Below are 121896 nucleotides of genomic sequence, written 5' to 3' on the forward strand. Positions count from 1 at the left end.
AAGCTTATACTAAGTAATGAGGATCCAGAAACGGATAAGATCCAGTACCTCACTCAAGAGCTTATATAAGCCCAGCACAAATCCATCCAACCACTTGAGAAAAATTCATTATGAAAAAGACAATATATTTTTAAGTGCTTACTTGGATTCCACTAAATGTGCTCTTTGTGCTTTCTTTGTAAATCTTTATCAAACATATTTTGAAAATAAAAGAATATAGAAAATTATGAAGTATAAAATCATAACTTTCAAACACTATTATGTATCACAATCAAGAACCAAAATTATGGCATTATCTATATTCTTAAAACTAATGTTATTGCTCAGATTTTTGTGTTGATTTCCAGTGTTTAAGCATTTTAAAACTCTTCAAGAGATCTATTTCTTAACAGATTTCTTCTTTCTGCCTTCATTATTATATGCCCTGTTGAGCTAGTTAAGTTCCAAAGGTTAATATTATTCAAAGTTATTGTTGAGTCTTTGAAATAATTTACCTAAAACATTTCTGAAGACAAACATTCCCCAAGACATAAGCATTACATTAATAGCTGTTCTTTCATAGAACAAAACCTTGTTAGTTAACATTTCTTATTTCAGGTTCCTACATGGAACCCAGAAACATCCATGAAGTTGCCTTTGCTCAGGCTCAGAAGTGAGCTCCAACAGAACTGATACTGTGTGCCTAGTATTATTTTTCTTGTTAACTGACTGACCGTATTTCATTTTTCTAATGACCATGGGATAGCAAAGAACATTTAGTCATATGTAGACTTTTAACACTGGATAGAGGTTTTCTAAGCCTTCTAAAAATAAAGACTAGTCTAGAGTAGCATCATATTTTTAATGCCCCGAGTTTATTACACAACTCAGTTATAAATACTGCCAATGAATCTCTGTTTCAAGACTGTTATCTATCTTTCAGTCTCCAAATGAGGGCAAACTGTATTTCACAAGGTAACTGTTTTATGGAAGGGGAAAAAAGAAATTCTTTCTAATTTCAGCTCCACCAGCATATTTTATTTCTAGTTGTTATAGCAGTGTTATGCATGAGTGTGAGCCTTTTTAATGCTTTGGGGTTTTTGGTTTGAGGGTGTGTAGGAAAGCAACAGCAATGTGTGAAGCTTAAATGTCTTGGACAAGAAACTTCACTGCATTACAAAATTCTGGGAGTTGTGGTGAATACAATTTAACTGAGAAGTTTTGTGATCTCCTCATCAAATTGTTATTGCTGTTGTTGATCAGTCACTAAGTTGTGTTTGCCTCTTTGCAACTTCATGGACTGTAGCCCGCCGGGCCCCTCTGTCCATGGATTTCCCAGGCAAGAATACTGGAGTGGATTGCCATTTTCTTCTCCAGGGGATCTTCCCAACCCAGGGATCAAACCTGCTGTGGTCCCCTGCTTGGCAGGCATATTCTTCACCACTGAGGCAACTGAGAAGCGCTCTCATCAAATTAAACCAGGGCTACTTTAGTTTCATGTTTCTTTTTCTTTATCAGTATCCTACTAGGGACAATCTTACATGTGGTACAATTGCAGGAGGCTGCCTCCTTATCCAAATTCCTGCTCTCCTGGGACTCCGTTCAGGGGATGCCTGAAAGCCCATAATTCCTTTGTCCATTCCATGCATTCTTTTGTCCCTGTTACAATGTTAATATCTCCACACTGGTTGATACATTAAGTCTTATCAGGCAGCTGGTACACTTTGGGAGTCTTTTACTAGGAGTTTGGAGACTTGAATTCATTGATAAAATCTTTTGTTTTTTTTTTTTTCTTGCAAACAGATAAAAAACAAGACTGAGTTAGCTTATAATGTAGAGTGGGAGATAATTCTAGGGATATTAAGACATCTTTGCTTACAGCTAATCCTATGTTTCACTGAAGTGATTGTTTAATTGACAACACACCTCCAAGATATTTAGCTTGGGGAAAATTCATGTAGTCACACTGCAAATAAGTATCTGTCTGTCTGGAACTTCTCTGGTGGTCCAGTGATTAGGAATATGCCTTGCAATGCAGGGTTCGAACCCTGCTTGGGTAACGAAGATCTTATATCCTGCTGGACAACCCGGCCTGTGTGCACAACTAGAGTCCAGGCTCTGCAACAGTCTGGCTCAATGTAATAAAGATCCTGCGTGCTGCAACTAAGATCCCATGCAGCCAAATAAATAAATAAGTACTTTATAAATTCCTAATATATATACACATTTCCTTCATAGAACAGTTTTATGGATGCAGCTATAGTAGCCAATCTCAAAGACAGTCCCCGCCCCCCCCCACCCCCGCCCCGGCCGTCTCCACCCGCTGGAACTCACACCCCTCCTGCACTGTAGCACAGTTAGTTTACTCTAGTTTACTCTGTGAGCAATAGGACCTGGCAGAAGTGACAGTATGTTAGTTGCAAGATTAGATCATAAGAATCTTCGTGATTTCTGTCTTGGTCACGCTCACGCTCTTTTGGATCACTGGCCCCGGTGGAAGCCAATGCCTTATTGGGAATGGCCTTATGATAATTCCCTGTGCTGAGGAACTAAGGCCTCCAGCCAACAGCCTGTGAGTGATCTGGGAAGCAATTCCTCTAGTGCAGCCAGGCCTTCAGATAACTGCAGTCCCATCACCATTTGGACTGCAGCTTCATAAGACATCTTAAGCTGGAAACACCCAGTTTGGCAACTCGCAAATTCCTGACTCCCAGAAACTCTGTGAGATAATAAATGCTTATTGTTTTAAACCACTAAATTGTGGGACAAAATATTGTCATGTCACTGTAGACATTTATCATGTGTCTCCAGAATCCATAGGCTAAAATCTGTGAAATATCATAACTTGGCATGAAACTGCTGCCAGATAAAAAAGTATAAACCGGGTGTAGTAAACTCAAATGCTTACCAAGTTCAGGCAGGTAGGACCCATGGTGAATAGAAGACTGTTCCCTAAGTCTAGGATGGAAACAGCCATAGATATTTGTCACTGTGTGGGAACTAGGGTTGTGATAGTGCCAGAGCTTCTCATTTTTTCAATTTGTAGTATACATCAGTTGATCTCTTTCCAAGTTCCTACAGAATTAGTCCAAGCTAATCACAGCTAAGTCTATTCTTTCAGTCAGTGATTGCTGCAGGAACAGGTGTGCACGCATGCTCAGTGGTGTCCGACTCTTTGTGACCCCATGGACTGCAGCCTTCCTGCCTCCTCTGTCCATGGAATTCTCCAGGCGAGAATATTGGAGTGGGTTGCCATTTCCTTCTCCAGGGGATCTTCCTGACCAAGGGATCACACTTGTGCCTCCTGTATCTCTTGCACTGGCAGGTGGATTATTTACCACTGAGCCACCAGGGAAACCATAGGTTCAGGCATGGGGCTCAGGAATGGCCTACAAAGCGCAAGGGGAAATATCCCTGGAAGCCTCTGGGAAAGATTATTTTGCTCCTCAAAAGGGGCACAGAAGGAACAAATCTCTTTTCTTCTTCCGGACATGAACTCTATCTAGATGTAATGTCTTGTTCTTTGTTGGCAGTCTGAAGATGAAGCCAATGCTCGGATAGCCACACAGAGAGATAAAGAGGCTGCCACCTCAAAGGCATGGTTAGGCACTGAAGAAATCAACCTGGATTGCTTGGTACTTCCTACTGAATGAGATCATATAATCCTCGAAAATACCTGACTTTAAGCCAGTTTGAGTTGAAGCGTCTTTTACTTGCAGCCAAAAGCTTTCTAACATGCACACACACAAGGAAGGCTGGTAACCCATAATTTCATGGATGAGCTACTGGTTTTAAATAATACATACAGTTCAATTATTAAAATAATGCTTCACTAAACAAAATATATCTGGATGGCATGTCCATCTTGGTGGTGGCTAGTTTGTGATCTCTCTTGTAGACACTATATGATCATATTAGAAAAAAGCATTAAAAGCTCATTTGCATTTTATTTGAGGATCTCATTTGTTCACTGTTCATTGGCTGACATTTTAAGAAACTTGACTTAAAATTTTTAGAGCAGTTTTAGGTTTACAGCAAAACTGAGGGGGAAGGTACACAGATTTCCAGATACCCTCTTCATCACTCATGCATAGCTTCCTCCATTATCAACATCCCCCACCAGAGCAACATATTTGCTACAACTGATGAAGCTGCACTGATACATGATAATCACCCAAAGTCCATAGTTTACATTAGAGTTTACTCTTGGTAGTATACATTCCATGGGCTTGGAGAAATGTATAATGACATGCATGCATTATGATAGTATCATATGAAGTATTTTTACTGTCCTAAAAATTCTCCATGCTCTGTCTGTTCGTTCCTGCCCCAACACCTCAACCACTAGCAGCCACTGATCTTTTTACTGTCTCAACAGTTTTGTCTTTTCCAGAATGTCAAATAGTTGAACTCATATAGTATATAGTCTTTCCGGATTGGCTTCTTTCATGCAGTGATATGCTTTTAAGATCCCTCCACATCTTTTCATGCTGAGTAATTCTTTTCAGTGCCGAATAATACTCCATTGCCTATTGGCTTCATTTAAGGACCAATCACTATAGAATGCATAATTCTTTCCATTGGGGATTTTACAATGAAAGCAAGTCTGGAACAATGTGACTGTGACTGTAGAAATCCTGTGTGTATGGCATGCCAGGCTAACCCATATTCCAAGAGCAGAACTTGATTAGGGAAGATTTCATAGTTTGAACAGGGTTTTAATGGCTATGGGGAATTTTGTCAGACAAAAGTTTAAGAGTAAACTCAAATACAAGAGTGACTGTGTTTATTGTATAACAACCACATATTATGCAGCTGTGGAAAAGTTAATGTAATCATAGTGTGGTATACGGAATAAGAGTGACTTTTTTCCCATTGAAATCTGCAATGGGGAAATAATATCTGAGGTACCATTTTTAATTCTGTGAGTTGCCATTTACTGCCGTATTTGTCCTGATAATTGTCTTCACATACTTAAATGATAGTCATGTGCTCACTGTCCAGCCCTTAATATACTGTTTCTAATTCTTATAGCTTTGTAAAATAGAGTTATCTCCATATTGCAGTCAGGGAAACTCTATTTTCAAAGAGGTTAGCAGTGATTGATGGATGAGCAGGCAGCCAGGACCCCTAAACTCTATCTCTGCTCCCACTCTCTCCCATCCTCAGGCAATGAGTTCCCCAGAGGACGTTTATGCATAGTATACAAGCCGGGCAAATGCAGACTTTTACAATCAGCTGAGGCTTTGATCCCAAACCCCAAAGTAGTTTCCCAGTAGTCGTGGAAGTGTTGGTCGCTTAGTCATATCCAACTCTTTGTGACTTCACAGACTGTAGCCCACCAGGCTCCTCTGTCCATGGAATTCTCCAGGCAGGAATACTGGAGTGGGTTGCCACTGCCTTCTCCAGGAGATCTTCCCGACCCAGAGATCGAACCCAGGTACCCTGCATTGCAGGCAGATTCTTTACCATCTGAGCCACCAGGTAGGCAAATGACCAAACAGCTAAACTGCTTCTCTCCCTCTCTTCCAACCTCAACCCAAATATCAACTTTATGGTCCCTAAGATTCCAGTGATGAAGTGGGAAAAACAGTAAGCAAAAGGAGGGAAAATAGGACATTGATCATTTATGCTTGTACAGACTTAGACCTCCCACAATAATACTATTAAGGGAGTCCAGTAATGCGAATCAATTGCTGTTCTTGGATCTGCACACTCTAAATCGGGACATCTCTTTCTTGAACGTGAAAGAAGCTGGGGAGAAAGGAGTTTTTAATACTACTCTACCCCTGGAGGCCAGGAAACTAATAATTTAATAGGGATTTGAACCCAGGTCTGCTGGACTCTAAATCAGTAGGAGAGTATAACCAGCATCATAGCTGGATAAAGTAGGTTTCCACTTGGAGGCAACTTGTGGCTTAGTAGATGGGAAGATTTTCCTAACAATTTGGATTTTCTAGAGATAGAGTGAGCTGGCTTCGAAGTAGAAATTTCCCCCACCCACAGTTTTAAAAAAATACCTGGAAGTCCACTTGTTAAGAAATTCTGGAAAGGTTTTCTGCGTTTGACAGAGAGTTGGGGCTCTAAGTCATTTTCAGTGTGGAGATTCTGTGCTTCCCAGATCACAGGCAAACAGTTCTAGCCAGGTTTTTCTTCCTATCTGTTTATTCCTTTTACCAGTGACCACAGCTCGCTTGCAACAGAGAGATTTGAAAACTACTCATTATCCTTAGGCAGACTGCTCAGGAAGAGTTTTAACTCAAAATATTTAGTATTGGGTTGACCAGAAAGTTCATTCGGGTTTGTCTGCAACGACTTGGCTTTCAGGGACCAAACCTGTGGGGGGAGGAGAGAGAAAACCCATCGGACAGGACTAGTGCTCAGGAGAGTGCAGCGAGGGTGGCTTCATGCTTGTTGTCCATCTTAGCGGGGAGATGCTGGGGTGCAGCAAGGGACAGGGGCATGGTAGCGAGGGGATTTTCTGCTTTGTGGAGGCAGGTTTTCACAGAGTGACTTACTCTGAGGAGTTAAGAACTCAAAGGCAGTTACTGAGGCTAACCTACCACATTATAGTTGGCACTTTCTGAGTGCTCTGCTCATCCGTTTATAGGCATTATCTCAGTTACCTCCCCCCATCAGATCTATCTTGGAAACATGATTACCATCCCTTTTTCAAAGGTGCTGAGCCTTTGACTTAGGAAACTAAGGGAACTCACTTAAGATATTTTAAGGCCAAATTAACCTTTTTTTCTTGTGGGGGGCTCAGGGGTAAAAAAACCTCCTGCCAATGCAGGAGATGCTGGTTTGACCCCTGGTTCAGGAAGATCTCCTGAAGAGAGAAATGGCAATCCATTCCAGTATTCTTGCCTGGGAAATCCCATGGACAGAGGAGCCCGGTGGGCTACAGTCCACAGGATCACAAAAGAGTCGGACATGACTTAGCAACAAAACAACAATGAAAATCTATATTCCTCAATATCCTATGTATAATTTGAGTAAGCCTGAAAATGAATCCATAGAATTAATTTCCATGTAGGGATTACACCAAGGTTAGATGAGTTTTTTAAAATAAATGGAAACAAGTATTCTGTTTTATAAAATTCTATTTGAAACAATAAGGAAAATAGAGATCAAATGCCTCTTAAAAGCATTATGAATACAATGAGTCAAGCAGAACTTTTCTTTGGCTCTCGGCCACCATATGTAAGGGCAACAGCCCTTACACATGGGTATATATGGTTAAATATGGAACAGCTGTTGCAATTGTGGGTCTTCAGACATCTTCATGGCAGAGGGCTGGCAAAGAAGAGTGTGACCAATGCAAGCAAGAGGTACAAACCTGACCTCTACTGCTGGAGACTTCTTGCCAACAGAGGCCCTTTGCCCAAACCCCTGTGCCATTCATTTCGCAATTGATTACTTGTTTTCTGGATCTTTCACTTCCTAGAACTTTAAACTAAATACTACATGTTCTTTTACTGTATCCACTCCCCTTGACCAAAGGCCTGATAATGTCTTATAACTTTAAATCTTCCACAGTCCCTAGACAGGGACTTATGTTATTGATATTATTTAATGTATTTTTGCTTTTATGTGAAAGAACAATGCCCAGTGTTTCTTTTTTAACAATATTTTTGCACTTGGAATTGTTCAAGTAAATACTGCTTTTAGCTTTTCCAAATATAGGCAGGACCCAAACTGTACACGGAAACTTATCCAAAAGTTATTTGGTGTATTGGTTTTAGAACCCTGTATATTCAGTCCATTAAGTAGGTAAAGCATAATGATCGCCTAAATGACCGTAAAACCAAATGTCCCTGTATAACAGTTGCCACAGTAAAGTGCAGGTATGCACACGGGTTCAGTACTCGCGCCCCATTCCACCCCCGAGGCTGCAGCTCCTCTCTGCTGTGAGGTGGGCAGGGACACACCCCTCTTCACTTCCCTTGTTAGGTTTTTGGCTGGGAGGCTGGGGACAGTTGAGCTCTTGAGCCTTTGTAACCCAGGTTGCTCGATGGAGCTAGAGGCTGCAGAGGTGACAAGAGAGACTGGGGGACCTCACGGGGCTTTCAAGACTTTTGCTGGGAACGGGCTGCCGAGTGTCATCTGTTTCCTTCTGTTCCTTCTCCTTGCTCCTTTAGTGCTGCTGAAGGGACTGGAAGGCAAAGAAAGAATCCACAGTGGGCTTCTTGCAGCTGTAACACGATGGAGTTGCCGCCCCCTTTCCTTCGGCTTTGCTGTGTGTGACAGTGTGAGGCGCGTCTGAGGGGAGAGAAGTGGCTGGGTGGGGCCTCGCCTCTCCGGGGTGGAGGGAGACTTCTCCCCTAGCCCCGAACACAGGTACCGTATGGTGTCAGAGGCAGGAGTGAGAAACGCGTGCCAGGGAATGGGGAATCCACGCCATCGGATGGGGAACTGGAAATCCTAAACATCTGCATGTTGGCAGCAGCCAGGAGGAATGAAAGAAGGAAGGAAGAGATTATCAGAGGAGGGGAGTAATACGTAAAGAGCAGGTCTGTTTAAGCCATACTTTCCCTGTAAAATAGAGGACAAAACCCAAACCGAGGCCCTTGACTTCGCAGTCCAATTACAGACATGCTGTTTTATCAACTCAGAAAGGGTACGCTTTAAAATGGAAGCGATTACATCCAGATGTGGAGTTTTCTGTGGTTAACTCCACTTCGTATGTGTCAGCTTCATAACCTGTTAAATGTTAAGCGCTAAGTCGCTTCAGTCGTGTCCGACTCTGTATGACCCCATAGACAGCAGCCCACCAGGCTCCTCTGACCCTGGGATTCTCCAGGCAAAAATGCTAGAGTGGGTTGCCATTTCCTTCTCCAATGCATGAAAGTGAAAAGTGAAAGGGAACTCGCTCAGTCATGTCTGACTCTTCACGACCCCATGGACTGCAGCCTACCAGGCTCCTCTGTCCATGGATTTTCCAGGCAAGAGTACTGGAGTGGGTTGCCATTTCCTTCTCCAAAATGTTAAGTACACCTTGGAAAATCTTCAGCTCCTCTTAGGTGTAAAACGAGGTGGAGAATAGGCCACACCAGGGTCCCTCCTCTTTTGAGCTCAGCTCCAACCATCTTCTCTTCTACTCACTTCTTGTTATTTTCCTCTCTCCAAGGTGCATAGGTGCTCTGGGACTGGGTCTGCCTTCAGGCTCCCAGGAAGTGTGAAAGCCTGGGTGTAGGCGCCACACAGAGAAAGGAGGGCAGCAGGGTTAAGCGGGCCACTCAGAATCCCCAGGTGAGCCTTTCGTGGACCATCATGTGAGTGGCAGAAGGTGGAGACTCAGTTTTGAAGAAAACGGGTGATTCCTTTTAGAACTGTCACCTACTATAGGCAAAGAATCTATGATTTGTCAGAATCTGTGATTCTTCCCTGATGGTCCAGTGGCTCAGACTCCATGCTCCCAATGTAGGGGCCTGGGTTCAATCCCTGGTCAGGGAACTAGATCCCATGTGCTACAACTAAGACCCAGCACAGACCAATGAAGAAAAATAAAGAGGCAATTAAAAAATAAAGTGTACAAATCAATGGTTAAATAAAAAAAAGAATCTGCGATTGATGAATTCTGCTGACCCCTTCTAAAATAAGTAAATCAACTTCCCCCAAATATGGATTTTAACTTTACTCTTTCTTGCCAAGTACAGTTTTAACTATGCTTTAGGAGTCAGAAAAGTGTAAGTTTAAAAAAAATGAAACAGTGGGTAAAAGCATCTTGAGTAAAACATATCAAATAAAGATTTGATAAACATTACTGGATGCCTAATATTGTTCATTTGTCCACTTCTCAAAAACGACAGAATGATCTCTGTTCGTTTCCAAGGCAAACTATTCACTATCACAGTAATCCAAGTCTATGCCCCAACCAGTAACACTGAAGAAGCTGAAGTTGAACGGTTCTATGAAGACCTACAAGACCTTCTAGAACTAACACCCAAAAAAGATGTCTTTTTCATTATAGGGGACTGGAATGCAAAAGTAGGAAGTCAAGAAACACCTGGAGTAACAGGCAAATTTGGCCTTGCAATGCGGAATGAAGCAGGGCAAAGAATAATAGAGTTTTGCCAAGAAAATGCACTGGTCATAGCAAACACCCTCTTCCAACAACACAAGAGAAGACTCTACACATGGACATCACCAGATGATCAACACCGATATCAGACTGATTATATTCTTTGCAGCCAAAGATGGAGAAGCTCTATACAGTCAACAAAAACAAGACTGGGAGCTGACTGTGGCTCAGATCATGAACTCCTTATTACCAAATTCAGACTTAAATTGAAGAAAGTAGGGAAAACCGCTAGACCATTCAGGTATGACCTAAATCAAATCTCTTATGATTATGCAGTGGAAGTGAGAAATAGATTTAAGGGACTAGATCTGATAGAGTGCCTGATGAACTATGAAATGAGGTTCGTGACATTGTACAGAGGACAGGGATCAGGACCATCCCCACGGAAAAGAAATTCAAAAAAGCAAAATGGCTGTCTGGGGAGGCCTTACAAACAGCTGTGAAGAGAGGCAAAAAGCAAAGGAGAAAATGAAAGATATAAGCATCTGAATGCAGAGTCCAAAGAATAGCAAGAAGAGATAAGAAAGCCTACTTCAGCAATCAACGCAAAGAAATAGAGGAAAACAACAGAATGGGAAAGACTAGAGATCTCCTTAAGAAAATTAGAGATACCAAGAGAACATTTCATGCAAAGATGGGCTTGATAAAGGACAGAAATGGTATGGACCTAATAGAAGCAGAAGATATTAAGAAGAGGTGGCAAGAATACACAGAAGAACTGTACAAAAAGATCTTCACGACCCACAGATAATCACGATGGTGTGATCACTCATCTAGAGCCAGACATCCTGGAATGTGAAGTCAAGTGAGCCTTAGAAAGCATCACTACGAACAAAGCTAGTAGAGGTGATGGAATTCCAGTTGAGCTATTTCAAATCCTGAAAGATGATGCTGTGAAAGTGCTGCACTCAATATGCCAGCAAATTTGGAAAACTCAGCAGTTGCCACAGGACTGGAAAAGGTCGGTTTTCATTCTAATTCCAAAGAAAGGCAATGCCAAAGAATGCTCAAACTACTGCACAATTGCACTTATCTCACATGCTAGTAAAGTAACGCTCAAAATTCTCCAAGCCAGGCTTCAGCAATATGTGAACCGTGAACTCCCTAATGTTCAAGCTGGTTTTAGAAAAGGCAGAGGAACCAGAGATCAAATTGCCAACATCTGCTGGATCATGGAAAAAGCAAGAGAGTTCCAGAAAAACATCTATTTCTGCTTTATTGACTATGCCAAAAAGCCTTTGACTGTGTGGATCACAATAAACTGTGGAAAATTCTGAAAAAGATGGGAATACCAGACCACCTAACCTGCCTCTTGAGAAATCTGTATGCAGGTCAGGAAGCAACAGTTAGATCTGGACATGGAACAATAGACTGGTTTCAAATAGGAAAAGGAGTACGTCAAGGCTGTATATTGTCACCCTGCTTATTTAACTTCTATGCAGAGTACATCATGAGAAATGCTGGACTGGAAGAAACACAAGCTGGAATCAAGATTGCTGGGAGAAATATCAATAACCTCAGATATGCAGATGACACCACCCTTATGGCAGAAAGTGAAGAGGAACTAAAAAGCCTCTTAATAAAAGTGAAAGAGAAGAGTGAAAAAGTTGGCTTAAAGCTCAACATTCAGAAAACAAAGATCATGGCATTCGGTCCCATCACTTCATGGGAAATAGATGGGGAAACAGTGGGAAAAGTGTCAGACTTTAGTTTTTTGGGCTCCAAAATCGCTGCAGATAGTGATTGCAGCCATGAAATTAAAAGACGCTTGCTCCTTGGAAGAAAAGTTATGACCAACCTAGATAGCATATTCAAAAGCAGAGACATTACTTTGCCGACTAAGGCCCATCTAGTCAAGGCTATGGTTTTTCCTGTGGTCATGTATGGATGTGAGAGTTGGACTGTGAAGAAGGCTGAGCGCTGAAGATTTGATGCGTTTGAATTGTGGTGTTGGAGAAGACTCTTGAGAGTCCCTTGCTAAAGCTGAAACTCCAGGACTTTGGCCACCTCATGCGAAGAGTTGACTCACTGGAAAAGACTCTGATGCTGTGAGGGATTGGGGGCAGGAGGAGAAGGGGACGACAGAGGATGAGATGGCTGGATGGCATCACTGATTCGATGGACATGAGTCTGAGTGAACTCCGGGAGTTGGTGATGGACAGGGAGGCCTGGTGTGCTGTAATTCATGGGGTCGCAAAGAGTCGGACACGACTGGGTGACTGAACTGAACTGAACTAAGTAAAATTCTGATATTTCATTAACAGGAATGAAAAATTAAGAAAACAATAAGATGATTCAGAATGGTTAAACTAAGATTATTTGAGTTGGGTGTAGGAAATTAATCAGTTTCTAACTGAACTAGGTTTTAACAATAAACATTTAAGTCATGTTCAAGCTTTCTTCAGAGTACAGTGTACTATGAGATTCCCAGGTGGCTCAGCACTAAAGAAACTGCCTGCAATGCAGGAGCCTCGGGTTGGATCCCTGGGTCAGGAAGACCCCCTGGAGAAGAAAAAGGCTACCCACTCCAGGGTTCTAGCCTGAGAAAACCCATGGACAGAGGAGCCTGGTGGGCTCCAAAAGAGTCATGGGGTCATAAAAGAGTCAGACACGACTAAGCGACTAAACAACAGTATACTGTCGGACAGCCGGGCTCCCCTACACTTTAACACGATTATGCCAGGCTGCGAGCATTACCTTCTTTATTGGCCTTCCTCGTTTCTTGTTTAACTTCAGTGGCATAGTCAGGAACAACTGAAAGGGGAAATCCCAGCTTCAGGGATTTTTAAAAAGATTCTAAACCAACTTTTTTTTTTTCCTGGCTGGAGAGGTGGGGCGGTGCAAGTCGGGGGAGCTGTTGAAAAGGCTTTGCTAAGGTCTAGCCAACAGCTATAGAGTTGCCGGTGGACAAGGTCCACTGTGGAGAGGCAAATGAGCAGGCTTAACTCAAGTCCCATGCTCGGCCAAAACGAGGCAGGTGTTAGAGGGATGGGCTTTTTGGATAGGATGGAGACCCGGACGGATGAGGTCTTCTCTGGTTAGAAAGGAAATTTGGTATTAAGAGGGCTTCACTGAATCCCAATAATAACCAAACAACTGGTGTTGTTCAGGGCTCCGGTGGAGAGTGGGTGGCAGGAAGTAGAAAGGCTCGACCTGCTTTCCCTGGGTCGGTTCAGGAATTTAATTTCAGCAAATGTTTATTGGAGCCTAATAAGCGCTGCCCACGGTTTTAAGTTTTAAGCACTGGGATACAAAGGGAAACGAAACGTGGTCTTGTCCTTGAGGAGATCACAGCTCAGGAAAATGGCTTCGGCATTCCAAGTGGGCTTTGATAACTTTTACCCCGGGACTTATCAAGGGCCTAAACCCATCCACACTTGTAAATATTTCAAAACATAGGAAATGAGGCGCGGCATGGGGGTGGAGGAGAGGTGGGCTGCAGGGGCTGGCGGCAGGTTTGGCAGCCGCCAGACGGAGGGGCTGTGGTGGTGTCGCCTGCTAGCAAGGAGCAGCCAAGACCGTCTCCCGCGTTGGCACCCTCGGATTTGGCTCGGGCACCCCGAGGCAGCCCGGGCGCGCGGACGGCGGGAGCCGGGCAAGGACAGGCGGAGCCCGGCCCCGGGGCGAGACCGCGCGCCTGTGCCCGCCGCTAGGGGGCACAGTGCCCGGGTCCGCGCCTTCTCTCGGCGGGTCCTCTCCACGAGCCAGGGCTCCGCGGAGCGCACTCCTTCCCCGCCCGGGACCGCTCCCGAGCGCGGCGAGCAGGGGCGCGGCCGCGGGCCCCGCGGCGGGAGGCGGTCCGCGCGCGGGAGGGGGCAGGCGCGGGGGTTCCGGGGACGCGCAGCGCCGCCCCCGCCTCCCCTTCAGAAGCGGCGGAGCCGGGGAGCATGGACCAGACGCCGCGGCTCCGGCACCATGACACTCCCCCACTTCGCGGTGGCTCTGATTCTCGGGGCGCTCCCCGGAGTGGTCAGCTTTGATTCGGTCCTCGGTTATCCCCTCCACCACCGCCATCACCATGCGCCCTCTCGGGGTCCCCGGGACCCTTATTACCTTACCACCCAGCGGCGGCCACAGAAGACACCGCCGCCCCCGCTCCCGCGCACCCTGCACCCCCCGCCGGCGCTCCGCGCCTCGCGCGCGCACGGCCTCCGCACGCCCCGGCCGCCTCCCGGGGACTGCCCCGCCGGCGCGCCCGGGGCCAACGTGACGGACTCCGGCGCCCCTTGTCTGCGCTGGGCAGACGTGCCGCCGTTCCTCGCGCGGTCGCCCCCGGCGGGCTGGGCGCAACTGCGAGGGCAGCGCCACAACTTTTGCCGGAGTCCGGACGGCGCGGGCAGACCCTGGTGCTTCTACGGGGACGCCGGCGGCAAGGCGGACTGGGGCTACTGCGACTGCAGACGCGGTGAGTGGCCGCGGGGCGGCGGCGACCGCGGACCGGTGGGGAGCCCGGCTGGGTGGCTTAGGTGCTCCTGGAGGAGAAAGTGAGAGCGGGTGGGGTTGGGTTTGCCTCGCTCTATGTGAAGGTGGACGGCCACGGACTTGCCGTCTGAGTACCTTGGCACCGTAACTTTGAACTAGCGAGGCGCGCTTTGTGTGCGGTTACCTGGGGTGACAGTCTCTCCGGAAGGTGCTGCCCTCTCGGGCTCCTGGGTGAGGGCGTGGCTCCCGGCTGCGGGCTGGTCTCCGGCCACTGAGATGTGGTGGGGGGAGGGGAAGGGGGTGTGTGTGCGCGCGCGCGCCCGTGGCGTGGATGTGCGTTTTCTGCATCCGCTTTGCCTTGAGAATGGTACCGTATTTAAGTGGAAGTGGCAAAGCAAAAGAGAAGTAGTTTCTAATCACCTGTTTTGGAAAGGGAAATATTAAATCTAATATGACAATCAATTACCACCCCCCCCCGCCCCCAATTTCTGCCCGCAGGTGACATATATTTGAAAAAGTTGTTGCAAACTTTCTGGGCCAAAATGCGACTTGTCAAATGATGTTAATGTTCTGGGGCACAGCGTGGTAAATATCAGAGTGAAGAAGAAAGAAAGGGAAAAGATAGGAATAGTAACTATTCTAGGGAAAAAGCAACTTGATATAATAGTCAAGGGCTGTTTTCAAGAATGCCAGTATTCAACTGTATACGCTATTTGTAGAAAACCGAAATTAGTTGGTAAAGAGATAAAGTTGGTAAGATGTTTCACATTAATTAATGTAAAAGATCACATTAATAAATTTAATGTAAGTGAATCATCTGCCTTTGAACAGTACTTTGTTTTGAATTGGTGGCGTTTTGTTTACTGTTATTAGGGGTTTTTTTTCTTTAATATTTGTGGGGAAAAAACCCTAAAGTTCTTCAAAGTTTGGATTTTCCTTAAAAAAAATTTTTTTTTGGCAACTCTCCATCCAAGCTCTGTGGCAGGGGCTTCGTTAATTGTGATTCTGAGATATATTGTACTTTGTACCTTTTGGTGATTTGGAGGTTAAACTTTCACCGGGCCATTCTTTCCCTTCAGAAATTTTTATTTATCTGTGCCTTCAGTTGCATTAATGCATTGAGTTAAAGGGAAGTGATAGGAAGGTTAAGATCCATTATCCTTCATCCTAGAGGATGAAGTCATCCCTACACTTCTTACACAGACAGAATGCCAATGTGGCTATAAAAAATTTGAGGTGATATCAAGCAGAGAGCTCTAGTGCTGTTTCACTCTTTGCTATGAAACTATTTGTAGTAAAAGCTCATGGTTAGCAAACACTGACACTTTGTTCATTTTTGTATTATTATATTTCATATTTCTTGTTGTATATACATATATATGTATAAATAAGTGCAATTCAAAGTTAAAACACTGTAGTGATCTATTGTTCTCTGTTTAACATATAATTTTTAAAATTTTACATTCAGAATAGCTTGGCGGTTCATTCTTCCCACCCTCTTGTGTTGAAAAGAAATTTAAACCTAACATCAGTACAGACTCTTTGGGATACCTTTATATTGATAGCTAAATCTCACCAGACAAAACTCTGCTGCTGCTGCTGCTGCTGCTAAGTCGCTTCAGTCGTGTCCGACTCTGTGTGACCCCATAGACGGTAGCCCACCAGGCTCCCCTGTCCCTGGGATTCTCCAGACAAAACTCTAAGCACTGCGTAATAGTGTGTACTTCCTGAAATAAAGTGACTGAACACAAGAGAAACAAGAGAAGCCCCCCCCCAAATGGGAGATAAATACACTCCCCCCACAAAAAAAGAGAAACAGGAAAACAATCTGCTGGCTATGTAATAACTTAATTACTCTCACAGGCTCAGTGTGCCCTTTACCCCTCACTTTCTGATTGAGCATAGTCATGCCTTAAAATGACTGACATGTTCTGAAACTATGGCTTTCTTGGTTCTACATTTCACTTCGGAGTGTAAACAAAGCTATCTTGGTGTGGTGAAAAGAATATGGAATTGTGCTCTGGAAAACACTGGTGTCCACTTTGGCTTAGCCAGTAGCTATACAGTGTTGAGTAGGACTTTTAACCCCCAGAGCTTTGGTTTCCTTATCTGGAGGAAGGCAGTTTTGGGATAGATCTATTCAAAGGACTTTCCTCTCACTGAGCACCTACCAGCACAGCCCAGCCTTATATATCAGTTTTCTCATTTAATTCTCATAGGAACATTATAAGATAGTGCACGTTTCACTCCACAGCTTATTTTCCTCTTTAATTATATAAACATGTAGAAAGTCTGTGTGCTCAGTTGCTCAATTGTGTTCCACTCTTTTTGACCTCATGGACTGTAGCCCGCCAGGCTCCTCTGTCCATGGGATTCTCCAGGCAAGAACACTGACTAGAGTGGGTTGCCATTTCCTTCTCCAGGGGATCTTCCCCACCCAGGGAATGAACTCAAATTTCCTGTGTCCCCTGCATTGCTGGTGTATTCTTTACCAGTGAGCCCCCTGGGAAGCCTGTAGAAAGGTCTAATGATTCTATAAGCTTAAAGACCAGTTTAAAAGGAGAGAGAAAGGAAACTATGTTTGGCCTAATGCACATGATTTCCAGTCTCTTATGACTTGAAAATATTCGGGGTTTTCCTTCTCTCTCTTTTTTTTTTTAAACAAAAAACAGCTTGAACAAAAGGAAAGATTAATTGTAACAGAATCCCTCCTTTGAAAAATACACTGGAGGTCAGATTTTCATGTCCCTGGTTGCGTGGAGAGAAATGAGGAAGTTGGTGTTTCCAAGGTGGAAAGTTGGTTGAAACCTAGTTAAGGGGTGGCAGGGGGATCTCAGGTGAGCGGAGCAGGGCGTGGACACTCCAGTGGCTCAAATGTCTGAGAACAAGGAAGATGATGCCTGGGCCCTGGGTGTGTGAAACTTGCAAATTAGTGATAAAAGAATCGTTGGGGGATTGGAATACCCTGAATCAGCCCCGGGAGTTAGTTCTTATAATAAACATTATAATTGTGGCACGGGAAGAGGGGGGATGGGCTTATTAAAATGCAGATACCTGGGCTCTAGCCTTGAGACCCTGTTTAAGTAATCTCAGGAATCTGGCTGAGGAATGTGCGTGTCTAATGAGCAGTCAAGGTCATTTGGAAACTGAAAACTCATTGCCATGGTCAGGGAAAACCAGGGGAGGGCGTCAGAACCCACCTAAGCCGTGGAGCGGTGGGTGGTCAGGTCAGCTGAATCTGCCATTCTGTGACTTAATCCTGCTAGATTTGGGTGGTACTAACAGTAAAGAACCCTCCTGCCAATGCAGGAGACGTAAGAGATGCAGGTTAGATCCCGGGGTCAGGATGTCCTTGGAGGAGGACATGGCAACCCCCTCCTGTATTCTTGCCTGGAGAATCCCACGGACAGCAGAGCCTGGCTGGCTACAGACCGTAGGATCGCAAGGAGAAACAATTTAGCATACGTGCACATATGGCAGGCCTATGGTAACTTTTTGTGTGGTTTTCGAACATGGTATCACACTTTTTATTTGACCAGTATGGGATAGCACCAACTTAGTTCACCAGAATATGATATATTAACTGAACATGAGCCAGATTAGTTTTTACATTTCTGCAGGAAGAATTGACAGGCGACTGATGACCTCCAGTAATGTATTCAGTTGTGTCTGTCTCTCGGCGACCTCATGGACTATAGCCCACCAGGCTACTCTGTCTATGGAATCCGGCACGAATACTTGGAGCGGGTTGCCATTTCCTCCTCCAAGGAATCGTCTAGATCGAACCCCCATCTCTTGTGTCTCCTGCATTGGCAGTCAGAGTGTTTACCACTGTGCTACCTGGGAAGCCCCAGTAATTTATGACTTCCTGACTAGAAAGAGAAATCCCTTTTCTAGTCTTAGGTTGGCCCTGGCAGGTGGGGCAACTTGCTTGCACTGTGCTGGGAACTCCTCTTTGTTACAAGCAGCTGAGTGGAACTCAACCTTAAGTGACTGATGGGTAAAATAGATATAAGAAACAATAGTGCCCTAATAACTGAGATTTTACCAGAAGGAATGATTTACAGATCTGACTTTTTGTCATGTCCTGCTAATCTGTTCGCCCAAATCTGATTTAAATAGAGATAGTGGACTTGTGGGATAAATGATGTTGTTTACAGGCTCTGCTCTTTGGAGTCCATCTGGTGTTTGAAGTGAAGGTTAATTAAAAAGTTGGCTGAAAGCTGTCCCTTTAAAAATTTTTTTAATGCTGCATCTTGAATCTATGAAGCAGGTGCTAAAATCATTTATTAGCAATAACAGATTTGATATATTTCCTGGCTGGATTTTAGATATTGAGCTCAATTTTCTTTACAGGCTAAGGCAGGTATAAAATACTTTGATTTGGAGGCATTATCAGACTCTTTACTAATGTGAAAAAAGACTTTAAGAAGAAAATTAGATGTTCAGTTACTATTGCCTTTTATGAGTGATTATCCTGGACACACACTGTACACAGATAGACATACACACACTCTCTTACTGCATGTATATTTATGAAATATATATTTATTCATATATAAATATGAATATATTTATGAAGCATACATATTTATATTTATGCGGTGTGTGTGTGAAGGTAACCTTTGTAAAAGTAATTGGTTTTATAACTGTGAAGGCAAACCTAAATATGCAGTAATAATGTATTACTCAGAGATCCCTTCTTGGAAGAAAAGTTATGAGCAACCTAGATAGCATATTCAAAAGCAGAGACATTACTTTGCCGACTAAGGTCCGTCTAGCAAGGCTATGGTTTTTCCTGTGGTCATGTATGGATGTGAGAGTTGGACTGTGAAGAAGGCTGAGCGCCGAAGAATTGACGCTTTTGAACTGTGGTGTTGGAGAAGACTCTTGAGAGTCCCCTGGACTGCACGGAGATCCAACCAGTCCATTCTGAAGGAGATCAGCCCTAGGAATTCTTTGGAAGGAATGATGCTAAAGCTGAAACTCCAGTACTTTGGCCACCTCATGCGGAGAGTTGACTCATTGGAAAAGACTCTGATGCTGTGAGGGATTGGGGGCAGGAGGAGAAGGGGACGACAGAGGATGAGATGGCTGGATGGCATCACGGACTCGATGGATGTGAGTCTGAGTGAACTCCGGGAGATGGTGATGGACAGGGAGGCCTGGCGTGCTGCGATTCATGGGGTCGCAAAGAGTCGGACACGACTGAGCGACTGGACTGAACTGAACTGTGCAGGTCCTAAGGGCTTCCCAGGTGGCACTAGTGGTAAAGAACCCACCTGCCAATGCAGGGGATGTAGACATGGGTTCAATCCCTGGGTCAGGAAGATCCCCTGAGGAGGACATGGCAACCCACTCCAGTATTCTTGCCTGGAGAATCCCATGAACAGAGGAGCCTGGTGGGCTGCAGTCCATAGGATCGCAAAGATTCGGTGTGTGGTGCAGCTCCTAAGTGATAATTGCAAAGATTGTCTATAGAAGATGGAAAAATGCTCATGATAAGGTTGAAGGGAAAAAATTGACGGAAAATGTATATACGTTTTTACTAACTGAAAATAAAGATGGCTGTGGAAAGTTTGGGAGAGGAAACAGATGATGATTATGAACTCGGATATGAGTGTGGCTTCAATCAGTTCATGTAATTTTGGTGGCAAAGAATAGAAAACCCAATTCAAAATGACTGAAGATATAAGGAGGTTTGTTGTTCATGTTGCAAGTAGTTGGGCTCCAACATAGTACATCTCTGTTTCTCTGCTACTCTCTTGATTCTATTATTTTCAAAGTGTGGCTTTTACCCTTAGACTAATGGTTATTCCAGATTTCATATTGGGATAGAACAACTTGAAGAAGCAAGGTAGGGTGTCCTCTTCATGTATGTCCTGTTGAAAGAGCAAGGAGACCTTCCCAGAACTCCTGCACAGATTTCCTCCTGTATTTCTCTGGTCAGACCTTCCTGGCACTCGCTGGGAAGGAAAATGCAGTTACCATGTGTTGCCGATATTAGTCAGGATTGACCTCTGAACACATGGGGAGGGAGAAGCAGGTAGTTATTCAAGAGAACCAACAGAGTCTGTCAAGAAGCGTGATTGAGGTTTGTCCTGTTGGGCTGCACACCACAAACTTGCAAGCCCTGGTACCTGCCCAGCCTCCTACATCCATGGTTTGATGGATGCGGGGACCTTATGTCTGCAGCCAGCTCCTGAAGCAGCATGTCACCAGGTGTGGCAGGCGGTGGGTGGGACATTTGCTCTGTGTGTGTGTGTGTGTAGGGGGTGCGAGGTAGGAGGAATAGGGGTGAGAGTTGGGGCTGGGAGGTGGAGAGGGAGGTTACCAGTTCTAGAGGGAATTGACTTTTCAGGTTGGCTCCCTGGTTACCAGGGAAGCTAGCAGAGAAGCACACCTCTCACCACCCCTTTGACAAGCTGTCATGGTGGAGATGCTCTGCTTTAAGAGTTCACACAGTCCCTAGCTGGAGTTGGGGCAGGTATGTAGGTGTTTACTGATTAGGCTCTGTGATTAAGAGGGAAGGTCAGTTACATGAGTAGGGTATAGGTAACGCAGGGACTGATGGAGCAGAGGGGTGTGCTGAGAGCAAGGGGACTCCATCTGGCATGGCCTGACCATAGAGTCCTTATACTGGTATCCCCCACTTTTTGAAAGTTTGCTTTATTCTGCTTCACTTTTAAGAAAGACCTCCATCAGTACTTGTTTTCGCTAACCAAAAGAAATCCAGAGACAATTTTCACTTTTATGAAAAATGGTGAAAATTGAAAAGTGCTTTCAGCATTTGTTTTGCTGGGGGCCATTATAAACTCAAGGAGATAGTGGAGGACAGAGGTGCCTGGCCTGCTGCAGTCGGAGTCACAGAACTTAACAGACTTCGCAACTGAACATTATAGAGGCGGGGCACACCCTACTCAGCAGCGAGAGTGTTGCCCCCAAGCGCCTTCTACAGGAACTGCACTCAGTAAATTAGCATCCGGCCGCCGCCAGGCTTTGAGCTGTCTGTGCCTTTTCTGTTTATTTTGTGCATTTCTTAGCAAGATGTTTCCTAAGATTAGTTGCTTCTTTTTTGTTTGTTGTTGTTATTGTAAGGTGTAGGTGTTGTTTTTTCGACAAGTTGTGTCTGACTTTTGCAGCCGCACGGACTGTAGCCCGCCAGGCTCCTCTGTCCATGGAATTTTTCAGGCAAGAATACTGGAGTAGATTGCCCTTTCTTTCTCCAGGGGATCATCCCGACCCAGGGATCGAACCCACGGCTTCTGCATTGGCAGGCGAATTCTTCATTGCTGAGCCACCAGAGAAGCCCAGGAACAGAACTTACAAAGATGAATAAGAAATCTCCTAAGTCCTCGGGTTAAGAAAGCCCACTCTCTGGTTGAAATGTCGAGATAATACTAGGCATTTTTTATTACCTTTCCTGTGATATGTACTCTGGGAGACAGATAAACTTACTATTAAGTGTAGTTTAATTTCATCACTTAGAGTTGTACAATAAAATGTTAATACCCACACCATGTGTTTAAGTGTGGACTGAGCTACTGAACTGAACAGTGGATAGTTCAGACACAATTTGTAAAATTTTCTGCTGAAGTTATTTAAATGCATATATTGTCTTCTTTTGCATAATATTATATAATGTTTTAAACACATGAATAATTGGTAGTGGTGTTGTTCAGTAACTCAGTCGTATCTGACTCTTTGGGACCCCATGGACTGCAGCACTCCAGGCTTCCCTGTCCTTCACCATCTCCCAGATGGGCTTATAAATGTATGTAAGCCCAATGTAAATGGGTAGAATTGCTTATTCAAAAGATAAGCTTTCATTTTGAACCTGACAAGTTCATATTTTTCTCAGTATGAAAGGTATCTGCATAAATAATAGATGAACAGTTAATATGAATAATAGATGTGGACTAATGGGGCGAGTATAGTTCAGTTGGATATTTAAGGGGATGCTGACAGGGAGGCCTGGCGTGGTACGATTCATGGTGGTCGCAAAGAGTTGCACATGACTGAGTGACTGAACTGAACTGAACTTCCTATGTTAAAAGATGATTTCATTTTGACATGGCATGATTTGAATAAAATCTATTATTTCACAATGCTAAACTGATTTCGGAGAAGGCAATGGCACCCCACTCCAGTGCTCTAGCTGGGAAAATCCCATGGATGGAGGAGCCTGGTGGGCTGCAGTCCATGGGGTCGCGAAGAGTTGGGCACGACTGAGCGACTTCCCTTTCACTTTTCACTTTCATGCATTGGAGAAGGAAATGGCAACCCACTCCAGTGTTCTTGCCTGGAGAATCCCAGGGATGGGGGAGCCTGGTAGGCTGCCGTCTATGGGGTCGCACAGAGTTGGACACGACTGAAGCGACTTAGCAGCAGCAAACTGATTTCAGTTATGGGTAAGTGTAATCATTGATAAAATAGAATACCTGAATACTATCAAATAAGCGGTAGGAAAAAAACCAAAACATAAAAATTAATGTAGCCTCCCCAACTGTACTTGAAAAATTCAACTATTGCTCTATTCACTTGTTTTTAGGCATTGTGATTTTTTTGTGTGTATTTATAATTAAGACCGAAAATGATCATTTAGTATATTTTTCCAGTTTTGCCTTTGGTAGAAGGCATAAGATTATATTTAATTCATTGTCAAATATGTGTACTAAACTGTCCAATATGTAATGGACTTTTGTTCTGTTTGTTTAATAGTTCATACACTGAAATTTCTACGTCACTTTCATCTTTAAGTATACTTTTTATCAAAGATCTGAATAATAGATTGATGTCACCAGCATGTATTTCGGATTCCACCAGAACAATAGAGCTGACTAAAATTAATTATTTTGTGCCTCTGTGAAGTTCAGTAATGAATGAGAAAGGATTTGGGTGATGACATTAAATTTCTATTACTCATTTATCAAACTGTGATTTTTACAATTTCAGAAATATTTATTTTTAATTCTGTTCAGAATACTACTGCTGTTTTTTCTGTCACATGAGTGAGTGCTATTGTATATCTTAAGGAGTTAACTAAACAGGCATAACTTTTCATTTGGCTAATTTTGGAATGAGCTGGATTTAGAGAACAAAGATAACTGAGCTGTTTGGTTCCTTTCCTGATATTTCTTTTAGGTCTTCTTGAAGTATGGACAGTGAGAAGGGAGGTTTTGCCAGCTGTCCACGGAGGGATAATACCAGAAGGGGTCTATTAGTTTGCTAGAGCTGCTGTAATGAGTACCACAAACCGAGTGGCTTAAACAAAGAAACTTGTTATTTCACAGTTCTGGGGACTGGAAGTCCAAGATCAGTGTCAGCAGAGCCATACTTCCTCTTAAGACACTAGGGAAGGATCTGGTCCAGGGCTCTCTCCTAGCTTCTGATAGTTCCTTGGCTTGTGAAAATGTAACTGCAACCTCCGGATGGGGTTCTCCCTATGTGTGTCTATCCAAATCTCTCCTTTTTATAAGATCATAGCCATACTGGACTGGAGCCCACCCTAATGACCTCATTTATCTTGATCCTCTGCAAAGACCCTATTTCCAAATAAATTCACACAGTCACTGGAGGTCAGTGCTTCAGCATCTTTTGAGGGGAAAGAATTGAGCCCACTGCAATAGCTTTGAGAACCAATGAAACTTGTGAAGAGAAGTTTAATCCAGTTAGCTCTCTTTCTCTAGATTACCTTGCATTGAGTGAGACTGATAACATTGCAGAGGAGAACCCCTCTGGAATGTCTCTTTGTTTTAGGAATCCTTATTTATTTATTTTTTTTAGCCAAGTTATCCATAAAGCCAATTTCTGTAACAAAAATCTTTTATCTTCCTTTTCCTTTATAAAACTGGAGGTATGTTTACATAATAAAAAATAGTAGTAAACTAAAATGACAGTGATTTCAACATTTTTAAAAAGTGTATTCGTTTTCAATTGGAGGATAATTGCTTTACAATATTGTGTTGGTTTCTGCCATACATCAACATGAATCAGCCATAGGTATATGTATGTCCCTGCTCTGTTGAACCTCCCTCCCACCCCATCGTACCCCAAGTTCAACATTTTTGGCAGGGAGTTAAGGTAATAGAATTCTGACCATTGTTGTGTATTGGCACATTTTGCCTTTAGGTAGTTGTTAATACCAAGAGGCTGGTACAACTGACAGTTTTCTTTGTTTTTTGCAATAATTCTTTTCATGAACTCTAGGGGCTCCTCTCCATGACATGCCATCATGCATAGCTTTATAGTTCCAGACTTTTTTCTATGACTGGTTTAGTCTGTAAATTAGTAATGACTACTATAGTTGATCTAAAACCTCTGAGACTTCAAATTTTAGATTACGGTTGTTAACACTTTTAAAAATAGGAATATTTAGAATAGAATATTTTCCATCAAATTGGCACATGAGAGACTTTAAGACTATGCAAGCCTGGATTCACCTTGGTGTTGCTGAGAGACATGAGCTGAGACTATGAGGAACATCGCAAAGTGCTGGGTGGAAGTAGGAAAATATGGACCAAGGAAGACATCAATTTTTGGTAATAAGAGGCTGTGACAATGGAGCAATATTTACCAAAGAATCTGGTTTAGAATTTGTCTGAAGAATTTTATTGTTAGTAAGATAGTAATAGAAATGAGTTTACCAGGCTCTGGCCTTTGTGGATTGCTTTGTTGTTTTATCCTCTTCTCTCTGTTGTTTTTTTTTTTTTTTTTCCATTGAGCTAAGGGTATTTCCTCTTGTAATTTTGTACCTATAAATTTGTGCAAATGTATAGTCCTAGAAATTTGTACAGCCCATGGGACAAATCAGCCTCCAGAAAGCCACTTCTCTCGTGTTGTGTAGTATAGAGAAACTCTTAAGACTGTCTTATGGATCTGCCTGGCTAGTTTATTCCCATGTAATGTTTGGTAGATTTGTAATATTTCACCATGCTGGTGAATGCCAACATGGCAGACTGCATAAAGTGGCACCTGAGCTGTTGAAAGGTGTTTATTGCATACCAAGTCTTTGCTCAGGTTCGGAGGCAAGGGACTGGTCGCAAGGGAGGGAATCTGGGAGGCAGTTTGTCATGGCTCTGCAACTGCTCAGTTGATTGGCTCCATAGCTTCCTCATCCATAAATTGCTGCTGCTGCTGCTAAGTTGCTTCAGTCATGTCCGACTCTGTGCAACCCCATAGATGGCAGCCCACCAGGCTCCCCCGTCCCTGGGATTCTCCAGGCAAGAACACTGGAGTGGGTTGACATTTCCTTCTCCAATGCATGAAAATGAAAAGTGAAAGTGAAGTCGCTCAGTCGTGTCTGACTCTTAGCGACCCCATGGACTGCAGCCCACCAGGCTCCTCCATCCATGGGATTTTCCCGGCAAGAGTGCTGGAGTGGGGTGCATCCATAAATTAAGGGAAACCAATTACAGTTCAACCGTCTTAAGCATTCTGAGAGAGCTAAGTGAAGCAAGAACGAAGTAAAACCAAAACCAAACAAAAACTACTGCCTGTCTTAAATGTATGTAGTATAAATTGTGTGTTCATGCTTTTATTATCTTAGTCATATTATCATGCTGATATATTTTTAAAAAGTTCTTTCAAAAAATTATTGAAAGTATAAACTTCATGGAATTACATACCAGTAAGACATACTTACTGAGTTCAAAGTAGATGATTACTCAGATATTTTGGAAATTTTTATGGCGTAAGGGAAGGATAAACTATGTGGAGGGCCACTGCTAGGCAGGTGTGTGCTTTGGGGATGTTGGTGTTGAGAATGGATTCTGCCAGAGAATTTGTTAGTCATTGACATGCAAACTGCCTTTCCAGAATTGCAAGTATTTGTATCCATTTGTTAAAGGAAAATTGGATGAGCACTCCACATTTCTTGCCATATAGCGAATACAGATAAACAAACCCAGGTTTTCAGAGCGTGTTTGGTGCATGTGAAGAATGATGGTAGAACTGATAGTTGACCTGGAAATTATTTCCAGTGCTATCATTTTTGTTATAGTGATGTTATGGTAACAATTACACATTATGCAGAGTTTTCTCCTCCTCATTTGTAGATGCCTTAATCATTTAGATAATATGCCTGCATCATTTTTTCTTTGAAAGCTTTTTAGTGATTTGGGCAACATTTTGCATTTTATTGTGATTATTTAACATGCATAAGTAGAGTTCCAGTTTGATTTCATTACTAGAACTTTTGTCCAACCCTTTGACATGAATAATTTGATGGTGGTATTTGTGGCGGTGGTGAATTAATAAACAGGTAATAGATTAAACGGTTTCCCTGGCAGCTCAGCTGGTAAAGAATCTGCCTGCAATGTGGGAGACCTGGGTTCGATCTCTGGGTGATCCCTGTGGAGAAGGAGACAGCTACCCACTCCAGTATTCTGGCCTGGAGAATTCCATAGACTGTATAGTCATGGGGCCACAAAGAGTCAGATATGACTGAGCGACTTTCACTTTCAGATTAAATATCATTTCAAATAACATGTGTTTGAGGTGAACAAATGAATTCTTTGATTTGGAAAAAAATCAAAAGATGTTTTTATTGTGCATGACATTAGTATTATGTGGGTCTCTATGGAAGACATTTTGTGATTATAAAAAATCATTAAAGTTCAGTTAACTCTTTGGACATATTTCTTTAAAAATATTCTATAGTTCACACTTTTTGTTGCAGGAAAGGGGACCTCTTAAGAGTGGGCTCTTGTCTGACACTGAGAAATGAATTGTCTGAGGAGGCACATGGGCTGACAAAGCAAGAGATTTTATTGGGAAGGGGGGCCTGGGTGGAGAGCAGTAATGTAAGGGAATCCAGGAGAACTGCTCTGCCCCATGGCTCACAGCCTTGGGATCTGTGGTGATGAGATTAGTTTCCTGGTTGTCTCTGGACAATCATTCTGACTCAGGTCCTTCCTGTTGGTACAGGCATTGCTCAGTCAAGATGGATTCCAGTGAGGAGGATTCTGGGAAGTTGGTAGGACATAGGGATTGGTGTCTCCTTTGGAGCTTTCCCAAATTCTTCTGGTTGGTGGTGGCTTGTTAGTTTCATGTTCTTTACCAGGACCTCCTGTCATAAAATAAATCATGCAGAAAGTTACTGTGGTGCCTGGCCAGGGCAAGTGGTTTCAATTGGTGTTTCCCCCTAACATTTTCACTGAGCTAGACAGGGCTTCCTCTTGCTTGGTCTGAATTAAAGAAGGTTATGATCAACCTAGATAGCATATTTAAAAGCAGAGATGTTACTTTGCCAACAAAGATCTGTCTAGTCAAGCCTATGGTTTTTCCAGTGGTCATGTATGGATGTGAGATTTGGACTATAAAGAAAGCTAAGCACCAAAGAATTGATGCTTTTGAACTGTGGTGTTGGAGAAGACCCTTGAGAGTCCCTTGGACTGCAAGGAGATCCAACCAGTCCTGGGTGTTCTTTGGAAGGACTGATGCTAAAGCTGAAACTCCAATACTTTGGCCACCTCATGTGAAGGGTTGACTCATTGGAAAGGACCCTGATGCTGGGAGGGATTAGGGGCAGGAGGAGAAGGGGATGACAGAGGATGAGATGGCTGGATGGCATCATTGACTCGATGGACATGAGTTTGGATAAACTCTGGGAGTTGGTGATAGACAGGGAGGCCTGGCGTGCTGCGATTCATGGGGTCGCAAAGAGTTGGACACTACTGAGCGACTGAACTGAACTGAACTGAGAATATATATGAATGAGTTTTAGATTATCTGCTATATGAATGATGCACGCCCACGTTCTCTCTTGAGTAATCGGGATTTGGCAGTGCAACTTTGCCTCCATTTGTTCTTGCCTTTTGTTTGAATTAAATGACATGAGAGATAGGATATGTGAGAGATAGGATATGTGTTTCTTAGTTACATTTTTTAAGGATGTATTTATCGTGAGAGATAGGATATGTGTTTTTTAGTTACATTTTTTTAAGGATGATTGTGTGGAAAATAATAGTGATAGATATCTAGGCTAGTGCAAATGAAATGAATGGATGATTTAGAATCTATTATTTTTGAAAAATAATTATAAAGCCATAGATTACTTTGAAATACGTAAAATGTGCCAGAAATTTTTAGTAACATTTAATTTCTTAACTTCTTTACCTATGAAATAAAGGTCATCTTAAGTGACTTTTCACAGACTTTTATGAAATTTTTGAGTTGTCTGAGTTTGATTCTACGTCTGCATATCTCAACTGCAGCCTCAGGACTGACTCTAAAAAGTGCCAGTGAGAAGAGAAATGTAGTCCTTTGATGCACACTTAAAAAAAGCCTGAAATATATTTGATGTACGCTATTATGTTGGTTTGAGATGTACTGCGTGGTGATTGGAATTTGCATATGTTATGAAATAATCACCACAGTAAGCCTAGTAACCACTTTGATCCACAGTTAAGGGATAAGACTTAAAATGTTATCTTCCCAGGGATGCTCTAATTTATGTTTTTGACTCTTTTAAGACTGAGAAGAATGACTCAAATTATGGACTGTGGAGCAGCTGAGTGGGGATGCTATGTAAAGAGAAGTGAAGTTCAAGGGCTGTTCAGTTACACCACACCACTCTCCCTAGGGGCAGTTTCCTTAAGCCTAAGATTAGACAATAATTCTGACACTTAACACCTTTCTGAAATTTTAGACATTATCTTTAGACTTCTCACAACTACTGGTAGAGGCTAAAAGGGGAAAAACATTTATTCTTCTTTAGTGGAAGAACAGATAGAAGGAAGATACAACAGCCAATAACAGGTAACTTATAAACAGTATTGTGTTTGTTTCTGATTTTGTTTTTTTTAAATCTATGACCGCTCATGAAGATGGAAAGTGATATATAAGTGATAAGAACTTCATATGTGATGTAATCAAATATGTGGAATGCAATATCAGCCATTAGTCAAAGTCTTCCACTTTTTCCCTTGGGACTTCTGTTTGCCTGGGTTAAAAAAGAAAGTATCCTTAGCATTGACATCAGGATGTTAATTTAAAAAAAAAGAGCCTGCTAAATCCTCATTTAAAGAAAGAAGGACTTGCTGTGAACAGTGAAAGCCTGGCTCTCTCAGCATGTTACCCGAGGACTTGTTCAGTATGTTCAAAGGGTTATGTTCTATTCAAGGATGTGGGGATTCTTTTCCGTTTAGGGTCAGTCCGGCTTTGTGGTGGCAAAAGCGCCTTTTAAGGCACAGTAGAAGTCTATGAGAATGGAGTCTGGGGCGTCATTTGTAGCAGCCACTGGGACGACGCTGATGCTTCAGTCATTTGTCACCAGCTGCAGCTGGGGTGAGTTTGTTCGACCTTGACCGAATCTGTCTGCTGATACCTGAAGGGGGTGCTGGCCCCCTGCCGTTACCTTGGAGAGGTCACCTCCTCCTTCTCCTTCTCTCACATTCTTCACTGCCTTCTTGCAGAAGACTTTTAAAGAAAGGGCCCCCAATGGGAGGAGTGAGTTCCTTTATATACAAATGCGCTTCACTTGTTACTACCCCTACTGACTAGGAAATACCTGCCAGAGACGCTCAGAGGGCTCAAACAAACCTTGTGCACACCAGGACCCAGAGACCCCACAGAGACTGAGACAGGCTGTGTTTGACTGTCTCTTGCAGAGGTCCAGGTCAGCAGTGGCCTGCCGCAGGGGCGGGGGCTCTGGGTGCCGCAGCCCTGGATGTGGCATAAGCCCTCTTGGAGGAGGTCACCATTGACCCCACCATAGAGCCGCCAGAACTTCCACAGGACTGGGGAAACAGACTCTTGGAGGGCACAAACAGAACCTTGTGTGCACCAGGACCCAGGAGATAGGAGCAGTGACCCCACAAGACACTGACCCAGACTTGCCCGTAAGTGTCCAGGAGTCTTCAGCGGAGGCGTGGTTGCCAACAAAGGTCCGTCTAGTCAAGGCTATGGTTTTTCCAGTAGTCATGTATGGCTGTGAGAGTTGGACTGTGAAGAAAGCTAAGCACCAAAGAATTGATGCTTTTGAACTGTGGTGTTGGAGAAGACTCTTGAGAGTCCCTTGGACTGCAAGGAGGTCCAACCAGTCCATCCTAAAGGAGATCAGTCCTGGGTGTTCTTTGGAAGGACTGATGCTAAAGCTGAAACTCCAATACTTTGGCCACCTCATGTGCAGAGCTGACTCATTTGAAAGGACCCTGATGCTGGGAAAGATTGAAGGCAGGAGAAGGGGACGACAGAGGATGAGATGCTTAGTTGGCATCACCGACTCAATGGACGTGAGTTTGAGTAAACTCCGGAGGTTGTCAATGGACAGGGAGGCCAGGCGCACTATAGTCCATGGATTTGCAAAGAGTAACGACTAAGCAACTGAGCTGAACTGAATTGACTAGGAAATGGGCAGAAGCTAAGTGGTCCAAAAAGAAAAGCATCTTTTGGTCTTTGATTTAACAATCGGATTCTTCAGTGCCAGGAAACAAAGAATTGGGTCCTAAGATTTTCATTTTCCCAGTAGCCTGTGCAGCCTGTGGTTGCTGTCATTTGCTTTTGTCTTTCTACCTTGAGCCACCCACAAATTCCACTATTGTGTGTGTGTGTAGGAGGTGAAGTTCATTTGCAGTTTCATCCCATGCTGGGTAAGGTGTGATATCCTGGGACATAGGTTTCTGCACCGAGAAGATTCTGTAAGAAATGGCAACTTCCTCGGCCCAGCAGCACCCGTCATCCTGGGAAGCTGCTGGCCCTTCCTCCCATCCTCAGTTCAGTTGAGTTCAGTTGCTCAGGCGTGTCTGACTCTTTGTGACCCCATGGACCGCTGCACACCAGGCTTCCCTGTCCATCACCAACTCCTGGGGTTTATCCAAACTCATGTCCGTTGAGTCAGCGATGCCATCCAACCATCTCATCCTCTCTCACCCTCTCCTCCTCATGCCTTCAGGCTGACCCTAGGCACTCTCCTTAAAATGGACTGGTGTACACTGACTCCCACCATGCCCAGTACCTTTATGCTTTGTTTCAAGGGGTTTCCCAGGAGCAGAAGTTTCCATTTTGGAATGAATGGTTTTGGTTTTGTTGTTATCGTTCTGTTTTTGTGTATCATTTATTTTTTCCAAATATACATGCCCTATATTTTTCTTGACCTTTATCACCAAGGATCTTTAAAAAGCTTGGAAAATATCTTGCTATGAAAAAATAAAGGCCTGAAAGAAAAACTTTCCATTTGCAAATATTTTGGATTAATAATCAATGAGTGGTAATATCTAATGTGATGACACAAATGAAAAGATTAGTCCACTAAGTCAGATCAGTAAGAATTTTAATTTGCACGTTTCCTGTCTTCTCACTTGGAAGGTGGGAAATTAGTATTTAGTACAGGCTAACCTTGAGGGCTTAAGGGTTAATGTAATACTTAATTGATGCTTTCCAGCTGTGGTGTGGAGAATACACTTGAGAGTCCCTTAGATTCAAGGAGATCATACCAGGCAATCCTAAAGGGAGTCAACCCTGAATATTTATTGGAAGGACTGATGCTGAAGCTGAAGCTCCAGTACTTTGGCTACCTGATGTGAGGAGCTGACTGACTGGAAAAGACCCTGATGCTGGGAAAGATGGAAGGCAGGAGGAGAAGGGGATGATGAGATGATTGGATGGCATCACTGACTCAACGGACATGAGTTTGAGCAAGCTCCTGGAGATGGTGAAGGAAAGGGAAGCCTGATGTGCTGCAGTCCTTGGGGTCTCAAAGAGTTGGACATGACTGAGCGACTGAACAACAGCAACAACAATACTTAATTAAGCTTCCCTTGGTGTCTTATCAGTAAAGAATCCACCTGCCAGTGCAAGAGATTCAAGTTTTCTCTCTAGGTCAGGAAGAGCCTCTGGAGAAGGAAGTGGCAACCCACTCTGGTTTTCTTGATGGGAAATTCCATGGACAGAGGAACCTGGTGGGCTACAGTCCATGGGATTGCAGAGTCACGACTTAACAACTAAACAACGATTAGTTAACTAAACGATTAGTTTTAAGCAACAACTTAACTAAGTTTTTACAATGAGGGTTGGAATAAATCAGGGTAAAAGCAAGAGGAAGGGGAGAGCCTACAAAGAGTTATGGTGTTAGCATGTTAATTACTGATTTCATCTCTGGTATTTTGTCTGGCAAACAGTCCTTGGCTGGTGGGCAAGTCACAAAGAATGTTGGCTTGGTGCTTTTTCTTTGACAGCCTGACGGTGTAACAAATTTGTCGGCTGGTGTCAGTGTCTTCCTTCATGTACCTTTCTCCCCGTGCTTTTATTATCCCTGAAAATCAGGGAAGAATGAAATTTTCTATGAGACTGACATAAGAAAAAACGAAAATGGTACAAATGAATTTATTTACAAAATACAGTTACAGAGGTAGAAAACAATCTTATGATTACTAAGGGGGAACAGTAGGGAGGGATAAATTGGGAGATTGGGATTCATATATACACACTACTATTATAAAATAGATAATTAAGAAGTACCTGTTTTATAGCACAGGGAACTCTACTCAGTGCTCTGTGATGACCTATATGGGAAAATAATCTAAAAAAGAATGGATATATGTATATGCATAGCTGATTCACTTCTATGTACAGCGGAAAGAATGGGTATGTGTATATGCATAACTGATTCACTTTGCTGTACAGCAGACACAACATTGTAAATCAACTATACGCCAATTAAAAACAAGCTCTGTAGTGGAGATGTGAATTACAGAGATTCTCTTGATTGATAAAAGAATGTAAACTACCTTTCTGCAAACATAAACTTCAAATAAGCTGATCTGATTCCTTCTGTCATCTCTTGGTAGTCCATTAATAAAAGAGAATTTCAAATAAGGGCAGAGCAACCTGGCTTTATTGCTGTCAAGAGAGATTCACATTTTAGACACACCCCAAATATTTATTGTTGGCTTAATGGAAGCTGTCGCATGGAGACAGTTCTAGAGATCATCATGTTATTCAGATAAGCATTTAATCTTTTAAAAATTTAATTTCAGTATTGTACCTATCAGAGGTTAAAAGTATGTAGACTAGATGAGTTATCTTAATTGATTTCAAAGTCTTACTAGCAAATACTATTATATATACGTAAAATTTTTTTTAATGGGAATGGATTGTCTCTCGATATTACCTTGCCTAGGTGTGGTAATAATAATTGTTTCAGAAATGACAGCGTAAAATATTGCAGTAGGAAAGACTCTTCAAGCATCCAGACTTCTTTCATGTATCAGAAGGAAGGACTTAGAGACATGTTAGAGTAATTTGCAGCTGACTGGAATCCAAGTCCCCCTAGATCACAGGACAGACACACTTCTTCCACATAACCATCCAGACTCCTGTTTTATGTCTGTAGTATTTGCCCATTTTCTTGTAAAATCAGCTGTAGATAAAGGCACATGCCTAGCATTAGTTATTCAAGGTTAATTAGAAAGATTGCTATAGGTAATCTTTCTGATCTAATGTTCTGATTTCCTTGAAATTTACATAATCCATTGTTTGTCTTTTTCTTCCACATCCACCTTTATTGATTTCTTCCATTTTATAAAACCCTAGCGCTTTGATAAAAGTTAGTACATTTGATCAACCTAACCTTGAGCATTGTACTTCCAGAGGAAAAGGAGTCGCAAAACAAACCCCATTTTCTGAACTGGGCCTTATTCCCGTTTATTGGAGCAATGTCCGTTGCCAAGGAGATGAAGAAAATATACTGCTTTGTGAAAGAGACATCTGGCAGGGTGGGGTGTGTTCTGAGAAGATGGCAGCTGCTGTCCTGTGTAGCTTTTCCCATGGTAAAAAAAAAAAAAAAAATTATTCTCTTGCTTTACTTTTATTCTGTTTTCAGCATTCCAGATGAAAAACGTGTCTTAGTTAAATGTTTTCCTAAGCTTTTAAATACAGACTTGAGTCTAAATCATCATGGTCTATCAACAATCTAATTAGTCTTCAAAGGAATTCATCTAACAGTTCGATTAACATTTGAAATCTATTTTTTTTAATTTAAATTTATTTATTTTAATTGGAGGCTAATTACACATTGTATTGGTTTTGTTATACATCAACATGAATCCACCACGGGTGTACACGTGTTCCCCATCCTGAACCACCCTCCCTCCTCCCTCCCTGTACCATCCCTCTGGGTCATCCCAGTGCACCAGCCCCAAGCATCCTGTATCCTGCATTGAACCTGGACTGGCATATATGATATTATACATGTTTCAATGCCATTCTCCCAAATCATCCCACCCTCTCCCTCCCCCACAGAGTCCAAAAGACTGTTCTATACATCTGTGTCTCTTTTGCTGTCTTGCATACAGGATTATCGTTACCATCTTTCTAAATTCCATATATATGTTTTAGTATACTGTATTGGTGTTTCTCTTTCTGACTTACTTCACTCTGTATAATAGGTTCCAGTTTCATCCACTTCATTAGAACTGATTCAAATGTATTCTTTTTAATGGCTGAGTAATACTCCATTGTGTATATGTATCACAGCTTTCTTATCTGTTCATCTGCTGATGGACATCTAGGTTGCTTCCATGTCCTGGCTATTATACACAGTGCTGTGATGAACATTGGGGTACACGTGTCTCTTTCAATTCTGGTTTCTTCAGTGTGTATGCCCAGCAGTGGGATTTCTGGATCATAAGGCAGTTCTATTTCCAGTTTTTAAAGGAATCTCCACACTGTTCTCCATAGTGGCTGTACTAGTTTGCATTCCCACCAACAGTGTAAGAGGGTTCCCTTTTCTCCTCACCCTCTCCAGCATTTATTGCTTATAGACTATTGGATAGCAGCCATTCTGATTGACGTGAAATGGTACCTCATTGTGGTTTTGATTTGCATTTCTCTGATAATGAGTGCTGTTGAGCATGTTTTTATGTGTTTGTTAGCCATCTGTATGTCTTCTTTGGAGAAATGTCTATTTAGTTCTTTGGCCCATTTTTTGATTGGGTCTTTTATTTTTCTGGAATTGAGCTGCAGGAGTTGCTTGTATATTTTTGAGATTAGTTGTTTGTCAGTTGCTTAATTTGCTATTATTTTCTCCCATTCTGAAGGCTGTCTTTTCACCTTGCTTATAGTTTCCTTTGTTGTGCAGAAGCTTTTAATTTTAATTAGGTCCCATTTGTTTATTTTTGCTTTTATTTCCAATATTCTGGGAGGTGGATCATAGAGGATCCTGCTGTGATGTATGTCGGAGAGTGTTTTGCCTATGTTCTCCTCTAGGAGTTTTATAGTTTCTGGTCTTACGTTCAGATCTTTAATTCATTTTGAGTTTACTTTTGTGTATGGTGTTAGCAAGTTTTCTAGTTTCATTCTTTTACAAGTGGTTGACCTGTTTTCCCAGCACCACTTGCTAAAGAGATTGTCTTTTCTCCATTGTATATTCTTGCCTCCTTTGTCAAAGATAAGGTGTCCATATGTGTGTGGATTTATCTCTGGGCTTTCTATTTTGTTCCATTGATCTATATTTATGTCTTTGTGCCAGTGCCAGTACCATACTGTCTTGATGACTGTGGCTTTGTAGTAGAGCCTGAAATTAGGCAGGTTGATTCCTCCAGTTCCGTTCTTCTTTCTCAAGATTGCTTCGGCTATTCGAGTTTTTTTGTATTTCCATACAAATTGTGAAATTATTTGTTCTAGCTCTGTGAAAAATACTGTTGGTAGCTTGATAGGGATCGCATTGAATCTGTAGATTGCTTTGGGTAGTATACTCATTTTCACTGTATTGATTAAAATTTTTTGGGTTGCACCGAGTCTTTACTGCTGTGCACGGGCTCTCTCTCATTGCAGTCAGTAGGGGCTACTGTCTAGTTGCAGTGCACGGGCTTCTCATTGAGGTAGCTTTTCTTGCTGTGGAGCACAGGCTCTAGAGCATGCAGGCTTTAGTATTTGTGAAGCTTGGGCCTAACTGTCCCCTAGCATGTGGGATCGTCCCAGACCAGGGATTGAACTGGTGTCCCCTGCATTGCAAGGCAAACTCTTAACCACTGGCCTACCTGGGAAGCCCTGACCTCACTTCACATATTTTCTGTTTTAATCTAATTTGTTTATAGAATTGTTCTATACTGTATATGAAACACTTATTTGGGTAATGAAAAATTGTGATGGAATCAAGTTAAAAATCATCTTGAAACCAAAAATAAAATACAGCAACTACAACAAAATATTTTCACTTTATAGAATAGAATAGAATCATAGTTATTAGTGTTCTAATAACTTTGTTCATAAAACAAATCGGTACCTTGGATAAGGGCTCCTTCTATACATGATGTCCTAGGCATTCAGTTCAGTTCAGTCGCTCAGTCGTGTTTGACTGTTCACAACACAATGGACCGTGGCATACCAGGCCTCTCTGTCCATCACCAACTCCCGGAATTTACTCAAACTCATCTCCATTGAGTCAGTGATGCCATTGAACCATCTCATCTTGTGTCGTCCCCTTCTCCTCTTGCCTTCAGTCTTGCCCAGCATCAGGGTCTTTTCAAATGAGTCAGCACTTCACATCAGGTAGCCAAAGTATTGGACCTTCAGCTTCCACATCAGTCCTTCCAGTGAACACTCAGGACTGATCTCCTTTAGGATGGACTGGTCGAACCTCCTTTCAGTCCAGGGGACTGTCAAGAGTCTTCTCCAACACCACAGTTCTAAAGCATCAATTCTTTGTCACTCAGCTTTCTTTATAGTCCAACTCTCACATCCATACATGACCAGTGGAAAAACCATAGCCTTGACTAGACAGACCTTTGTTGGCAAAGTAATGTCCCTGGTTTTTAATATGCTATCTAGGTTGGTCATAACTTTCCTTCCAAGGAGGAAACGTCTTTTAATTTCATGGCTGCAGTCACCATCTGCAGCATTGGTGATGAGTATATGGTTTTAGTATACAGATGTGTGTATGATCATGTGAACGGAAGCAGTGGGAGAAGCTCCCTTTGCTAGTTATTTTCCCTTGTTTGGGATATTCTTTCTAGGCTGTTAGTTTCACAATGGTGGGTGGGTTTTCTGGAGTCCATGGTTGTTTTAACATGTGACCACAACCTGTGGCTATTACACCTTTTTGGATTTTCTTGGAGATAGCAGCGTGATCAGATGTCCCAGGTCTTAGAATGCCAGCACACAGCCGAGGGCAATGGTTTCTGATTGAGTACAAGTATCAGGGAAGGAATTGACATGCTCCCTCTGCAAAACATAGGAAGATCCAAGCTAGGGTGGTTCCTGTGAACTGACTGGAAGACCCAGTGGAAGTGGCACAAGATCTCATACAAGGGCGTGCTTGGAGAGCTGCAGTCCTTTTGTGGGTGCAAGGTGCATTCTAAATCTTTTATGTCTTGTAAGTTTTTCCTTTTCTTCCTTTGCCTCTCTACCCCTTGGTAATCCTGCTGCTGCTGCTAAGTTGTTTCAGTCATGTCTGACTCTTTGCGACCCCATAGATGGCAGCCCGCCAGGCTCCCCGTCCCTGGGATTCTCCAGGCAAGAACACTGGAGTGGGGTGCCATTTCCTTCTCTAATGCATGAAAGTGAAAAGTCAAAGGGAAGTCGCAGAGTCGTGTCCGACTCTTTGCGACCCCATGGACTGCAGCCCACCAGGCTCCTCCGTCCATGGGATTTTCCAGGCAAGAGTACTGGAGTGGGGTGCCATTGCCTTCTCCACTTGGTAATCCTACCTTTGGCAAATACATGTTTACATTTTGCTACATCAGGGATGCTCTGAATCGGGCTCAATGGTACACTGCTTTTTGTAGATATTGCTTGTATTCTGTGTTCAACCTAACTGGTAAAATATGTTAACATTTTTCAAGTAGTGAAGTAAGTAAAATTTTGAAAACATTTTTTTCAGGATCTCTGTCTACTCTCTATTTTTTAAAAAAAAGCTCTCCATTCTCTATAATCTATCCACTTGTTTATACTCTGGCTGCAAAGATAAATTTAAGGTTGGTGTAAGCATATATATATCAAAGGTTGAGATAAAATTAGAAGTGGGAATGAAAAAATATGCTTTTATGGTAAATTAAATGAGAATATGAAAACAAATAGCTCAGAGCAGCAAACACTGAGTCTATCTTAAGGCACAGCAGCAGACCTTTAATATTAACACTTTCTTTTAGTTTCAAATTTACATTTAGCATCTGGGCATGTGGCACTTTTCCAACACTTACAAAGTAGAAGATCGTATCTGAGTATTGGACATAGGAAATATTGATATAAATGAAAATGTCTGGGAGTTTTATTTATCCATAAGTTAAGTATGAGTCAACTACTTCACTGAAATGTCTTTCAAATGATTTTTTTTTTTGTGCATGTATTTGTTGGGAAGATGTGAGATGGTGACTAAATTTTGTCTTTGAGCTTCTTAATATTTTCACAAATGCTTATACAACCAGTGTAAAAACTCCATTTAAAAATAAAGCACAACATTTTAAAAAATGTAAGGTAATTATGCCATAATGTTTCTAGATTGAAGATAATTTTAAATGTCCTCTTAAATTTTTTTGTTTTTCTGTTTTCTCCAAGCTTACCATGGGGGTGGGGAGAGGAGAGGCAGAGAAGGATATAATAATTTAAGAAATTTATGTCGTTTCCATTGGTTTGTTTCTATATTTTTCAAGCTTCTTAAAAGAAAAATAAACATAATAACATGTAAATTTAGGTTTCTTATCATAATTGAGCAATCATTAATTATAAGAAGCTGCTATATAATGTTGAGGACAGTTATGTTTATTAAACCTACCTTTATCCTTTTCCAAATTACAAGTGCTAGTTGACTTATATAAAAAAACTGTGTTACAAATATCAGAATATGAGTAGATGTACATGTTCACTAATCTAAATCTCTTCTCTGGTGTGATATTTGAATATAAATATGAATGTCCAAATACCGTTTATTGATAGCTGCTTATACTGTGAAGGAATTAGAAGCATATTTCATGTGGATAAATGATGAGTATTTGGCAAAAGATAAAACTAAATTTCCTAATAGGGACCCAGCCTGTTCTGAACCTTTGACCATCTCACATTCTTTATTCCAGAAAAATTAGAGGGCCTGTTTCCCAAACACATACAGCTTTGTGCTTCTATGCTTTTGTTCATTCGGTTCATTTTGTCTGAACTGCACATCCCCCATGTCTAACTTATGAAGTCCCATCCATCATCTTGGCCTTATTAGCTACAGCTTCTTTAGAAGAGATGCCCTAATTTCCCCCAGTGGTGGACAAGCACCTTTTGCACCTGAACCCCTGCAGGGTCTTCCCAGTGGTCTCCCGTCTGTGCTCATGTTGTCCATATCCCAAGGCAATATACTTCTTAAGGGGTAGCATTTGTGCAGTGCCTCTCTGCCTAATAGCTGTGTAAGAAACAGAATTGAAGGGATGGATATCGATAGTTATTTTTCATTGTTTGGGATATTCTTTCTAGGCTTTTAGTCATTGCTTGCCAATCCAGTCAGTCAACAAATATTTATTACATGCCTTCTACATAGCTGGGTATCTGAAGTACTTGAGTGAAAGGGAAAGGTGTTCCCTGTGTCCTCAATTCTAGACTAAGAAAAAGAGAGAAAAATTTAAAAACTGATGAAACTAGATAAAGGTATTGTAGACTATAATAGGGAATTTGCATGGGGAAGCCTCTGGTATTCTTCACAGAGAATGAACTGATTCATACACAAATGAATCTTCAGTATTGTTTTTTTGAAGGTACTGGCTGTGATGTCCACCAGCTTCTTATAATGTGATAATGTAAACTTTGACTTGATCTCTACAAGTGTAAAAATATTTCTATTCTGAAAGCAAGTGTGTCATAGATATAAGTGCCATTCTTAATAATTACATGTTGGTAATGCTCAAGTTACTGTAAACAAAAAAAATCAATGCTACCCCCCACAATACCATCAAAATCAAATGGATTTCCAATAACTGCAGTTTTTGAGTGTGTCTTTTCTGGTTTCTGAGGTGCTCGGGGAAAAGTGAATTTAGACTGCTTCCTCTTGACAGCTATTTGTATGAGTGTAATTCAAGTTGGAGGGTTTTAATCAGTTGAGATTATCATAAAATATATTAGACATGCGTGGATATGTCCATATTGCTGAAGTGGCTTATTAAATATAACCTTATGATTGAGAATGGCAAACAAATAGAATATACCTGATCTTCTACACTGATCTTCTCAGTGTAAATGTGTAGGTTTAATTTGTTGTTAATTTCATATTGCAGGCCCTGGATTCCCCATCCTGCGCCTTGTTGGGGGGAGCAGTGTGCGTGAGGGCCGAGTGGAGGTCTACCATGCCGGTCAGTGGGGGACAGTCTGTGACGACCAGTGGGATGATGCGGATGCGGAAGTGGTCTGCAGGCAGCTGGGTCTGAGGTTGGTTGTTCTTGTTTTGTTTTGCTTACATTTCTAAGTTTATTACTTCCATACCCAAAGGTAGGTATGTTTAAATTGCACATTTCTTTGAACAAATAGAAAAAGCCACCTTTTTGATCATTGTATTTGGCTGTAGTCTCCTTGAAGAGAATGTCTGTATACCTATAGATCTAACCTGTTTGTATCTGAATTCAACTGATTTTGTATCCTTAAGAATCTTAAGCCTTTTACCACTTTTTATCAGGAGCCTTTATAGGACTCCCAGGTAGTAACTAGCACGGTCAACCACAGTTACTTACCAAAGTCCTATGATGAAACTAGTTGTGAGGTTTTAACTGAAGTTCAACTTCTTTCCCCCAAATATTGTCTAAACTTTTGACCATTGCTTCCTTATTTGTTAGGTTGTGCTTAGAACAAAGAATGTTTATTAATGTTCAAAGGAAATAATTCCTGTGCAGGATATGGCAATGAAGCTTGTGGAATGAAGACAGAAAACCAATATTATATGTTGCTTCAGTTATGGTTACTTTGGAATAAAATGTTATAATTTTGTATCCTCTGATCCTTGTCTTTAGTGATTTTGAACATTGGTATAGCAGGCCTAAAAGTTTCTCTCAAATTATACTGGCAGATCTTCTGTAAGTTGATATTTTACTTTAAATTTGAAAAAACATTATTTAGCCATGTTGTGGCAGGTAGTGGTGGGTTGATGTGGAGACGTCTCAAAATGAAAACTTCTCAGTTCTTGTTTCACTTTGTCCAGTTAAGCGTAGTCTTTGATGCTGGAGCATGAGTTTTGAACCTTGAACCGCAATTTTTTTGCAATTGTTTTTGCAACTGACTCCCCTCCCCCACTTTTTCAAAACTGTAGGTTAATATTAAAGTATTTTAAAACAAAATAATGTTTTTTCAACATTTTACCTCTAAATACTTAAGTGTGCCGCTTTAAAAAATAAGAACATTGTCCTACATAGCCAAATTATCATCACAACTAATGTAAGAGGTAATCATTCTTACATTGTCTGATATCCTGTCATATTCAAATTTCCATAGGTGTTCCCACCATGTCCTTGGCAGATGGTTTCTCTGTAGCAGAACTTAGCCCAGGGCCTTGTGGTGCATCTGAATGTTATATCCCCAGTCTTTTAATCCAGAACATTCTCTTGTTTGTCCTGACACTGACTTGTTGCAGGGACCAAAGAGAACACCAGTTGTTTTGTAAAATATCCTACCTTCTGGATTGGTCTCATTTCTTTCTCCTGGTGTCAGTTAGCTTACTCCTCTGGTTCTTGTAACTTCTGAAATGGGAAGCTAGATCCAAAAGTTTGATTAGATAAACATCACTCAAGTATTTGCTTCCCAGGTGGCGCTACTGGTAAAGAACCCACTTGCTAATGCAGGATACTCAAGAGACGTGGGTTCGATTCCTGGGTTGGGAAGATCCCCTGGAAGAGGACATGGTTACCCACTCCAGTATTCTTCCCTGGAGAATTCCATGGACAGTGGAGCCTGGCAGGCTATATATAGTCCATAGGGTCGCGAAGAGTTGAATACCACTGAGCAACTAACAGTTTCACTTTCATAGTTGTAAAAGTGATTCTAAAAATTCATGTTGTAATGTAGAGTTCTTTCTTGAGAGCCAAGATTTTTTTTTTTTTTCCACTTAGATAAACAGTTCTTAAACAAAGACTGTGTTGACAAACAATAGTCTACTACCTGGAAAGAATGTAGAGATAGAATCACAAGGAAGACTGTATTAATGTTGAACATATGTGTGGGTTGAGTAAAGTGTTTACATCTTTCTCAAGCATTTGCTCATTGCTATCTTTTATATGAAGAGATTTGTGTTTAGAGAAATGGTGAAAAGGAAAACTATCTTCAAATATTCAAGACAGCAAGGATCTTCCACAAGCCTGTGTAATAACCAACAATGTAGCTTGGTGGAGTTTTTTTTATTGTAAGTACCATAGGCTCTGAGCTGATGCTGTTCGTTTGCTTTGTTTTTCTTTCCTTTGATTTTATGCTTCTCTCATAAGCTTGCAGCATAGCAGTATTCTGCAACTGCTCTTCCTCTAGAATTTGTTTTGCTCACTTAAAGGCACAGTACTTTCAGATGAAATAATTTTTAATGTTACATGTTTCATCTCAGTGGTACTTGCTTTGTTGAATTCCCAAAGGGAAACTATATTATGCCTCCCTGGAGTACTGGTTACAGTTTCTTTGTGAGATGCTGTCTTTGTGGACCCTCATCTTTTAATGGTGGCTGTAGATTTTGGTAGCTGGCAAGCTTCCTAAAACACAAAAGGAATAACTGTACTTAAGATATTTAAATTTGATTAACCCAGAACTTAGAGAAACATGAGGATGAGGAAAGGAAGCAGCCAAGTGTTAGCAAATTGAACTTGAGAATGCATACATATGCAGTGAAGTTTCATGTAGAGACATTTTAATTGGGGTTCTTTTTGTGCACTTAACATTGAAGCATTTCCTATGTCTTTCAGAACTCTTAAAAGTGTAGCTGCTCATGGAACTGTGACATCATATTTTATTCTGTGGATATGCCATAATATACATAAGAATTTAAAATTTTGAACAATAGGTTTTTTTTTGGCTATAAAATTATCTTACAGAACCATATTATTCAGTGGTCAAAATAAAAATTCTTCTCATACTCTTTTAAAATATTTATTTGTTCTCATTTTATTGCATATTAACTTAAAAAATATTTTACAAACATTATTCAGTTCAGTTCAGTTCAGTTCAGTCGCTCAGTCGTGTCCAGCTCTTTGTGATCCCATGAATTGCAGCACGCCAGGCCTCCCTGTCCATAACCATCTCCCAGAGTTCACTCAGACTCACGTCCATCGAGTCCGTGATGCCATCTAGCCATCTCATCCTCTGTCGTCCCCTTCTCCTCCTGCCCCCAATCCCTCCCAGCGTCAGAGTCTTTTCCAAAGAGTCAACTCTTCGCATGAGGTGGCCAGAGTACTGGAGTTTCAGCTTTAGCATCATTCCTTCCAAAGAAATCCCAGGATTGATGTCCTTCAGAATGGGCTGGTTGGATCTCCTTGCAGTCCAAGGAACTCTCAAGAGTCTTCCCCAACACCATAGTTCAAAAGCATCAATTCTTCAGTGCTCAGCCTTCTTCACAGTCCAACTCTCACATCCATACATGACCACAGGAAAAACCATAGCCTTGACTAGAGGGACCTTAATCGGCAAAGTAATGTCTCTGCTTTTGAATATACTATCTAGGTTGGTCATAACTTTCCTTCCAAGGAGTAAGCGTCTGTTAGTTTCATGGCTGCAATCACCATCTGCAGTGATTTTGGAGCCCCCAAAATAAAGTCTGACACTGTTTCTACTGTTTCCCCATCTATTTCCCATGAAGTGATGGGACCAGATGCCATGATCTTTGTTTTCTGAATGTTGAGCTTTAAGCCAACTTTTTCACTCTCCTCTTTCACTTTCATCAAGAGGCTTTTTAGTTCCTCTTCACTTTCTGCCATAAGGGTGGTGTCATCTGCATATCTGAGGTTATTGATATTTCTCCTGGCAATCTTGATTCCAGCTTGTATTTCTTCCAGTCCAGCGTTTCTCATGATGTACTCTGCATAGAAGTTAAATAAGCAAGGTGACAATATACAGCCTTGACCTAACATTATTGGTGTGTCAAATTATTGAGCAGAAAAGAGGCCTTATTTAACAGATGAGAAAGTTAGGCTCTCTGAGATTACTCAAAGTCCCTAAGTTATACTGTGAGTAAGGGCCAGAATCTTGAGATTTATGGCTCCCAAAGTAGGATTTTTCCTTTCATGTTACCCTGTTTGCAAAATAGGCAGGTATTAATAAGAATAAATATGAATTCAGGCTGAAAGAAATAGGGAAGTCAAGAGAGAAAAGTTTATTGTAGAAGGAAATTGATGATGAGCATGTTTTAGACAGACTATATATTAATGTGCCATAGACACCTCACTGAAAATGCCCCACGAGACTGAAAGAAAGCAAAGTGTTTCAGAGTCTGCTCTAAAGCCAGACACATTTTACCATCTGCTGCTCCTGCTAAGTCGCTTCAGTCGTGTCCGACTCTGTGCGACCCCATAGACAGCAGCCCACCAGGCTTCCCCATCCCTAAGATTCTCCAGGCAAGAACACTTGAGTGGGTTGCCATTTCCAATGCTGGGCAAATTGTTTAACTTCTGCACCTCAGTTTCCTTATCTGTAAACAGTGGATAATAACATCATGAGGTTGTAGGGAGGACTGAAAGAGTTAATACATTTGAAGCTCTTAGACCAGCATCTGGCATACAGTAATCATTTAGTATACTTCAAAATGTCATTTTTGGAGATAGAGGGGATTGTTTTCCAGAAAGAAATATGGACTATTGACCAGTAAAAATGAGTTTTTCATCCAAATGTTATGTGTCACAAAATGATGTTTGCGGTCAAAGAACCAATCTTTTATAACCTAACAAGTAATTCTTTTTATACAATAGAATTGCCTGACTCAATTTTTTGTCTATTCAAGCTCAATTCAGTTCAATCGCTCAGTCGTGTCTGACTGTTTGCGACCCCATGAATCGCAGCACGCCAGGCCTCCCTGTCCATCACCATCTCCCGGAGTTCACTCAGACTCACGTCCATCGAGTCCGTGATGCCATTCAGCCATCTCATCCTTGGTCGTCCCCTTCTCCTCCTGCCTCCAATCCCTCCCAGCATCAGAGTCTTTTCCAATGAGTCAACTCTTCGCATGAGGTGGCCAAAGTACTGGAGTTTCAGTTTTAGCATCATTCCTTCCAAAGAAATCCCAGGGTTGATCTCTAGTAGCTAAATCCAGGGATTGAGTTAGTCAGGTGGTACTTTTTATTTGCTGTTTTTCTATGAAAAACAGACAAATTTTATATGAATGCAATCAGATTAGCTAAATAGGTTTAGGAATGTTTGGATACGGATCAGACATAGGATCAATTCAGTGTTTATTGGGGATTGCTGCTATGTAGGTCAAACAACTTTGCATAAAATAACCTAATAAATTGATGTATTATATCAGAGAGCCCCTATTCCACAAATTTATTCTGTGGTCAGGTGGTAAGAAAGTAGTAAAACTGGGACTCTTACTACAAATGAACTGCCAGGGCTGGTGTGGACATACTTTTCATAATGAAAGGGAAGGGAACACACAATTTTATCAAATTTACATAGCACTTATTCAGTTCAGTTCAGTTCAGTCGCTCAGTCGTGTCCAACTCTTTGCGACCCCATGAATCGCAGCACGCCAGGCCTCCCTGTCCATCACCAACTCCAGGAGTTCACTTGGACTCACGTCCATCGAGTCAGTGATGCCATCCAGCTATTTCATCCTCTGTCGTCCCCTTCTCCTCCTGCCCCCAATCCCTCCCAGCATCAGAGTCTTTTCCAATGAGTCAACTCTTCGCATGAGGTGGCCAAAGTACTGGAGTTTCAGCTTTAGCATCATTCCTTCCAAAGAAATCCCAGGGTTGATCTCCAGAATGGATTGGTTGGATCTCCTTGCAGTCCAAGGAACTCTCAAGAGTCTTCTCCAACACCACAGTTCAAAAGCATCAATTCTTCAGCGCTCAGCCTTCTTCACAGTCCAACTCTCACATCCATACATGACTACTGGAAAAATCATATCCTTGACTAGACGGACCTTAGTCGGCAAAGTAATGTCTCTGGGTTTGAATATGCTATCTAGGTTGGTCATAACTTTTCTTCCAAGGAGCAAGTGTCTTTTAATTTCATGGCTGCAATCACCAACTGCAGTGATTTTGGAGCTGCCAAAAATAAAGTCTTACACTGTGTCCACTGTTTCCCCATCTATTTCCCATGAAGTGATGGAACCAGATGCCATGATTTTTGTTTTCTGAATGTTGAGCTTTAAGCCAACTTTTTCACTCTCCACTTTCACTTTCATCAAGAGGCTTTTTAGTTCCTCTTCACTTTCTGCCATAAGGGTGGTGTCATCTGCATATCTGAGGTTATTGATATTTCTCCCGACAATCTTGATTCCAGCTTGTGTTTCTTCCAGTCCAGCGTTTCTCGTGGTGGACTCTGCATATAAGTTAAAGAAGCAGGGTGACGATATACAGCCTTGACGTCCTCCTTAGCCTTTAACAAACCATGAGTTTTATGTTGCTCTCCCTGGTATTAGACAATCTCTTGAAGGGCAGAGTTATCCATTTCTTTGGTATTCCCCTGAAAGCCAGTACATTCCAGGGCACCAGGAAATAGGCTGAAGGACTGTGTGTATTTATAAATATCATCTTAATTTTTAATGAACTCAAAAATTAGCTGGGAAACCTAGTTTGTTTTACATCATGGTTTCCTAGTTAGTGTTTTTTTGTTTTGTTTTGGTTCTTGAATTTATTACATTAATTTTTCTGATTAGTTTAATTAAAGATTTTTGTGATCATTAAAATAATGGTTGTAAACAATGGAAAATATGGAGATACATAAGGAAGAAAATAAAACACTCAAATGATGTTTTAAGGCTGCACTGTAACATAGATAATTTTCTCCAGAGTCACTGTCCCGGGCTTCTGATCTCCCCTCTATTGTCCTCCCTTAAGGAAGGAACACAGTTTAGAGGCTATTAATTGGGTCTTTTGCTTTTTCATAGAACCTCTACCACATCTTTGACATATTTGAAATGCAGTGTATTTCATTTACTCTGTCCAGCCTGCCTCAAGTCACTCTCAAGTAATGAGTATTTTACCTTTGTTATTTTTTTCTTGGGAATAGAAAGCCTTTAGTTTTTAATCTTTTAGCCTAGATTTTTAGTGCAAAGGATTTTAAGGACATGTAAAAACGCATTCTTACTGTTTTAATTTCATTATTGTAAGTTGAGCATCTTAGCATATGCTCAGTGGCCATGGGTATTTCTTCTTCTGTAAATAGCTTGTTTCTCTCCATTACCCTATTTTTGATGTTGGTCGTTTTGTCTTTTATTATGATAATAATAAATTATGATTATTTACTTCTAAGAATTTTTTTTCTTTGATTGCTGTTATATTTTACAAATATATCTTTCACCTACTTTGCCTTTTGATCTAATTGTGGTGTATTTTGCTATACAATAGTTCAAATTTCTGTGTTTGGTTTATTTATTACATAGTTCAAATTGATAAGTTTAACTTTTTTTAGTCTTTGTTTTCTGATTTCTCGGTTTTTTATTTTGCTCAGGAAATTCCCTTATTACCAGGGTTACAAGAACTATGTTCTTATTATTTCATTGCATTGTATTAACTTTTTAGTCATCTTGTCTTCCTCTTTCCCTCCTTCCTCCCTTTTTTTCCCTTCTTTCTATTTGGATTTTTAAACCATCTGGAGTTTATTTTTTGTTTCTGAGTTTGGGATCAAATTTTGTTTTCTCTCATATTGGTCCCTGGTTTTATGTTAGCACCTAATCTTGCCTCAGGAATTATACTCACTGAAATTGTCTTTAACAGATCTGCTTCTTTTCTAGCAGTTGTCACAGGGCAGAGATCCAAGGAGACGGTTACTCTGCCTTTCTCCAAAGCTTTCCTCTCCGGCTTCCCCATGACCTGCATTAGTCATCCTGTCTCCTCTGCTTCCATTCTCCAGCCTTCAGTGTTCTCTAAATCAGTTTCCATATTTGCTTTCATTAGTCTCTTTCCTCTAGAGCAAGGGTCAACAAACATTTTCCGTAAAGGGACACATAGTGAGTACTTTAGACTTTCCAGTTACTCCATTGAGCTTTTGTGTAGTGCAAAAGCAGCCACAGACAATAATTTGGAAATGAGTGTGGCTTTGTTCCGATAAAACCTTATTTCTGGATAGTAAAATTTGAATTACATATATCAAAATTGCATTCCTGTTTTGGTTTTAAATTCTCAAGATCGTTATAATGTAAGGAGAAAAAGGCAACTTAAATAATGGGGAATAGATGCAGTATCTTGGAAAGCAAACTAAAAGTATAAATACTCTAGTCTAAGAATTAAATGGCTGAAAAGGGCTGAAGATGCAATTTCTGAAGTCATTTATCATTTTGACAGGCAAACATGATCTTCTTCATTGAAATCTGGGGTTCTAGAGAATATGATATCACTTTGAATTGTGAGAGAAGTAAATTTAGTCAAATAAATTTGAGTGAAGAGATGTTTGCCCATGAGCAACAGAGAACTGAAAATAACCGTGGCTTAAACAAGACATGAGAAATGTCAGGCTGGATGAGTTACAAGCTGGAATCAAAATAGGCAGGAGAAACATCAACAACCTCAGATATGTGGATGATACCACTTTAACGGCAGAAAGCAAAGAGGAACTAAAGAGCCTCTTGATGAAGGCAAAGGAGGAGAGTGAAAGAGCCGGCTTAAAACTAAATATTAAAAAAGCTAAGATCATGGCATGCAGCCCCATTCTTTCATGGCAAATAGAGGGGGAAATAGTGGAAAGAGTGACAGGTTTCCTCTTCTTGGGCTCCAAAATCACTGTGGACAGTGACTGCAGCCATGAAATCAGTAGATGTTTGCTACTCGGCAGGAAAGCTGTGACAAACCTAGGCGGTGTGTTGAAAAGCAGAGACATTACTCTGCTGACAAAGGTCCATGTGGTCAAGGAGATGGTCTTCCCAGTGGTCATGTCCGGTTGTGAGAACTTGACCGTAAAGAAGGCGGAGCGCCAAAGAATTGATGCTTTCAAATTGTGGTCCTGGAGAAAACTCCTGAAAGTCCCTTGGACAGCAAGATCAAATCAGTCAATCTTAAGGGAAGTCAACCCTGAATACTTGTTGGAAGGACTGATGCTGAAGCTGAAACTCCAGTATTTTGGTCATCTGATGTGAACAGCTGACTCATTGGAAAAATCCCTGATGGTGGTAAAGATTGAGGGCAGAAGGAGAAGAGGGCATCAGAGGATGAGATGGCTGGCCGGCATCATTGATGCAATGGACATGAACTTGGGCAAACTTCGGGAGATGGTGATGGACAGGGAGGCCTGGTGTGCTGCAGTCCATGGGGTCACAAAGGGTCAGACATGACTGGGTGACTCACAACAACAACAAAGACAAGAGTCTATTTCTCTCTCCAGAGACCAGAGATGACAAGGTTGGTACAGTGGTTCCACAGTCATCAGGGCCCCAGATTCTAGCTGTAGCTCTTTCATTCTTATTTGGTACTTTATGGACCAGGATAGCTACAATGGAGTGAATTGATAAGGAAAATTACAAATTAATCGTAAGTTTACCTTTGCCAGAGGCAAAAGAAGAAACAGGTCAGACTAACCTTTGATCTGACTTATGTTCTTATGTTTGTTCAGTGGCATTGCCAAAGCGTGGAATCAGGCGTATTTTGGGGAAGGGTCTGGCCTGGTAATGTTGGATGAGGTACGCTGCACCGGGAATGAGCTTTCTATTGAGCAGTGTCCAAAGAGTTCCTGGGGAGAGCATAACTGTGACCATAAAGAAGATGCTGGAGTGTCCTGTACCCCTCTAACAGGTAGGAACTTCACCCTGTCAACCTAGCCACTCTTGCCTTTGCCCCTATTTGGGCTTAACTTCCCTCCTCAATTTAGCTAATATTACTGAATGAACTTACAAATAAATCCCCCAAATAAGACATAATAAGAATATATACTGTATATTAAAATGCTATCTCTTTATTTATAGATATTTCTGAGTTTTTCAGTTGAAAGCTACACAATCCTATAAAGTAATTAAGAACATATGATCTTGTTGCAATATATAGTCAGAATCAGTGTGCAATGATAAATTTAGGATGTTAGCTATTATATATTTAGTCCATTCATTTATTAGCCTGTCTTGACTCTCAGAATGTGTTTATAGCTGGTAAACTATTTTGATGGGATTTTGATTAAAGCACGCTATTAAAGAACCAGGTTAACCTTTGCTGTGTTGAATGTTCAGACTGTTCCAAATCACAACATGCTTGTCAAGCTATGTCTTGTGTTGCGAGAAGGACATGTCTGAGTGCACGTGTATGTACTTAAATGTTTGGGGGGAAGAAGAGAGAAATGGATGGGCAAGAGAAGTTGGGTCATCACAAATCTGTTGTTTCTACAACAAAAAGAGCTTGAAGAAAAAAATTAGGGCTTTAATATTTCTTTAAAAAAGTCAAATGAAATACTTCTGAGAGACTGAAATGCTGAAGGTCTACTTTTTTAGTTACATAGTTCTGTATACACTGTTGCTTTATTAGAATAACACATTTATACACAAAATAAATAGAAAATTTATACCAGATTGTAAGCCAGAGCACTTCATCTTCTTGAGCCTCCATTTCCTTGTCTTTCAAATGAGGATAGTCTTGTAGTGTTGCTGGGGTGGTCAAATGAGGTAACAGGTGTAACAGTGCTTTGCAAACAGTGAAATTTTACATTAATAATGATTCTATTGCTAGGAGACCTTAATTTACTTTGAATGATCCCAGAGATTCATGAAAAGGATGACTTTCCCCCAAGATTATTTATGTATTTCATTTGGGAGGAGGGACAGTGGATTATTTTGGATGGAAATGGCCTTTTATGCTTTTGGGGGAATGAATTTATTATATTGTGTATATGCTTAGAAGCTCTTTACAGGATTTTCTGGGAATTAAGTATTCATTTAATTTCAGAAGATTCAATTTAGATTTCTATTATCGATAAAACAACAAAGGCAAAACATGCACCCCAGTTTTTATTCCGTTCTCCAGGGGATCTTCCTGACCCAGGAATCGAACCTGGGTCTCCTGCATTGCAGGTAGATTCTTTACCATCTGAGCCACCAGGGAATCCTTTATGAATGCCTAAGGAATAATAATAAATACTTTGACATGATTGATCACTCTTTAACCAGAATAGCTTATTCTGTCTTCATATTTCAGTAGTTTTTAATTCACAGTTAAATTTTTCAGCTATTTCAAAGTTACTGTGTTTTTATGCTTTTTAAATTTAAATGACAAATATTGCTCCTACTTAAGGAGATTAAAGCTGTAAGAAATTTCCCAAGTATTATTTAATCTGGAGAAATCTAAATAATTACTTTGGAATTATATCAGGGTATATTTTTCGACTTAGACACAGGAGTACAAATAAAAGGGGAAGTATTTTGTTAGGACAGATATGTGTTATGACTTTGTTCAAAAACAATCCCGTTAATGACCTCAGATCACTGAGCACAGTTCTCTTTGTCTGCTTAGTCGCTTCAGCTGTGAACAACTCTTTGCAACCCTATGGACCGTAATCCGCCAGGCTCCTCTGTCCATGGGATTCTCCAGGCAAGAGTCCTGGAGAGGGGTGCTGTTTCCTTCTCCAGGGGATCTTCCTGACTCGGGGATTGAACCGAGATCTCCAGCATTGGAGGCAGACTCTTTACTGTCCGAGCTACCAAGGACAATTCTAGTAGGAGTTTAAAAAAAGGCCCAGAGGGAGATCTGGGTAGAATGATATTTCTCATGCAATTAAAATGTTGCTCTGCCTTTTCTGGTCATTATTTGCTCAGTCTCCGTGTCTCCTTCTTGTCGCAGATGGCGTCATCAGACTTGCAGGTGGTGAAGGCGGCCACGAGGGTCGCCTGGAGGTGTATCACAGGGGACAGTGGGGAACTGTCTGTAATGACGGCTGGACTGATCTTAATACCTATGTGGTTTGCCGGCAGCTGGGATTTAAGTAAGATCTATTGATACAAGATAGCTAAATGCCAAGCTATATTTTTGAAAGTCTTGTTTTTTACCCTGACTTGTAATGTCTCTAATACTAACAATCTATATTCTCAATCATTATCTACCTGTCTATTCTACCTACCTTCCTCCCTCTCTTATCTACCTATCTATATGTGGAAGTTCAGCGATTAAAAAACAATAACATTCTCTTTGATGATAAATAACCATATCTTGCTGTTTATCTCATTTGCCTTTCCTGCCACCACCCCTCTTCTTGAATAACTGGTTGGAGCCATGGATGATTTATTTTTATTTTTTCCCATGGATGATTTTTAAGTCCCGTTCTGTCTATTTAAGTAAGACTATATGCTGTGAATGATCAGTTTTATTCTGATGCATTGCTGCTATTGGATGTTGTTAGTAATAACATCACTGTGTTTAAAATTGCAGAGAAGTTCAATGTCAAATTCTTTGGTATTACATTATTTCCTTTCTCATAATGTGATGATAATTATCACTTTTATTTGAGAAAAACAGCTTTCTTGTCATGAGATGACCTTTTGAACTCACCCTTGACCTCATTCTCCTAAAAACTGAGTATCACACTTTGAGCAATATATTTCATGTCACACATATAATGCATTCCAGAGTAAAGACCTAAGTTGCTTGAAGTAATTGCAAATGATGCCTTTGAGCTAATATCTGAATGAAGCCTATGAATGCCCATTCTTTCTTATTTTCCCTATTTTTATGTCATACTTGAAGTAATTGTCTGATGTTTAAAAGAAATAAGCAAAATTATATTATTTCAGCTTTAGATAGAATTAATTGCAAATATTTATTAAAACTTAAAAATGTGCTTTCATTCAAGCTAAACATTCAAGCTGTGTTTAAACATATATTTTTAAAGTTGTAAAAGTAATATAAAATTTTAGAGATTTGGAAAAAACAGAAAATAAAAGACTACCCCCAATTTTTCCATTATTAAAACTTGTGTATAACTTTGTAACAGCTCTAGTAGTAGATATATAATTTTACTATTCACTTTTTTCTTTATATTACTGTAGTCATAATTTTTGATAACATAACTGATGATGTTCATATTATAATTTACTTAAATTAGTTTAAATTTTCCTGTTGTAAATAATGACATCACAAAGGTATAGATGTATGCGATTGACAAATATTTTGAATTTTCATGAGCAGTGCAGTTAATATAATTATGAGGTCAAGGGCTATGACATGCTAGCCAAATAAATATTGATATTTAATTAATAAGAATTACTTTAAAATGCCATTTCATCTGAGTAAATCTCTGTTAGTCTGAGAACTGTATCCCATTTTCGCAAGTTAAAAAAATTCAAAAATATTATTGTTTACTGTTCTCATATTTTTCCTTATTAGTGAAAACAATTGAATAAATGCTGATTTTTTTCTCTATTTTTTATTTATGGTGTTTCACAGATACATTCAGTTTTTCTTGCATATACAGAGTATCAGAACTTAATGGTTCTGAAAGTGTTCTCAATATTTGTTAAAATTCTAAATGATTGCGTTAGAAGATAGAATAGGCGCCTGCTACATTTACATTTTAGTTTACAGAGGAATTTCTGAAAGAGAATGCTCTTTTGGAATAAAAAAGAGGGTGAACTTTGGGTGAATCCCAAAGTAAAATGGCCTCTTGCTGTCTCTTACATAATTGACATGAACGGATATAATCAGATTGCTGCATTTTGTGGAAACCTGGTGTAAGTTGAAAGTGATAGCAGTATGGAATTTAGGATAATTACTTTTGTAGCTAAGAATCGATTAGTCAGCAAAATAGAAGTCTTAGAATGACATTGAAAGTTGCATTGTTTTAATTTATTGAAATGTTCATCATATTAAATAAATTTAATAAATAAGTGCATGGGAAAAAATTAGGAAAATTCATCTTTCAGACTGAAAGATCTCTTTATGTTCTTAGTACAGAAATATTAAAATGAAATGGAAGTGACTAACATAAAATTTATGAGTTAGAGTTTAATTATTTATATAGACCAATTGAAAGACACTTCAGATATCTTTTAGCTCAGGGATTTCTGGAGGTTTGTTTGGATTTTACAGAACAAAAGAACCAAACTGGGGAGAAAATGAACGAAGGTAGAGATTGACTTATTTGCTAATTTTTAATTTTGTGGATCTTTCCTATTTCTACAATGTGTATATATATATATATATATTATAATACACTTGGGGTTTTTCAGTAGGGCAGTGTGACGAAGTCAGTTGAAACACAAATATAATTCATGAAAGTTTAAAAAATCAGATTTATGTAACCTTATAAAAAGCACTGTTATTACTCTGATTTTGATGGGTTAAAATCCAGGTTTCATCATGGATTGGAATGATTCTTGAGAAATCACTGAACCAATACATACATTTTGTTTTTATTTTTTGTTTATTTGTTTCCTTTGACTGCGTCATGCAGCTTTCAGTATCTTAGTTCCACTACCAGGAATTGAACCTGCAACCCTTGGCAGTGAAAGTGTGGAGTCCTAGCCACTGAACCGCCAGGAAATTCCTCACACGGTTTATTTTGGAAGACAGGATAGGAAAGGGGTTAGAGAGCTAATGAAATCAAATGCACTCAGAAGGCTTTCAGAGGCTGATACAAGAGTTCTCACTTTCTGGTGCACTGTGTTATTTCCACGGTCAGGAATTTGACATTTATCTGTTTGCATTCTCTCTGGATGGTGGGTTAAATTGTAGACAAAACACAAGAATGGTTGGGGGAATAGGATTAATTATCTGCTTGTTACCCATTCAATCAATCAAACATTGTTGCTGCTGCTGCTAAGTCGCTTCAGTCGTGTCTGACTGTGTGCGACCCTATAGACGGCAGCCCACTAGGCTCCCCCATCCCTGGATCATCAAAATATGTGATGTAGTGAACAATGCTGTTAGAACTGAGTTCTCAGGATAGGAGAAAGAACAGATACTTACCCTCTGAAGTCATGACACTTAATGAGGTTGCTTGTTTTATGGTTTGTGGTTCCCTGAAACAAGAGACAGCAGTTGTGTGCATGTTTGTTTTATTGCCACAGATATGGCAAACAAGCCTCTGCAAACCACTTTGAAGAGAGCGTGGGACCCATATGGCTGGAAGGCGTCAGTTGCTCAGGAAAGGAAGCCAGTTTCCTTCAGTGTTCGCGGGGACCCTGGGGAAGGCGTGACTGCAGCCATCGGGAAGATGTTGGCATCTCCTGCTACCCCGGCGGGAACGGATTCAGAGTCTCCCTGGGTGAGGTCCTGCCGCAGCTCTTGACTGTTCATATTCCAGTAGCCACTGCACGTCTAGCCACTGGTCTCTGGCTTTTCAAAAAGTCTATTTTCCCAGATGCTCTAATTTTTAGTAATTTTATTTCAGAGAAAAATAGTCTTTTGAGTCAATGTTACAAAATTTTACTCCTAATTTTTCCCTACCCATGAGCCTATGTTTCTCATGTATCTGAAAGAGAGAAGAAAGAAACTGCAGTGTCCATTCCCCAACTGATTGTTACCTATTCTGCCTCTCATTTACCTTGAATTCTAATGAACTATTTGAGAAAGGATTGAAAATAAATCAGAACAAAACAGGAGGTCTCTTTCCCACCCTCCATGATTCATTTGTCTTTAGTCCTGAGGCCTTGTCAATCATTGCTTGCCAGCCAGCCGTTGCTGTGTCCTAACATAGATCTTTCATAGATCTTTCTCACTGGACCCCAAGATGGATTCATTGGAGTAAACAGCCCACCTGTCTTTCTAAGATATCCTGTTACTAAAAACCCATCAGCATCACTTATTATCCCCTCATTCCAAATTTCTTCAGACTCATAGTCAGATAAAAGGTACTTAGCTCATCTAACAGTCTGAAATATTCGTGTGTAGTATTAATCACTCAGTGTCCAACTTGTTTGACCCCATGGACTGTAGCCTGTCAGGCTTCTCTGTCCCAGGCAAGAATACTGGAGTGGGTTGCCATTTCCTTTTCCAGGGGATCTTCCCGACCCAAGGGTCTGACCTGGGTCTCCTGCATTGCAGGCAGATTCTTTACCATTTGAGGTACAGAGAAGACCTTAAATATTCTTAGATGAAGGTCCTTTTGTGAGCGGAGAGCGACTACTATATATCCTTGACAGACTTAACATCTGATGAGGAGACCAGAATAAATATGAATGAAAAGTATAGAGGGAGATATTCAGAAGACTTGCCAGGACTCTACCATAGCTCTGTTTGTATGTATACATGCATTTTTGGGTACATAAATGTTGAAATAACCACTGGTGGTCCTTAAGTCTCACCTCAGGCTTGAGTCAGCCCCTTTTATATCCTCCTGTTTTGAGACTGTGAAGCTGGAATCTTCATATTATAAAATAATGGGATGTATTGAATCCCACAGTATTAACTATTCCCTGGTGGCACAGTGGTAAAGAATCTGCCTGCTAATGCAGGAGATGTGGGCTTGATCCCTGGGTTGGGAAGGAAATGGAGAAGGAAATGGCAACCCACTCCAGTAATCTTGCCTGGAAAATTCCACAGGTAGAGGAGCCTGGCAGACTGCAGTCTATGGGGTCACAGAGTGCGACACGACTGAGCATGCAGTTAAGCACACATACTTTAATTTGTCAAAGTGTATGTTGATTCCCCATTGTACTCTGACCTGTGAGATCATAGTGACGTACTCCACTAATCTAGCACTAATGATACCAGGTAGAAATACCGCATTTTACCGTGTCCCTCATAGGTCATATTTTAAATTGTTTCTGTTTGGTCTCCTCCCTTGCTACTTTCTTCCTGTAAAGGATTTATGACCCTGCTAGGATTATGTGATAAGTAATTACATGTGGTTGGGAGAGATAGGACCTGTTTGCTAGAAATGGAACCTCTTAGCCCCAGATAGCAGGTATTTGGATCATGGAGTGATCTATTCAGGCATATTCCATCAGTACTCCATGTGATGAAGTATTATAAATACTATGCATGTGTTCTAAGCCACTTCAGTCATGTCTGACTTTTTGCAACCCTTTGGACTATAGCCTGCCAGGCTTCTCTGTCCATGGGGCTCTCCAAGCAAGAATACTGGAGTGGGGTTCCATGGTCTCCTCCAGGGGATCTTCCCAACCCAGGATCACCTGGGTCATCACCCCTCAACCCTCCGCCCTGTCTCTTTTCTCTCTTGCATTGGCAGGTGGGTTCTTTACTACTAGTACCACCTGGGAAGCATACCAAATACTACAGTCTCAGTTCTCTGAAGACCTGTGTGGTTAAATATACACATACAGTTAGGACAACTAATCCTCTCAATTTCCTTAAAATCTTTAATTTTCTGAGATTATATTGATAGATATATTTTTTAAAAATTTAAAAAGTTGAGGGTGATAATTATTAATAAAATATGAGATCATTATTATGAATTCTTTGGTCCTAATTTTGGTAATATATTAACTATTCATTTGTCCAAAGAACATTATATCTGAGCCAAATTATTCCATTGCAATAGAATCAGATTACCATTTATTCATCCAAAGAGATCATTACTTTCCCACTTATCAAAAGGACTGCAAAGAGATCATGGAATGGTGCAGTTTAAAAACAATTTAGTTTTTTCACTTCTTTGGTGCTATGATAAGAGCTGTTAGACTATTAGAGTGTTCAACTGTTTGAAGGCAACTCATTGACCTTAACTTTAATTATGAATGACACTTTTCTCAAAATTAGTAGTAGTTCAGTAGACACTTCCTAATTTTAGGTGTGTGGTAGATGGAATGCTCAAAAACAGTATTCTAGGTCAGTAAAGGTGATTTAGTACAAATGTAGTTAGTTAATGCCTATGTTAGTTGGCGGAAATTTGTGGAATGGTAAATATGTAGATTTCTTATTTTAATACTGCATTCTTTTTAAAAAATTTAAATAAATAAATTAATTATCACATTTTCCACATCCTATCTCATCCTATCTCTTACTTGCCCTGATTGCCCTAAGACTACTCTCCACCAATACTGCATTAATTCTAAAGTTCAGAGTATTAAATCTTAACAGAGATATCTTTCACACTTCATTGTCTCTGAATTTTACAGTGTAAAGATTTTATCTTTCTTTTAGGAAAAATATTATTTTCTTAAAAATAATGTATTAAATCAGTTTTATAGGAAAATTGAAATAAAGAAAACTCTGTTGTAATCAGAGTTTGTGATATATAATGAAAGATACTATATACTCTGTTTAGTTTTCCCAAGCATTTTAAGATTTTAGAAATAAATCATGTATGTTATTATTGCTATAACAAAAAGAACTTAGTGAGGTGGTATTAATAGAATGGTTTCTGTCATTCCGTTTACCTTCAAGCATCAAAAATCCAGTGATTTAATAAAATGAATGGCTAAAATTAGGTTCAGAAATATTGTATATATTGTTTTTACAAAGTATGCAACTTAGGCTTTAAAAATACTTTATCATTTTTATTTTTATGGAAAGTGAAAAACTTCCCATAAAACAACTAGGGTGGAATGTGGAGATCTAATTCCATGTGTGTATGATTTCTTAATTTTGCACCAAAGATCTAAAAAGTGTAAAAATTGAAAACTTGAAGAATTTCATCTCTTTAAATTTTTTCTTTAAGAATCACTTTTCCCTTGCTCCTCTTGCAAAGAATCCCTAAATTTCAGATACAATAATAAGAAATGTAAAGTTTTAAATATATTGTGTTTTGTTAACATGCCTATTACAAAAATTTTTTAGCTAATGTAAACAATGCATAGAGAAGGTTGTTATTTTGACTTTGCTGTATTGATTCCACTATGATGCCTGTTCCATGAAGTGGGTATGATCAGAGATTAGAGAGCCAGCAACTCTGGGGCAACAAAGAAGAGTTCAAGGAATCAAAGTAGGATGTGTCTATCTTGCCAGTGTGTTTCCTTTCAGTTAAAAAATGTCATCTAGTTATTACATACATGGGGTTGAACACAGATTGAATGATACTTGGTTTGTTAGCTGATTATATCACCTCCTTGCTGCTGCTGCTGCTAAGTCACTTCAGTCGTGTCCAACTCTGTGTGACCCCATAGAAGGCAGCCCACCAGGCTCTCCCGTCCCTGGGATTCTCCAGGCAAGAACACTGGAGTGGGTTGCCATTTCCATCTCCAGTGCATGAAAGTGAAAGGTGAAAGTGAAGCCATTCAGTTGTGTCCGACTCTTAGTGACCCCATGGACTGCAGCCTACCAGGCTCCTCCGTCCATGGGATTTTCCAGGCAAGAGTACTGGAGTGGGGTGCCATTGCCTTCTCCAACATCACCTCCTTAGGTTCTGATAATTTCACCATGTTGGATGGTATTCTTTGAATCCTTATCAATCTTAGAGGTGCAAGCTGGAGACCCTTAAGTAACTAGATAATGTAAAGAAAGTGTATTAGTTTGCTTGGACTACTGTAACAGATCACACACTGGGTGGCTTAAACAACAGGTATTTATTGTCTCACACTTCTGGAATCTGGAAGTGCAAAATCAAGGTGTGCAAAACAGATGTTATGTGTACTCTATAATGCCAAGCACTGTTTCAAGTGCTGGGAATATAAAGTTGAGCAAGATAAGCGCTCTGACCTCAAGGCTTCAAAAGATACTGCAAAAGTGGATACAGTTTTTTTTTTTCCTAAATCAGTATGTCCTCTCTCTCACTGTCCATCTATTTAGCTCATTTTAAAAGCAAATACTATTTTATAAAGTCTCTGATGCTTTAACATCAGTTTGGTTGTTTTGGCTCTTATAAAAGTAACAATGAGTATTACTTTTAACACGCGACCAAGGTTTTCCAATCAGACTGATGGATGGAGAAAATAAGAAGGAAGGACGAGTGGAGGTTTTTATCAACGGCCAGTGGGGAACAGTTTGTGATGATGGGTGGACTGATGAGGATGCCAGTGTGATCTGTCGACAGCTTGGCTACAAGTAAGAAAACCTAATTATATGGGATGGTTCCTTGACAGAATGTATGCTTTTTTTACTATTGTTCTTGTATAAAATTAGTATTTATGATTCCGTTGAAAATGCTGGCAGCATGCTGCCTTGATTCAGAATGGTAAAGAAATACGAAGTAGAGTCTGTTTAAATTTTTCTATACTGTTACCAGACATATACGTTATGTTACTTAAGAAATGTAGCTTTTATCTAATAACAAGTAGTCCAATAACTCTTGATTATTCATAACACTGGAGAAGGAAATGGCAACCCACTCCAGTATTCTTACCTGGGAAATCTCATGGACAGAGGAGCCTGGCCCGCTACAGTCCATGGGATCGCAAAAGGGTCGGACAGAACTTAGCGACTAAACAAAAAACAACAACATTCATAACAATGCTTCTGTCAGCCAAACGTATTAACCTTTTCTCTGTGATTTATGTCGCAACACAGTAGCCTTATAAGGGATTCTGCTGTTACTGAAATTACAGTTGGTTCTTGTTATTTGTAAAGTCACTGTGAACTTTAAGTTAGGACGTACTGAGCCATTGCTTCTAGAGCTGAGGTCAAACCAAGTGATGGTCTGCCTTCTTGTTTTAACTCTTATGCTTGCAAGCAGTTGCCCTTTTTGTAGTCTACTAATGCTTTCCCCTCCCCTGCATTTCTGCACCTTTTTGTTGATGATTTCTCTGTTTAAAATGCCCCTAAGCATTTTGCTGCAGTGCTGTCTAGTAGTCCTGAATGAAGAAGGCTGTGATGTGCCTTATGAAGGAAATGGTGTTAGGCTTCATTCAGGCATGAGTTATAGCATGAAAAACGTGGCACTAAGTGAGATGGGAAACAGACACCTCTTTCCAGTTTGAGGTGAACTAAAAAAAGGTAGTTTATCTCCTGTGAGACCTCAACTGGGAAACTCAAAATGTTTGAGACTTTAGGCATGTCCACAAATGACGGTGAAGAGTCTGATTGATTTTGGAGTTGCAAATATATGTGGAATATGTTACAATTTAGAGGGCTATGAAATTTAAGCTAATAAACATAATTTGCCTGGCTTATTTTGGATTGCTAATAGTGGCGTGAATTTTAAAATATATCCTTAATTACACATCTATGTGTATCTTAAATATTGATAAACTTAACTGGTTATTCCCATGCAGAATATACTTTTATTTTTAAAACTATTTCTGTTTTGATAAAAATTCAGTTTTTTCCCTAAAGCTTTAAGCCAAAGTTTATTTTCAACTACTTAGATCCTACTTCAATGTACTGCTCAGTTTTGGTCCTTGTTGCCATTCCAATTGCTCTGTAGTCAGTGGGTTCATTATTTGTAATATAGATTTTTCAGTATTCAGAATCGGTGGTATATGACATTTTTGACTTTCAAAATATAGGGTAATAGAATAAGGGAGGAAGAATCTACATTAGATGAATTTAGTCAACAATTTAAGTTTCCTTTGCTCACTACATTTCTAACATTTGTTTTTCCATTAAAATATATATATATATATACACACATATTGTTCTTAGATTACATTCTCAATGAATTTATCTAAAAGCAGCCATTAAAGTATATTGCTGCTTGAGACTAATTTTTTGGCTTACTTTTATTTTTTTGGTAGAGGTAATCCAGGAAACCTAGTGTTACCTTTGGAAGTACGAAGGAAAATGTGAAAGAAAAGGTCAGATATGATCCTTGAATTGTGTGTCTAAGTCACATTTAAGGAGCAAAAAAATTGTACAAATATCCATCAATGCATTTTCACTTTGCTTTCCTGCTACATCTTTCCTCGCTTTTTGCGTACCATGTAGTCCATTTTGCATTCAACTCAAATGGTGAATGTAGGTGAGAACAATCTAGATTAAGTGAACAAAGTTTGTAGAAATCTTGAACAATATTTCTGTAGCAGTTATCAAGAAAAGCATTAAAAGAAGATCCTCCTTTATGCTGGGTTTTATTTTTAAAAGTATTTATTTATGTATTTTTGGCTGTGCTGGGTCTTTGTGGTGCAGACTTTCCCTAGCTGCGGCGAGCTGGGTTGCTCTCCAGGAGTGGTATGCGGGCTTCTCTTGGTGGTGGCTTCTCCTGTTGCAGAGCACAGGCTCTAGAGTGCATCGACTTCAGCAGCTGCAGCATGTGGCCTCAGTCGTGTGGCTCCTGGGTTCCAGAGCGCAGGCTCCGTAGTTGTGGCTCAGGGGCTTATTTGCTCCTTGGCATGTAGAATCTTCTGGGATCAGGGATCGAACCCATGTCTCCTGCATTGTCAGGCAGACTCTTTACCACTAAACCACCAGGGAAGCCCCTTAGTTCATAATTGTTTCTAAAATAAATCTTGATACATAAATCAGTAATTTAATGTTACTATGACAAAGTGGATGGTCATCTTCTAGTGTACAAGCTACAATTTGCCATCAAATTGTATTTAGAAGAGAAACATTTAGCTTTTGATCAGTCTACATGAATTTGAACATATACTTGTTTTTATAATTTCCTACTGAGAGGAGATAGAATTTCATGTAAGAACTTATAAGTAAGTATGTGATTAGAATAGGGGATTTTTTCCCCCATGTCTGTTTTGAATTATTAAAAATCTTTAATAAAGCAGTTATTTGTAGAAATCAATCCAGAAAGCTTTGAAGATGTCAGGAGACTTGAGGTTTCTTAATAAGAATACCAGAGAACTGTCCCCCACCACCTATATTGCACTTGAGGTTAGTACTTGGAAACACTGAGAATCAAAATAGCGTTAGCTTTTTCATAATGTAGGAAACAGAAATGAAGTAATAAAAATCAGGAACCTGAGTGGTAACTAATACAGACGCACTTAGAATGAAGGTAAAAGACACCCTTTAATGGTGTGTTACATATTGTCTGACAGTCTAGCATATGAGCACATCGTTTTTAGAGGGTTGAGAGAGAATGTGTTGCTATCAGCTAACCTTGTTAGGACTGAATAACCATGATGGAGAGTCCATTCTTTTCGAACTCTGTGTGATTCCATTAGTGCATGCTTCGATATGACATTGCTCTTGCACTCTGTGTTTATTAGAGTTGTATCCCTTAAAAGAGTTTTCAAAGGGTGTATCCTCATTGCTTTGCCTGTGTGCTCCGTCGTTTCAGTCGTGCCCAACTCTTTGCAACCCTACCATGTGCCTCAGTCCGTGACAGCAATGCCATGCCTCTCTCCAGACAGGAATGTTGGAGTGGGTTGCCGTGCCCTCCTCCAGGGGATCTTCTCCACCCAGGGATTGAACCTGCATCTCTTACGTTTCCTAGCACTGGCGGGTAGCTTCTTTACCACTAACATTACCTGGGAAGCCCATCCCTATTGCCTTAATAGAGACCTAAAACTAACTATATCTAATTTTTAATCTTATGTTTAAATAGCTGCAAAGAGTTTAATTTCTGCCATATTTGTATATGACATTTAAAAGTTGAAGTTACATTATTCTTTTACTTTTTTTTTTACCATTTTATTTTTTTTTTATTATTTTTTTTTTAAATTAATTTTTTTTATTTAATTTTAAAATCTTTAATTCTTACATGTGTTCCCAAACATGAAACCCCCTCCCACCTCCCTCCCCATAACATCTCTCTGGGTCATCCCGATGCACCAGCCCCAAGCATGCTGTATCCTGCGTCAGACATAGACTGGCGATTCAATTCTTACATGATAGTATACATGATAGAATGCCATCATAAATATAGTGTTTTGATACTGTCATTCATTTAAAAAATACATGAATATGTTCTTCTTTGACCTTCACAAATTTTACATAGTTCCTTTTTCTCCTTGAAATTTTAGTTTAAATTTTCTTTCCCCGCAGAATCCTAATGTTATTATATTTTAAAAACTGTGTGTGTGTACACATGCAGAGAGTGAGATAGAGAAATTAAATTCTTCTAACATGTTGCTATCAGGATTTTATGATTTCTGGTACATAACTAATTAAAAACAACAAATTTGATAAATGATTTTTCAACATAAGAAAGAAAAGTTGACAAAAGCTCCCATTTCCTAGACCGATGGGTTGGGGTTTGGGTCCTTGGATAACAGGAGGCTTCATTGCTATCATTTGTTTTGAACTGTTCTTTTGGCCACTTCAGAGGCTTTTAAATCTTGGAGCAATGACCTATGGTTGGATTGGCTGAGTGAAAGGCATGCCTTTTTTTAGTGTAGTGGGAAAAGGGAAATTTTGAAGAGAAGTTGATCTTGACTTAGCAAGACCAGTTTGAGGAGAGAATACACATGGATTTTGATGATCTACATATCAGTTTTTATATCTCTTGGAAAATCATCATCTACTTCCAGGAGGACTTGATACTCAGTTGAAGTGAAGTGAAGTGAAGTGAAGTGAAAGTCGCTCAGTCGTGTCCAACTCTTTGTGACCCCATGGACTGTCTGTGGAATTCTCCAGGCCAGAATACTGAAGTGGGTAGCCTTTCCCTTCTCCAGGGGATCTTCCTAACCCAGGGACCAAACCCAGGTCTCAGTTTAAAGCGTTGTGTATTAGAGCCTATTGTCTCACTGAAATTATCAGCTATGAATTACTTCATGCTTGTAACCCAGAAGTCCCTATAGGTGACACAGTCTTTAATTATTTCTTTTAAAGTCAAAGAAAAATGTATTAGATTTCACTATATCTTTGAGAATGTCTTTAATTATGTACTTTTATTAGTTAAAATATTCTCTAATTCTACTTGCTGATATATCTAAAATGGTACATTCTCTTTAGTTTGTTCATTGATTGGTAAATTGCTAAGAAATTATCCTTTTGGTTTATTTAATGAGTCTAATTTTATTTTCAACATGTTTACTTCCATCTGTCATCTACTATTTATGCTATCTATCATGCTTTATTTTTGGTTCTTTTATGACCTTCTGGCTTTTGATTCACAGGCAATCTAATATTCTTTCTTTGCTATCTCTAGTTGTCTGAAATTTCAGCATTCTTGTTTTACTAAAAATTCTCTTTAAATTTTTAGCAAAGATTTTCAGATATTTCCTTACCATTTCACAAATTATCTGTAATTTCCCCTTCTTGAAAAATATCAAGACATTAAGCATATTGTTAATTGCTTTCTACCTTTGCTCATCCTCACACCCAAAACTGACGGGAATCATCTTGGATATTAGTTTCAGGATGTTATTAATTTTCAGTTTTCTTCAAATTATGGCTATTTGAATTTCAAATTGCTCTTCATTACACAGGCACTTATCAGCAATTATTTCCATTTTTTAAAAAAGATTAATGAGATAATAATTTCTGGCAATTCTGATTAAGAAAGAGAGAATATAAGTAAACATTCAGTTCAGTTCAGTTCAGTCAGTCAGTCCTATCTGACTCTTTGCGACCCCATGAATCGCAGCACGCCAGGCCTCCCTGTCCATCACCAACTCCCGGGATTCACCCAGATTCATGTCCATCGAGTCAGTGATGCCATCCAGCCATCTCATCCTCTGCCGTCCCCTTCTCCTCCTGCCCCCAATCCCTCCCAGCATCAAAGTCTTTTCCAATGAGTCAACTCTTCGCATGAGGTGGCTAAAGTACTGGAGTTTCAGATTTAGCGTCATTCCTTCCAAAGAAATCCCAGGGCTGATCTCCTCCAGAATGGACTGGTTGGATCTCCTTGCAGTCCAAGGAACTCTCAAGAGTCTTCTCCAACACCACAGTTCAAAAGCATCAATTCTTAGGCGCTCAGCCTTCTTCACAGTCCAACTCTCACATCCATACATGACGACTGGAAAAACCATAGCCTTGACTAGACAGACCTTAGTCGGCAAAGTAATGTCTCTGCTTTTGAATATGCTATCTAGGTTGGTCATAACTTTTCTTCCAAGGAGTAAGCATCTTTTAATTTCATGGCTGCAGTCACCATCTGATTTTGGAGCCCCAAAAATAAAGTCTGCCACTGTTTCCACTGTTTCCCCATCTATTTCCCATGAAGTGATGGGACCAGATGCCATGATCTTCGTTTTCTGAATGTTAGCTTTAAGCCAACTTTTTCACTCTCCTCTTTCACTTTCATCAAGAGGTTTTTGAGTTCCTCTTCACTTTCTGCCATAAGGGTGGTGTCATCTGCATATCTGAGGTTATTGATATTTCTCCCGACAATCTTGATTCCAGCTTGTGTTTCTTCCAGTCCAGCGTTTCTCATGATGTACTCTGCATAGAAGTTAAATAAGCAGAGTGACAATATACAGCCTTGACGTACTCCTTTTCCTATTTGGAACCAGTCTGTTGTTCCATGTCCAGGTCTAACTGTTGCTTCCTGACCTGCATACAAATTTCTCAAGAGGCAGGTCAGATGGTCTGGTATTCCCATCTCTTTCAGAATTTTCCACAGTTTATTGTGATCCACACAGTCAAAGGCTTTGGCATAGTCAATAAAGCAGAAATAGATGTTTTTCTGGAACTCTTGCTTTTTCCATGATCCAGTGGATGTTGGCAATTCTCTGGTTCCTCTGCCTTTTCTAAAACCAGCTTGAACATCTGGAAGTTCACGGTTCATGTATTGCTGAAGCCTGGCTTGGAGAATTTTCAGCATTACTTTACTAGCATGTGAGATGAGTGCAATTGTGCAGTAGTTTGAGCATTCTTTGGCATTGCCTTTCTTTGGGATTGGAATGAAAACTGACCTTTTCCAGTCCTGTGGCCACTGCTGAGTTTTCCAAATTTGTTGGCATATTGAGTGCAGCACTTTCACAGCATCATCTTTCAGGATTTGAAATAGCTCAACTGGAATTCCATCACCTCCACTCAGCTTTGTTCATAGTGATGATTTCTAAGGCCCACTTGACTTCACATTCCAGGATGTCTGGCTGTAGATGAGTGAACACACCATCGTGATTATCCGGGTTGTGAAGATCTTTTTTGTACAGTTCTTCTGTGTATTCTTGCCACCTCTTCTTAATATCTTCTGCTTCTATTAGGTCCAGACCATTTCTGTCCTTTATCGAGCCCATCTTTGCATGAAATGTTCCCTTGGTATCTCTAATTTTCTTGAAGAGATCTCTAGTTTTTCCCATTCTGTTGTTTTCCTCGATTTCTATGCATTGATTGCTAAAGAAGGCTTTCTTATCTCTTCTTCCTATTTTCTGGAACTCTGCATTCAGATGCTTATATCTTTCCATTTCTCCTTTGCTTTTCATTTCTCTTCTTTTCACAGCTATTTGTAAGGCCTCCCCAGACAGCCATTTTGATTTTTTGCATATCTTTTCCATGGGGATGGTCTGAATCCCTGTCTCCTGTACAATGTCATGAACTTCATTGCATAGTTCATCAGGCACTCTATCTATCAGATCTAGGCCCTTAAATCTATTTCTCACTTCCACTGTATAATCATAAGGGATTTGATTTAGGTCACACCTGAATGGTCTAGCTGTTTTCCCTACTTTCATCAATTTAAGTCTGAATTTGGAAATAAGGAGTTCATGATCTGAGCCACAGTCAGCTCCTGGTCTTGTTTTTGTTGACTGTATAGAGCTTCTCCATCTTTGGCTACAAAGAATATAATCAATCTGACTTCAATGTTGGCCATCTGGTGATGTCCATGTGTAGAGTCTTCTCTTGTGTTCTTGGAAGAGGGTGTTTGTTATGACTAGTGCATTTTCTTGGCAAAACTCTATTAGTCTTTGCCCTGCTTCATTCCACATTGCAAGGCCAAATTTGCCTGTTACTCCAGGTGTTTCTTGACTTCCTACTTTTGCATTCCAGTCCCCTATCATGAAAAGGACATCTTTTTTAGGTGTTAGTTCTAGAAGGTCTTGTAGGTCTTCATAGAACCGTTCAACTTCAGCTTCTTCAGCGTTACTGGTTGGGGCATAGACTTGGATAAGTGTGATATTGAATGGTTTGCCTTGGAGACGAACAGAGATCATTCTGTCGTTTTTGAGATTGCATCCAGGTACTGCATTTTGGATTCTCTTGTTGATCATGATGGCTACTGCATTTCTTCTGAGGGATTCCTGCCCGCAGTAGTAGATATAATGGTCTCTGAGTTAAGTTCACCCATTCCAGTTCATTTTAGTTCGCTAATTCCTAGAATATTGACATTCACTCTTGCCATCTCTTGTTTGACCACTTCCAATTTGCCTTGATTCATGGACCTGACATTCTAGATTCCTATGCAAAAAGTAAACATTAGCGAAAAGAAACATAAGCACAGATACAGAGGGTTAAAAATTGTAGAATACTATAAACTTACTTTTAGGCAATGAATTTGCACCTCTGGATGAAATGAACAATTATCTAGGAAACTGTACATTTCAACAAAAAATATAATTATCAAGAGGATTCCCTGGCAGTCCAGTGGTTTGGCCTTGGTGTTTTCACTGTGGGGACCCAGGTTCAAACCCTGGTTGGGGAACTAAGATACTGCAAGCCATGTAGCATAGCCAAAAAGAAAAAAAAAAAAACCTAAAAACTCAAACCAAAAAAAAAATTTTTACAGTTGATACAAAAGATAAAAAACCCAAATAAATTAAATAAATTACTAATGACAGGAGAACTGAGTCTTGACTTTTGCTGAAGAGTTTTGACCAGTCTTTAAGACACAGATGGCTCCTGAGTTCTTAATATAAAAGTACAGCAAAAAAAATAATCTTTCCGTTCACTATGAAGTTAATATAACTTAATTTTAAGTCTAGACAAGGATTCATACCCAAAAGAAAACTCATTAATCTATATTAAAAATTCTAAACAAAATATTAATGAATTTATCAGCAGTATATTAAAAGAACAATATCACTCAAATTTTCTATAAGAATATGAGAGTAGTTCAGCTGAAGCATTCAATTTAATGTATTTTGGTGTGTTGTCTATAAATGAAAACATATATGATTATCATAATAATGTTGAAAAGTTACATGATAAAAATCAGTATTCCTGTCTCATATCTCTTAGGATGCTGAGAATAGAATAAAACTACCTTAACTCTATTATCACAAATAAGCATGAAATAGGAACAAATAAGTGTGCCTGTTTTTACTGCAATGACTCAGTTTTATCTGGAGTTTCCACTAATCATTAAGAGCTGAGATATTGGAATTTTTAAGAAGCCAGAATTTTATATGAATAATGCAGTGTCCACCTAGAAAACCCAGGAGGATCATCTGAAAAGACACTAGACTAGTGTTTATTAATGTAACCATATGAAATATAAATATTTTTAAAAAGCAGTAATGTTCCTATATGCTAAGTAGAAAATTTTTTTAAATGTCATTTATAAAAGGTACAAAACTCAAAAAAATTCAAGGAATAAACTTCACAAATATTGAGGTCTGTGTGAAAAAAAGCTATTAGTAAATCTTTACAGAAGCTGTAAGACTTCGTGATACTCCACAACTCTGAATAGGAAGACAAAATAGAAATTAATCTGTACCTTAAATGCTCTCCTCATCGAAGTCATTGTTTTCTTGGTGTGTATGATGGTTGGGGAGAAGGGCTTCACTTCCGGATTCATCTGAAATCAAGTCTATGTGAAATTGGCACAGGAATAGGCAAAGAGGTCAGTGATGGTTAACAGCCTTGGTTGTGCCTGGAAATCATTTTGGTACATAAAAAATATTACCCAGGCCTGGCCCCACTCCCTCTTTACTTAACATCTTAGTTCTACTTTAATTGACATCCAGTGGGGTTCAGATTGTGCTGTATTTTACAGGTACCCAAAGGTAATTTTAATGTGTAGAATTATTGAACTTACAGACCAAGAAGTGGCTTGTGTACTCACAAGCATGATAAATAAGTAAATAAAAATGCCCTTTAAGTCAGCAGGAAGAGTTATTAGGACAGTTACTTTAGGGACTGAAATAAAGCTAGATCCCTCACTAATATTAACAAAAATAAATTCCAGACAGATCAGAACTGTGATGTACAAAGTAAATCAGAAAAATACTTTTCCTTTAAATAGTTATATTTTATTATACATATTTCAAATGCGTAATTTGCTTTCCAAAGACTTGTCCTATATGAAACAATGTATATATCCAGAATCTTAAGACATGTTTATATCTGTTGAATAAAAAATTTCACTTCTGGGAAGAAATTTAAGCTGCCCATAAAGATTAATATATCAGGATGTGTATACTTGTAAAACCTATAAAAATTTTAAAATAAACATGCAATAGTAAGGAAATAAATTCTTTTTTTTTCCTACACTGAAATTTGATGCAGAACCACCTTCGTAAGAATCGTCCACTTGGTTTGAGATCCACTAGTCTGTACAATGAGTTTTTGTTTAACAATTAAAAATCATAGTTAATATTTTCCCCATAAATGTGTGCCAAATGCTAGCAGTGTGTAGTTGTGCTTTTTAATATTTTTATTTTGCAAACTTGATACAATGAGCATTTTTTTACTTATACAACTATTGAAAGTTTTATATGTAGAAAGAATTAAAGAGTAACTTTAAAGTTGCCTGTTTGATCTTCCATGACTATAAGTATTTCTAATGGGTTAAATCTTATTTTTATTTGTAATTTATGTCAGAGTAGCCATCACTAATACCGATGAAATTTTAGGGTACATTTTTGATATGAGTGTACTGCCAGCTACAAGCCTGTGAGGCCAGGTCTCATAGCTGAAAGGGAATTATTCAAGCAAATTCCTCAGATAATCCATATCAATAAACTACTTTGCCTGAGTTCCTTGCATAACTATAAGGAAAGTATAATAACCTTATGCTAACTAAGTAGAAAGTATTTTAATATTAGCAATCTGGTCTATATTGTCATTTTTAATAAGACAGTTTCTTTTGATTTAAAACTCTCCTGCTTTTCTACTGGTTGCTGGTTTTTTATTTTATAGATGAAATTTGAGTTATTTGTATATTGTATGCTATTTCTCTCTGTTAGAGAATGCATTCATCAACACACACACACATATTTATAGTATACATACTCATCAACTTTAAAATTATCTTTTCACTTTCCTTTGGTGGTTTTTAGTGAAGTGGCATTTTTAAATTTTTGTTGAGCTTATCAGTCTTTTAATTTAAGGTATACCATATATGCTTTTTTTTTTTTTTTAATAAATCTTTCCCTAACTTGAAGTTACAAGGATAATTTTCCTATAATTCAAACATTAAAACTTGGCTATTCATAATCATGTCATTAATTTAACAGGAACTGAGTTTTGAATATGGTGTTAGTTTGAAATGCTTCACTGAAAATTTTGTATTTGGATATTTAATAAGAAGTAATATATTATTTAAAAAAGAGGGAAACCAAAGAAAAGTGATATACCTAAAGTAATTTTGCCTTCTTAACTATGGTTCCTGGTTTTCTCTTTCCCAGTTGAAATTTGTGTGTTTTTGCTTCTAAAGCGGGCTTTAAAAATTCTTAGCTCCTTAGGTAATTATTTAATTCTCAAATTTTCTTGGAAGCCGATTTTAAGAGAGTATTATGCTCTGGAAGAGAGTAGATATTTTTGAGAAGATTTTTTTTTTCCTGCTTAAACTAGAGTTTAAGACTATCATAAATTTTTGATATTCGACTTTCTTATTAGAAATTAAGATGTAATCAAGAAGGCATGGAATATGATAACAAAGAATGTATAGTTATTATCTCTCAAGCTTTTTTTTTGATAGTCATAAAATAATTTTTAGCATGCTGCTAAGTCGCTTCAGTTGTGTCCGACTCTGTGCGACCCCATAGACAGCAGCCTACCAGGCTCCTCCGTCCCTGAGATTCTCCAGGCAAGAACACTGGAGCGGGTTGCCATTTCCTTCTCCAATGAATCAAAGTGAAAAGGGAAAGTGAAGTTGCTCAGTCGTGCCCGACTCTCAGCAACCCCATGGACTATAGCCCACCAGGCTCCTCTGTCCATGGGATTTTCCAGGCAAGAGTACTGGAGTGGGGTGCCATTGCCTTCTCCGAATTTTTTTTTTTTTTTTAGCATATATAGATGCTAATATTAATATATGAAAGTTAAGAAATATTCTTGGATGAGAGTATATGTTGTGATTTATTCAAATGTATGATTGACTGACTCTCCACATCCTCAAGAAGGCTCTGTTTCCAGGGGCCCAGCCAGAGCAAGGAGCATGGCGTATTTTGGGGAAGGGGAGGGACCCATCCATATGGATAACGTGAAGTGCACAGGCAACGAACGGTCCCTGGCCGACTGTGTCAGACAAGACATCGGAGACCATGACTGCCGCCACAGTGAAGACGCAGGAGTTATTTGTGATTATCTTGGGAAAAAAGCACCAGGAAACAGTAGTAAAGGTATGTCACCTTCTGGGACGTTTCTGTGAAGGTCAAAGAATACTCAACCCCTTGTTATTGTTTTGAGCAGTACTTCGGTAATGAACTCCCTTCCATAAGAATATATTCAATACCTTGTTCGTTCTGCTAGTATTTAGAGGCAACTTTCCTGTGTGGGAGTCCCAGAGAGAGCAGAGTTCAGGGGCAGGAGTGGGTTTAGAGGATTTTGTAATCTCTGAGATTGTCCCACTTTGACATTCTTAGCCATTTATAACCATTCGTTCTTTCAATGTAAAAAACTGTCAAACTTGCTGGTATCCGTGAAGGTTTAGAAATGATATTTGCTTCATAAAAGCAGGAAAGAAATGAAAATTTAAAGGTGAATCAGAGAAGGGCACTTCCTCCACTCTTATTAATATCTTAACAGGGATAGCTTTTTAAATTAATTGCAAAAAGAAAATTATCTTTTGTAGATTTTACTTTCTGAAATTTAAGAATGTAAGGAGAAGGCAATGGCACCCCACTCCAGTACTCTTGCCTGGAAAATCCCATGGACAGAGGAGCCTGGTAGGCTGTAGTCCATGGGGTTGCTAGAGTTGGACACAACTCAGTGACTTCACTTTCACTTTTCACTTTCATGCATTGGAGAAGGAAATGGCAACCCACTCCAGTGTTCTTGCCTGGAGAATCCCAGGGATGGTGGAGCCTGCCGTCTATGGGGTCGCACAGAATCGGACACGACTGAAGCAACTTAGCAGCAGCAAGGAAAATAAGAAGTAATCTTTCAGTATAATACAGTGATGGATAGTTCATACTTCAATAAATAGATGAGTTCATAGAAACTGAGTTTAGTTTTTATGAAACAAATACTGCTTTAAGTGAAGAAGGGGAAAAACTAGCTCTTTTGGAGGAAACTATGGTTATGTTTTATGAAAAGAACAGTCATTTATTTATGTAGATTAAAAATTCGTGGTTTTGATACTTAAGATTTGCTTAAAATCAGGTGTATCTATACTTGAGTATCCTCTTTTTCTAGCATCTTTTAATAACCATTAAAGAAATCCAATAAATTGGATATTGTTAATACGATTCTTCATTATCTGAGAGTCTTTTGAGTGTGAAGAATATTTGCAACCCTTTATGTTTTGTTTTATATATATATATATGTATTACATGAAATAAACATGATTTGGTAAGCCAATTTTTCCTAACTATAGACTGTAACTTAATTAAATTCCCTTCAGTAATTTAAATACAGTTACAAAGTAAACATAGCTAATTCTTTGGATTATGGAAAATTTCCTAAGCAGTAGAAAAACATAAAAATTCAGTAACTGAAATATTTTAGTATATTTTTATGTAAAATAAACCTGTCTTACAATATGAAATGCCATATTTATTTCATCATTATTAATACATTTGCTTTAATGCCTTCCAAAGGTGTAGCAGTGCTCATTTTGATACCTTTCCATGGTCCCCATGCTACCATATCTGAAATAAAAAGATTTTATCTTAGACCAACTGGATTACTGAATCTGACTTATTAACTTGTTTATTTTGTGTTGAGGTTCAAGACCTATTAACTTCTATAAGGTGATTAAAACTCAAGCCATCAGTTTTTGATCATCTAATGGGATCCTTTCATAAATGGATTTCATTTTACTTTATAACTTTTTTATAATAGTGCATTTTATGGCTTTCAATAAATTCTACTTTTTTGCAATCTGGTACTTTGCCCCAGAATGATGTAAACTTTTGGTTTTGCTTGCTTAATATCACATCATTCTTTGTGTTGGCATTATATGCATTGACCTGACTTGGAACATTATTGGAAACTTGTGTTTTTCTGGTATCTTCTACCTCACAGTGTCATGTAGAGGACTCATATCATAAGAGATGAGGATTAAGGTTTGACGGCATGTCTCTGAGCTCATTTGACAAATTAGTGACCTTGGTACACATTGCTGAACCTCTTTCTCCATGAGGAAATATCTAGTGCTGATATCCTGTTTGGCTCCCTTTTACCTGGTTATTATGGGAGAATATTAATGCTGACTAGACTTTCATGGTCTTGGCACAATTCCTACCCTTTCTTCCTACTCTGATAGAAAAACAGTATATACTGCATTTTACACTTACATACTTAACCATCCCTGGGTTGGGAAGACCCCTTGGAAGAAGAAACGGCAACCTACTCCAGTATTCTTGCCTGGGAAATCCCATGGACAGAGGAACCTGGCAGGCTCCGGTCCACAGGGTCACAAGGAGTTGGACGTGACTGAAGCAACTTAGCACACACACACACTTTCTAAAATTATTTTTAAAACTAGTCACACCTTATTTACTCTTCTTTTATATACCACCTTTTCATATATTTTCAATTTAACTCTTCTTTAATACTCTTGACAGAAATCTGTTATTTTGAGATGTTTGACTGCATAGCCTTAAATCCAATTTGCCACTTAAACTGGCTTCGTAAATCCTTTGCATATATTAATATGCTATTTGAATAAATGTAAATTTGTGTCAGAATTTCTTCCTGGGAATGTGCTTTGCTTCTCTGAGTTACATGTGTATATGTGGCTTGGAAGAGTGTTGTCTGTGACAATTAAATAATTCAGATCATCATTATTTTTTGTAGTCCTCTTGTTTAGTATTTCTGAACTCCTGAACAGTCTCCATAGTCAGCAGAGGAGTAGGTGTGGGTACCATAAGGACAATGCACTAGAAAGGGCCAGACCATTCCCCAGTCCTTGAAACCTCAGCTGACTGTGGGAAACCTCATAAAGTTCCATGGCTACTTGTGAATTATTGTTGCCTTTGTTAATTGAGGAAACAACATTCAATTTTTATTATAAGAAAGTGAAGTGAAGTGAAGTAGCTCAGTCGTGTCTGACTATTTGCTACCCCGTGGAGTATAGTCCACCAGGCTCCTCTGTCCATGGGATTTTCCAGGCAAGAATACTGGAGTGGGTTGCCATTTCCTTCTCCAGGGGATCTTCCCAACCCAGGGATCGAACCCAGGTCTCCCACATTGCAGGCAGATGCTTTAACCTCTGAGCCACCAGGGAAGCCCATTATAAGAAAAATAGCCTATAATTTGAAGAGAAAAGGCACTTTAAAATAGAGGAAGCAGCTGCAGGGAAATGTGTCACTTGTATCTCTTCCCCAGTATCAGCAATGTGGTAGTTTAATTAAAAACCTCATTCTGCTTCAGAGTCCCTCTCATCTGTTTGTGGTTTGAGATTATTGCCCCGTCGGCAGAAGCGGATCATTGGTGGGAAGAATTCTTTAAGGTAAAAGTTTCTTCAGAAGTGATTTTCCATATTACAGAATTATTTATACAGAGAGAGAGGGGATTACAAATTGGGACATTTTCTACTATTATATAGTGGATTTGTCTTATTTTCTAAACTAAATACAGATTACACCGATAATTTCACTGCCCTTTGACCTATATTTATTTATATAGACCATGTTCCTCAAATCAGTATCCCCTGATATATGAGATAGATGGGTTGCAGAAACGAACTGATTTACCAGGAAATCCGAAAAATTGTATAACTACACATTTATTTAATTTAGAATATATTTGTTTTGGACTTGACTCATTCTTAATATAATTTTGTTGCTTATTGAATTTACAAATGGAAAACCAGTGCTTTGCTTAGTAGATATTTCTTCAGGGGAATTCCCTGGACCTGGCGGGCTACAGTCCATGGGGTCACAAAGAGTCAGACATGACTGAAGCAACTTAGCATGCATGCCAATGGTTAGGACTCTGCGCTTTCCCTGCCATGGCTCAAGTTCAATCCCTCATTGGGCAACTGAGATCCCACAAGCCATATGGCATGACCAACAGAAAAAAAAAAGAAAAGCCAGCTTTTTTAGGGTGTTTAGGTGAGGGAGAAAATACGCTTCAAATCATGAAATATAAAGAGGACACAAATTGTTTCCAAGGATGTCAGAGTTAGGGGCTATGCACACAGATGTTTTAGGCAAATCTTCAGGGTGTTCTGCTCAAAGATGTAGGAATATCATTCTCAAAGTAGGAAAGGAGTTCACATTCTCAAGTCTCTTTTATACTCCTTTCCTCCTACCTGCACGCCTAAGTCATTGTTTTACTGGATGATGTGCCTTGCTTTTCTGATGAATGGCTTACTTTCTTCTTAGGGGTGGTTGGCCTTGGCAAGTATCCCTCCGGCTGAAGTCATCCCATGGAAACGGTAGGCTCCTTTGTGGGGCCACGCTCCTGAGTAGCTGCTGGGTCCTTACAGCAGCACACTGCTTCAAAAGGTATGTGTGTACCTTTCCAGATAATGCAGTTTGGCCCTTGCTTACCAGTTCTTCCAACCCCTTCCTGCTCTACAGCATACTGGACACTTGGAGTGTCAGAGACAGGTACAGGCATTCCTCGTCCCCTCCAGTGGTGTCGTGGAAGCAAGGGGGTAACATTAGGAGCAAAGAGGGCTCTCAGGAAGTCACTTGCTAGCCCTGGTATTAAAGCAAACTCTAGGTTTAGGGAGAAGAGAAGATGGGTCTTTGGAGGGGAGGCAGCTGTGTTATTGCTTCTCCAAGAACATGTCTGAGGATGAAATCATGTGCTCACAGAGCTGGAAGAGACCTCAAATTATTTGCTTCTGAATGCTAAGGAATAGGGAGTCCACGTTTAGTGTTTTGATTTGAATTTTAGAACCTTCGAGTCTGCTTGGTGTTTTATGTCTTCTTGCCTGGGAAATCCATGGGCAGAGGAGCCTGGCGGGCTGCAATCCATGAGGTCGCAAAGAGTTGGACCCGACTTAGCGACTAAACCACCACCAGGCATTTTATCAGCCCAATCTGAAGTCTTTCCAGTTCAGATTGGAAGCCCTGCAGAGGAATTCAGTGTGCCAGAGTCACACTGCTCATGGTGGCGGCACCTGCAGGACCTGGTGGTCCTTTCTCCATGTCCTGTGCTCTTTAGTGGCCCTGGATAATGGCCATTTCCTCAGCATGAATTTTAGTGTTTAAAAATGTGTACCATTGCTTGGCAAATATTAATGATGACTGAAGCAAGGTGATGAATACAGGGGGTTTCACTATTCTAATTTTGTATATTTAAAAATACTGAAAAAATGTTTTAAATAGAACGTTTCCATAGTGTTAAAATATTCTTACAACCAAAAATTCGTTCTGTATTTTTTCATTTGAGAGATTATGTGGCTTCATTGTATATTTACAATCCATCCATGTAGATTTTGTTTAACTGCCATATGAGTGTGTTAAGTCCTATTGTAAGATGCAGCCAACCACAGTGTATTTATTCTCCTACTGGTGGATAGTTAGGTGGCTTCCATTCTGTCATTACTGAAAAAGAGTGCTGCAGTAGCTGTATGGGTCTCATTGGTCCATACCTGTGGGCGCATTGTTCTGGGTCCAGGAGTGTGGGTGTCACTCATACTTCCTAGGCACTACTGATTTATGTTCTGAGTAACTGCATCAGTTTATATCACAGCAGTTTGTAAGTTCCGGTTTCCTCACATCCCTGTCTCAATTTGTTACCATCAACATTTTCAGTTTTTGCCAGCCTTAAAGAGTTTTTGGGTTTCTTCTTAATTCTATTCTTCTGATTTTGTGTCTTCTTCTTTTGTGAATTATTTGTTTATATCCTTTGCTTATTTTTCTATTCAATTGTCTTTTATAATTGATTTTAACATTTTTTGGATATACTTTGTATAGAGTCTTTGTTATTATGTGTTACAAATACCTTTTACCAATCTGGGGCATGTCCTTTCACTAGCTTAAAGTCTTTTTCTTATGAAGATATTTCAATTTTAATATTTTTAAGTGTGTCAGTTTTCTGAAGTCTTATAAAAGCTTTGTATATCTTATTTTTAAAATCCTTCTTTAGCCCCATAAGAAGGTACTATCCTAGTTTTTTACAAAAAATTTTACATTTTTGCTTTTCCTGTTTAGATGTTTAATCTGTTTACAGCTGTGTGTGTGTGTGTGTGTGTGTGTGTGTGTGTGTGTGTGTGTGTGTGTGTGTGTGGGTGGGTGTGGGTGGGTGTGGGTGTGGGTGTATGGTGTATGGTATATGGTATAAGGAAGGGACCTAATGTTATATTTTTCCTTATGGATAGCTAGTTTATCCAGTACTTTTAAAAATTAAACATTCCATTCTTTACCCACTGATACGTCAATTGTGTTGTTAAGTTCTCATATATCTTTGTTTCTAGAATCTTTATTCGTTTCCTCTTACCTATTTTGATAAATACTTATGGACTAATGTTCCATGTTCAAAGTGCTGCAAAAGACACAAATCTGTATTTTACATATTTTCTGTCATTCATGGGTAATAGTTGAGTTTGAGAGTTCACCTATATACTGGTAGGTTTATTATATTCATGTGTTCCATGAGTGGTACCGACAATAAAGATTCATTTATTAACTTAACAAAAAATTACTGAGCCTATAATATTCCCTGAAATGTGCCATGCACTAGAAATATCTTGGAGAATAAGACAGATAGCACCCTTGTTAGCATGAGGTTTTATTGCAGTTACAGGAACCCAGAGGAGGGAGACATATAGGATAAAAAAAAGTAAAAAGTGTTATTTTTAAAATGAGGTCTTTTCTCCATAATATTATTTAGATACATTCAGCTTATTAAAAACCCAGATTCCTGAGCCACTATCCTAGATCTTCTGAATCTTTGGAGCTAAGACCCAGGAGTTTGCATTCTTATCAAGCATCTTTGATGATTCTTATGGACATTAAAAGTTAAGACCCTCTTGCTCCTGGATAGAATAGCATATGGTCTGGACATTTGAAGAAAGATGATGAGAAAGAATATAATGGAGCTAACAGGATACTTATCCTTGCCCTATTCAACATATTCATAGCTAAGCTGAAAAAGGACACTGATGGCAAGTTAATTATGTTTTTTGATGCCAGGAGATTGGTAGGGACACATAACAGGTTGGAAGATAGGATCCATGGTGGCAAAGGATCTTGATAAGCTGGTTCTAACAAGCGATGTGGAATAAAGAATAAAATGCTGCCTTCAGTTCAGGAACCATGACTTAAATGCAGCGCAAGTGAAAAAGACCTTATGGGTTTTAGCATCCTGCAGCCTCAGGGGTAAAGAATCTACCTGCCAAGGCAGGAGACATGAGAGATGCAGTTTCCATCCCTGCGTTGGGAAGATTCCCTGGAGGAGACAGTGGCAACCCACTGCAGTATTGGGATAATCCCATGGACAGAGACGCCTGGTGAGCTTCCATGGGGTCGCAAAGAGTCGGACATGACTAAGAGTGACTGAGCACGCATGAAACCTTAATAGAGTCAGTGAGGTAATGCGGTTGCCACAAAGTTAATCAGCCTTGGGCAGCCCTGCCAGAACAGCACCAACACAAAGCAGCGAAGAGCCTTGCTCTTCTGTCCTACTGTGCTCAAGCCATTGTCGGGGGCAAAAACGGAGAGAACTGTGCTCAGTTCTGAGTGACATCCTACGAGAAAGCGACATGGTGCACCAGGGAAGGCAAGCAGAAAGGGGCGATTGTCAGGAATCAGATTAAATTTACTATGTGTTGCTTACATACCACAGATGGTAATGGGAGGTAATTTTCATTTTAGCAAAGGAAAGAGGTCTGTTGTTGGGACAGGTCCAAGCTGGAGTGGGATGTATGTGGGAGGAAGAGTGAGTTCTGTTATGGAGTCTGTTCAAGCAGAGACGCTGAATTCATGTATTGGTAGAAGCTGGAGGCAGAGAATGTCTAATGTTGAGAACACAGTGGTGAGAAAGGATAAAGCATATTTGAAGGATGGCAGTTACTAGGATCACGGATCCAGAACGTGTATAGTGGAGTTACAGTAAAGAAGCAGGAATGGTCTGGGATGTCAGGGTAGTGAATCTCTGTTTCATTTACTTGGTAGTGCAAAACCACTAAAGGTTTTTGAGCCTTAAAATATGATCAAAGAGGAGTTTTAGGAGATATGTCATTAGAGATATATGGGATAGATCTGAGGGGGAAAAGCAAAGTTATTACTCTAGGAGTCTGTGAACAAGCTTCAAATTATATGAAAAATATTTGCATACGTGCTTCTATCCTTTTTCCTAGAGTGATTCAAATTGGCCCATGTTACCAAGTGATTAAACCCACTGTGGTAGGAACTTACGGGAGACTGGTTGAAAGGCTACTATAATAAAGGTAGAAGGTTGCAAAGGAGAGGAGGGAGAGAAGGTAGAGACCCCGAGAGAAATCAATAGAACTTGGTACTGGGTAACCAGAGAATGAGATCTGGCCATTAAGACCAAGGTTAGTATGGCCCAGCAAGTGTTCATGACTGGGCCCCCAGGAGTTGGAAAAACAACACTGATCTAGAAAGCCACTGAAATTTTAAAGTCCTCTGGTGTGTCTGTTGACGGTTTTATACAGAAGTCAGGGAGGAATAGGAATAGGGTTCGATGTTGTCACTTTGTCTGGCATCCGGGGACTTTTATCCAGGATTGGGTCAGAGCTGCCCCCTGGAAAGCGTGAGTAGGGCAGTACGCAGTGGGCCTCACGTCCTTTGAGGAGCGGCGCTCCCAGTCTTGAGGAATAGATCAAGCCCTGAGCCTTGGAGTGGGAGCACTGACTCCAAGACCTTAGACTACCAGAGAACTAACCCTGCTGCTGCTGCTGCTGCTAAGTTGCTTCAGTTGTGTCCGACTCTGTGCAACCCCATAGATGGCAGCCCACCAGGCTCCCCCATCCCTGGGATTCTCCAGGCAAGAACACTGGAGTGGATTGCCATTTCCTTCTCCAATGCATGAAAGGAAAAGTGAAAGTGAAGTCGCTCAGTCGTGTCCGACTCTTAGCGACCCCGTGGACTGCAGCCTACCAGGCTCCTTCGTCCATGGGGTTTTCCAGGCAAGAGTACTGGAGTAGGTTGCCATTGCCTTCTCTGACCAGAGAACTAACCCTAGGGAGTATCAAATAGTGAAAACTCACACAAAGAAACCATTAGAATATAAGACCTGGCATTATCCAACCAGCACCCTGTGCAAGACATGTCAGCTAAACAACAAAACAAAAATACAAATCCTATCATCAGCAGACTGGATTACCACCTCACTCAGCCTTGCCCATCAGAGGAAAAATAAACAGACAAACAAAAACTCACCCTATGAGAAGGTTATACAAACAACTGGGCCAACTTTAGGAGGGCAGAAACCAAAGGGAAGAAAGAATTCAACTTTTAAGCCTGGGAAAAGGAGAGCTTAAGGCTCAGACAGTCAAGCGTGTGTATACAGTGCGGAAGACCTGGGTTTGATCCCTGGGTCGGGAAGATTCCTTGAAGAAGGAAACGGCAACCCACTCCAGTACTCTTGCCTAGAAAATCCCATGGATGGAGGAGCTTGGTGCAGGCATGGGGTCGCAAAGAGTCGGGCACAACTGAGCTACTTCACTTCACAAACACAATACTTTAAAAAAAAAAAAAAGACAAGGCAGAGAAATACTACACAAATGAAGGAACAAACTAGAAACACAGACGTCCAAATAAATGAAGAGGAAACAGGCAAACTACCTGAAAAAGAATTCAGAATGATAGTAAAGATGATCAAAAACCTTGAAAAGAGAATGGAGAAAATGCAAGAATCAATGAACAAAGACCTAGAAGAATTAAAGAATAAACATACAGAGACAAACAACACAATTACTGATATTAAAAATACTCTGGAAGGAATCAGTAGCAGAATATCTGAAGCGGAAGAATGACCAGTGAGCTGGAAGATAAAATGGTGGAAATAGCTTCTGAAGAGCAGAATAAAGTAAAAAGAAGGAAAAGAACAGGATAGTCTCAGAGACCTCTGGGACCTAAATATAAGACCAGAGACTATAAAACTCTTAGAGGAAAACATAGGCAGAACACTCAATGACCTAAATCAAAGCAAGATCCTCTATGACCCACCTCCTAGAGTAATGGAAATAAAAACAAAGTAAACAAGTGGGACCTGATTAAACTTAAAAGCTTTTGCACGGCAAAGGAAACTATAAGCAAGGTGAAAAGACAACCCTCAGAATGGGAGAAAATAATAGCAAATGAAACACTGGAAAAGGATTAATTTCCAAAATATACAGGCAGCTCATACAACTCAATACCAGAAAAACAGCCAACCCAATCAAAAAGTGGGGAAAAGACCTTAACAGACATTTCTTCAAAGAAGACAGATGGCTAACAAACACATGAAAAGATGCAAATCAAAACTACAATGAGATATCACCTCACACTGGTCAGAATGACCATCATCAAAAAGTCTACAAAGAATAAATGCTGGAGAGGCTGTGGAGAAAGGGAACGCTCTTGCATTGTTGGTGGGAATGTAAATTGATACAGCTACTATGTAAGACAGTATTGAGATTCCTTAAAAAACTAGAAATAAAACCACCACATGACCCAGTAATCCCACTCCTAGGCATATACCTTGAGGAAACCGAAATTGAAAAAGACACATGTATCCCATTGCTCACTGCAGCACTTTTTACAGTGGCTGGAAAATGGAAGCAAGCTAGATGTTCATCGAGATGAATGGACAAAGAAGCTGTGGTACACAACGGAATACTCAGTCAGTTCAGTCGCTCAGTCATGTCTGACTCTTTGTGACCCCGTGAATTGCTGCACGCCAGGCCTCCCTGTCCATCACCAACTCCCAGAATTCACTTAGACTCACGTCCATCGAGTCAGTGATGCCATCCAGGCATCTCATCCTCTGTCGTCCCCTTCTCCTCCTGCCCCCAATCCCTCTCAGCATCAAAGTCTTTTCCAATTAGACAACTCTTCGCATGAGGTGGCCAAAGTACTGGAGTTTCAGATTTAGCATCATTCCTTCCAAAGAAATCCCAGGGCTGATCTCCTTCAGAATGGACTGGTTGGATCTCCTTGCAGTCCAAGGGACTCTCAAGAGTCTTCTCCAACACCACAGTTCAAACGCATCAATTCTTCGGTGCTCAGCCTTCTTTACAGTCCAACTCTCACATCCATACATGACCTTTGGAAAAACCATAGTCTTGACTAGACGGACCTTAGTCGGCAAAGTAATGTCTCTACTTTTGAATATGCTATCTAGGTTGATCATAACTTTTCTTCCAAGGAGTAAGTGTCTTTTAATTTCATGGCTGCAATCACCATCTGCAGTGATTTTGGAGCCTAAAAAAATAAAGTCTGACACTGTTTCCACTGTTTCCCCATCTATTTCCCATGAAGTGATGGGACCAGATGCCATGATCTTCGTTTTCTGAATGTTAGCTTTAAGCCAACTTTTTCACTCTCCACTTTCACTTTCATCAAGAGGCTTTTTAGTTCCTCTTCACTTTCTGCCATAAGGGTGGTGTCATCTGCGTATCTGAGGTTATTGATATTACTCCCGGCAATCTTGATTCCAGCTTGTGTTTCTTCCAGTCCAGCGTTTCTCATGATGTACTCTGCATGTAAGTTAAAGAAGCAGGGTGACAATATACAGCCTTGACGTACTCCTTTTCCTATTTGGAACCAGTCTGTTGTTCCATGTCCAGTTCTAACTGTTGCTTCCTGACCTGCATACAGATTTCTCAAGAGGCAGGTTAGGTGGTCTCGTATTCCCATCTCTTTCAGAATTTTCCAGTTTATTGTGATCCACACAGTCAGAGGCTTTGGAATAGTCAATGAAGCAGAAATAGATGTTTTTCTGGAACTCTCTTGCTTTTTCCATGATCCAGTGGATGTTGGCGATTTGATCTCTGGTTCCTCTGCCTTTTCTGAAACCAGCTTGAACATCTGGAAGTTCACGGTTCATGTATTGCTGAAGCCTGGCTTGGAGAATTTTGAGCATTACTTTACTAGCATGTGAGATGAGTGCAATTGTGCTGTAGTTTGAGCATTCTTTGGCATTGCCTTTCTTTGTGATTGGAATGAAAACTGACCTTTTCCAGTCCTGTGGCCCCTGCTGAGTTTTCCAAATTTGCTGGCATATTGAGTGCAGCACTTTCACAGCATCATCTTTCAGGATTTGAAATAGCTCAACTGGAATTCCATCACCTCCACTAGCTTTGTTCGTAGTGATGCTTTCTGAGGCCCACTTGACTTCATATTCCAGGATGTCTGGCTCTAGATGAGTGATCACACCATCGTGATTATCCGGGTTGTGAAGATCTTTTTTGTACAGTTCTTCTATGTATTCTTGCCACCTCTTCTTAATATCTTCTGCTTCTGTTAGGTCCATACCATTTCTGTCCTTTATTGAGCTCATCTTTGCATGAAATATTCCCTTGGTATCTCTAATTTTCTTGAAGAGATCTCTAGTGTTTCCCATTCTGTTGTTTTCCTCTCTTTCTTTGCATTGATCGCTGAAGTAGGCTTTCTTATCTCTTCTTCCTATTCTCTGGAACTCTGCATTCATATGCTTATATCTTTCCTTTTCTCCTTTGCTTTTAGCTTCTCTTCTTTTCACAGCTATTTGTAAGGCCTCCCCAGACAGCCATTTTGCTTTTTTGCATTTCTTTTCCATGAGGCTGGTCTGGATCTCTGTCTCCTGTACGATGTCACAAACCTCATTCCATAGTTCATCAGGCACTCTATCTATCAGATCTAGGCCCTTAAATCTATTTCTCACTTCCACTGAATAATCATAAGGGATTTGATTTAGGTCATACCTGAATGGTCTAGTGGTTTTCCCTACTTTCTTCAATTTAAGTCTGAATTTGGAAATAAGGAGTTCATGATCTGAGCCACAGTCAGCTCCTGGTCTTGTTTTTGCTGACTGTATAGAGCTTCTCCATCTTTGGCTGCAAAGAATATAATCAGTCTGATTTCAGTTTTGACCATCTGGTGATGTCCATGTGTAGAGTCTTCTCTTGTGTTGTTGGAAGAGGGTGTTTGCTATGACCAGTGCATTTTCTTGGCAAAACTCTATTAGTCTTTGCCCTGCTTCATTCCGCATTGCAAGGCCAAATTTGCCTGTTACTCCAGGTGTTTCTTGACTTCCTACTTTTGCATTCCAGTCCCCTAGAATGAAAAGGACATCTTTTTGGGGTGTTAGTTCTAAAAGATCTTGTAGGTCTTCATAGAACCATTAACTTCAGCTTCTTCAGTGTTACTGGTTGGGTCATAGACTTGTATTACTGTGATATTGAATGGTTTGCCTTGGAGACGAACAGAGATCATTCTGTCGTTTTTGAGATTGCATCCAAGTACTGCATTTTGAACTCTTTTGTTGACCATGATGGCTACTCCATTTCTTCTGAGGGATTCCTGTCCGCAGTAGTAGGTATAATGGTCATCTGAGTTAAATTCACCCATTCCAGTCCATTTTAGTTTGCTGATTCCTAGAATGTCGACGTTTACTCTTGCCATCTCCTGTTTGACCACTTCCAATTTGCCTTGATTCATGGACCTGATATTCCAGGTTCCTATGCAATATTGCTTTTTACAGCATCGGACTTTGCTTCTATCACCAGTCACATACACAGCTGGGTATTGATTTTGCTTTGGTTACATCCCTTCTTTCTTTCTGGAGTTATTTGTCCACTGATCTCCAGTAGCATATTGGACACCTACTGACCTGGGGAATTCCTCTTTCAGTATCCTATCATTTTGCCTTTTCATACTGTTCATGGGGTTCTCAAGGCAAGAATACTGAAGTGGTTTGCCATTCCCTTCTCCAGTGGACTACATATTACTCAGTCATATAAAGAAACGCCTTTGAGTCAGTTCTAATGAAGTGGATGAACCTAGAACCTATTATACAGAGTGAAATAAGTCAGAAAGAGAAGGATAAATATCTTATACTAATGCATATATATGGAATCTAGAAAAATGGTACTGAAGAATTTATTTACAGGGCAGCAACTGGAGAAGTCAATGGCACCCCACTCCAGTACTCTTGCCTGGAAAATCCCATGGGCAGCGGAGCGTGGTAGGCTGCAGTCCATGGGGTCACTAAGAGTCGGGCACGACTGAGCAACTTCACTTTCACTTTTCACTTTAATGCATTGGAGAAGGAAATGGCAATCCACTCCAGTGTTCTTGCCTGGAGAATCGGGGGAGCCTGGTGGGCTGCCGTCTATGGGGTTGCACAGAGTCGGACACAACTGAAGTGACTTAGCAATGGAGAAACAGACATAGACTTGTGAACATGGGAAGAGGGGAGGAGAGGGTGAGATGCATGGAAAGAATAACGTGGAAACTTACATTATCATGTGTAAAATAGACAGCCAACCGGAATTTGCTGTATGGCTCAGGAAACTCAAACAGGGGCTCTGTATCAAACTAGTGGGATGGGGCAGGAGGTGGGAAGGAGGTTCAAAAGGGAGGGGATATATGTATACCTATGGCTTATTCATGCTGATGTTTGACAGAAAACAACAAAATTCTGTAAAGCAATTTTCCTTCAATAATAGAAAAATACATTAAAAAAAAATAAATGGCAACCTTAATACCACCAGTAAAAAAGAAAAAAAGACCAAAGTTACAGTTCCAGCTCCTCCAACTCATCATTGTTGCACTTTGTGGAGACTATTTTAGTAATTTAATAAGTAATTTTATTATAATTAAATAATTATTTATAATTATAAATAATAAATATAATTAAATTAAAATAATTTAATAAACAGCAGCCTCAGTTTTCTCATCTGTAAAATGAAGGCAATAATGTTCCACAGCGAGGAACAAATGATCTACAAATATGTAAAGGTTTTTTATATCTGTAAAGTTAAGAACAAATGTTGGTTGTTATGGGAGGGTTCAAAAACAGGAATCAAAGATTATTATTAACAAAAATAGAGAATTCAGGATGGTTTTATCCCACTGACTATTGGAGAAAAAGGTAGGAAACTGCAGAGAAACTGGATTTTTGGGCTAAGATTTTAAGCAAAATAATTCAGTATGTTCAGTTTAGATTTTCCTCCTCTTGCTCAAGACTCCTTGTCTTTCAAGTTGATCTCTCTCTGCTTAAGGTTATAGACCTTGGGGTTCAAGGCTTAGAGTATTAAAGTAGGGAAATTGTCCAAAAATTCCACTTGAGGTTGAAAACTTTGATCTGAATTTTGAGTTTCCTCAAAGGTTTTTCTTTTTTAAGGTACATGTTTGGGTTTGTTTGTTTAAAGTTCATTATTCCTCTCTTGGCTTGCTCCTTCTAGGTTATTGCTTCAAGTCAGTAATCATCTCATTTGTGTTTATTAACTAAGTGTCTAATATATTACTTGGCACAAACAGACCCCCTAAATGATGGTTACATGATGAAAGTGGGGGATCAGTTGCCAGACAGTGGATATATTTAAGAATGTTGGACTCTTTAGAAGATGGTGGTATTTTAAACCTAGATCAATGGATAATTCCTTCCATATGTCATTCTGAATTTCTTCCCATTATCTGCACAGTATAAAATAAAGACAGTTGATTTAAAAGCAGAGGGGCAGTTGATGATATGCAGCATTCTGACTTGCTTTGGATAGAATGCAAGACTCTTCATGTTAATAGGGAGAAATCTGTTTTGCTAAGGTGTTACACATCCATCTGACTTGGTCTGTTGTTTTGAAGTGCCCAAGGAGGCTACAACTCACATCTTTATTACAGTAAGTTTTTTGAAAGCCAGTGATTAGAGGACAGTGATAGAACAAACTCCAAGTTTTGTCTTCTGGGTTCAGGGACTTTGGATTAAAACAACCTTCTTTTAATCATCAAAAACTCGGAAATGTGCAAAAATAGAGAATTTTTCTCTGGAATTGTAGACACTGTAGTGTAGAAGGGGCTTCCCAGTTGGTGCAGTGGTAAAGAATCCGCCTGCTGATGCAGGAGATGAAAGAGACATGGGTTCAGTCCTTGGGTTGGGAAGATCCCCTGGAGGGGGAAATGGAAACCCACTCCAGTATTCCTTTTTTTTTTTTTTTTTTAAATATACATATTTTTATTTATTTGGCTGCACTGGGTCTTGGTTGTGATACGTGGGATCTATTTCCTTGGCCAGGGATTGAACCCAGGCCTCCTGCATTGGGAGTGTGGCGTCTTAGCCATTGGACCAGCAGGAAAGTCCCCCACTTCTGTATTCTTGCCTGGAAAATTCCATGGACAGAGGAGCTGTCAGGCTACAGCTCATGGGGTCACAAAGAGTCAGACACGACTGAGCAGCTGAGCACACATGCAGCACACTGTAGTGTAGAAGCAATGTGGTTAGCTTCTGAGAGGTTCTTTTCCTCCAAAGGGCTTCCCTGTGGCTCAGCTGGTAAAGAATCTGCCTGCAATGTTGGGAAACCTGGGTCGATCCCTGGGTTGGGAAAATCCCCTGGAGAAGGGAGAGGCTACCCACTCCAGTATTCTGGCCTGGAGAATTCCATAGACTGTATAGTCCATGGGGTCTCAAAGAGTCGGACACGACTGAGCGGCTTTCACTTCACTTTCACTTCCTTTTAAATTCTTGGGAGTCTAACTTAAGGCCCACTGGGAGGGGACCTAGATTTCGTGTTTTGAAATTAGCTCTCTCACACCCTTTTCCTTTCCATTTGTATTTCTACTGCTTTAACTATCAGTGAAGCGTTAGTCACTCAGTTGTGCCCGAGTCTTTGCCACCCCATGGACTCAGCCCACCAGGCTCCTCTGTCCATGGGATTTTCCAGGCAAGCATACTGGAGTGGGTTGCCATTTCCTGTTCCAGGGGATCTTCTGGACCCTGAGATCAAACACTGGTCTCTTGCACCGGCAGGCAGATTCTTTACTTACTGATCTATGGGGGAAGCCCAAAAGCCAATTTTCTTTTCTTTAAAATTGCTCAGTCATGTCTAACTCTTTGTGACCCCATGGACTATATATACAGTCCATGGATTCTCTAGGTCATAATACTGGAATGGGTAGCCTTTCCCTTCTCCAGGGGATCTTCCCAACCCAGGGACTGAACCCAGGTCTCCCGCATTGTGGGTGGATTTTTTACCAGCTGAGCCACAAGGGAAGCCCTAACTATAGTTTCTTATTCATGGGGCCTTTTTTAGTGCCTAATTCTTGCAGTGATAATATGGGCTAGTGCTCTTGAACAGCCATTCTGAACAATATAGCATAGATTGCTCTCACCATCTGTGTTATTTTATGCTATAGGATGACAGTTTCTTAACTGTCTATTTTTTTGGCTCTGTAGAATATTCACTCTTTTATGTAATCCTCATATCAGAATAATCGAAGAATGATAGCCGGAGGATGATGAGATCAGAACACGATTACTCATATCCACCATCCTGTTATACTCATTTCCTGTAGTGTCTCTATATGATAAAGGTACTTTATTGGCAGGCTGACAAAATTTTAGTAATCCAGCTCTATGATCATAGCTTTCACATATTATGAGGTGTCCAAAACATTCTTTTATGCTGACAGGGGTAACTGAGGGAGTTAGTGAATCACTGTTTAAAGGCCTTCTATCCCATTTTTCACATTTTTCCTAGTGTTAATAGGAATGCAACATCCCACTGGCAGTTTGAAGCAGAAACCTGGATAAATAAAGTTTTTGTTTTGCAATTACCCTGTGAATTTTACACAATACAAATTGCTTGCTTTTGCTGTTTCTTGTTTTAAATAATTATTCAAATACAATAAAATGACCCTCTCTCTGTGGTAGTATGGGAATATAATAGAAAAATTCCTGACTGTTAAACTAATTTCTTTTAATTGCTTGTTCTGATAACAAATACCATTTTGGAGGAAAGAATGTACTTCAATAAAAGGATTCTTTTATTTCTGTAGTTCTGCAAAAAATTTGATTTTATCAAGAATTATAGCTTGACCTGATTTTATCTTTTTGACTGTTTGCCTAGAGACACTATAGCAGCTGGAAATTGTCAGAGACTAGTGCTCTGAAAATCAGAAATATCTCGAATATTAGAGATTATAATTATAAAGATGAGGCACAGAAGTAATGGGACTTACTTTTTAAAAACAAAATGTGTCCTGTACTTAAACCTGCGTTCCAGCATGACCTGGAACATGGTACAATTCTTTAAGAACGAGGTCTTTGGTGATGTACACAATAGCATCAATCATGCTAAAATCATTTCCTGAACACACACCACATGTGTATAAGGGTCCGTGAAATATTTTACAGAGAAGGTCACTTCTCCATGAGCAATTGGAATCATCTACCCAAGCAACTTAGTCAGCCACTTTTTGACGTTCAGACAGCAGAGAAGGACAGATTCTAGTAGTAGCAGATGTGTGCAGGCTGATGTGAAATACTGTCTTTTTGAACAGATAAATCTATAGAGAGAACACACATAAAATGACCCTGCCACCTGAATTAACTCTTCTCTTTTTAATTCTAGGAATTTTAAATTGTTAATTCTAGAATCTCAGAAAAATTGAAATGGAGGATCTGCCCTGTCTTAGATCCTCTTTTGCTCACACTTGTCCAGGAATTTCATCCAGTTTTTATTTGAGGGGGAGTGGAAGGCATTTCAGCAAAGCAAACAACTGAATAGCATGTCAGCCAAAAGCTGAAATGTTTGTTTTAGAAGCAATTTTGAAAATAATCTATCAAAATAACAAAAGTTCAACTAGAAATACCTTAAAATACACTGAAAAAGAATTGCTTGATAAGTTTTCTTGAGAAGTCTAGAACCATAGAAAATGCTTTCTAAGCCCCAAACTATACTGGCAACCTCAGCCAAAGTGTTATCTGTGAAGTATATAATCATAGCCACCAGGAGAGGTGACACCGGAGACAAATATTTGGCTAACAAACTAATCCAGTCTTATGTCAGATGATTTTCAAATTCCAAGCATAAATCTATTCTAAGAAAAACTGGAGTGAAAGGAGTGTGGGAATCACTTCTTGGGTTTAGCTGGTCCATTTCTTAAATGAGGATTATAAAAGTATACATACTAAAAAAGAACTTCATTTTAACAAGAGTGGTGCATTTTTTCCTTCTTGTCAGGTAAATGTTTTGTTTTTATTCTCAGTTTAATATCAACTCCTGATTGGTGAGCATATTAATTTGGGGGTATACTCAAAAATGGGCTTCCCTGGTGGCTAGGCATTAAAAGAAGCCACCTGCCAATGCAGGAGACATAAGTTCTATCCCTGCGTCGGGAAGATCCCCTGGAGAAGGAAATGGCAACTCAGCCCAGTATTCTTGGCTGGAGAATTCCACGGACAGAGGCAGGCTACAGTCCATGGGATTGTAAGAGTTGGACACGACTTAGCGACTAAACAGGAAAATACATGCTAAAATCTCCCTGGTCTGAGGACAGTGTCTGTGTATGGAATGTGTACATGTTCATGTGATTGCAATCTGTTAGCCATCTTTTAGGAGGCTCACTTCATTTCAGTGAAATTCCAGGCATGAAGGGACGGGAGTTAAGCCGGTGCCTCTGTCTTTGTTTCGGTGGTTCTCTAGTCCTGCTGTGAATTTGGATCACCTGTGGTCCTACATCAGCTCTGTTGATTTCATGTTCTCAGAGTTTGTGTGGCCTGGACATTTGTAGTCTTAAAAGTGGTACAGGTGGTTCTCATGAACAACCAGCATTTATGAGAACAGTAGATCTTTGTGAGGACCTTTGTTTATTTTTCCAAAGAAATAAAAACTTCTGTGATGGTGTTGTTACAACATAGCAATTGGCGAGATGTCTCCCACTTCATGAATTTAGGGATGAGAGTATATGTATCTTCCAAAATAAGTAATTTAGCATATATTTATTAAGAGCTTTCTCTGTGCCGACTTCCTTGCTCACAAATGTGAGCATCACATGGTCTTACACTAGGGGAGCCTTTAACAGGGTAGACCTGACATCTTAACAAGTCCTAGTGTGTGTGTGTGTGTGTGCATGCTCAGTCACCTCAGGTGTGTCCGATTCTTTGTAACCGCATGGACTGTAGCCCACCAGGCTCCTCTTGTCCATGGGATTCCCCAGGCAAGAATAAGCCATGCCCTCCTCCAGGGGATCTTCCCAACCCAGGGATCGAACCTGTGTCTCCTGCATTGCAGACGGATTCTTTACCACTGAGCCACCGGGGAGCCCAACAAGTCCTAGAAGCTGTTGTAAATGCTCTGACAGCGCTGTTGGGAGTGTTCAAAGGAAGGACTGGGCAGCTCTCTGGGAGGGCAGGAAGAGTGTCCTAGATCTTGAGACTTAAAAGTTAAAATCAGTTTTTGCCATCTTAGGGTGAAGGAGGGGGCAATGATACTGCAAATAGTTTGAATAAAGATAGGTTCGTCAGACTGTTCTTCAAGCCACTAAAATAACTGTGGCACAGAAGCGGTATCAGAGTGGTGGACAAGGGCCATTCTTGGATGGATTTGTGTATTACTGGAGGAATTTGAACTTTATTGTGTAGACAGTCAGGACCCCTTGAAGGGTATGCAGAAGAGTAGTTATATTACCAGATATTTCTATCTGACTATTTCTATTTCGCTCTGGCTGCAACATGAAGGATGGCTTGAAAAGTTAAAACTTGAAATAGTGATGCAAGGATTATTTTAGCTAAGTGTCAAAGCCCTCTTTTGAAGAACAGAAAATACTGTTGCAGTAAAAAAGTCTGGCAACAATATTTTCTGTTCTTCAAAAGAGGGCTTTGACACTTAGATAAAATAATCCTTGCGTCTAAGAAACCTACATAAATATGTCCTACGTTATCTAAAAATTTAGCCAGTGAACAAAGAAACAGGACATGGAAATTTATTTTTTAATAAAGTCTTGGATAATCTTGCCTTCATGTGTCACTTCATGCCTGGATTACTGTAACAGTCTGCCAAATGGCCTCACTACTTCAAGTAGGTTGTGAGCCACAAATACAAAGTGTATATGTAACTTTAAATTTTCTGGTAGCCACTTTAAATGATTGAAAAACTAAATAGGTGAAGTTAATTTTAATGATATAGTTCATATAACTTAGTGTATCCAAAATATTATATAAAAATTGAGATATTTTATCTTCCTATTATCTGTAGAAACAATATATTTTATATTTTTTCATACTAAATGTTTGAAATCCTGTGCCCATTTTTACTTTTTTATAGTAAATATTCACCACTGTATTTTTTTAAAAAATTATTTAATTGGAGGCTAATTACAATATTGTGATGGGTTTTGCCATACACTGACATGAATCAGCCTTGATGCACATGTGTCCCCCCATCCTGAACCTCCCTCCCACCTCCCTCCCCACTCCATCCCTATGGGTTGTCCCAGAGGACCGGCTTTGAGTGCCCTGCTTCATGCATTGAACTTGCACTGGTCATCTATTTCACATATGGTAATACACATGTTTCAATGCTATTCTCTCAAATCATCCCACCCCCACCTTCTCCCACAGAGTCCAAAAGTCTGTTCTTTACATCTGTGTCTCTTTTGCTGCCTTGCATATAGGGTCATCGTTACCATCTTTCTAAATCCCATATATATGCGTTAGTATACTGCACTGGTGTTTCTCTGACTTACTTCACTCTGTATAATAGGCTCCAGTTTCATCCACTTCACATCTCATTGTGGACCATCCACATTTCAAGTGCTCTGAGAGCACATGTGGCCACTGCCTCCTGAGCTGGACAGTGAAGCTTGAGATTAATTTCTTAAATTCCACTCCAGAGATACAGGCAACCTTTCAGCAGCACTTTTAAGGATGCAGTGACAGTTGATCACCTGGGATTTTTCTTTAAAAACCTGTATATTAATGAGACATACTGAATTTTATAATACAACAATATCAATACACAGAAAGTAGAAATGAGTTATTTAAATATCTGATTATTCTTCATGACTGTTGCTTTTTACAGTTTCAGGATGTGAAATAGTCCTAAACTATTGAAGTGGAACCCGCAAGAAGTCTAAACACAATATATGAAAAGCCTTCTGTACTTTAAAGATATGTGATAATTTAAGGTTCAAAATGGAGAATTTCAAGGAATCGCAGGAAATTGTCAGTTTTATACATCACCAGTAGGTGATCATCTTTGTTGCACTGCTCAGGTTTTTGAGTTGACACAGTTACGAAAACCGCTTTGTATATTGAAGTGTTGTCAGAGCCCTACTTAGGGCTATGAGAGTCTTTGAATGACTTTTAACTCCGTTGCTGCGTGGGCTTGTCTCTAGTCGCAGTGGGCAGGGGCCACTCTCTAGTAGTGGTGTGTGGCTTCTCGCGGTGGTGGCCTCTCTCATTGCGGAGCACGGGCGCTCGAGCGGGCTTCATGATCGTGGCCCTGGGCCCCCAGGGCACAGGCTCAGCAGTCCAGGCGCACCGGCTTGGCTGCCCCCAGCACGTGGGGATGTCCATCTTCCTGGACTAGGGGTTGAACCCCTGTCTCCTGGGTTGGTAGGTAATTTCTTTGCCACTGAGCCACCAGGGGAAGTCCTGTTGAGAATGTTTTAAGTAGCCACAGAGGAGAAGTGGGGGCTTCCTAGGTGGGGCTAGTGGTAAAGAACCCACCTGCCAATGCAGGAGATTTAAGAGACACGGGTCTGATCCTTGGGTTGGGAAGATCTCCTGGAGGAGGGCATGGTATCCCAACTGTAGCATTCTTGCCCGCAAATCCCACGGACAGAAGAGCCTGGTGGGCTACAGTCCATAGCGTCACAAAGAGTCTGACACGACTGAGGCGACTTAGCACACACGCACAGCGGGGAGTGAACAAGGGGCTGTACTCTTCAGTGAGAAAGAGGAAGTGATCAGGAAGTGGACTGGATCTTGTATTGTAGGTTGGTGGTTCTCAATGGGGGCAGTTTGCACCATAGGGAATATTTGGCAATGTCTGGAGACATTTTTGGTTGTCAAACTTGGGTGCATGTAAGTGAGTGTGTGTGCAACTGACATCTAGTGAAGAGAGGCCAGGGATGCTTCTAAACATCCTACAATGCACAGGACCCCCCTTTACATTAAAGAATAATCTGGTCCTTAATATCAGTAGTGCTGAGCTTGAGAAACTGCTTTAGGTAGATGTATCAGAATCAAGGTATGTTGGCTGAAAGACAGGCTGAGACTTATCAATCAAGTAAATATTATGCTTATTTTTTATGTGAGTAGTTCCTATGGAAAAAAGACATTTCATTAAAAATCTGCATCCATTCATTAAATCAACCAATGTATGCTGCATCTCTACTTAACTGGCATTGCCGTACTAGATGTGTGAGATTCATCAGTGAACACAGATAAAAGGTCCCTGCCCTTAAGTACCGTTTGTTTAAGCAGGGCGAGACAGAGAATAATAAATATGATAAGTAAACTAGATAGTTTGTTAGAAAGTAGAGTTTTTAAAAAAGGAAAAAGTAGAGCAGGTAAGGATAGTGGGAGTGCTGGGGGAATGGAATGACAAACAAGGGTGGGCTATAATTTCAAATGCGCATCAAAGTAGGTCTCACTCTGAACAAAGATTTAAGAGATGAGAGCGTATAATGCATATATGTTGCCTGAAGATAACAGTTTTGGTTTACATTCAGTTCCCAGGAAAGGGGAGTCAAGTGGATTGTGCTACTTAAGTGATCTGGGAGATACAGAGTTAGACCAGACATGGTTTCTGCCCTCATGCAACTTCATGGGAAAGTCACCATCTTGGAAATGACAGAAAAATGATGACAGCAAAGGCAGGATTGTAATTTTGCCCTATTCCATTCACTCCTGTTTTGATCCTTTTTCATGGTGGGAAAATAACTGGTTAGTGATCACTTTCCATTCATCCTCTGCATTTGATCCTTCTCAGAAAACAGACAGTAACCTGGGTTAAACAGTGAAATGAAGGAAGGAAAAACATGAGTAGGAGACAGAGAGCAGTGGGGTCAGAGAAATGGAAAGAAAGGTGAAACTTACAAAAGGAGTTAATGATATGGAAGAAAGGGTTACAAGTGTCTCTATTAAGCTTCCTGGCAGGCAGTGACCAGTTTACAGTGTTTGAAACAAGCCTCCCATTAGCTCTCTCTGCCTCTCAGGTACGGTAACAGTACTAGGAACTACGTGGTTCGGGTTGGGGATTATCATACGCTGGTGCCGGAGGAGTTCGAAGAAGAGATCAGAGTTGAGGAGATCGTAACCCACCGGCTGTACCGCCCGCACAGCAATGACTATGACATCGCCTTGGTTAGGTTACAAGGACCAGAGGAGCAGTGTGCCAGACTCAGCAGCCACATTCTGCCGGCCTGCTTACCACGCTGGAAAGAGAGGCCACAGAAGAGAGCCCACAACTGCTATGTAACAGGATGGGGAGACACAGGTAACAGAAACCCAAAAGAACAATGACGATACGGCCCCCTCCTTGTGTCTGGATTTCCCATTTGGGTGTGCAGCGGGTTGTTGTTCAGTCGCTAAGTCATGTCATTCTTTCCGACCCCGTGGACTGCAGCACGCCAGGTTTCCCTGTTCTTCACCGTCTCCTGGAGTTTGCTTAAACTCATGTCCGTTGAGTCGGTGATACCATCCAACTGTCTTGTCCTTTTGCCCCCTTCTCCTCCCGCCTTCAGTCTTTCCCAGCACCAGGGTCATTTCCAGTGAGTTGGCTCTTTGCATCAGTGGCCAAAGTATTGGAGCTTCAGTTTCAGCATCACTACCCCATTCAGTACAGTGGGTAGCAAAATCTTAAAAGGGGGTTCAAGCTTACTTGTTTGGAAATTCCACCAAGTGTGAGATGCTTGCATGCAACTTGGATTCCTATCCTGAGGGTACTATGGTTTCCATTAGGACGTAGATGCTACCTTAGGACTTGGGCCTGGCTGTCTCTGTTTGAAAGTTTTCCCAGATGACTTTGATGTAGCTACCCCAGCAAATGGAGAAGGAAATGACAAACCACTCCAGTATTCTTGCCTGAAGAATCCCATGGACAAAGGAGCCTGGTGGGCCACAGTCCATGGGGTCGCAAAGAGTCCGGCACTACTGGGCGACTAACACACACCCAACCCAGAAAGGGCTTTGGTATTAGGTTTTTTTTTTGGTAATAGAGCTCTTTATCAAACTAAATCTTATGGAGATTTTTAAATAAAGAACAGCCAAAATATAAAACAAAGCTGCTGAGGTTCAAGAGGAGGGATCCACCCTACTTGGGTTTCTCCTTCACCACTCTCCCCTTCCTGTTCTTCCCAGATAGTGTTCAGCTTATGCTCTTCTCAGGCAAACAGCTTTCTGTATTGTCTTGCTAGAGTTAACATCAGCACAGAGTCGGACACGACTTAAGTGACTTAGCAGCAGCAGCAGCAGCAGTGCTTTCTCAGGAGCTCAGGGGTAAAGAATCCCCCTGCCAATGCAGGAGATGTGGGTTTGATTCCTGGGTCAGGAATATCCCCTGGAGAAGGAAATGGCAACCCACTCCAGTGTTCTTGCCTGGAGAATCCCAGGGACGGGGGAGCCTGGTGGGCTGCTGTCTATGGGGTCGCACAGAGTCAGACATAACTGAAGTGACTTAGCAGCAGCAGCAGCAGTGCTTTCTCAGGAGCTCAGGGATAAAGAATCCCCCTGCCAATGCAGATGTGGGTTTGATTCCTGGGTCAGGAATATCCCCTGGAGAAGGAAATGGCAACCCACTCCAGTGTTCTTGCCTGGAGAATCCCATGGACAGATGCACCTGGTGGGCTACGGTCCATGGAGTCACAAAAAATTGGACATGACGTCCTAAACAACAACAGTGTTTGCTCAGGATAGTCTGAAACAGAACTAAGTCTCGCCTGGATCAGGTACTCGATTCACAAATGACTGTTGAATAAGGAGAAAGGATTGGGCTGACTACTCTGCATTAAAAACAATTAACACTGTTAACTGTACTCTTGAAAACAGCATCCAATATGTATTTCTATAGGTGATGATTTCAATAAGGTTTTACCTAGTAAATTTATTATATTTCAGTGTTCATTTTATCCGTTAAATCTTGGCTTTAGACTGGGAGTCCATGGGGTTGCAAAGAGTCAGATAAGACTTAGCAACTAACACTTTCACTTCCTTTAGATTCAACACTATTTCATAGCAGCAAAATGTAGAAACACCTGTAGCAGATACAGAATATTGGGACCAATCCTGAGAGAAACCATAAAAAATGGAAACATTTCCTGGATGATGTAATAAAATCAGGTCAGAGTAAATGCTTTCTCAAGGAAACACTATGCTGAGCTGTGAGGCAAATTGACGATTAAAGTGTAGGTATAAAAATTACTTCTTCAGGGAAGTTCAGTCATCTTCCTTAAGGCACTACATCTGAACAGAGGTAACACAGGAAGTAAATTTCACCAAATGATTTTATTATGAATGAATCACTGCAGTTGAATATACTGGACAATAATGGTGGAATTTAGATGCAAGTAAAGGCTGTCATGGAGCACCTACCAATTACACATTTTAGCCACTAAACAAAGAATGAGTGGCTTACTAGTAAATACAGTATCTTAACATCAAGAGGTTAAACTTGAGGCTGTCTGTATATAAAGTTGTTTCTGAATCATCTTCATGAAATATTGAGGATAGTAATTGCCAGTTGACGTAGATGAGTTTTAGAGCAATGGACATGCCAATACAGAACTAGCATGACTGCACTCTCAGCATTTTAATACAGAGAATTTAAATTCTAAAGCCTACACAAACGAGCTTTCCGTAGGTTACCCTTTTCTAGCAGGCAAATCCATAAATGTTACTCAAAGTGAAAGTGAAGTCGCTCAGTTGTGTCCGACTCTTTGTGACCCCATGGACTGTAGCCTACCAGGCTCCTGTGTCCATGGGATTTTCCAGGCAATAGTACTGGAGTGGATTGCCATTTCCTTCTCCAGGGGATCTTCCCAACCCAGGGATCGAACCCGGGTCTCCCACATTGTAGACAGACTCTTTACCATTTGAGCCACCAGGGAAGTCAAATGTTACTCAACTATTCTTCAAAAACTTCAGTACTGAGAAACAGATCAGTGAAGGATTAGAGTATGTTTAACTGCTCACTCCAGTACTCTTGCCTGGAAAATTCCATGGATGGAGGAGCATGGTGGGCTACAGTCCATGGGTTCGCAAAGAGTCAGGTACGACTGAGCGACTTCACTTCAACTGCAAACACTGAAGAAAAAAATCATTTATAGTTATCACTCATTTAAACTACACTAATGCCACAATAGGGCTTTTATCTTCAAGACTCTTAAATGTTCATTTAACTGTTAAATATAGCTCTAAGATCTTTAGCTGGAATCTAATCCAGTTGTTTGGCCCGCATAGGACCAGCCTACTCAAGAACTCTACAACAAGCAGCCATCCCCTTACTTCCCAAGAGGTTTTGTGAACATCGTTATAAGGGTCTGTTTACACGAAGGATGCTCTGTGCTGGAAACCTCCATGAACACAAACGTGTGGACAGTTGCCAAGGAGACAGCGGAGGACCACTCGTGTGTGAACGACCGGGAGAGCGCTGGGTTGTGTATGGGGTGACCTCCTGGGGATACGGCTGTGGAGCCAAGGATTCCCCTGGTGTTTATACCAAAGTCTCAGCCTTTGTACCTTGGATAAAAAGGGTCACCAAACTGTAATCCTTCATGGAAATGTCAAGAAGATAGTATTTAAAGAATATGTTGGAAAATTTCCAACATTGGCGTTTAGCCAGAGATGCCAACTAATGGGAGCAGAGATCTTTTTGTGTTGTGTTGATAAAAGTGATGTACCTCTTTGCTGCTGGAGAATGATGTGATCATTCTGGTTACAGATACCTCAGTGTAGTAATGACTATTCTTATTTAGCACTGTTGCCTACCCAAATTAGTTTTACAGGAGACTACATTCGTTATTCTGTCTTGTCTCAATTTCTCAGCATTCTCCAGAGATTATTGTATATTGATTGTGCAATAAGGCTGTTTTTACATGTATTTGGATTGAGAACTCCTTTGTAACTCAATCAGTATGGTCTATATTCATATTAAGAGCCTACCTTTGACATAAAAAAATACCCTTTACTATACTTAAAATACACGTGGCAGTGTTTTCTGTTCATGTAATTTTTAAGCTGATTTTTTTCCCTGAAGATTGATAAGCAGTCTCCACAGATGAATCTTTCTGGCCTTTCACGAGAAAAGCATAAACGCCAAAAAGGTAAAGCAATCCTATTATAAACAGACTGGACTAGGAGTATTGTCACAATACATTTCTGAATGAAGCCTTTATACCAAGTCACTATGGCAACTAGAGAAAAACATTCTAGCTACCTTGTATATTGCTAGCACAATTTGGCTGATGACATTAAGAATACCTTCAAATGGTTTAATACATAACCTGATTCATCCACCATGTACTTGCCAACATTTATCTGATTACTTTGAATGACTTCAAATTTGCTGCTTGGTGAAACAAAAATTTTCTTCTTTAGCAGCATGCTCTTTTCTAGACCGTGGTGTAAGAGCACCACCTATTGAAACTTTCTGGTAACTAACTGAAACCTGCAAATTTCCTGAGACTGTCCTGATATATAAGTGGAAGTTGATCAGTTGTGCTGACTCTTTGTGATCGCATTGAGTGTAGCCTATGGGCTTCTCCGTTCATGGCATTTTCCAGGGAAGAGTACTGGAGTGGGTTGCCATTTCCTTCTCCAGGGGATCTTCCCGACCTGGGGATCAAACCAGGGGAGACCCAGGTCTCCCGTGTTGCAAGCTTTATCCTCTGAGCCACCAGGGAAGCCTGTCATCCTGATACAGCCCTGTCTAATAAAGATTTTGTTTAATTGCTGTGTCCTACTCTTTCCAACTCCAGGGACTGTAGCATGCCATGCTCCTGGTCCTCTCACTCACTCAAATTCATGTCCATTGTGGCAGTGATGCTTACCCATCTCATTCTCTTCCTAATAAAAATACACAATTAAGAATGCTTTCCTGTCTGTAGTGTGGGAAAGCTCTAAAGCAACTGCAATATTTAACCCATATGCCAGTTATATATCAAGTGACTACACACCTCATTGACAGCTTATAAAAGGCAGTAAAGATTTTTATAGTACCCAAATGGGTTAACAAGCAGAGGTCAATGAGACACTTGTAGGGTTTTCAGTCCAAACTCCAGGAGAGTCACAGTGAAGACAAGGGAGTCTCTTTCCACCTAGTTTTGTTTCTCAAAGGAGTAACGGATAGCTGCTTACTTTGCAGCCTTACTGGAGAAGGAAATGGCAACCCACTCCAGTGTTCTTGTCTGGAGAATCCCGTGGACAGTGGAGCCTGTCAGGCTACAGTCCATGGGGTCGAGTTGGACACGACTTGGTGCTGTCTCTTTCTATGCAGCCTTTAAGGGCACAAAAAACCCGTCCCAATACGTAGTTTAAAGAATTGTGTATAGAAGGGATAGATGCATGAAGACAGGTGAGTGCAAAACTGCAGAATTAAGAATGCTAAGTAATCCTTTTAAATGGCTGATCGTGAAGGGACCTTTTTATCCCCTTTCTCTTCTGCATACTACTGTGTCCTTTTGTAAAGGGAGCTATGTAAAAACAGGTGCTTTATAATTTACTACTTTGCAGAATTGCAATGCCAAGCCATTATAACATTTTTCAAAGCACATTTGATAAAGGAATAACTGTACAAGCATTTACATTTAGAGATGACAGAACTATAGTGTACACATGCATGACAGCCTGGGAAAAACATACAGTGCAGGTGAGGAAAATTCTCATGGGCCATCCTTGTCATTAAACTGCAGTGCTGGTGCAAACATTCATAGTGGAATTTTAACTATGTTACTGAGTCCAGCCTCGCTCTGCCACGTGCATCCAAAATGAGGTGTTGAGGCAAGGAAGAGACTTAAACGGGGAGCCAGCAGACCGAGATGGCAGGCTAGAACCTCAAGGATAGACCCCATCTTACTGGGGTCTGGATGCCAGGTTCTTTAATAGATCAGAGAGAAGGAAGCAATAGTCAAAAGGCAGAACAGCGAGGGAGATAAAGTGAGGAAGTGAAAAGGTCTCTGGTCTTGCAAAACATCTCCAAGGAATATCCAGGCTTCAGAAGTGTGTTAATCTCTTCTATTCACAGGTGGGCAAGGACCTCCAGGCAAGCCATTGGGTATGATTATAATAAACGCCAAGCCAAATAAAATTTCCAACATGAATCATAATTGGCTTCCTCCTTGTAACAACTAGACCAGAGATTGGTTTAATTAAAAGGTGAGGTGGCAGGTTACCTTCAGTTTTATCAACCTTGAGGTAGAATGTTCCTTCATAAAATATAACTTTTATTATAACTTTTTTCTTGTTAAATGACTTTTGAAGATCCAAGTGTCAACTGCACATACTAGGTGCTCCCTAAATACCATATACACTACTAACTCATGTGACCACCCCCGGAGCTCCGAACAGTAGAACAGGCTGCCTCTTGTTCTCTATAGTTATCTATGCACTTATGAGACCTCAGTTTGATCCCTAGATGTGAAGATCCCCTGGAGAATCCCATGGACAGAGGAGCCTGGCAGGCTGCAGTCCATGGGGGTCTCAAAAGAGCTGGACATGACTTAGGAGCTAAACCATTCCCATTGTACTCATGAATCATTCACTCCTGGAACATTGTATGTACAAATCAAGCATTTTATTATATAAATAAAAGCAGCACACTTTTATTTTCTATTTAAATACCATACACGAGATTTAAAATCACATTTGGCAGTGTACTGCAGGATGCTCAGACTTCACTCACATCACTTTGGATTTCTTGGTATATCTGCAAGAGAAGAAGCTCAGCTCAACAAGACTGATTTGTGTACATAGTGTTAAGATTTTAGCAGCTAAGCAGTTACAGTCTATTCAGTTGGCTATTTAAATAACAAAACGCCAACACAATGCCAATTCTGGCCTTCCAAATCCTTAGCTCTAAGAGTTTGAGATGCATAAAATAGGAACGTACCTCGTTATGCTTTCCTTCGTCCCCTGGAACAATTAGCTCAGCTTCCTAGAAACATTTGAACAGTAGTTTAATGTTTGCCAAATAACCTAGCACACTGCAAGTTTTTAAAGTGAATGTTACTTGTGCAAGTCAGAATCTGATACCAATTAAATGGTGACAGCTTTGCCAATAAACAAGAATATGCTCTTCCATGGCTAGGAAGGGAGACTGCCACAGCCGACAGGTCCCAAAGATACATGGAGATTCATAATCCCAGCAAAGACCAGCAAAGACAACTACAGACACTACTCACCACCTGGATAAAACTGGCGGGTCGTCAGGATGCAGTGTTACTCTTCAGAGTCGCAGAGCAACAGATTCAAGATGGCCACACGGCACCGACAGTACAACGGATGACCTTCACCCGAGTCATCAGCGGTATTTAACTTCTGCCGGAGGGCCCACGACCCACGCGCGACTGGCTTCCGACTGAGCGCCCGGGGCTGCACGTGGCCGCCCCGCTAACGAACGAACATGAAGTTCACTCAAGCTTCTGAACCTAGACGTTTTCAAAGCTAACGTCGACCTACTACTACAAGGCCGCTGCATCTCCTGCATCTTAAACTAGGCCGAAAAGACGTGTTCCTTGTACTTTACCTCACAAAACCACCACAACAGACCGCCTCATCCTAAACCCGACGCTTACCGGACGAAAAAGGCCCGACTCGCCTGCACAAGCTCTCTTATAGCGCTGATGACCCCATTCCGGGGAGGAGCCGCGAGGGGCGAGGCCTACGCGCTTGCTCCCTCCGCCCCGCCCTCCCAGCCCCGCCGCAGCTCGGCCCGCTCCATTGGCCACCGGCTCCCTCGATGGCCCCGCCTCTTCCTCAGTGTTCCACCTTCCTCGCGCGCCTTCTAGATCTGCCCTGCTAACGCGGCGTCTGACTTTGACGCCTGCGCATGCAGGCCCCGCCCCTTCCCCAGTGTTCCGCCTTTTCGCGCGCCTTCTAGATCAGCCCTGCTAGCGCGGCATCTGACTGACGCATGCGCATACAGAGTTCTCGCCCGACCGGGAATCAGCTGTGGCGCGTCCGCTGAGGAAGATTGTGTTGTTTCTTGTGTACTTAGCACAGTTACCTTAGAAGTCGCTGTTGTTGCCAAAACGCCAGGTTCGATAGTTCTCTTATTCTTAACCTTTTGGTAGGTTGATTTCTGTGGAACTATCTTTTTTTTTTTCTCTGCTTAAAAAATTTCGTATCTCCCGTAAGCTAGTCTCTCAGTCGTGCCCGACTCTGCGACCCCATGGACTGCAGCCCTCCAGGCTCCTGTGTCCATGAGATTTTCCAGGCAAGGATACTGGAGTCGGTTAGCCATTTCCTTCTCCACGGGATCTTCCGCAACCCAGGGATCCAAGCCGGGTCTCCTGTACTGTAGGCAGATTCTTGACCGACTGAGCTACAAGGGAAGCCCATAGCTTCCGTTATTCCACTGAAATTAGTTTCTGAAGCACAGGTGTCAATGGGCTACAATCAGTTATTTTGTTTTTCGAGAGTCTGATTTCTTAGGAGTACTTGTACACATTGTCGAAAGCCTTGCCACACGAATTTGTACACAGATTAGGAGAAGGAAACAGGAGCGTGCGGGAAACGCTTTTTCGTGCGTGTGTGAACATTTCCTCTGTTGCCCGCTCGCCCACAGTTAGCGTCTCCAGAGCTGCTGTTGACTCTTGAAAGAGCGCACCTGGGTCTTAACATCCGTGACTTACGTTTCTTTAAGGGTGAAAGTGAAGCATAGATCTATTTTTTGTAAAAGGACATTAAAGATATTTAGGAATACTTTTAGTCCTAGGCATGTGCAGGGAGTAGGAAGTGGCAACCCACTCTAGTGTTCTTGCCTGGAAAATTTCATGGACCCAGGAGTCTGGCTGGCTGCAGTCCATGGGATCCCGAAGAGTCAGCAGGACTGAGTGAGCGCTTGTGCTTGTTAAATGCCACTGAAATTTATTTTCTGTTTTCCCGTTTAGTTTTCACCGGGTGTGAAACAAAAAGGAGGATCTAGGTGAAGCTTTTACTTAGCTGACAAGTTGGAGGACTATGTGGCAGCAGTTGGCAGGCATACTGCTATCAAGAGGTCTGAACTTTCCAGGTGGCTCAGTGGTAAAGAATCATCCTGCCAGTGTAAGAGAGGCAGGTTCAGTCCCTTGATTGAGAAGATCCCTTGGAGAAGGAAGTGGCAACCTACTCCAGTATTCTTGCCTGGGAAATCGCATGGCCAGGAACCTGGTGGTCTACAGCCCATGGAGTCGCAAAGAGAGGAACTGGACTAAGTGACTAAATAACAACAATACCTGGCGAGTAAAGTGCCACAAAAGAGATCCCTGAAGCTTCTAGAAATTGCTAAAATTAGAGTAAAATGTCTTGTTATGGTTAAGGTTGGGAATGGACAAGTTTATAAGGGCATAATAAGTTTTTAATTTGAAAGAGCTAAAGCTGTTCCTAAGGCTGACCTTATATCACTTTTTTCATCTTTACTCTTCATGTCACTGTTGAATAGAAAGAGCTGTTGAATGACAATGCTTAAATTAGAAATCACAGAGGGGAATTTTGCCAAAATGGGTGTGATTTTTAGAATCTGTAACTGAGCATCTGTGTTATTTTGCTAAGGCTGATATGACAAAATACCACAGATTGGGTGGCTTAAACAATGGAAATTGCTTTCTCACAGTTCTAGAGACAAGAAGTCAGATCAAGGTGTGCATAGGTTTGTTTCTTCAGAGATCTCTCCTTGGCTTTAGATGACCCTGTTTCTTCACATCCTGTTCTCTCTGTGCCTGTATCGTTTTTTAAACTTTTTATTTTTAATTGGAGGCTAATTACAATATTGTAGTGGTTTTTGCTATACACTGACATGAATCAGCCATGGGTGTACATGTGTCCACCCCCACACTGCCAGCCCAAACCCCTCTTCCACCTCCCTCCCCATCCCGTCCCTCTGGGTTGTCCCAGTGGACCGGCTTGAGTGCCCTGTTTCATGCATGGAACTTGGACTGGTCATCTGTTTCACATATGATAATATACATGGCTCACTGCTGTTCTCTCGAATCATCCCACCCTTGCCTTCTCCCACAGAGTCCAAAACTCTGTTCTTTATATCTGTGTCTTTTTTGCTGTCTTGCATACAGGGTCGTCATTACCACCTTTGTAAATTCCATGTATATGCATTAATGTGCTGTATTGGTGTTTTTCTTTCTGACTTACTTCACCCTGTATAATAGGGTCCCGTTTCATACACCTCTTTAGAACTGCCTCAAATGCATTCTTTTTAATAGCTGAGTAATATTCCATTGTGTATATGTACCACAACCTTCTTATCCATTCATCTGCTGATGGACATCTAGGTTGCTTCCATGTTCTGGCTATTGTAAACAGTGCTGTGATGAACATTGGGGTACACGTGTCTTTTTCAATCCTGGTTTCCTTGGTGTGTATGCCCAGCAGTGGGATTGCTGGGTTGTATGGCAGTTCTATTTCCAGTTTTTTAAGGAATCTCCACACTGTTCTCCATAGTGGCTGTACTAGTGTGCATTCCCACCAACAGTGTAAGAGGGTTCCCTTTTCTCCACACACTCTCCAGCATATATTGTTTGTAGAATTTGATAGCCATTCTGACTGGCATGAAATGGTACCTCATTGTGGTTTTGGTTTGCGTTTCTTTGATAATGAGTGATGTTGAGTGTTTCTTAGCCATCTGTATGTCTTCTCTGGAGAAATGTCTGTTTAGTTCTTTGGCCCATTTTTTGATTAGGTTGTTTATTTTTCTGGTATTGATGAGCTGCTTGTATATTTTTGAGATTAATTCTTTGTCAGTTGCTTTGATTGCTATTATTTGTTCCCATTCTGAAGGCGGTCTTTTTTTTACCTTGCTTATAGTTTCCTTTGTCGTGCAAAAGCTTTTAAGTTTAATTAAGTCCCATTTGCTTTATTTTTTGCTTTTATTTCCATTACTCTGGGAGGTGGATCCTAGAGGATCTTGCTTGATTTCTGTCAGAGTGTACTGCCTGTGTTTTCCTTTAGGAGTTTTATAGTTTCTGCTCTGACATTTAAATCTTTAATCCATTTTGAGTTTATTTCTGTGTATGGTGTTAGAAAGTGTTCTAGTTTCATTCTTTTACAGGTGGTTTTCCCTGCACCACTTGTTAAAGAGATTGTCTTTTCTCCATTGTATATTCTTGCCTCCTTTGTCAAAGATAAGGTGTCCATAGGTGCGTGGATTTATCTCTGGGCTTTCTATTTTGTTCCATTGATCTATAGTTCTGTCTTTGTTCTGTGCCTATATCTTTATAGCTTCTTAGAAGGACTCTAGTCATACTGGATTAGGGTCTGTCCTAATGACTTCTTTTAATCTTAATTACCTTTTTAAAGATCTTATCTCCAAATATAGTCATATTCTGGGGTACCAAAGGTTAGGACATCAACATAATGAATTATGCTAAGCTATGGAAATTTACTGAAGATCTTAAAATGTATGTTTCCATCAGGTTACAGTGCAAAAACACTGAATGAATGAGAGAGCACTGTTACATTTTGTTTATGCTCTTTTCTCCATCTTGGATGTCTTTCCATCTAGTTTTTTTTTTTTTCCTTCCTGCAGTTGGCATATTAGTTTCAGTTGTACAACATAATAATCTGATATTTGTGTATATTGTGAAATCATCACCACAGTAAGTCTAGTTAATCTTCATCCTCATACACAGTTATAAAATTGTTTTTTTTTTCCTTGTGGTGAGAAATTTTTAAAGATTTATTCTCTTAGTACCTTTCAAATATGCAGTACAGTATTATTAACTATAGTCACTGTGTTGTACATTACATCCCCAGGACTTGCTTCGTAACTGGCAGTTTATAGTATGAATCTATTGTTTTTTCTATTCCATACATCAGTGGGATCATGCAATGTTTGTCTTTCCCCAGTGTATTGCATCTAGCATGATACCTTTAAGATCATCTATGTTGTCACAAATGGAAAGATTTCATTCTTGTTTATAGCTTAGTATTCCCATGTGTGTGTATACACCACATCTTTCTTCATTCATACTAATACATCAGTGGACACTTGGATTGTTTCTATATTTTGGCTATTGAAAATAATGCTGAAATGAACATATATCTTTTTGAGTACATGTATCATATACATGTACATATATCTTTTTGAGTTCATAGTTTTGTTTACTTTGAGTAAATACCAAGGAGTGGAATTGCTGGATCACACTCTATATTTTTAATTTTTTTGAGGAATTCCCATGTAGTTTTCCATAGTGGCTACACCAGTTGCATTCCCACCAATAGTGCATGACAGCTCTTTTTTCTCCACATTCTTAGCAACACTTGTTATTTCTTATCTTTTTTGATAATGGCCATTCTAATGTGTGACGTGATACCTCATTATATTTTGATTTGCATTTTCTGATATTAGTGATATTGACCATCTTTTAAGGTGTCTCTGGGCTGTTTGTGTCTTCTTTGGAAAAATATCTATTGAGGTATTCTGCTCATTTTTTAATTGGATTTTTTTTCGATTGAGTTCTATGAGTTTTTATATATTTTGGATATTACCTCCTTATCAGGTCATATGATTTTCAAGTATTTCTTCCTGTTCCATAAACTATCATTTCATTTTGTTGATGGTTTCCTTTCCAAACTTATTAGTTTGATGTGGTCCAACTTGCCTGTTTTTGCTTTTGTTGCCTTTACTTTGGGGATCAGGTTCAAAAAATCATCACCAAGACTGGTGTCTGGGAGCTTGCCACCTATTTTTCCTCCTAGCAGTTTTATGGTTTCAGGTCTTACATTCAAGTCTTTAATCCATTTTGAGTTCATCTTTGTGTATGGTGTAAGATAGTGGCCCACTTTTGATCTTTTGCACATGGTTTTCCAGTTTTCTCAACATTATTTATTGAAGAAAACTGTTCTTTCCTATTGTATAATCTTGGCTTCTTTGTCATAAATTAACTGTGTATATGTGGGGTTATTTCTGAGATCTCTGTTCTGTTGAATGTGTAGATTGCTTTGCATAGTATGGACATTAGAACAATATTCTTCCACTCCATGAGCATGGATAATCTTTTCACTTATTTGTGTCTTCAGTTTCTTTCATCAAGGTATTATAGTTTTCGGTGTACAAGTCTTTAACCTCTTTGGTTGAATTTATCCCTAGATATTTTATTCTTTTTGATGCAGTTGTAAATGGGATTGTTTTCTTAATTTTTATTTCTGATACTTTATTATTAATGTATAGAAATGTAACAGATTTTTGTTTGTTGATTTTGTATTCTGCAATTTTACTGAATTCATTTATTCTAATAATTCTTGGTGCAGTATTTGGGTTTTCTGTATATGAAGTCATGTCTTCTAAAATAGTGACAGTTTTACTACTTTTTTTTTTTTCCGATTTGAATACTTTTTATTTCTTTTCTTTGCCAAATTGCTCTGACTAGGACTTCCAATACTATGTTAATAAAAGTGGGGAGAGTGGACATCCTTGTCTTATTCCTGATATTAGAAGGAAAATTTTCAGTTTTTCACTGTATGCTATTAGGTGTGGGATTGATATATATGGCTTTTAATTATGTTGAAGTACATTCTCTTTATGTCCACTGTTGAGAGTTTAAAATTATAAATGGATGTGAATTTCCATCTGTTTTCATCTGTCAATATTATATTCAGCTTTACTTTGCTTAAATATTTTTTGTTCTGTGAAACTTTTCATTACTTCATTACTCCAACTGGATTTTATTTTTTCCCTTTTTGTGACACTGTAATACTTAACCAGCATGTTTCTTGTGGTATCCTGACTACATTATAAACTCCTGTGTCTTAACACTTATTTGAAATGCCTAGCATAGTGACTCATGTTAAATGGGCACTTAATTGCACTATCAGGTGCTTTGAGGTACTCAATATGTATTTCAGAAATAGAGTAAATTTTACATTTATTCTAAAAAGTCACTTATCTCCAGGAGATGGAATTTAGTTTCCCATCCCTACCCCAATACCATCTTGAATATGGGCTCTGCTTAGCAACTTGCTTTCAAAGGGTTCAGTTCAGTTCAGTTCAGTCTCTCATTCGTGTCTGACTCTTTGCGACCCCATGAATCTCAGCACGCCAGGCCTCCCTGTCCATCACCAACTCCTGGAGTTCACTCAAACTCATGTCCATCGAGTCGGTGATGCCATCCAGCCATCTCATCCTCTGTTGTCCCCTTCTCCTCCCGCCCCCAACCTCTCCCAGCATCAGAGTCTTTTTCAATGAGTCAGCTCTTCACATGAGGTGGCCAAAGTATTGGAGTTTCAGCTTCAGCATCAGTCCTTCCAATGAACACCCAGGACTGATCTCCTTTAGGAGATCCAAGGGTTGGATCTCCTTGCAGTCCAAAGGACTCTCAAGAGTGTTCTCCAACACCACTGTTCAAAAGCAACAGCTCTTTGACACTCAGCTTTCTTCACAGTCCAACTCTCACATCCATACATGACTACTGGAAAAACCATAGCCTTGACTAGACAGACCTTTGTTAGTAAAGAAATGTCTCTGCTTTTGAATATGCTATCTAGGTTGATCATAACTTTCCTTCCAAGGAGTAAGTGTCTTTTAATTTCGTGGCTGCAGTCACCATCTGCTGTGATTTTGGAGCCCAAAGAATAAAGTCTGACATTGTTTCCACTGTTCTACTCTCGGTCCCATCTATTTCCCATGAAGTGATGGGACCAGATGCCATGATCTTTGTTTTCTGTATGTTAAGCTTTAAGCCAACTTTTTCACTCTCCTCTTCCACTTTCATCAAGAGGCTTTTGAGTTCCTCTTCACTTTCTGCCATAAAGGTGGTATCATCTGCATATCTGACGTTATTGATATTTCTCCTTGCAATCTTGATTCCAGCTTGTGCTTCTTCCAGCCTAGCGTTTCTCATGATGTACTCTGCATATAAGTTAAATAGCAGGGTGACAATATACCGCCTTGATGTACTCCTTTTCCTATTTGGAACCAGTCTGTTGTTCCATGTCCAGTTCTAACTGTTGCTTCCTGACCTGCATATAGGTTTCTCAAGAGGCAGGTCAGGTGGTCTGGTATTCCCATCTCTTTCAGAATTTTCCACAGTTTATTGTGGTTCACAGAGTCAAAGGCTTTGACATAGTCAATAAAGCAGAAATAGATGTTTTTCTGGAACTCTCTTGCTTTTTTGATGATCCAGCGGATGTTGGCAATTTGATCTCTGGTTCCTCTGCCTTTTCTACAACCAGCTTGAACTTTACAGTAGAGAAATCTGGTAAATACTATCTAAGCCAGGTAAGCAATATTGATAAGACTGATAAGTCATATTGATAGTGCGAACCCTCTAAGATATGGTGACAACACTTTACCTCCTTCTGTGTTTTTCTTCCTCAAAGCCCTAACCTCAGTCTATCCCTGAGAAAAGCATCAGCCAAAATAAAATCGATGGGTGTCTTCCTCGTGACTGGGCTGTGTGGTTTCTCTCTGAGAACTGCTGATAGCAATATGTCTTCAGGAAATGTGAAAATTGGACATCCTGCTCCCCAGTTCAAAGCCACAACCATTATGCCAGATGGTCAGTTCAAAGGTATCAGTCTGTCTGACCACAAAGGAAGATACGTTGTGTTCTTCTTTTATCCTCTTGACTTCGCCTTTGTGTGCCTCATGGAGCTCCTTGCTTTCAGTGATAGGGCAGAAGAATTTAAGAAACTCAACTGCCAAGTAACTGGTGCTTCTGTGGGTTCTCACTTCTGTCGCCTGGCGTGGATCAACATACCCAAGAAACAAGGAAGACTGGGGGCCATGCACATTCCCTTGATATCAGAGCCTGAGCACACCGTTGCTCAGTACTGTGGGGTCTTAAAGGCTGATGAAGGCTTCTCATTCAGGAACCTTTTTACTACTGACGATAAAGGTATCTTTCCACAGATTACCGTAAACGACCTTCCTGTTGGCTGCTCTGTGGATGAGACACTGAGACTAGTTCAGGCCTTTCCAGTTCACTGACACACATGGGGACATGTGCCAGCTGGCTGGAAGCCTCGTGGTGATACCAAGAAGCCTGATGCCCAGAGCAAAGAATATTTCTCTAAGCAGAAGTGAGTGTGGGGCCATGTTAGGGCCAGGCTGCAGTAGGTGGCCTTGAGAACAAAACCTCTTTTGTACTGTTGTCATGAAAACACACCTTACTCTCGGTCCAGATGTGTGGGATAGCACTGGCCTTTCCTGCAGGGGCTGGGAGGCCAGCCTTTCTTCCTCTGAAGAAGGCCTGAGCTGTGTTATGGAGCAGGCTAGCTGATGTGTGCCAGAGAAGGTGATGGCACCCCACTCCAGTACTCTTGCCTGGAAAACCCCATGGATGGAGGAGCCTGGTGGGCTGCAGTCCATGGGGTCGCGAAGGACACGACTGAGAGACTTCACTTTCACTTTTCACTTTCATGCACTCTCTTTACTGGAGAAGGAAATGGCAACCTACTCCAGTGTTCTTGCCTGGAGAATCCCAGGGACTGCGGAGCCTGGTGGGCTGCCATCTGTGGGGTCACACAGAGTCAGACGCGACTGAAGCGACTTAGCAGCAGCAGCAGCAGCAGCAGTGTGATACTACCTGTAACAAAACTGTAATAGAAGTATAGTATCTAAACAAGAGAAGATGAAAAAGGTTTTCTTCTAGAACATTGCTTAGTCTCTCCCTTTTCTTGCCACCCTTAATGTTTGCACTTAGTGCCTTATATTTTTAAAAATTGTTCATCAGTAAATACGTAATGAATTCCCTCTCCGTTATCTTTACTGAAATATTGGTTTCGGTTCTGGGCATTTGTTTTTTTCAGTCGGGCTCCTCTGTCCGTGAGATTCTCCAGGCAAGAATACCGGAGTGGGCTGCTGTGCCCTCCTCCAGGAGATCTTCAGACCCAGGGATCAAACCTGTGTCTCTCATGGCTCCTGCATTGACAGGCGAGTTCTTTACAGGTAGCGCCACCTGCTGCTGCTGCCAAGTCGCTTCAGTCATGTCCGACTCTGCGACCCCATAGACCGCAGCCCACCAGGCTCCCCCATCCCTGGGATTCTCCAGGCAAGAACACTGGAGTGGGTTGCCATTTCCTTCAATGCATGAAAGTGAAAAGTGAAAGTGAAGTTGCTCAGTCGTGTCCAACTCTTTGCGACCCCGTGGACTGCAGCCCACCAGGCTCCTCCGTCCATGGGATTTTCCAGGCAAGAGTACTGGAGTGGGGTGCCATTGTCTGTAAGACTCCAGCAAATGTTTGTTAATCAAACATGTCCCTTGCCTCAAAACTACAATGAAATTGTGTAACTTATAGTCAGTGATAATCACAATTTTCTCAAATTATTCCAAGCTCAAAGCCTTGGAGTTATCTTTGATTTATTTTTTTTCCACTTTATTATTTTTTTAATTGAAAGATAATTGCTTTACAGAATTTTGCGGTTTTCCGTCAAACATCAACCAGAATCAGCCATAGGTACACACATGTCCCCTCCCTCCCAAACCATCCTCTTATCTTCCTCCCCATCCCACCCTTGTAGTTTGTCACAGAGCCTCTGTTTCTATCCTCCATTTTAATTTCTAGTGTGTTTCTATATCATTCAACATATTTGTTATCTATTGCTGAGTCTCAGATTAGCCTAAAGCATGGTGGATTAAGACAATGAATTTTTATCATCTCATGCAACTTCTATAGAAGCTGCAGTCAGTATGTTGCTGGGGCTGTGGGATCGCCTTGGATCCTCTTCCAAGCTCACTCCCAGTTTGGCAAGTGAATGCTAATAGTTGGCAGGAGGACTCAAACCCTCAGCATGTAGATCTCCTTAGGGCTGCTGGAGCATCCTCAAGTTACAGCAGTTCAGTTCTCCCCAAGGTGAGTGATCCGAGAGACAAAAAGTCCCGATATTTTTTTTTATGAGCTAGTCTGAGAAGTTAAGCACTATCACTTGTTAAAAAGGGCTTGCCAAGTGGCGCTAGTGATAAAGAACCCACCTGCCAGTGCAGGAGACTTAAGAGACTCAGGTTTGATCCCTGGGTTGGGAAGATCCCCTGGAGGAGGGCACGGTAACCCATTCCAGCATTCTTGCCTGGAGAATCCCAAGAGCCTGGTGGGCTATAGTCCATAGTGTCACAAAGAGTCAGACATGACTGAAGCTACTTGGCACACACAAGCATGCACTTGTTAGAAGTGAGTTATTAACTTCAGCTCATACAAAAAAGGGAGTGAAATTAAGCTTCATCTCTTAAAGAGGGAAATGTAAGTGCTTGTCAACCTAAGTTAAAGCTGCCACAATCTGAATGGGTGAGGCTGTGTTACAGTTACAAACAGTCCAAAGTCTCAGTGGCTTAAAATCAGAACGGTTTGTTTCTCGCCATGCTCTTGGCCATTTAGGGACTCAGACCAGTGAGACTTTCCCTTTTGTAATGTTTCTAGGCAACATGAAAGGAGAAGGGAAGGCAGAGAATCACACTTGTTCTTAAAGGCTTCCATTTTGAAGTGGGCCTTGTCACATCGCTTCATATTTCTGGGACCAAAGCAAGTTGCGTGGCCATGCATAACTGCAGAAGGGTGGGGAAATGGAACCATGCTATGTGTTTAGAAGGAGAATCGGATATGTCAACAAACCACTAATGATTTATACAGTTATAAAGTTATAACCTGTTTTCTTTTCTTACAGTTTCACGTCTACCTTTTTTCTCTATTGTCATACTGCTAATCTAAGACAACATATCTGTGTTGTCTCCCTGCTTTTCTAATTCCCCCTTTCCAGTCAAGTGAGTATATTCCTGAAAGGTTAAATTTAATGAAATTATGTTTTTTCCATGTTAGTCACTTGCTACAGAGACTGTAATGGCTTACCCCGGTCACATTCCTCATCCCTGGACAACATACAATGTATGTTACATTTAGCATGCTCCTCTCTATTTTTTTCATGCTATTTCATACTGTAGATGATATTTCCTTCCTATCCATCCTTTAAGACACATTTCAGTTTTTATTTTTCACAGGAGCTTTTCTTCTAGAACATCTATTAGTCTCTCCCTTTTCTTGCCACCCTTGATGTTTGTTCTTAGTACCTTATATTTTTAAGAATTGTTCATTAGTAAATGTGTAATTAATTCCTACTACATACCATTCATAGGCCCTGTTCTAGGTGCTGGGGTAAGAGCAGTAAACAAAGCGGATCCAAGTTTTTACTTGCAGAGCTTATAGATTTTAATGGCAGAAAAAAGATATCAAGTAATGTTGGAGTTGTCAGAGGAGCAGGACTACTGCCCAAAGTCAAATCGCAAATGGTTAGGTGGAGGGGACTTTAAGGATGAGCTGGAACCTGGGGGAATGGGTTGGAATTTGTATTGATTTCTCCCTGATTCCCACAGTTCACCTTTGAAGACGGAGGTGATCTGCCCAAGGAGCCAGTCCTTTGTCACAGACTCAAGAGTGGCTGAAATTGGAAGAGAAGCCCTGGAGCTGAAGGTTGGGACCTGGCTGCTGCCCCACACCTACAAGATGAGCTGACAGAAGAGGTGACAGCATGCACGATGTGCAGCAATGCGTTGTACCCTGCACTGGCCCTCCTGGTTAAAAGTACATGACCGCTTCCACCTGTCAGATCTCAGGCAGAATGCCTCTGTGGCTCATGCTATCCCAGAACTCTGCAGGAAAGGAAGTGAAAATGTACTACCAGCTTAACTAAGTTGACACCATAGAAACCAACCACAATAAGTAAATTATATGGTATGTTAAAGTCGATAAGTGCTGTGGAGACAAATAAGGAAGAGGATGAAAAGTCTTTGAGGGGTAGGGATTGTAATTTAAAAAGAGTGTTCATGGAAGGTCTCACTGAGCAGGTGACATTAGGTCAAAGGCTTGAAGAAGGTGCGGGAGTGAAACATGCTGCTATCTGGAAGAAGAATAGTCTAAGTGAACAGTGCTTCCTGAGTGGCACCAAACCTGTGTGGTGGACACCCTTTTACAAGGCTCCTAGTGAGCCCCATTCATGTGCTCCCTCCCTTCTGCAGTCCCCTTCGCTGGAGTGGTGAAGAGTTGAGATGTTACTTCTGTGGTTAGGAAATAAAAGACTCTGACCTGTGTCTTGCCCCATTCTTTCTCTTAATCCTGTATTGGAGAGGTGTATGTGGCAAAGAACAGAGAATGACCTATGGCCCACATTCAGTAAAGGAACTGAGGCTGCCAAACCAATAGCTCAACAGCCAGGTAAGCAAGCTTGGAAATGAATCTTTAAACAAGCTGAGCCTTGAGATGACTATAGCTGTAGCTGTTTATTGCCGTCTGTGACATGCTGAAGCAGAGAATCCAGCTAGGTCATACTTAAAGATTTCCTGACCAATGTGTGAGATGAGGTTTTTTTAAGTGAGTAAGTTTGGGGGTAATTTGCTATTCAGCCATCAATAACTCACATACTTGCTAAAGTCAAGGAACAGAAATGAGATCAGTTTGGCTGGAGTGGAGTAAAGAAGTGAAATTAGAAAGGTAATAAGCTACCTAGTGCCTTATAAGTCATTGTTCAGTTTTTAGGGTTTTTTGTTTGAGGAAATTTGGTAGCCATTGGAGAGTTTTGAATAGAGAAGTGACATGATATGACTTTGGATTTACATGTTGAAAAGTCACGTCAGTAACTGAGCAGAGAAAGAGCAGTGGTGGAAATAGGGTTGGAGCAGGAAAAACTAGTTAAGCTAGTGCACTGATTCAGATGAGAGTGATGTTGGCTGAGTGGTACTAGCGGAAGAAATAAATGATTCAACTCTGGATGTATTTTTATGGTAGAGTGGACAGTATTTGATGACAGATTGGATACAGGATATAAGAGAAAGGGAATGATAAGAGAAAAATGGCTCCAAGATGTTTGATTATTTGCTGAGATGATGATTAAGGAGTAGCAAGTTTGAGGGAGGTGTACTCAGGAACATAGTTTGGTACATGTTAGGTTTGAGATGCCATTTAAACATTCACATAGAATTGTTAATTGAGTGATGAGTTCACTATATGAGTACGGAGTTCTCGGGAGAGATCTGGGCTGGAGAAACAAACATGGGAGCTGTCACAGTGGCACTTAGAGCCACAAGATTGGATGCTAATATCGGGACAACATATAGACAGAAAATAGGATCAAAGAGTGAGCCCTTGGGCATGTCCACATTTATCTACCAGGAAAACTATCAGGAGCCAGGCGAGGAGGCGTGGGGTATCCTGAAAGTCGAGAAAGGCTTTCAAATAAGAGAGAGTGATGGTACTCATGGTACGAGTAAAATGGGAGTTGAGCAATGACCGTTGGATTTACTGTGTGGAGGTCAGTTAAGAGTAGGACCTTGTTAAGAATAGTTTCATATAGAAACAGACTCACAGACATAGAGAAGAGTCTTGTGGTGGCCACGGGGCGGGGAGGGGGTATTGGAGAGATGGGTTGGGAGTTTGAGATTAGAAGATACAAACTGTTATAAATAGAATGGATAAACAATAAGGCCCTACTGCATAGCACAGGGAGCTGTCTGCCATAGCCTGTGATAAACTAATAGGAAAGGATGTGAAAAAAACAAAATACAGGTAACTGAGTCACTGCTGTACATCAGAGACTAACGCAGTATGGTAAATCAGCAATACATAGATAAAATAAAATCGTTTCAGAATAGGAGTACAGTCAGTGGCCATGGATTTGGATGACTCATCTGAGGAGTTACACTATAAAGGGGATGAGAAATAGGATAGTATTTCAGAGGGATGTGAGATCAAGGGTGGGTTAATTTCTAAGCATGGGAGAATGTAAAGAGTGTTTGTATTCTGATGGGAATGATCCAGTAGAAATGAAGAAAACTGGTTATGCAAGAGAGAGCTTGTGAATTACTTGGTTGATGAGGTGGGATCTTGTGCAGGAAGCAGGAGTAGCTTAAATGGTAGTTCAAACAGTTCATCCATTGAAGCAGGAGCAAGATACTGGTGAGTGATATGCTGTGTGAACTTTTGAATGGCCTCTTCTATTCACTTTTTCCCTTTTTTCAGAGTAATACAAAGCAAGGTCATCAACGGAGTGTGAGGATGAGGAAGGGAGTGTTGGATATTTGAGGAGAGAGGAGAAGTTATGGTTTGGGGATAGTGTGAATAGACTAAGAAATGTAGCAGCGTTCCTGTGTCACACGAGGGGCTCACTTCAGTTCTTATAATGAATTTAAATACATTAAAACAAACAAACAAACAACTGGGGGCTTCCCAGGTAGCACTAGTGGTAAAGAAAGCCCCTGCCAATGCAGGAGATGTAAGAGATATGGGTTTGATCCCTAGGTCAGGAAGACCCCCTGGAGGAGGGCATGGCAACCCACTGCAGTATTCTTGCCTGGAGAATCCCATTGACAGAGGAGCCTGGTGGGCTATAGTCCATAGGGTCCCAGAAAAGTCAGATACGACTGAAGTGGCTTAGCATGCACAAATAAAAAACTAGCATGATTGTGTATTTTTCCACAGCAAGCTTAGCTGCAAAGGTGTAGGTGTAAAGCTGACACAGAGTTGGAATTAACTCAGGTTGAGGTTTGCCAAGAAAGTAAACAAAGTGAAAGAAGGCAAAGAAAAAAAAATAGAAGGGATCACATTAATTTGCCACGAAATTTAAGCTAGGTGAAGAGGGATGGCAACATATGGCCGAGTGAGGATCACTGAAAATGTAAATAGGATGAATGAATTTTGAGGTGACGAGTCAAATTTTGGAGGTGCGGCACTGGAGTAAATGACTTGAAATATCTATAACACACATATATATTGGGAGGTTTAGCAAGAAACCTGCTGAGACATTTTTTGGTTAGGATGACAAACTGCAGTTGCCAGATGTTCAGTGATCTTAAATTGGCCTCCATCACCTCAAGAATGATTGCTTGCCTTGGTTGTAGAAATGTGCATATCAGTAAGATGTTGCACTCTTGTTTTATTAAATAGTTAACATCTCAAAGCTTTTTCTTTCTTTCCTTCTCAGACAGACAGCATGTAATCCTTGATTTTTGGTTTAATCTATTTACTAATAAGGCCTTAATTTTTTTTTTTACTTTCGTGCCTTTATGCAAAATAAAATTATTTAATACATAATATATAAATATAGTATATTAAACTAAAAGATCTTATTACTGTTTTATACTATATAAGCTAATATTTATAAAATATCTAATGCTTATATACTTGACATTAATGTAAGTTGAAAATGGTCACTTGCTAAAATTCTCTGTTTTCCTTTATTTTCCCTTATAATATACTTTATAGATGTTTGTGATGTCAAACATTTACTCTAGTGCTGTAAATATTATTAACACCTGTATCAGTGAAAAGATAAGCTTGCTGCTGCTAAGTCGCTTCAGTCGTGTCCGACTCTGTGCGACCCCATAGACGGCAGCCCACCAGGCTCCTCGTCCTGGATTCTCGAGGCAAGAACGCTGGAGTGGATTGCCATTTCCTTCTCCAAAAAGATAAGCTTATGTTTATGTAAAACTTAATAGGATGAAAAAGGCAAGCATTCTTTTTTATGAGGCCACTAGGTGGCACTGGTATCCTATCAAATCTGTCTAACACTAGTTTTTTTTCTTTTTTTTTTTTAATATTGGAGTATAGTTAATGTCCCCCGGAGAAGGGAATGGAAGCCCACTCCAGTATTCTTATCTGGAAAATCCCGTGGACAGAGGAGTTTGGCGGGCTACAGCCCATGGGGTGGCAAAAAGTCAGACATGACTGAGCATGCATGTACCACATAGTTAATTTGCAATGTTTTAATTTCAGGTGTATAGCAAAAGTGATTCAGTTTTTCACATAAATACATGTATTGACATATACATACTACTGTATTTAAAATAGATAACCAACAAGGACCTACTGTCTAGCAAAGGGAACTCTACTCATTGTAGTAACCTAGATGGGAAAAGAATTTGAACAAGTATGTTTAAAATTAAATACATTCATTTATTATTGCGCATGAGTATTTATACATTCACTTATTGAATGTGTGGATAATAACGTGAAAATGTCAGAATATATAATGGCTCTACAAACCTACCCTCTGGACTTCAATTTTATACAGTAAATATCCATACTGAATGTTAAAAACCTTATAAAAGGAACAACTTTTCCCAGATGCAGATTCTAATAATATAATTGAAATATCATGTACTTTTATATGCAAATTTGATGTATGGGTTTTAAAAATGCTATATTAATCAAGTAGAGATTTAATTTATTACCTATTGTCTAAAGTGCTTAGGTTGATACATTTTTAATCTGGACTGTATGGAAGTGGAGAGTTATTCTCTTGGAGAAATGAAGTATTTTTGCTCAGTTTACCAGAGGACAAGGATGTAATCATATTCATCTTACCCATAGCAATACTTGATCCGTGAATGTGAGTGTTTGTTTAATGAGGAAACTGTGATGGTAAAAGTGAAAAAAAATTTTGTTGGAAATTATACACAGCGTTCAAAAGGAAAATTTCCAGCTAGTATATTAAAACAAAAATGTATTTTTTGATTTGGGGCATATCTTACCTCTGTCTTTGCCAAAGTTTTAAATTGAAAGTTTTCTTTCCCTCCTATGACAATATATTTCAAGTTTTTATAATGGAAATCATTTTACAGGGAACATTTTGTGGCAAACTTTGAAACTGATTGCTATTAGTCAATGTTTATAATTGAAATAGATCTTCACTGTCTTAAATCTCAATATCAGAGGTTTACATATTCTTGAGACTGTAAGGATTATATTAAGTAATTTCAATTTGATCTTCAAATAACTGAGAGGACTCATACAATGCTCTGAAAAATTTTAGCTTGAGCTGAATCTAGAAAAATCTTAACACTCTTTTTTAAAATGAAAATGAAAGAATTTACGTGGTATTAAAACACCCCAATTTACTATATAAGATGTTTTAGTAGGTGTTTATTCTCTCCAAGTAAATTTATAGCAAATCAAGTAGAATTAATATCAGAGAAATGGCTTTTGTATTTCTTTAATTTAAAATCCTTTTACTTGTATGGTAATTTATACAAATGGATAATATGTCTTAGAAATCAGAAGAATCCTGAAAGAGATCCCTGGAATTCAGTACATTTGATAAAAGCAATGAAAATTTTGAAATACTCATCATTCTTATTTTAAAAAATACTTATTTTTTAATTGAAGGATAATTGCTTTACAGAATTTTGCTGTTTTCTGCTAAATATCAGCATGAATCAGCCATAGGTATACATATGTCCCCTCCTTGAACCTCCCTCCCATCTCCCTCTCCATTTCACCAGTCTAGGTTATTAGAGCCCTTGTTTGAGTTCCCTGAGTCATATAGCAAATTCGCATTGACTGTCTGTTTTACATGTGGTAATTAAGTTTCCATGTTACTCTCCCCATACATTTCACCCTCTCCTTCCTCCCTCCCCACACTGCTGTGTCCGTAAGTCTGTTCTCTGTTTCTTCATT

General features: G+C 40.4%; 1 protein-coding gene, 1 long non-coding RNA gene, 1 other non-coding gene and 1 pseudogene across 3 annotated transcripts; 2 read left to right on the top strand and 2 right to left on the bottom strand.

Moving 5' to 3' along the window:
* Nucleotides 1–13978: 13978 nt before the first annotated feature.
* On the top strand, nt 13979–100082 carry PRSS12 (serine protease 12). The gene is given in 13 exon segments (XM_068975727.1): nt 13979–14468; nt 29635–29773; nt 34076–34254; nt 40675–40825; nt 50123–50301; nt 52330–52471; nt 55551–55747; nt 60285–60426; nt 72457–72662; nt 75859–75937; nt 76815–76937; nt 96534–96814; nt 99775–100082. Coding segments are annotated over 13 exon segments (2616 nt in total).
* Nucleotides 100083–103104: 3022 nt separating this feature from the next.
* Nucleotides 103105–104089, bottom strand: LOC138082381 (uncharacterized). Its single transcript, XR_011145086.1, has 3 exons — nt 103713–104089; nt 103421–103465; nt 103105–103237 (listed from the first exon to the last, which is right to left on the bottom strand). It is a non-coding gene; the product is annotated as an uncharacterized lncRNA (long non-coding RNA).
* LOC138082469 (small nucleolar RNA SNORA24) lies at nt 103532–103662 on the bottom strand. The gene has a single exon (XR_011145099.1). It is a non-coding gene; the product is annotated as a small nucleolar RNA SNORA24 (small nucleolar RNA).
* Nucleotides 104090–111949: 7860 nt separating the features above from the next.
* On the top strand, nt 111950–112450 carry LOC138082233 (peroxiredoxin-1 pseudogene; annotated as a pseudogene).
* Nucleotides 112451–121896: the final 9446 nt, after the last annotated feature.

Source organism: Capricornis sumatraensis, chromosome 7, assembly GCF_032405125.1.
Source record: "Capricornis sumatraensis isolate serow.1 chromosome 7, serow.2, whole genome shotgun sequence".
NCBI classification, from domain to species: Eukaryota; Metazoa; Chordata; class Mammalia; order Artiodactyla; family Bovidae; genus Capricornis; species Capricornis sumatraensis.